The sequence below is a fragment of the Canis aureus genome, chromosome X, assembly GCF_053574225.1.
Source record: "Canis aureus isolate CA01 chromosome X, VMU_Caureus_v.1.0, whole genome shotgun sequence".
Taxonomy (NCBI): Eukaryota; Metazoa; Chordata; class Mammalia; order Carnivora; family Canidae; genus Canis; species Canis aureus.
In genome coordinates, this window is record NC_135649.1 from 79,440,420 (window position 1) to 79,549,818 (window position 109,399).

At 47.5% G+C, this 109,399-nt stretch overlaps 1 protein-coding gene and 1 pseudogene across 9 annotated transcripts; one reads left to right on the forward strand and one right to left on the reverse strand.

Moving 5' to 3' along the window:
• Positions 1–24,592: 24,592 nt before the first annotated feature.
• Positions 24,593–27,417, reverse strand: LOC144308911 (small ribosomal subunit protein uS2 pseudogene; annotated as a pseudogene).
• Positions 27,418–27,797: 380 nt separating this feature from the next.
• IQSEC2 (IQ motif and Sec7 domain ArfGEF 2) lies at positions 27,798–107,525 on the forward strand. 9 transcript variants are annotated; one of them, XM_077887355.1, is made up of 16 exons: positions 27,798–28,738; positions 54,768–54,797; positions 67,781–67,876; positions 88,079–88,340; positions 89,518–89,919; positions 90,989–91,884; positions 93,356–93,517; positions 94,000–94,122; positions 95,118–95,284; positions 97,699–97,838; positions 99,225–99,350; positions 101,576–101,675; positions 102,238–102,399; positions 103,941–104,114; positions 104,606–104,655; positions 105,253–107,525. In XM_077887355.1, the coding sequence occupies exons 1-16, from the start codon at positions 28,032–28,034 to the stop codon at positions 106,216–106,218; spliced, it is 4,563 nt and encodes a 1,520-aa protein (XP_077743481.1). In that variant the 5' UTR covers positions 27,798–28,031; the 3' UTR covers positions 106,219–107,525. The 9 variants fall into 9 exon arrangements, 6 of the variants coding, with proteins under 6 accessions (XP_077743481.1, XP_077743482.1, XP_077743486.1 ...); XR_013374367.1 differs by lacking the exons at positions 104,606–104,655; positions 105,253–107,525 and adding exons at positions 102,527–102,666; positions 102,848–102,992 and having other exon boundaries at positions 27,799–28,738; positions 103,941–104,080; XR_013374366.1 differs by lacking the exons at positions 104,606–104,655; positions 105,253–107,525 and adding an exon at positions 102,848–102,992 and having other exon boundaries at positions 27,799–28,738; positions 103,941–104,080.
• Positions 107,526–109,399: the final 1,874 nt, after the last annotated feature.

Sequence of the window (109,399 nt, forward strand, 5' to 3'; positions counted from 1 at the left end):
TTCCTCAAATGTTAACATTTTACCACATTTGTTTATCCTACTCTATTTCTCCCTCTGTCTCATATATATTTTTATATTTCTTATATATATATATTTCTTCTTTCTCCTGAACTAATTAATAGTCAATTGCAGATATGATATCCCTTTACCCATAAGTACTTCAATGTATATTTCTTTTTTAAAAGATTTTATTTATTTGAGAGAGAGAGAGAGAGAATACATGCAGGGGAAGGGGCAGAGGGAGAGGGAGAAGCAGACTCCCCGCTGAGCAGGGAGCCCAATGCAGGGCTGAATCCCAGGATCCTGAGATCATGATCTGAGCCAAAGGCAGACACTTAACAGACTGAGCCATCCAGGTGCCCCTCAATGTGTATTTCTTAAAACAAAAAATTATCTTACATAAACAGAGCAATTATCAGTCAGGAAATTCACATTGATACAATACTATTATGAACATAATTTACTGAATTTATTTAGAACCGATAGATAAATAAATATCTTTTTAAAAAAATGACTGAGCCATGTTAAGAATACAGAGAGGGAGGAAGAAGGTGGGAGAGGCCATCAGAGAAAAAAATAGCATATCTCTGTGCTTCGGAGGAGGCTGTCTGGAGTAATAAGCTAAGAATTTGAAGACTGAGACTCTAGTCTCACCTCTGCCATTCATTGTGAGATCTGAGGTGGCCGTGTAGCTTCTCTGAACCTTAGTTTCATTGCTTGGCCACCTCACAGGGTTGTTATGAGAATCAAATTAAATGATAGCTCCAAAGCAGACTTGTAAACCCTGAAACATTACACACATGGACATGGTTGTTATTTACCTGCCCTAATGAGCCTGGAGTCTCTTCTTCCACCAGAGACCACAATTCTCTTGGAAATGCAATTGATCTAAATTACAGGAGAATCCTGAAGACCCAAACAGGGGATTTCTAGGACATTCCCTTGGCAAATTTTATTTTGTTTTTTTTTTTTTTAAGATTTTATTTATTTATTCATGAGAAATACAGAGAGAGAGGCAGAGACACAGGCAGAGGTTAGAAGCAGACTCCCTGCAGGGAACCTGATGTGGGATTCAATCTCAGGACCCTGGGATCATGCCCTGAGCCAAAGACAGAGGCTCAACCACTAAGCCACCCAGATGTCCCTCTCTTGGCAAATTTTGACTCTTGGTATTCACACCCTTATGTAATACCCTCTTTGAGTGTGGGCTGACCTAGGTACTTACTTCTAACTGATTGAATGTGGCCAAGGTGATGGAATGTCACTTAGGGATTTGACTACATAAGACTGTGACTTCCATCTTGCTAATGGACTGTCTCCCTTGCTGGCTTTGATGAAGCAGATTGCTGTGTTGGGGAGGTCCATGTGCCAAGGAAGTGAAGGCTAGCATCCAACCAGGAACTGAGTCTCTCAGTCCAGCAGTCCTTGAGGAACTGAAAATCTGGCAACAATCAGGTGATCTGGAGGTGTATCCTTCCACTGTCAGGCTTTCAGATGAGACCAAGCTATGGCAGACATCTTGAGTGCAGCCTCATGAAAGACCCTGAAACAGAGAACTCAGAAGAGGACCTGGACCCAGCTAAGCCCACAGAAACTATGAGATGAATACATGTTGTTTTTTTTTAAGCCACTAAGTTTGTAGTTATCTTTTACTCAACAAAAGATAACTAAATATAATAACCATCATTTATACAAGCTCCTCCAATCATCTATTCTTTCCTGTATTTCGTACAACTCTGTGCTTTCCCTCTCTTGAGCAAAACTTGAAATACCTCTCTTCCTCCAAAATCTTTCTACTGTACCCCCTGGAAACTTCATTCTGTAGTTAATAAGGTCCCTTGTTGGTTCAGAAATATGTGAATAAACAGAGAGACATATCTGGTTCCTGCATGGGCATACTCAGTATTATAAAAGATGTGAGTTCCCTTCAAATTAATTTATAAATCTAATGCAATCAAAATCATTTTTAATTCACATTACAGCTCTAAATTATATACAGTTCTAAATTATATAATAAACATCCAGAAATAATGAGGGAAATTCTGAAAAAGAAGAGTAATGAGTACCAATCAGTCTTACCACTTATTGAAACACATTGTAAAGCTATGGCAATTAAAACACAGTGGTACTGATTCAAAACTGACAATTTGATAGAAAGTTCAGGAAAAAGTCATTCAGTCTATGGAGAATTTAGTATATTGAAAGATAATATTTTGGGAACTTGAGTGGCTCAGTCAGTTAAGTGTCTGCCTTTGGCTCAGGTCACAATCCCAAAGTCCTGGGATCAAGTCCCACATCGGGTTCCCAGCAAAGTGGGGAGTCTGGTGTAATAGACTCTCATGCTCTCTCTCTCTAATAAATAAACAAAATATTTTTAAAAAGAAAGATAATATTTTAATTCTTGGTGAAAAGATTATGCAAAAAATGGTTTTGGGATAATTGACTTATGATTTGGCAAAAATAATGTTGGATCTCTACCTCATTGCTTACACCAAAGTAAGTTCCAGATGTACTAAAAATATAAATGTTCTGCCCTCCCACCCAATATGTTATTCATAATCACACAAAAAGACCAAAAACAACCCAAGTGGCCATTAACAGGTACATGGATAAACAAAATGTGGTATAGCCATACAATGGAATATTAGTCAATACTAAAAAATAATGAACTAAAATGGATCTTGATTTGGAGAGATTATCTTGGATTATTTGGGGAGATCGATGTAATCAAAAGGAAGGAGGAGAGTCAGAATCAGAAGATGTGACATCAGATGCAGAGATCAGAAAGAGAGATTTGAAGATGCATCCGTGCTGGTTTTGAAGATGAAGAAGGGGCCACAAACCAAGGAATCCAAGTATAAAAGTGCAAAAGCTGGAAAAAGCAAAGTAATAATTCTTTCTTAGTCCCCAGGAAAAAAGTCTTTGATTTTAGTCCCATAAAGATCATTTCAGACTTCTGATCTCCAGAACTGCCAGATAATAAATTTGCTTTGTTTTTAAAAAGATTTTATTTATTTATTCATGAGAGAGAGAGAGAGAGAAAGAGAGAGAGAGAGAGGCAGACACAGGCAGAGGGAGAAGCAGGCTCCATGCAGGGAGCCCAGAGCGGGACTCCATCCCAGGACCCTGGGATGACATCCTGAGCCTAAGGCAAACGCTCAACTGCTGAGCCACCCAGGCGTCCCAATTTGCACTGTTTTAAGCCAACAAGTTTGTGGTAATTTGTTACAGTAACAATAGGAAGACTAATGTATATAGTTAAAAAAATCAGGGACGCCTGGGTGGCTCAGCAGTTTAGCGCCTGCCTTCAGCCCAGGGAGTGATCTTGGAGTCCCAGGATCGAGTCCCACATCTGGCTCCCTGCATGGAGCCTGCTTCTCCCTCTGCCGGTATCTCTGCCTCTCTATCTCTCTCTCTCTCTCTCTCTCTCTCTCTCTCTCTCTCTCTGTCTCTCATGAATAAATAAATAAAATCTAAAAAAAAAGAATAAAAAAATAAATGTTCTAACCACCTAATATCTTTTACTAATCATGGTTCTTGATTGTAAATAATGCATTGCATCACTGATGACTTTGGTTAACTGTAGCATAAAATGAAATTACTAGAAGGAGTGGCCAAGTCATTTACTGTTTGCTGGATATCCATGTGCTTCTCCACATTTCCCAGTCCTCTCAGAGTTAGATGAGGCCATGTGAAGAGTTCTGGCCATTAGTGCATTGAAGAATTGATGAATTGAAGAATTGAAGAATTGATGTTCAATCCTTCTGCACTCTGTTCTGCTATGGCAATCATGGAGGCCTCAAGTGCTAGTTGAGACAGCCACAAGATATCAGCCTGTATCCCTAAGTTCCCATTTGGAAAGGAAACTTGCTGTAGATTTTGGATAAGCAAAAAATAAACTTGTACATGTTGTTATTGAGATTTGGGGTTCATTTATGAACAAAACGTAAACCATCCCATCTTGACTAACAGAAAATGGTGTTACATATTTCACGGGGTCCATGAGAGGCCTGGAGAACCAGATGGGGTCAGGAACCAAAGGTGGCATGACATGACACAGCAAAGATTTTACTGAAGATAGCATGATGCTGTTGCTTCCATTGCCAACTAATACTTGCCACTACAGCTGGACCCTATTGTCCCTTGATACTATTTCTGTACTGTCAGATTTTTGACTTTGCAGTAGCTGGTTAAAAAATTACTAACTAAAAAAAAATCACTAACTGACAGCATACTTTTGTATCACTCCTTCAACATTCAAGGTTCCAGGCAAGATCATGTGATTTGTCATTCTGAGGTCACATACTCATGCACTAGCTACAAGTGGATGGGAGAAGAAATATGTGTCCCCATTCTCTAGCCCATAATATCCTCAACCAAATGCCTTATTGTCCTTCCATCACAGCCCCAACTCCAGATGGATACAGCATTCACCTTCTCTATATCAATCCTATGCTCATATAATTGCTTAGATGGAAACCAATAAAAAGTCATGGTCCCCAACCTCTACTGCATCCTGGGAATCCTGCTTCCTTGCTCTCTTCTCCAAGTCTCCATAGCAGCTTTGTCAAATCTCCATTTCCTTAGCCCTCCTACATTTTTCTCTCTTTCCTGTCACTTCACTTCCTACTGAACTTAAAATAGTCCCAAGCAGCATTGCTCTCAACTTTTTGCCACAAGCTACCTGCAAATTCATCAGGATCCACACCTGGCCAATCCTTGCTTTTTTCCTTCTGTCATAGTGAAGAGATGCCTTTTTCATACTGACTAATCCTGTTGATGTTCTGTGTCCCATGCCCCATTACTTCCTCAAGAATCTTGATCAGTTTCTCTCTCCCTCCTGTATCCTCAGTCTCTCCCTCTCTACTGATTCAGCCTTTAAACATATTCAAGTTTCTTGAATCTTAAAAAAATTGCCTTATTTACAATAACATCAAAAATAATAAAATTCTTAGGAATAAATTTAAACAAGAATATGCAAGACTTGTACACTAAAGACTGTAAAACATTACAAAATTAAAGTAAATAAGAACTAAATAAATGGAAAGACATCCCATATTCATGGATTGGAAGATTTAACATTGTTAAGATGGCAATACTACCCAAGCCATCTACCAAACGAATACAACCCCTATCAAAATCCTAATGATCCTAATATAGCACTGCATGCCAATTATAGTTCAAAAATAATCCCGATGATCTTTTTGCAGAAATGGAAAAGTTAAACCTATCATTTATATGGAATTGCAAGAGACCCCACATAGCCAAAACAATTTTGAAACAAGAAAACAAAGTTGGAAAACTCACACTTCCTAGCTTCAAAACTTACTACAAAGCTATAGTAATCAAACAGTGTGGTACTGACATAAGGATAGACATAGAGATCAATGGAATAGAACTTTGGATGTCCAAAATAAGCTGAAACATCTATGGCCAGTTGATTTTCAACAAAGACGCCAAAACATTCAATGGGGGAAAGAATAGCCTTTTCAACAATGGTAATGGGATAAGTGGATAGCTATATGCAAAAGAATGAAGTTGAACCCCTTACTTCACACCATATACAAAAATTAACTCAAAATGGATCAAAGACTTAAATGTAAGAGCTAAAACAATAAAACTTTTGGAAGAAAACCAGGGGTAAATCTTCATGATCTTTGTTTTGGCAATGGATTCTTATAGATGACACCAAAAGCACAGGCAACAAAAGAAAACATGATTTTGGCTCAAGTCGTGATATCAGGGTCCTGAGATTGAGCCCTGCCTCAGGTTCCATGCTCAGCATGAAGTCTGCTTGAGATTCTCTCTCCCTCTTCCTCAGCCCCTCCTGCTCACTCTCGCTCTCTCTCTCTCTCAAATAAATAAATCTTTTAAAAACCACAAAAGAGAAGAAAATGGGCAAAGGACTCAAATAGAAATTTTTTTCAAATAAAATATATAAATAATCATGAAGCACATGAAAAAAAAGCCCAATATTATTAACCACCAGGGAAACACAAACAAATGAGATACTACTTCACATCCACTAGGATGGCCATAACTTTAAAAAAGGAAAATAAGTGTTGGCAAGTACATGAGAAAATTGGAACCTTTGTATATCGCTGATGGGAATATAATATGGCATGACCACTGTGGAAATAAGTTTCGCATTTTCCCAAAAGATAAACATACAATTGTCATATGATACAGCAATTCTACTCTTTGGTATATACTCAAAAGAATTGAAAACAAATATTCAAATACATGCATGAATATTTATAATAGAACTATTCACAATAGGCAAAAGGTAGAAACAACCCAAATATGCATCAAGTGATGAATGGACAAACAAAATAGTGGTATGTCCATATTATGGAATATTATTCAGACATAAAAAGGAGTGAAGTACTGATACATGCTACAACATGGATGAATCTTGGAAACATTATGCTAAGTGAAAGAAGCCATATATAATAGGCCACATATTATATAATCCCACTTACATGAAATGTCCAGAAAAGGTAAATTTATATAGGTAGAAAGCAGATTGTTTGTTTCCAGGGACTAGGAATATAGGAAGAATGGGAAATGACTGGCTAATGGGTGTAGGGTTTCATTTGGGGGTGATGAAAATGTTTTGTAAATAGATAAAAGTGATGACTGCACAACACTATGTATTTACTAAATGTCATAGAATTGTACACTTTAAAATAGCTACTTTTATGTTTTGTGAACTTTGCCTCAATTTAAAAAGTCATTGCCTCCATTTCTTTAAATTTTTTTTTAATTTTTATTTATTTATGATAGTCTCACAGAGAGAGAGAGAGAGGCAGAGACACAGGCAGAGGGAGAAGCAGGCTCCATGCAGGGAGCCCGATGTGGGATTCGATCCCGGGTCTCCAGGATCGCGCCCTGGGCCAAAGGCAGGCGCCAAACCGCTGCGCCACCCAGGGATCCCGCCTCCATTTCTTTAAATGTTAAACATAAATTTACCATATGACGCAGCAATTCCACTGTTAAATACCTACCTAAGAGAAATGAAAATGTGTCTGCATAAAAAATTGTACTTGGATGTTCATAGCAACATTATTCATCATAGCTAAAAGGTATAAACAGTCCAAATGTTCACCAACTGGTAAATGCATAAACAAAATGTAATGTATCTATAGATATTTGTCAATAAAGCAACAGAGTACTGATACGTGCTATACCATATATGAAACTCAAAAACATTTTGCTCCATGGAAGAAGCCAGACGCACACACAAACACATATTATGAGTTTATTTATATGAAATTTCCAAAAATTGCAAGTCTATAGAGACAAAAAGTACATTATTGGTTGCCTGGGGCAAGGGGTGCAGATAGGGAGTGACTACAAACAGTCATGAGGGATCATTCTGGGGAGGTGGAAATGTTCTAAAGGTAGATTGTTAGGATAGTTTTACAACACTGTAAATACGATACAACTAATTAAACTGTATACTTAAAAAAGGTAAATTTTATGCTACTTAACTATATCTCAGTAAAGCTGTTTTTTTTTTTTAAAGAACAACACAGAACATGGCATCCAACAGTAGCAGAATACACATTCTTCTCAAGTGTACATGAAACATTTTCCTAGATGCATCATGTGTTAGGTCACAAAACAAGACATAATACATTTCAGAAGACTGAAATTATATTAAGCATCTTTTCCAAACACAAAAGTATGAAACTAAAGATCAATTACAAGAAGGAAATTGGGGCACCTGGGTGGCTCAGTTGGTTAAGTATCTGCCTTTGGCTGAGGTCATGAATCTGGGGTCCTGGGATCAAGCCCCATATCCAGACTCCCTGCTCAGTGGGAAATCTGCTTCTCCTTTTCCCTGCCCCGTCCCCTGCTTGTGCTCTCTCATAAATAAATAAATAAATAAATTAATTAATTAATTAATTAATTAATATCTTTAAAAAAACAAGAAGTAAACTGGAAAACTCACATGTATGTGATTAAACAACATGCTACTGAACAACTGATACGTCAAAGAAGAAATCAAAAGAGAAATAAATATTTTGAGACAAATGAAAATGGAAATACAACAAATCTAAATTTATGGGATACAGCAAAAGTAGTTTTGAGAAGGAATTTCATAACAATAAACACCTACATTAAGAAAAAAAGAAAGATCTCAGACAATTTAATTTTACATCTAAAAGAACCAGAAAAAGGGATCCCTGGGTGGCGCAGCGGTTTGGCGCCTGCCTTTGGCCCAGGGCACGATCCTGGAGACCCGGGATCGAATCCCACATCAGGCTCCCGGTGCATGGAGCCTGCTTCTCCCTCTGCCTGTGTCTCTGCCTCTCTCTCTCTCTCTGTGTGTGACTATCATAAATAAATAAAATTTAAAAAAATAAATAAAAGAACCAGAAAAAGAAGATCAAATCAAGCCCAAAGTTAATAGAAGGAAGGAAATAACAAAGATAAGGGTGAAATAAATGAAATAGAGACTAAGAAGACAATAGAAAAGATTAAAAAAAGACCTTTGAAAAGGTAGATGAACCTTTAGCTAGACTTAGAGAGAGAGAGAGAGAGAGAGAGAGAGAGAGAACCCAAATAAATTAATTTAGAAATGAGGGAGGAGTCATTACAACCGAAACCACACAAATACTAAGGATCATAAGAGACTGAATAATAGTAGGCTAACAAATTGGACAACTTAGAAAGACAAGATAAATTCCTAGAAACATATCAAGACAAACCTATCAAGACTGAATCATGAAGAAATAGATAATCTGAACAGACCAATTACCAGTAAAGAGATTAAATTAGCAATCAAGAACCTCCAACAAAGAAAAGCCCAGGACCAATGACTTCACAGGTGAATTCTACCAAACATTTATAGAAGAATAAATACCAGTCCTTTTCAAACTTATCCAAAAACTAGAAGAGAGGAAACACTTCCAATCTCATTTTATGAGGCCAGCATTACCCCAATACCAAAACCAGATAATAACACTAGAAAAAAATAAAATTACAGGCCAATGTCCTGCCCTGAATTCAACAATACATTAAAATAATCTTGCACACGATAAAGTGGGATATATTCCAGAGGTGCAAGGATGGTTCAACATCCATGAGCCAATCAATGTGATATGCCAAAAAAAAAAAAAAATGTGATATGCCACATTAGCAAAATGATGTATAAAAATCATTATTTTCCTAATGGATACGGAAAAAAACATTTGACAAAATTCAACAAACTGGGTATAGAAGGAACATCCTTCAACACAATAAAGGCCATATATGACAAGTTTATAGCCGATACCACACCTAATAGTGAGAAGCTGAAAGTTTTTCCTCTAAGATCAGGAACAAGACAAGGAGGCCTACACCTGCTGCTTTTATTCAACATAGTACTGCAAGTCTTAGCCAGAAAAATTAGGCAATAAAGAGAAATAAAGACATTCATATCAGAAAGGAAGAAGTAAAACTGCCTCTATTTGCAGATAATATTATATATATAAAACCCTAAATACTCCACAAAAGAACTGTTAGAATGAATCAACGAATTCAGTAAATTTGCAGAGTACAAAATCAATCTTAAAAAATGAGTTGTATTTCTATATCCTAACAATGAACTATCAGAAGGAAATTAAAAAAATAATCCTGTTTACAATTGCATTGAAAGGAATAAAATACCTAGGAATAAATTTAACCAAGAAGGTGAAACATCTGTACACTGAAAACTATAATACATGTGTTTTACACCAATACAAGAAATTGAAGAAGACACAAATAACTGGAAAGATATTCCATGATATGGATTGGAAGAACTAACATTATTAAAATGTTTGTACTATCCAAAGCAATCTACAGATTCAAAGAGATCTTTATCAAAATTCCAATGACATTTTTTCATATAAATACAACAAACAATCATAAAATTTGTTGCTACCATGAAAGATCCTGAATAGCCAAAGGAATCTTGAGGAAGAGCAAAGCTGGAAGCATATTCCCTGATTTTGAGCTATATTACAAAACTATAGTCATCTGAGAAATATGCTCTCAGATCCTAAAAGTTCTCATCCCAAGGAAAAAAATTGTAGCTATATGAGGTGACAGATGTTAGCTAAACTTATGTTAACTAATCTTAATTGTTTTGCAATATATGTATGTCAAGTCATTATTCTATACACCTTAAACTTATACGGTGTTTCATATCAATTATATCCCAATAAAACTGGGGAAAAAAACAGTATGGTATTTAGCATGAAAACAGACACATTGATCAGTGGAAAGAATAGAGAACCCAGAAATAAACCCATGCATATACAGTCAATTAATTTACAATAAAGGAGTCAAGCATACACATGGGGAAAGGATAAGCCCTTCAATAAATGGTATTGGGAAAATTGGACAGACACATGCAAAATGATGAACAGGATCTCTATCTTACAACATACTCAAAGATCAACTCAAAATTGATTAAAAGCTTGGATATAAGACCTGAAATTGTAGGAGAAAACATAGAGGGTAACCTCCTTGATAGGGATCTTGGCAAAGATTTTTTGGATTTGACAACAAAAGCAAAGGCAACTAAAGCAAAAATAAACAAGTGTAACTGCTTCAAACTAAAAAGCTTCTGCACAGCAAAGGAAAGTCACTATGCTGCTCACCTTTTCAAAATGGAAAGGCAACCTATGGAATGGGTGAAGATATTTGCAAATCATATATCTGATAAATGTTAATATTCACAATATATAAAGACCTCATACAACTCAATAGCAAAAAAACCAAACAAGATTAAAAATGGGAAGAGGAACTGAATAGACATTAAAAAAAAAGATATACAAATGGCCAACGGGTACATGAAAGGTGTTCAACATCACTAATCAGAGAAATGCACATCAAAATCACAATATTACTTCACACGTTAGAATGGCTATCATAAAAAAGACAAGAGAAAAGTGTTGGCAAAAACGTGGAGAAAAGGGAACTCTTGTGCACTGTTGGTGGGAATGCAAATTGGTGCAGCCACTATGGAAAACACTATGGAGTTTTCCTTAAAAAATTAAAACTTGAACTACTATATGATCCAGCAATCCAACTTCTGGACATATATCCAAAGGAAATAAGAACACAGCCTCACAGAGATATCTGAATCCACATGTCATTACAGTATTATTCACAATAGCCAAGATACAGAGAAAACCTAAGAGTCCAATAAAGGATAAATGGATAAAGAGCATGTGATATATATTCACACATTATATATTTGGATATATATTCAGACTACTATTCAGCTATGTGAAAGAAGGAAATCCTGCCATTTGTGACAACACAGATGGACCTTGAGGCCTTATGCTAAGTGAAATAAGCCAGACAGAGAAAAACAAATATTTCGTAGTATCGTGCAAACTGTGGAATCTAAAAGAAAAAAAGTCAAACTCAGAGAAACAGACAATAGAAAAGTTGTTGCCAAGGGTGGGGCAGTGGAGAAAATGGGGACAGGTTGGTAAAAAGGTAAAAACTTTCAGCTATAAGATGAATAAGTCTGAGGATCTAATGTATATAACATGGTGACTAGAGTTGACAACACCGTATTATATAATTGAAATTAGCTAAGAAAGTAGAACTTAAATGTCCTCATCAAAAATAGAAAAACGACAACAACAACAATGCCTTGGTGCCTCATTATTCTCTACCTTCTGCCCTGTTTCTCAGCTCTCTGTCATGGGCAAGCAGCTTTAAAATGTTGTTTGCACTCCTGTCTATACTTCCTCATTTCCTGTTCATTTCTTTCTTCTTTTAGTCTTTTTTCACCTCCAGTCTCCTCTTCACCCATTGTATTTTGCCTTCCACTCCTTCCTTCTTAACCCATCATAATTTGCCATCCATCCCCATCATTCCCTGTTCTCTGAAAGACAACCAGTGACCTTGTTGCTAAACCTAGTAGAAGGTTTTCAGACTTTGTTTCGTGTAATATCTGGCATGTTGACGCCTCCCTCCATTTGGAAGATGATTTTCCCTTGGTTCCTCTGACACCACACTCTCCTGGTTCTGTTCATTACTTTTTGGCCACTACTTCCTGGTCCCTTTTGTGATCCCCTCTCCCTCTTCTTTTCCTCAAATGTTGGTGTCTGATAGGGTTATATCCAAGGCCCTTTGTTCTTCTCAGTCTGTACAGTCACGGTGGGTGATCTCATCCATTACTATGGCCCTAATAGCCATGTACATGCTGATGACTCCCAGTTCTATAGCTCCTGCCTACATTTCTTTCCTGAACTCCAGATTCATATATCCAACTGCCTTCTAAATATCTCCCCTTGGATAGCCCACAAACACTTAAAAGTCACCAGGTCAAAATCGGATTCAGTATTTTCCCTCTGAAATCTGTTCTTCTTTGGGTATTCTCTCAGTGAATTAACTAATAGTGTTGATTTTTACCTCCTAAATATTCTCTTATTCAAAGATTCTATACAGTGGTTCATGGACCCTGGAGGGTTTAGAAAATCCATGAACATACTGAGTTGTAGGCAAAATTTGGTATGGTTATGTGTATTAGTATTTTTCTGGAAGAGTGTGCAAGGCATAGCCTTCCTCACACTCTCAGGCAGGTCTGTGACTCAGAAAGTTAAGCATATTGCTCTAACTCCACTTCTCTTCATCCACCCCTCCACTCTGACTAGATGTAGTCACTGCGGAAGGTTATTTCTCTGTATAACAGTTCTCTTTGCTCTCCAAGTGCTGCAAATAAGGAGGGGATCTTGCCCAGGAAATGGGCTGAGGTGAGCAGAGCTGGAGGCACTCTGTTCCTAGGGGCTCCTGTGTGCTATATAACCTGCTCCTCTCCCCACTTTCTGCCAACAGATTATTTATTCTTTCCCTTTTCCTCCCTTCCCCCATCTCTCTTTCTTCATCTTCTTCAAAACTCTATTCCTCATTATCCTTCCCTTCCCCTTTCCCTTCTCCAGCTCCTCCCTCATGCTTCATTAACACATAATTATAGGGTAATAGTATCTTTGATACACATAGCTTGAAGCCTCTTAAAATCAAGACTAGAGGCAGCTTCACTCTGTTCATTGGTTCCCACTTGCAGAGAGCCCCCAGAAACCCCCCACCCCATCCAAAGGAGAAAAAAGGGGACTGAGCTTGGAGGCGTGGTGTCTGTAAGTAGGGAGACACCAGTCCCAAGTATAGCTGTAGTGGGTTAGGAGAAATATGTGGGGCAGGCCAAGGAATCATAGACCTTACAATTTTTTATTAAAACTTAAAGTTTGGAAGAAAAATTTGAAAGGATCTACTCTGATCTTCCTCTCATCTCATACAGATGGTTCTTCTTGATTCCCTTCTTTTCTTTATCCTGTATATCCATCAACAAGTTTTGGGGCTCTATTTTAAAGTATATTTCACTTTGTTCCATTGACCTATATGTTTATTCTTTCTTTGAATACCACTGCCTTATGTACCATAGTTTTATAGTATTGTAGCTATCTTGAAATCAGTAGTATGAATCCTCCAACTTTGTTGTTCAGTATCATTTTGGTTGTGTTAGGTCTTTGGCTTTTCCATATAAACTTTAGAATCACTTTGTTTATATCTACAAAATAGCATGGTTGTATTTTAACTGAAATTATGTTAAATCAATAGATCAAGTTGGGAAGAACTGATATTTAACATCAATATTTAACAATATTTAACATCATTGAGTCTTCCTATCCATGAACATGGAACATCTCTCCATTTATTTAGATCTCCTTTGGTTTCTTTTATGTGTTTTTCAGCTTTTCACATTCAGATCCTGTACATATTTTGTTACATTTATACCTAAGTATTTCATTGTTTTGCAGCTGCTGTAAGTAGTAACATTTTCTTAAAAGTTCCAATTCTAATTATTCATTGCTGGTGTATAAGAAAGAACTTGATTTTTGTGTATTGAAGTTGTATCTGCAACCTTGCTGTACATGTTCTCATTAGTTCCAGAAGGGTGTGAAGGTGTGTGTATGTGTGCGTGCGTGTAAATTGTTGGGGATTTTCTACAATGCTACAAATTTGGATAAATTGTATTTTCACTTAATTCAAAATATTTTTTTAAATCATCTTTTTTTAAATTTTTATTTATTTATGATAGTCACAGAGAGAGAGAAAGAAAGAGAGGCAGAGACATAGGCAGAGAGAGAAGCAGGCTCCATGCACCGGGAGCCCGACGTGGGATTCGATCCCGGGTCTCCAGGATCGCGCCCTGGGCCAAAGGCAGGCGCCAAACCGCTGCGCCACCCAGGGATCCCTAATTCAAAATATTTTAAACTTTCTCTTGAAACTCCTTCTTTGACCCACACATTATTTAGAAATGTGTTGTTTAATGTCTAAACACTTGGGGATTTTCCAGCTACTTTCTGTTATAGATTTCTGGTTTAATTCCATTGTGATCTGAGAGCATACTTTATGTGATTTTTATTCTTTTAGATTTGTCAAGATGTGTTTCATGGCCCAGAATATGGTCTCTCTTGGTGAGTGTTCACTGTAGATTTGAGAAGAATGTGCACTCTGCTGTTGCATGGAATAATCTGTAAATGCCAGTGAGATCAAATTGATTGATAATGATGTTCAGGTAAAAACATATCCCAGATCTGTCCACTTAACTTTCTCTATCATCACTATCCTAGCCAAAGCTATCATGGTCAGTCACCTGGACCTCCTAACTGGTTTCATAACTAGCCTTCTAACTCATCGACCTGTTTCCAGTTTTGCTGTCACTATAATTCATTCTCTTCATATCATACAAAATGATCATAGATCATATCACTCTCAGCTCAAAGTCTCCATTGGCTTTTAATTGTACCCACAATAAAATCTAGACACTTTCCCATGACTGGCATGGTCCAACACAATCTTTTTAAAATTAATTAATTAATTAATTTTTAAAAGGTTTTATTTATTCACGAAAGACACACAGAGAAAGGCAGAGACATAGGCAGAAGGAGAAGCAGACACCCTGTGGAGAGCCCAATCCATAACTCGATCCCAGGACCCCAGGACCACAATCTGAGCCAAAGGCAGGTGCTCAACCACTGAGTCACCCAGGTGCCCCTTTAATTTATTTTTTTAATTCAAGTGTAATTAACATACAGTATTATATTAGTTTCAGGTGTACAATATAGCGATTCAATGATTCTTTTTTTTTTAAAGATTTTATTTATTCATGAGAAACAGAGAGAGGCAGAGACACAGGCAGAGGGAGAAGCAGGCTCCATGCAGGGAGCCCGACGTGGGATTCGATCCCGAGTCTCCAGGATCACACCCTGGGCTGAAGGTGGCGCTAAACTGCTGAGCCACCGGGGCTGCCCTGATTCAATATATAACTCAGTGCTCATCATGATAAATGTACTCTTAATCTCTATCATTTCACCATGTCCATACCCACCTCCCCTCTGGCAACCACCAGTTTATCCTATATATTTTTAAAAATATTTTATTTATTTATTCATGAGAGACACAGAGACAGAGACAGAGACATAGGCAGAGGGAGCCTATGCTCCCTCTCTCCTTGTGGGGAGCCTGTTGCAGGACTCGATCCCGGGACCCTGGGATCACAACCTGAGCCAAAGGCAGATGCTCAACCACTGAGCCACCCAGGTGCCCCAGTTTATTCTCTATATTTAAGAGTCTGGTTTTTTGTTTGTGTCTTTTTTCCTTCATTTTGTTTCTTAAATTATGCATATGAGCAAAATCACATGGCATATTTGTCTTTCTCCGACTTATTTCACCTAGCATTATACCCTCTAGCTCCACCCATGCTGTTGTAAATGGCAAGATTTCATTCTTTTTTACGACTAATATGCTCTACACAGTTTTGCTCTGGAACTTCTTTCCTGACTCATCTATTACAAGTCTCTCCTCTTGCTTTCTCTCTAGTCAGACTTCTTCTGAAGCCCCTTGAATATACCAAACTCATTCTCACCTTAGGGCCTTTGCCATTGTGTTTCACCCTGACTGGGATGCCATGTCTCTGAATCTTTATGAAATGACTTCCTTCTTGTCATTCAATCTATCATTCATGTGCCTTAACTGTCACCTCCTTGGAGAGACCTCCCTGACTACTCTATTTAACCTTGTTCCCCATCCCTACCGGTCACACTGCCTTTGTACATTTTTTCCCATTTGTTTTCAAAGCACTTTTAACTTTTGGGAATGATCTTGTATTTGTTGATTGTGTCTATCATCTTTTATCTAAAATGTAAGCACCAAGAGAGCTGGGACTCTTTTAACCACTGACTTGTCTATACCTAGAACAGAGCCTCGTATCTAAATATTTACTGGATGGCTGCACTTCTGCTTGAACATTTCCAGTGACTTGGAGCTGACTGCTTTGATCTATAAGGCAGCCAATGCTTCTGTGGGTGGTTTTGTATGTTAGAAATTTCATTTTTCTCTTGAGCTAAAATATTGCATTCTTGACCATATAAACAGATTAGAAAATTAAAAAAAACATGATCGTTACAAAAGATGCTGAGGACGCCTTTGATAAAATTCAACACCTGTTAGTGATAAAAAATATCTTAGCATACTACGAATAAAAGGAAATTTCCTTAACCCAATAAAAGCATCCTCCAAAATCCTACAGCAAACATATATAACGGTGAAACATTGAAATTTTTCCTTTTAAGGTGAATAACAAAACAAGGATGCCCATTATTGCCCCTTTGTTCAGTATTGAACTGGTGATCCTGCACAGTAAGACAAGGACATAAAATAGCAGGAATAAGGATTTGGAAGGAAGAAACAAAACTGTCATTTAAATCTACTTTCTCATATCTTTCACCCACTCATCCTCCTTCTGTTTCCTGGAGGCCCACAGACCAAAGCTGTCCCGTCTTCTGCATGACAGCTCAGGTCTTCTTTCCTCTCTAGGCCTCAGTCACCTCAGCTGAAAAATGAAGGGTTGGACAAAGTAATCCAAAAAGCTCCTTGTGGTTCTTTCTTGCCATGATTTATGAGTCTGTATCCTCTCTGCTACTAAACATTTCTATTTTCCTTAATAGTTTTTTTTTTTTTATGATAGTCACAGAGAGAGAGAGAGGCAGAGACACAGGCAGAGGGAGAAGCAGACTCCATGCACCAGGAGCCCGACGTGGGATTCGATCCGGGGTCTCCACGGGGTCTCCAGGATCGCGCCCTGGGCCAAAGGCAGGCGCCAAACCGCTGCGCCACCCAGGGATCCCTTCCTTAATAGTTTCTACTAGTGATGACTTCCAGAGCCCTCCTTTCCTATCAGCACACTCCATCTTGTTTTGTTTTTGTTGTTGTTGTTGTTGTTTTGTTTTGTTTTAAGTATGTTGCTCAGAACTAGGCAGAAGATGAAGATAGGATAGGACAGGACACAAAAACACTGGAGTTAAAGGGAGTTAGACTGAAAACAGAGCCTAAAAATGAAATGGTAGAGAGAGGCAGCAGAGGGAATGGGCAAGGGACAGCATCTGAGGGAGAAGTTGCGTGGTGGGAGAGAGCTCCTTGACTTCGCTCCCTGGGATGGGAGGATGGTCCCCTGCATGGTTTGGGGGACAGTGATGGGAACTGAGTTTGTGGTTGGCCACAACCATTTGGTGGTTCTGTCAGTCCTTCCTTCCAGCCTTCCTACCTCTAGGCTGGAGGACCCTCCTTCCCAAAGCTGAGGTTGGGGGAGGAGTATTGACAAAAGCCAGCTCAGGATGAGAAGGGATGCTGCACTGAGCCAGGTCTCTGTCCAGGAGGCAGGAGCAGCCATCACAGTGGGAGGGAGAAGCAAGCCAACAGCTGAGTGAGACAAGGCCTGGGTTATTTTTTTTCCAGTTTGTTGGCATGTGGGTGGATTTTTCTCCTTTTTTCTTCTCTCCTGCTCTCTGCCGTTTCCACAGAGATGTGGGAGTTTGCAAATTTGTCTCCGTGGAGGGGAGAGGCAAGAGCTGATTTGGGGGGTCTTTGTCAGGGACCAGGGGATCACCAAAGGACACTGTAATTCTGGTAGCAAGAAACTAGGACCTATTCCTTGATGGTATTACTGGGCAAGGAAGGCTCTCACTCTCTTTCCTTTCCTCTTAAGGCCGCAGGGATGCCTTCTTACCTCTGCTTAGCTCTTGGCTTTCAAATCCATCCCACCTGGTAATTGCAAAAATCTCTCTGCTTCTTTCCTTCCTCTGCAATGCCAAATGCCTTTTTCTCAGGGCCCTGAACGAACTATGGGCATACCTGACACTCATGCCCAGAGGCTGTTCTCCTACCTAGTACTTGTGGGGGTTTGAGGGTGGGAGGCCAGGGAACTTTCCTTTTTTTCCAGTTATATATTTAAAGCATAAAAAACCCCAGTACCTATAGCATATGCTAAGTGTCAGATGAGTGTTTCAGGGGAAAGCTTTCTGAAAGGATTGAGAGATGGATAGTTTAGGAAAGGCTTCCTAAAGGATGTAGCACCTAGACAAACTGACAAAGCATGCCAGGCAGAGGAAGAGAGCACAGCATTGTGGGTCTGGACACCTACGTGTTGATCCCAGTTCTGCTATAAATTTGTAATGTGATGTTGAACAAAGAATTTGCTTCTCTTGGGCTTTCTTTTCTCATCTGGAAATCAGACTGGATATCTAAAGCTCTACTGATCTCTGAAGCCTGAATCCTGATTCCTGGCCTTGGGGGTTATGAGCCATCTAATGAGATCACGTATATGCATAGTACATTGAACACCATCAAGGAGTAGGATGACCAACTGTCACTGCCTAGGACTCAGAGGTTCCCTGGGAAGCAGAACTTGAATGCAGAAAATATCCTGAACAAACCGGGGTGGTTGCTCATTCTACCCATATCCACTACTTGTTATGATCATGATCATGATCATTATTACCACTAGAGGGCAACACTCTCTTATGCCTAGGAGTAGGTCTTACCCCACCCCCCCCAAAAGGTGCAGAACTGCCCCCTCATTCCAGGACCAAGGACCAATCAATCCTCTGGGTCTTTCTCCTATAGAGGACCTCACTGAGGAACAGAGAGATCAGTGAATTTTGAATAGCAGGAGTGTCCTTTTGGTCATACCAGTCCCATATGGTCTGATTTCAGACTCGTGGTACAGTGGGGAGCAAAACAGACAGAGTATCTGCCCTTGTAGAGCTAACAGTCTAGTGAAGGAGGCAGGAGGAAAGCAAACAAAGAACTGCACAAATCAATATGTGATTACATACTTGCTAAGCTCAAGGAAGGAGAACGACTCACTGAGAGCTTTTATCAGAGGAATCTGCCTCATCTGGGAGTGAGAGACAGTGCTGCTGAGGAATTGACATTTGAACTGAGATCTGAAGGATGAATAGGCGGTAAGTAGGCAAAGGCAGCAAAAAGAGCTTTCCACGCCAAAAGAACAGCAGGTGTGTAGGGCCCAAGAGGGAAAGAACCCAGCTCCCAGGAGGAGCCATTTGCTCCTTGAGGGCACAGCCTGCCTCTTGTTCATCTCTTGCTATAGCTCCAGGCCTGGTGCACAGATATGCCAAATCAATGTCTGCTGAATTGAATTGGATGAAATTTTGTCACGGAAAAGCATCATGGGCTGGGGGTGGGGGTGTCAAGGACCTAGCTTCTACATCCAGCGCTCCTGGGCAATTCAATTTTCCAATTGCTTACTGTGCCTTCACCATGTGCAAGGAGCTGCAGCCAGCTCTAGTTGGGAGATTGAAAGGTAAACAGAATAGTCTCTGCCCTCCAGCGGCACAGGATCAGTGATGTGGCCGACAGGTAGACAGGCCCCTTCCACTCTCTGGGCCTCTTTCTCTCTAATTCTAAAGTGAGGGGTTGGGATTATAGGATCTCTAAGACTCCTTTGAGCTCTAACAGTCTTGATGTGCTCTTTCTTGAACAATAGCCATGGAAGCAATGGAGCTGATTCTTTCATTTCTCCTGCCCTGTAAGAGTCATATGGAATAGGACTGGGGAAATGCAGCCTGGGATTCTGTTTATGGACCATCTTTCCATTTACAAGGATCTCAGAATCAGTTAGGGTTCACTGCTTTTGACTAGAACATTCTAGCATTTGATGAACTCTTTTGTTTCTTTCTTTCTTGTCTCCTTTCCCCACCCGCCTCTCTCTCCAGTCTTCTTTTCTACACCTAGAGCTGTATTTTGCATATATTAGGGCTGGAAAGGGCCTTTTATTTATTTATTTTAAAGATTATTTATTTATTCATGAGAGACACACAGAGAGAGACAGAGACATAGGCAGAGGGAGAAGCAGACTTCCCGCAGGGAGCCCGATGTGGAACTTGATCCTAGGACCCAGGATGACGAACTGAACCGAAAGCAGATGCTCAACTACTGAGCCACCCAGGTGCCCCAGGAAAGGGCCTTTTAAATCGTCTTATCCAGGCCCTCCATCCAGTTGTTTACATTCCTTATGCAACAGACCTTCCAAATGAAGCCATCCAGCCACTATTTGAAGACCTCCAGTGATGGTGAACTCACTGTCTTTACTAAGCTTTGCCTGTGAGACGTTTCTTCCCTCTGGGAATTTGTCTCCCTGTACTTTTTTATCCATTGTTCTGGTTGTGTCCTTTGGAGCTAAGCACAATAATTCCACTGCATTGCCCCTCTGACAGCCTATTGGATATTTGATGCCAGTAATCATGTATTCATAAGCCTGCTCTCTTCTGGGCCAAATATCATCTGTTCCTTCAAATGTTCTTCACTAGTTCAAATCCCCTTAGCATCTGTAAATATAGTTTAGTTTATGTAAGATTTGTTCCCACCTACTTTAAAGAGGTTATTAGGAGACTCATCAGTTATAACATGAAAGAAAGACAATTAGGGATAAAACTGTGGAAGAAAACAGACCAGAAACCATGTAAAGGAAGCACGAATAGATGTTGCCAGGTACCCAAAATGAACTGGATTATAATTGGACTCTGAATTTGGCTCAAAATTTTATGGCAGCTAGGACAAATTTGGAAACACGTTGGGTTATGTGGTTTTATGTTCTGACAGGATCAAGCTTACAAATCATCTTCAGAGAGAAGATTTTTCCTGAAACAAAACTCCAGACTAGCCTATTAAGATTGCTCTCTGTGAGGCTGTTCAAGACTGACAGGTACTTTGAATATATCTTACCCCTTCCCCCACTAGGGGAAAGAGGACTGGAAGGATGATTAATTAATTAGCTAAATACTGTCTCAGTTTTAAGCACCGCTATCTCTTTAGGGATTCCCCACAGAGATAAGAGACTTCCTTTTCCCTTCCTTCTTCATTCTTTTGAGCAGCGTTCTGCTCTGTAAAGTCTGCAATCTTAAGATTCTTCGGAACACCAGACCTCAGGAAATAGCCCAAGTGAGAAATTGTAGCCTAAGCAATCACACAGCAAGTATGTACAAATAATTTCTCTTGGGTCCTCAGTGTCCTCATCTGAAAGGTGAATTAATCTCTAACATCACTTCGGCTCTGACATTCTGGACTATAAACTCTTTGGTGGAAAGACCAATGACTGTTTTTTTTTTTTAATTTAATTTTCCCATTTCATGTCTGGCAGCTAACCGGTATAAGAGAAGATCTGTTGATGGACAGAGCTATGAGAACCCAAAAGGAAAAACCAATTTGAACAGATGCCACCTTTGCAGCTGAGGAAAATATTTCCTGGCTCTCATTATCATGACGAATTCTTGTTGACTAGATACTGGTAGTGGTGAGATGTGGTTTTGGGGGTTCTTTCCTGCTGTAGCTCCATATTCCTTGGCAACGCTGGCCCTAGGGTAAGGGGCATTGGAACAACCACACCAGGAGCTGAGGCTTCAGCCCCTGAAATGACTCTGGGAACCAGCAGGCAGGAAAAAATAAAAAGGTAGTACTTCAGTTTCTGCTGAACAACAATGAACCAATACAAAACTCACCTTGTAGTGTGTAATATTTGGTATGTATAATATCCATGTGGACCCACTCCTGCCTACCATGTTACTCTCTTGCTCAAAAATGTTCCATGACTTTTCATTGCCTATAAGTGAAGGTCAAGATATTCCAACTTGGCAATAGAGTCTTCTCCAAGCTAAATCAAGCCATGTCTTCCCACTACCTCCCATTCCTTACAACACACATACACACACACACACCTGTTCACGCACACATTTCTTGTGCTCTCTTCTACCAAACTATGTATGGGTCCCTAAACACACACTGTTTTACTGACTGTTCCTTTCCTCTTACCACACATGGCTCCTTTCAACAGGTATTCTCAGCTCTACCACTTCCACCTGTTGAAATGCTAAGCTCAGCTCAAACACCTTCATATCCATAAAGGCCTCCCAGCATCCTAGTCCTGCTGTGTCTCTACTCTCATGCTTTATGCATCATGTTGTTAGTTCTGTTTGTGACTTATGGTTGTAACTCTCTGATTAGACTGGGAGCTCCTTGAGGGCACAGGCTCTGTCTGGTTCACCCAGGGCTCTCCGTCATCCTTCCCCCTTTTGTCTTTCTCCAGAGCACCCAGCAGTACCTGTGTTAGTCTCCTCGTGTTGCTGTAACAAAGTACTACAAACTGGGTGACCTAAAACAACATAAATTTATTCTCTCACAGTTCTGGGGGCTAGAAGTCCAAAATTGAGGTGTTGGCAGGGCTATGCCCCTTCTGAAATCTCTAGGGAAGATTCCTTCCCTGTCTCCTCCTACCTTCTGGTGGTTGCTGGCAATCCTTAGCATTCCTTGGCTTGTAGACTGCAATCTCTGCCTGTGTCTCCACATGACATTGTCCTCATGTGTGTGCGTGTCTATGTCCAAATTTCCCCTCTTCTTATGAGGCCACCAGTCATTGGATTAGGACTCAGACAAATAGAGTATGACCTCACCTTAACTTGATTACATCTGCAAAGACCTTTATTTCCAAATAAGGTTACATGCAGGAGGAGGACATCAAGTTTTGAGGGACACTATGCAATCTAGTGTGCCCTCCAACATGCTCTATACATTCTATTTATTTATTGTCTCTCCATCCCACTAGAATGTTAGCTCCATGAGGTCAGGGATTGTTGTCTATTTCTTTCATTGCTCTGTCCTCGGTGTCTAGAATAGTACTTGATACATATAGACACTCAATAAGTATTTTGTGAATGACTCTCTATACCCACTTGCCCCATGCCCCACAGGGAATCTGAATGAAAGAAGCAAGGATAAGGATGAGAACATAGACCTAGAACATAATATATACTTTGTAAGTGTTCACTGGATGAATATAAGTATTTGACAGATGTGTTAATTTAACACTTTTGGGGGCACCTCTTTTGTATAAAGTACTGAGAAGACGTACAAAGAAGTGAGAAGGAAACATCTGAGCATCTGGGCTATGCCTTCATGTGGACCCTGGGCAAGTCATTCAACCTCTGGGTTTCACTTTCCTTACCTGTAGCATGGAGGTAATAACATTACCTACATCATAGGATTGTCACAAGGATTAAGTGAGGTCATACATGTAAAATGCTTAGCACGGCGGTTGGCACATGGTAAGCTCCATAGATGTGTTAGTTATTATTACTGTAGTTGCTGTTATGTGCTAGACTCTGTGAAAAGTATTTGTTATTTTTAAAAATATTTTATTTATTCATGAGAGACACAGGCAGAGGGAGAAGCAGGCTCCATGCAGGGAGCCCGATGTGGGATTCAATCCCAGGACTCCAGGATCGATCGCGCCCTGGGCCGAAGGCGGCGCTAAACCGCTGAGCCACCCAGGCGTTCTGGTATTTGTTATTTTTTAAACCAGCTTTATAGAGATAAAATTCACATATCATAAAATTCTCCCTTTAAAAACGTATAGTTCAGTGATTTTTTAATTAAGAGTCGTGCAACAATCACCACAATCTAATTTTATTTTTTACTTGTGTTTTTAGGGAGGGGGAGAGAGAGAAGGGAAGAATCTTAAGCAGACTTCACGCCAGTGTGGTGCCCAACTCAGGGCTTGGTCTCATAACCCTGAGGTCATGACCTGAGCCAAAATCATGAGTTGGAGGCTTAACTGGCTGAACCACCCAGGCGCCCCAACACAATCTAATTTTAGAACATTTTTTTTTCTCCCTCAAAAAACCCCTTACCTGTTAGCAGTCACTCCCCTTCCCCCAACACATGCCCCAGCCCCTGGCAATCACTACTCTGCCTTTTGTCTCTACTAGTTTGCCTATTCTGGAATTTTATAAGTGAAATCACCATATGTGGACTTTAAAAAACATATTTTATTTATTCATGAGAGACACAGAGAGAGGCAGAGAGACATAGGCAGAGGGAGAGGGAGAAGCAGGCTGCCCGTGGGGAGCCCAATACAGGACTTGATCCCAGGATCAAAACCTGAACCAAAAGGCAGACGCCCAACCACTGAGCCACCCAGTGCCCCTTGCCTTTTTAATAAGATTTTATTTCAATATGTGGCCTTTTGTGTCTCATTTAGCATAACGTAGCATAGTGTTTTTAAGATTTATCCATGTTTTAGGATGGATCAGCACTTTATTCCTTTTTGTGGCTGAATAATACTCCATTGTGTGGATATGCCACATTTTATTTGCTTATTCATCAACAGATGAGCATTTGATTGTTTCTACTTTTTGGTTATTATGAATAATGCTACTATGAACATTCATGTACAAGTTTTTATGTGGACATATGCTTTCATTGGTATAGAACCTAGGAGTATAGGGTAGGGGTATAGACCTAGGAGTGGAATTCCTGGATCATGTGGTGACTCTATGTTTCACATTTTGAGAAAATTTCAAACTGTTTTCCCAAGTGACCACACCATTTTGCATCCCAACCAGCAGTGAATGAGGGTTCTAATGTCACCACATACTTCTTCTTGTCTATCCTTTTTTTAAAAATTTAAAAAAAGATTTTATTTATTTATTAGAGACAGAGACACAGGCAGAAGGAGAAGCAGGCCCCATGCAGGGAGCCTGATGTGGGACTCGATCCTGGGACTCCAGAATCATGCCCTGGGCCTAAGGCAGGCACCAAACCACTGAGCAACCCAGGGATTCCTTGTCTGTCCTTTTAATTTTAGCTACTATAGTGGGTGTGAAGTGGTATCTGTGTGTGTGTGTGTGTGTGTGTGTGTGTTAAGCTTGTGTTTGTTTTTCAATAACCTTATTTCCATTTTTTTTTTTTATTTAAGAGCATGCGGAAGAGCAGCTTAAGACCACCCAGTGGTTGTTCCTATCCATTCAGTGATCTAAGCAGTGGGAGCTGAGGACCATTGTTCAGTAGTGGGCTGAGCACTCAAGTCTTCAATAGGGAACTTCTGGAAAGTCAGTGAGGGTATATGCACACCTTCAGACCAGTCCATGACCTTGGGTTGAGTAACAGTTAACTCAGAAGCTGGAGCAGTACATTCACCTTGAAATTCCTCTTGGATACAGTATTTCAGGAGTGGCCCTCTCTTCCCTTCCGTCTCTTCAGGATCTCCATAGAAGTAGAGATCAGGTATGATCTCCTATGGGTGCTCATGAGAGATGATGCCACGCACGCACAGAATGAACTTCCTGGTCCAGCAACCACCACATCAGACCCACTGAGTATTCTCCCTTGTCGTTGCATGGGACGGCAATGCCCATATGGCATTGCCCACAGAGGAGAGTCTGTGTTACACGGAGCAGTGGGAACATAACGTCAGACACCTCTGTGACAGGCTGATGGTCAGCCCTGGGACCAGTAACCACTAGATGTTATGGCTCTTGGGAGGCTGCCTGGATCTGGCTAGTAAATCTTCCAGGAGTGAAGTGGCCAGCAGTATGAGTGGCCCTGGTGGCAGCAGAAAACTTCAGCACAGCTGGCCAGCCTGCCAGTATTTCTGGAGGATATGACACTAACATCAACCCGGTTTTCAATGGCAACAATGGTGCAAGCCACCAGCAGAAGCATCTCCTAGGTTCTCTTCAGACTTAAGATGTAGGTGCATTCACTTTTCCTTTGGTAGATGTACTGTTTCACTTGGAAGTCGTTGGTGCCACCTAAGAGGGTTCCTGCTGCCAGGAACTTAAAGACTGCCTCCTCCCATCTACAGGACATGGAGGGCTCTGGAAACCATGAAAATTATGACAGGAACCCAGAACAGCATGATGTGTGGGGGGCACAGAAAGCTCATTGCGTTTTTTTTTTTTAAAAGACTTAATTCGTTTACTCACAAGAGCCAGAGAGAGAGACAGAAAGACAGAGGCTCCATGCAGAAAGCCCAATGCGGGACTCGATCCCAGGACTCCAGAATAACACCCTGGGCTGAAGGCAGGCTCTAAACCGCTGAGCCGCCCAAGGATCCCCTCTCACTGTCATTTTTGATCTGCATTTCTCTGGTGGCTAATGATGTTGAGCATCTCATGAGCTTATTGGTCACTTGTACACCTTCTTTGGAGAAATGTGTCTTCAAATTCTTCACCCAAAGAGATTGGGTTATCTTTTTGTTGTTGGGCTGTAAGAGTTCTTTGCATATTCTGAATACAAAACCCTTATCAGATATATCATCTGCAAATATTTTTTTCCTATTCCATGGGTTGTGTGTTCTGTGCCAAATGTTTTTACTGTTTTTTTTCCAAGACCACTCCCTGTGTGGCAGGTGTTATTGATAGGGGAAATGGAAGTTTGGAGAGGAGAAGATAGAATACAAATCCATTTTTTTTTCTGACTGTAAAATGTAGCTTTCTCCTCTACCCCAACTTGCTCACAAAGATGAATGAAGATATGTTTCTGGCTTTAAGAAGCTGAGCCTGGCAGAGGACATAAAACAAGAACACAAATGAATGTGCTTTAAAGCAGAGTTCCACTTGTCTCACAAGTGCCACAAGAGAAAAATGTAGGGAAGTGCAATGGAAGGTTGAGAGGAGAGAGAAGGCAAGCACTTCTGGCTAGGGAAATCAAGGTTGCCTTCAGTAAGGTGGCATTTAAGTCTCGAAGGATGAGTACAGTTTCATTAGATGAAGATGATGGACAGAATGGAGAAGCCCATTTCTGAAGGCGGGCAGAAATTGAGAGTTGAATGAATGAATGAATGGAGCTTTGATCCTAAGATTGACTGCAATGGGGAGTCCCAGAGCTTGTTAGGATGGGCATCCTGGCACTGCCTCTGTTGGAGGACCCAGGGACTGGCTAACCTTCCAGATGGTGGGGTTGACTGGGATAGGTGATCTGGGTGCTGGCTTGCATGGAGCGTTTAGGAACTGGCTGGAGCTGGGGGATGACTGTGATGTTGTGGGGGGGTGGGAAGGGGGAGTGATGTTCCAGGGGCTGCCTGGGAAGAGGGAGCTGTGGATCACCTGGGCTGGAGGAACCATGGGCTGGCTGGGCTGGAGGAATGGTCCACGGACTGGCTAGGATGAGAGATCCTGGGACTACTCGGGATGTGGGCGGGAAAGAGGTCGCCTGAGACAGGACGTCCAGGGGTTGGACGGAACGGGGAATCTGACACTTGGGACTGGCAGACCCAGGGAATGCGGACTCCATGGGATGTCCGGACCTGGAGGCTGCCTGAGATGGGGGTTCCAGGGATGTCTTAAGATGAGGATCTCGGGCTGAGAGGACCCGAGGGACACTGGAACGGGCTGGGATGGAGGGCTTCGTTAGGCTGCCTTTGGTGAAGCCCCTGGGATTGCTGGAATGGAGAGATCCCCGGAAGCTTGTGATGCAGCCTGCCCCTGCCTGGCGCGGGGGTCTCAGGGCGGGTCCGCCTTCGTGCGCGGGTGGCGGCGGCAGGTGGGGCGCGCGGGGGCGGACCCGGCGCGCGTGGTGGGGGCAGGGGCGGGGGGCGGGCCGGCGGCTGGGGCGGTCCCGCGCGGCCGCGCTGCGCAGTGACTCCGCAGCGGGCGGAGCGCCGTGGGCCGCGTCCTCCCGAGCCGTGGCGGTGGTGGCGGCGGCAGCCGTAGCCTCAGCTCCTGCTTCCAGTGCCGCCGGCCCCAGAGCTGTCTCCCGGGCCCCCCCGGGCCCCCGGGCCCTCGAGCCCGGTGCGCGCCCTCGCGTCCCGCCGGCCCCCTCCCCCGGCTGGGCCCGGGGGAGGGTGGCGCCGTGACCGAGCGGGAACCGGGCTCTCCTGCCCCTTCCCCTGCCCCTGGGCCGCCAGGATGGAGGCGGGGTCGGGGCCCCCGGGCGGTCCGGGATCCGAGAGCCCCAACCGGGCGGTGGAGTACCTGCTGGAGCTGAACAACATCATCGAGAGCCAGCAGCAGCTGCTGGAGACCCAGCGGCGGCGCATTGAAGAGCTGGAGGGCCAGCTGGACCAGCTCACCCAGGAGAACCGCGATCTGAGGGAGGAAAGCCAGCTGCACCGCGGGGAGCTGCACCGGGACCCCCACGGCGCGCGGGATAGCCCCGGCCGCGAGAGCCAGTACCAGAACCTGCGCGAGACCCAGTTCCACCACCGCGAGCTGCGGGAGAGCCAGTTCCACCAGGCGACCCGGGACGTGGGCTACCCGAACCGGGATGGCGCCTACCAGAACCGGGAGGCAGCATATCGGGACAAGGAGCGGGACGCCGCCTACCCGCTCCAGGACACTACTGGATACCCAGCCCGCGAACGTGACGTGGCCCAGTGCCACCTGCACCACGAGAACCCAGCCCTGGGGCGCGAGCGTGGCGGGCGGGAGACAGGGCCAGCTCACCCTGGCCGCGAGAAGGAAGCCGGCTATTCGGTGGCGGTGGGCGTGGGGTCCCGGCCACCGCGGGAGCGGGGCCAGCTGAGCCGTGGCGCATCCAGGAGCTCCAGCCCTGGGGCCGGCGGAGGCCACAGCACCAGTACCAGCACCAGCCCGGCCACAACCCTCCAGAGAAAGTAAGGAACGTGTGTTCGTGTGTTCGTACCCTCCTATCCCCGTCCCAACCTTCCCGTTCATCCCGGCTCTTCCCCTCTAGTTCCCTCTCCCAACTTGTCCGGTTGATAAAGTAAGAAGCCTGTGCCTGATTCCATGTCCTCCTCTTCCGTCCCAGCCTGTGGGAGGAAGCTGGGTCCTCCTCAAGCAGCCGCCACCCCTTCTCTAGCCACCCCAGCTTGGGCTGGCCAGATGAGTGCAGGTGTCTCTTCTTTCTCAAAACCGCCGCCAGGGAGGGCCTACGGCAGTCATCACCCCTCCACTTCTTCACCCCCTAGGCTGTAGCCGTGCCAGAGGATGGCTTTTCATTTCTTTATTGATTTTGGATGTGCTGCTTGGGATTTTTATTATCTGTGATGGTGTCACCTCAGAGCCTCAAGGGAAAGAAAGCCCCCCATCCTTACCCCCGCCCTTTGGGTCTCCTCTGTAGGTCCCAAGTGCAGGCCGGATCTTGTCTCTGGTTGCCTCAGCCCCATCCTTTCCCAGAGAGGCAGGTGGGGACCAGAATGGCTGCTGGAGGCTGAGATATCCCTCTGAGGGGAACTGCAGCACATCCTGGCCAGGGGAGCAAAGATGGGGGAGCAAAGATGGAGGCCAGGCCCTTGGCTAGTTCCTCAAAGACCACCCCTCTCTCCACCCTCGAGAAAAACACTACCCAATTAAAGAGCTACCAAGGAAGGGAAGTCTACAGAGCTTTCCTCTTGTTGGATCAGTGCCAGTTTTCCGTGCTGGTGTTTGTGTATCTGCCTATTTGGGACACCTTGGCTGTCTCTCTTGGGTTGGTGGGACATGGGCTGGAGCCACTTCTTCCATGCAGATACTACCAGTATCTACCAGTCGGGATAGATGTCAGGTGAAGAGTCAAGGGCATGCAGGCTCACAGGACTGCCCTGAAGGCCCCCTGATTTCCCTTTTGCTGTGCTGGAGAGAACACCAGACTGAGAGCTAGGAGACCTGGGATTCCCCCTTCCAGCCATGCTGCAGATGGACTTCGTGACCTTGACGGAGTCCCTTCCTCTCTCTGGCCAGCAGGTCCCCCCATATCTTGTCTGCCTCGAATGCTCCCTAAAGTCCCTCAGTTTAGATTTGCAGGTTCTGTGACTAATCCAGCCACACTACAGAACAAGTCTGAAGTCCTCTAGCGAATGGACAGCCTTCCCCCTCCTCTCACTGCTCAGCTGGTCCTACCATGTGCCACAACCAGTGGAGTGTCTCTTGGAGGCTGGGCTGGGGGTGGGGAAGCCTTCTGCCTCAGGAAATCTGCCGGGAGACAGCTCTCTGCAACTCCCCCGTGGTGAGGCAGCAGGCTGGGGTGCTGGGTTGAGATGGCTGGGCCCCAGGAGCAGCAGCTGCAGCTCGAGGGCTCAGCTGGGCTCCACTGCAATGCACCCTCAGCTGAGTTTTGGTGTGGACTGCCCCAGAGTCGTCTGGGGGCAAGGAAGATGGGTTCTCCTGTCCAGGCTCATTCCCAGTAGTCTGCCTGGGTACAGCTTGGGTCCCCACACCAGAGGAAGGGTCCAGACCCACCAAGCAAGGCTGTGTCCGGAGAGGGCCACAGTGGGGTAGAAGCAAGAGACTGGGTGGGCATGGTGGGCCCTGATCCTGGCTGTGGAATACTTTTCAGAGTGATCAGGCCTGTGACAGAGCAAAGCAGCCTCATTATGTGTGGTTCTGGGGAACAGAAGAACCAGGAGCAGGGGGGAGATTTGGGCAGAAATCAGGGAGAACTTTCCAACCTGGCTGTCTGGTGATGCAGTGGACTGACTTGAGAGGTGGGGGGTGGGAGCCTGCTGGACCTGTCCAGCAGAGGCCCAGTGGGTGTTGGGATGAGCTGGAGAAAGCAGTGTTCCTGAATCGGATGTAAAGCCCAGTGAAGTGACCTGGGTCTTCCTCAATTCCAGGATTCCATTGCCCTCAGATTCTCCATCCTGCAGATGTGGATCTGAATCTTTTGGCTGGCTGGGAGCCCATTTGCTCCTAAGCTCTGTGCTTCTGCCATCCGCACAGGCCTGCCTTTCAGTCGGTCCCTCCTTTGTGTACCCTCTAGGCTGTTGGTTGGATTTCTCTGCTTCCTTCACATTTCCCACTGGATTAATAAGACAGTTTAGATAGTACTTTGAGTCTCTCCTAAGCATATATTAAATATTTGCACATCCCTTATTGCCTCTTTGGGGGCCTCGCCACAGGCCCCATGCAGTGAGCATTAGCAACTCCATTTTAGAGATGGAGAAACTGAGCCTCCGAGAAAAGGTTTTTGCTCAGGGTTATGCTGCTGGCTCCTCTCGGGGCTGGGACTCAAACCCAAGTCCCCCTGTCTCTGAGGCCTGTCATTTTTCCACCAGAGCTTTCCAACCCACGGGAGAATCCCGACTTCAAGACCCAGCCGGGTCACAAACTGGGAGAGGCCAGGAGAGCCTTAGGATCTAGAGGATTTGAGCAGGAGGAGCTGAGTCTGGGATGAGTGGGGGCGTCGATGGGGGTGGGGGGAGGAGAAGGGGGATGTGGGGTTGAGGCGCAAGGGGGCAAAAGGCTGTGTCTCCCTCCTCACCATTCTCCCTTGCAGCCAGGCATCAAGAGGGCCTGCTGCTGCAGTGGCCATTGCTGCCTCCATGGCTGCTGAGGAGACTCCCTGCCAGGCCTGTCGGGGTTTGTCAGGAGTGGGTGAGCAGGCTGCCTTGAGAAGCCGGGGCTAGCAGGGTGGGAGTCTTCGCAGCAGAGGCTGCAGCACTGGGGGAGGATAAGTAGCACCTGTCCAGGCGACCCGTTTCTGGTCCCTGGGCTCCCTCTGGTGGAGGAAGAGGGGAGAGAGGGCCTGAGGCCCAGCTGCCTTTCGTGGCCCGGGGGGTGGGTGGGGGGTGAGGGGTGGTGGGGGGTGTTCTCCCCTCCCCGTTTGCCTCAGGGACTTGATTTAGCCCTTCCCTGAGACCCTGTGTGTCTGTCATTATGATCCACACTTGACAGCTGAAGAAACTGAGCAGCTCCGAGGAGTGAAGCCACACGCCAGAGGTCACACTACCCCGAAGATGGACTCTTGGTCCTGTGAACTTTCCCTCTACTGCAGTTGACGGCTGCTGTCGTGTCCACCCCCACCCGTGTCATACCCCCAGGATTCCCACAGCCGCCTGCACTGTCTCCTCTGGACAGGTTCCCGGTTGCCAGTATGCCTTCTGCTTGCTCTGGGTGTGGCCTTTCTCGTACAGCATAGAGTGAGGCGAGGCTCAACCTCCTGCTGGCCACTCACTGCTCTCCTGTATGTGAGGGCTTTGCTTGCTTGCTTATTTGTTTGTGGCTACTGGTCTCTGCCACGCCAATGTACAGGTCTTTTACCCTTGGAATCGGTGTCCCTCTCCAGATGACTAGAGAAGAGGTCTGTGTTTCTTCATTGTTGATCTTGGCCTGCCCTCTCCCCTGCCCGCCCCCACCTGCAGTTCTGGTACCTGGAATGATTTACCAGTGTGCTGGGGGCCACTGCTGAGGTGCCCCACACCGAAGAGAGCTGTATTTCCCACGCTTTTTGCATGGGCCTGGCTCTGGCTCTGCTGTAGGCGGTGGGGGGCTGAAGCTGGTTTGGTGGTAACTCTTCATCCTCTGCCCTCACCCCAGCACTTCCTCATACCCCCCAGCCTACCCTGCATGCTGGCTCACATTGTGAGACAGCAGCCAGAGGGCCCGGCCTGGTGTTCTTGACAGCCAGGGCAGTGCGTGGTCTACTGCTTGGCTGCTGGGCTGTGTCAGTGTGCTCCCTGCAGGGCCTGAGGGCACTGGGAGGGAGAAGGGAGGGGGAGGAGAGAGTGAGCCCAGGGAAGGGAAGTCTGTTTCCTCTGGGGTCTGGGGTGCTTTTCCCAGGGGGATTTCTCCTTCTTCCCAGGAGGGTAAGCCATTTATCCCCCCCCCCCCGCCCCCCCGTGTTGGGAGCATTATACTTGTGTGGGAGGAAATGATAATGTCAAATTGAATGAGAATTAGAGGAGTCTTTCTTCTCTGTCTATATCTGGGGCAAGAAGGGGTTGTTGTCATCCACAAACATTTCTTGGCTGCGTGCACAGAGCAAGAGGGGCCACCAGGCTGAGTGAACACCATGCTCTCTGTGCTTGCAGAGCCCCTTCCTCCTGGCCAGAGATGCAGGGCTCCAGGCTCTGCCCACCAGAGCGACAGTGTTCAGGACAAAATGAGTAGCAAGGGTGGAGGAGTGTGGAGGTTCTTGGAGGAAGGAATGAAAGAGCAAGGCACGTCAGGACACTGGCCGAGGACCAGGCTGGAGGGCTTTGAAGAGAGTGGGTGTCTCCTAGTGTCAGATGGGGACCTCGGTTGGAGAAGCCTGGACCCAGGCTTGCTCTCTGCTCCTCTTTCATCTCACCCTCCTGCCTACCCAGGGCCTCTGAATTTGCCAAGAGTATAGTGAAGGCCGGGAGCATGGAGAAGAGGCCACTCATGTGCTGAGTGAGTCTCAGCCTTCCGTGTGCCAGGCACCACCCTATGTGGCTTTATGTAATAATAGCTAGCACTTTTTTTTCTGTATTTACTGTGTGCCAAGCACTATTTGTTCTAAGCGCTTCCCATGTATTAATTCGTTCAATCTTCACGTGAATCCTTTGATGTAGATATTGTCATTAAATCTATTATACAGGGATCCTTGGGTGGCTCAGCGGTTTGGCGCCTGCCTTTGGCCCAGGGCATGATCCTGGAGACCCAGGATCGAGTCCCACGTCGGGCTCCCAGCATGGAGCCTGCTTCTCCCTCCTCCTGTGTTCTGCCTCTCTCTCTCTCTCTCTCTCTCTCTCTATCGTAAATAAATAAATAAATCTTTAAAAAAATCTATTATACAGATGAGGAAAATGAGGCCCAGAGAGGTTGGTTAACTACCCAAGGTGATTCAATGAATAAGCAGCAGAATGGAGAAGGAGCTAGAAGGAACCCAGGTGGCTAGGCTCCAGAGTCCATCTGCAGCATTCTTACCCACCATGCAGTACTGCCTCTTATCTCATTTGCAGAGTCCCTGCCAGGTGGGGGTTAGTATTATCCTCATTTTTCAGACACGGAAATGAGGATCAGAGAGGTGCAGTGACCTGCCTGAGCTTACACAACGGCATGGGGCCCAGAACTGTCTGGCTCAAGTCTGTGGTGTGCCATCACCTCCCGCAGGCAAGGTGTAAAGATGTTAACGACACTCCAGGCATGGCTCTGGCCTTCCCTCAGAGCTCCCAAGACCACTGCTCAGAGTCAGGGTCCATCTGCTGATTGCCCCTTGGATTTTCCTGATTGCCTCCTGGATTTTTGCCAGAGTCTTCTCTAATAGATGCTTCCCCTGCTCTTGTTCCTTCAAGCCTCCGATGACATGCAGCCAGACCAAGCTTTCTGCAGGGCTCCTGTGGTTTCACTCTGCTTTGGCCTGCAGGAGAATGTTTGCAGGCCTCTACCTGCCACACATGGTCCTCTTAGGATCTGCACTTAACTTACCTTTCTCCTCTCGTCTTTCCTACACACTGTACTCTGGCCAGAAGGGCCTATATACCCCATTGTTAGCCCACTCAGCCTTTTGATAATTTCAGAGTCTACTCATGCTGTTTCTTTCTCCTAGGCTGTTCCATCCAGTTCCCAGGCTGAGCTGCACTGTCACCTCTCCGAGTTTGTTAGCTTATCCCTGACCCTTGAAATGAGCGCTTTGCCCCTTTTTATACCTTAACGACTCTTTGTTTGCATCTTGTGTCCTCCCTACCAGATTGGGAACTCCTTCAGATAGAGATTTAACTGATAGTATCGAGAGCGTGTTGTGTTGGTCCCTCTGGTAGGTGCTCTGGGCATGAGTGAAAGAGCAAGCAGCCTGGAAACATATAGCACAGTAGTGACTGCTTGGTAAATGCTGAATAGATAAATGCAGGTCAGGTTAACTCTTGGTGCCCTAATGGCCAGAGGTGCCTAAGTTTTTCTTCATCCCAGGGCTCCTATAGAGACGACTCCACTTCAGAATTCTCTTGGCTCCTGTGTGGCCTTCTTATGCTTCCAGGAGTTGTTGGGCCTCCTCCCCCTGTGCTTTTTGCACTCACCCATCTTCCAGTTGCTAGGATGTCAGGGTAGCAGTCAGAGGAACCTTAGGAGACATTTAGGGCAATCTGCTTATCGTTACCCCTCTGTCCCATGCCATGGCCATGTCACACCATGGTCTTGACCCCCAATCTGTTCTGAAAGGAGCAAAGAGACATGCATAGGACCTGTGTGCAGCCTGTGCAGTCTAGTGGGAAGTTACTTATTATCCATCAAGTCTTTATTGGGCTCAGACCCAGGGCTCAGCAAGGTGTCTTAGAGTAAGAATAAGATGCAACCCCTTTGGCTCTTCCCCTGCTGTGTTCCTTGGCAGAATGATAAACCCTGGTTGTGGGCAAGAATGATGAGTAAATGATTTGTTTCCACTTTTGATGTCACTCATTTAGGCCAGGTAATTTGTTAGTTACTCTGACTTCCTCCTGGAAATTATGTGGTCTCTCTCCAAGCATCCATGTTGATAGCATTTACATGGGGAAGGCTGTTTCCAAGCACTTCGGAACTGAAGTTCTCTGGGGGCCTTAGTATTCGGAGAAAGTGCAGTGCCCTGGAAGGGGGACTTTCTGCAAATTTAGGCAAGTCACTTAACTTTCAGAGCCTCGGTTTTTCTCAAGTAGCAGATAAAACTGTGTTTTCTGATATATAAGATTCATGTTGCGCAACCCCCCCCCCCCATATACCAGAAAATTTCCTGTTTGCCTAACATACCCATCAAAGTTCTTGATCAGATGGAAAGCTGAGAAACAAGGATGGAAAATCATTTGTGGGCCTGCCCTGCCCCCTAGAGGTGTAATGTAGCAAACAAAACAACTCCGCCAAGATCCTCACATCACATCTTCAAAACAACCCAGAGCTACAAGGGCTAATCAGGATGATTCCTCTAACATTTTAGAAGGAAATTTATCACAATTATCACCTGGTATATACCATTTTCCTAATATCAATGCATTTTTTATAGCTAGATAATGTTTATACCTTTTGAAAGGGATAATATGACTGCAAATCTGGGCCTTGTGATTTCCTCCTGGATTCCAGGATGTTGCATTTACCTGACGAAAACCAATATTTTCCTCTCTATAGCCACTTTAGAATTATTGTCATCATATCTGAGATTAAAAGTACCTAAATTTTTTCCCTCCCCCAAATTCCCTTATAAAAAAAACTGGGAGGGAAGGCACCGGGGTGGCTCAGTTGGTTAAGCATTTGCCTTTGGCTCAGGTCATGATCTCAGGGTCCTGCTATCGGGTCCTGAGTCCCAAATTGAGCTCTCTGCTCAGCGGGGAGTCTGCTTCTCCCTCTAACTCTCCCTCTGTGCTCTTCCTCTCTCTCTCAAATAAATGAATGAAATCTTTAAAAAAAAACTGGTAGGGAGGTAGTTGTCTGTCTGATAAGCTGGCCAATTCATAAATGGCTATGAATCTTCTCATGATTGTCGTGAAAACGAAATAAGATGACATAGGTGAAGTGTTTAGCACACAGTGTCTGCTTACTTAGCAGTAGGCATTATTATTATTAATAACTTTGCCAAACTCTGTGCTGTGGAGGGACCGGAGGGAGAGGCCATGTGGGAGCTCACCACATTTCTGAATGAGAGATCAGTCCAGTGAATATTGCATGCCTAGTATGTGCCATGCCTTGTACTACTACAGGCAGGAAGTTCTGTCGTTAATATTACACAGTTCTCGGCTTCACAACATTCACAGTTGGGCAGTGAAGATGAATGTACTGCGGTTTCCTGTGCGCTGGGCTAGAGGGGAGCACAGGGGGCTGTGGGTGCCCAAAGGAGGGACATCTATCTAGACTGTCAGGGAGGACTTCCTGGAGGAAGTGATGCCTGAGCTGAGACTTGGATGAGTAGAAGTTAGTTAGATGAAGAAGGACGGTATGTGGGTTGGTGGAAATGGAGAACAAATGGGAGGCTAGGGCAGAGGGAACCACAGGAGTGAACATGCAGAGACATGGAACCAGCAGAGTGTGTGTGTGGGGGGCAGTTTATGAGGTCAGTAGAAAACTAAAGCACAAACAGGAAAGGCAGGAAGAGTCTGGAGCAGGGTCTGAAAAGTCAGCCAGCCCAGATCAGGAGAACACTTGAAGAGCAGGATAAGGAGCTTTATTCCGTTGGGAATTGGGAGCCAAGATAGGGTTTTAGGTTGAGGAAAGAGGTGCTCATTTTAGAATATGGGGTGGTGTCAAAAGCTATGTTTTGGAGAGATCCCACTAGTGGACAATTTGGAAGATTTGGAGGGCACCTAGTGAGAAGTCAGTGGTGACAGTCTAGATGAGAGATGATAAGACCTGATCTTAGGCAGTTGGGAGTAGAGATAATCTATTGGAGGAGAGAGACAGTGACAACACATTGGTAAGTGCTGTGAAAGAGGGGCATGCAGCTAACTGTGGGAAATCAGAGAAGTGGCAGCCATGCATGACTAGCAGGATTTTAATAATACCAGCATAAAAGCCAAGAAACTTCAAATTATAAGGACCCTTAGAAATGATCCAGCTCAAGGGGCATCTGGGTGGGTCAGTTGGTTAAGTGTCTGCCTTCGGCTCAGGTCTCGATCTCAGGGTTCTAGGATGCAACCCTGTAGTCCTGGGATCCAGTCTATGGTTGGCTGTCTGCTCAGCGGGGAGCCTGCTTCTCCTCTCCCTCTGTCCCTCCTCCTGCGCATGCTCTCTCTGTCTCTGTCTCTCTCTTACTCAAATAAATCAATAACATCTCTAAAAAAAAATCATTCAGCTAAAGCTGTTCATTTCATAGATGAGAAGGCTGAGGCCCAGAGAGAGAGAACCTGTATGATGCTGCTCAATGTCAAAGCAGAAGAGCTCTGATTAGAAGAGTCACTCTAATGTTAATGCCAGGGTTCAAAGGACCATTCCTTAAATGTGCTATTTTATGCCTTGAAATCCTGTGAAGGTTGAAGGGCTCATTATTGTTGTGTCCTACAGATGAGGAAGCCGGGTCTTTGAGACAAACCCTCTGTCTTGCCATTGAAGCAAGAGACCCTCTGCTCTGTCTGGCTCAGCCCCACAGAAATCAGATCTCAGATTCACAGCGAGGGAGTAGACCCAGATTTTCCTTTTTCCGCCCAACTCACCTTTTCTCCTGCTGCTGTCTGCCTTCTAGGTCCTCATTTAATGTAAGCAAGGCAGCTCAGAGGCAGATTTTGGCCTGAGAGCCCTGCCTGTCATACCCCTTTTTTCTGTTTTCATGGAGGAGGACAGGCTTGTCTGTCATCACCTGTGTGTGCCCATTGCTTAGGGCAGAGCCTCTCCAGCCTGGATGACTTTGTTTTGAGGCTCCATGGCATGATACACAAAGAACCAGCTTTGGAGACAGACAGATTAGGTTTGTTTCTCTTTTGTTTTGTTTTGAGTATAGTGGACACACAATATTACATTCATTTCAAGTATAGGACATAGTGATTCCACAAGTTTATACATTATGCTATGCTCCCCACAAGTGTAGCTACCAGCAGAGAGCCCTAGGTTTGAATCTCGGCTTGCCCCAACCCACTGGAGGACCTCAGCTATGTCATCTTGTCTTCTCTGAGCTTTAGTTTCCTTGTCTGGAAGATGGCTGGACAATGCCCATCTTTCAGGATTAACCTAGATCATTTGAATGGCATTCACTGATACATGTAGGTGCTTCCTAGGCATTTCCAAGGGCAGAAAACCAATGAAATAATCCAAGACCATGCCAAAGCACATGCCCTTATACCTCATTTCTTTTTTTTGTATTTTTTTAAAAAAATTTATTCATTTGAGAGAGAAAGAGAGAACAGTGGGGGAGGGGGTGGAGAGGGAGAAGCAGACTCCCTGCTGAGCAGGGAGCCCAATGTGGGACTCAATCCCAGGACCCCAGGATCATGATCTGAGCTAAGGGCAGATGCCCAACTGACTGAGCCACCCAGGCACCCCTCTTACACTTCATTTCTATAATCATGATATTACCTGAGATTCTTTAGTTTTTATTTTATTTTTTTAAAGATTTTATTTATTTCTTCCTAAGAGACACAGAGAGAGAAGCAGAGACATAGGCAGAAGGAGAAGCAGGCTCCTCACAGGGAGCCTGATGTGGGACTCAATCCCAGGATCCCGAGATCACTACCTGAGCCAAAGGCAGATGCTCAACTGCTGAGCCATCCAGGCACCCATCTTTAGTTTTTAATAGGAGCTAACTCGTCCAAATATCTGGATAGCATATCATTTAAAGTAGGACAACTTAAAGTTTAAAAACCAAACCAAACCCGTCATTTCCTTCTTCCTCATGAAATCTCCCATGGACAGCGATTTGCAGAATTCCATGCCCAGAGAATGGGTGTATTTCCTCCTTCCTAATATGAGGCTGTCATGGCTCATTGTATCTCACCCCTCTTCCCTGGCTACTGATTAATTTGAAGTACAGCTTGAGCATCTTTGTTGATCTCTTTTTCTGAGCTTATTTTCTAGTTCAATTTCTTATTCTTTCTTTGTGTTATTGAAGTAAGCCACCTCAAATCCTTTGTGACTCAGGCAGGTATAAATAACTAACGGGTGTAAATAGTAGAATGAGTGGAAGGCTGGAGAGGCTGGATGGGTGATGGTTGGGCTAAAAGGGGACCGGAAGGCGGTGCTGGTTGGGGTAGCTGAGAAGGCATTCCCATGGACAACTAACTGTGGCATCAGGAGGAATGGAAGTGTTATTGGGGGGGGCATCGGCCCCTCACTCACCTGTTTCATTCTTGCTTTAAAAGGAAGCCTGTAGGGCACCTGGGTGGCTCAGTCCATTAGAGGTTAGACGGCTGCCTTCAGCTCAGGTAATGATCCCAGGGTCCTGGGATGGAGCCCCATATTGGGCCCTCTGCTCAGTGGGGAGTCTGCTTCTCCCTCTCCCCCTGCCCATCCCCCCTGCTTGTGATCTCTCTCAAATAAATAAAAATCTTTTAAAAATATAAAAATAGGGATCCCTGGGTGGCGCAGCGGTTTGGCGCCTGCCTTTGGCCCAGGGCGTGATCCCGGAGACCCGGGATCGAATCCCACATCGGGCTCCCGGTGCATGGAGCCTGCTTCTCCCTCTGCCTGTGTCTCTGCCTCCCTCTCTCTCTCTGTAACTATCATAAATAAAAAAAATAAATAAATAAATAAATAAAATAAAAAAATAAAAATATAAAAATAAAAAGAAGCCTACATTGAAGAACAGGACCTTATATCACATAGAATCATACCTTTCCTCTTTTATACATACTGTGTGGGGAAACAGGTCCAAAGAAAGAGGAGGGACTCATTCTTTAAATTAAAGCAGTTACATGTGCATACTGTCAAAAAGGCAAACAGTGGCACCTGGCTGGCTCAGGCGATAGAGCCTGTGACTCCTGATCTCTGGGTTGGAGTCGTGGATTCGAGCCCCATGTTGGGTGGAGAGATTACTTAAATACAAAATCTTTAAAAAAAAAAAAAAAAAAACGGCAAAGAGTACACAGACACGTGTATAGTAAAAAGCCAATGTCTCCCTCTTCTCCCCTTCCGGCCCCCAGAGGTTACTGCTTTTATCATTTAGGTTTTCTGGTGGTGGTTTTATCTAAGTCATGTGCTTTCATGGTTATTTCTTCATTTATCAACTTGAAACATTATCTACTGACTTCCTTCTCCTCCGACAAATGAGGATTTAACTTATTTATGACACATCTTTCCCCCGCACAGATTGTGATAGTTAACATTAATACTTTGGTTCCTCTGTTAGTTGCCTTTGTAACTTTATTAAGCACTGTTTTATTTTTATTTCTTTTAAGATTTTATTTATTTTTTCATGAAAGACACACAGAGAGAGGCAGAGACAGAGGCAGAGGAAGAAGCAGGCTCCTCGGGAAGGCCGATGTGGGACTCAATCCCCGGACCCCGGGATCATGACCTGAGCCAAAGGTAGATACTCAACCACTGAGCCACCCAGGTGCCCCTATTAAGCACTGTTTTAAACTACAGTTTCTGAGTCCATCCATTTTCTACAGTATCTCTTCACCACTGGGTCTGTAAGGCAGTTATTAGGGCCCCATCCTTCCCTCTATCTCTCCACCCTTGCACCTCCCACATTCTGTGCTCGACACTTTTGCATTCCACAAGGTTGATTGCAGTTGCATCCTGTAATAATTAGGCCTCCAGTGCTTTATCAAGACACATCGATTTTAAAAGTCAACTACCCGTCACCCAGTTACCCCATGGGCACCCCTCACCCAGTAAGGAGGGCACTTGATGGGATGAGCAGTGGGTGTTATACTATATGTTGGCAAATCGAACTTCAATAAAAACAAATAAAAACAAACAAATAAAAGTGGACCACCAATATACTCTGTTTATGTGATTATGACTATAATTGCAGCTCAGTTTTCAGGATCCACTGTCACGACCTCTGTCCTCATAGGAAGATGTGCCTCGCGTCAAGAGCAAATGAATTTTCCTTTCTTACTCTCTATGGCATGGCTCAAAATCATGCCACCTTTTACTTTGTTTTATATTTGAGCCTAGGACTTTCTCCCTCGTTTGTTTGCTTGCTTGCTTACTTATTTAGTTATCGCTATATGGAGCTCCTTGAAACTGCAGGATAATCATAGCACATCTTCTGGGGACAGTTTACCTGGAGTTTTCTAGAAGGATTTTTTGGTAAATGTCACACTGAAGTATAATATGCATACAGAAAAGTGCTCATATCACAAATGAACAGCTGGGGCAATTTTTGCAAGCCAAACATACCCATGTCACTAGCACTCAGTTCAAGGTCTGTTTTCCATTCACCTGGCCTGGTACTCAGTGAGTGTTCAATCCAGTGCCTTTTATCTCTTCTTACATAATTTCTTTGGTAGTTTCCTCCTCTTCATTTTCTCTGTTTCCTCTTTCTGGAATGTCTGCTAGTTAGATGTTGAACTTCCAGGATTGATCCTCCAGGCTGCCTATCTTTTCTCTCATACTTTCCATTTTATTGTTTATGAATGAGTTCATAGAAAGCCTGATTGATATGTTTATATATCCAGGCTGTCTTGTCCACTTGCCAGCTTTATTTCAGGTGAGCCTCCAGAGAGCTGGCTGTTATCATGGGTGGCCCCCTAAATGCCAGAATGTAAAGCACTTTATTCTGGAGACACCAACATGCCACTGGGTGCCCTAATTCACCCTAGATAGTTTAATTCCTTTAGCTAGAAGCTCTCTGACATTTTGCCTAGGGGCACATGCCAGGCAGCTTGTATTCTGGATTTGGGAGTTAGGGGAGCAGGGGAGGATTTCATGTACTTATTTTCAGTTTATCCCCCTGTTTTCAGATCCTGATCATCCCTGATCATCCCTGATCATCTCCAAGTCTGGAGTCTCTCTGGGCCTCTGCTGGCCTGATTGGCTCCCACCCTGGCTGCCACCCCCTGAATGGTGTCCCTGGCTCTCCTTCAAATATGAACACTCTTCTCTTTGTTTTTAGCTTACAGACCTTCATTTAAATCTCTCATCCGTTGATATTGCTTTCTTCCATCCTCTTCACTGTTATGACTTCATATCTTGTTTTGTTTTCCACATTCATTTTAGTGGGCTCCTGGGAGTGCAGCCCAGCCTCCTTTGCTTAGGCAGGGGGAGCAGGTAGGCCAGACCAGGGTCCCTAGCGCACAGGAGGGGGCTTTGAGGCTGAGTGAGGCTTCTGCAACAGCGAGCTGCTCTAGGCTGCTCCCCACTTCCACCCACTCTCCTTCCCATCATGACTGATCCTCCATCCCTTTGCCTCTAGCAGAGGGAGGCAGGAAGGGAGGGCTGGAGAGAGCCAGTTCCATTTTACTTTTCTCTCTCTCTCTTCCCCTTCTTTTTCTTTTTTCTTTTTTTCTTTTTTTTTTTTTTTTTGGTCCTAATGCTGAGCTGATCTGGACTGTAATACCTGTGCCTAATCCCACCTTCCCTGTTTGGTGCCCTCCCTCTGACCTAGAATGATTGTTTCTTCCAGAAGTACTTCCCTGAATGTTTATGGTTGAGGGTGGATGCCGGGCTTGGGCTGCACTGTGTATAGGGGAGATGGGGGCCAGGTGAGGGAGAGAGGCCAAGCTCACAGGCTGGTATGGGAGATGAAGTGCCACTTAGCTCTGGCATGACAGAAGGAAGCCACAGCTGTAGCAGTTAAAAGCGTTGGTTTTAGAGTTAGACCAACCAGACCTGAATCTCAGCCCCACCACTTATTAGCTGCATAACTCTAGGCAAATCACATGGCTGTCCTGAGCCTGAGTTTTCACATCTGTACGATGGGAAGAATAACCATCTTGCCCAGCTGTCAAGAACACAGTGCAAGCCCCGAACCCATCATAGGTACTTAATAAATAGTCACTTTATTCTTTTTGGATTGTTAGAAGGTAGAATATGCTTAAGACCAAATAAAGCCTGCTTGACAGGAAGGAGCCTGGGATCAGGGAAGGCAGCATCTGACCTTATCAGTCCCAGGGCTGAGCTCCCTAAGGGCTCCCCAGAAATTACAGGACAATAGTCTGTTGTTTGGCATTCAAGGCTCTTCGTTGTAGTCTCTGCCTGTCTTCTTTTTAAAATAATAATGTAAAATGGCACTGCCTATTTCCTGAGAAAAGAAATTGAAAAGTGATAGCCAAATATTTCCTTTGAAGTATGCAGCCGTCTTCATCATCATCCTCAGCATCCTAGAACTTACTCCACAAATAGTGCTCATCAAGGACCATAGGAAGAGTGATCACCAACAAAAGGATAATCAGCAACCGAGATTATCATGGCCTTCGTTTTACATCTCTGCCACCATCTTGGCCTTTGATTGCTGAAAGTGGTTTCATTATCCAACAAGCTTTTTGATTTGCCCAGTGGCTCATCTAGTGGTTCTCTCTTATTAACCTTTATAAGATTTTCTTGCATGTCACCATCATCTCATCTTCCTGACTTCTCTAACCACCTATGTGTCATTTCTAGGTCCAATTCTTGGCTCAGATGGGTCCCTGGGGCAGGAGTCTTCTCCTTCTGAATTATCTTTCAAGAGTTGTTGTTTTTTTTTTAAAGATTAAAAAAATTTTTTATTGAAGTTCAATTTACCAACATTTAGCATAACATCCAGTGCTCATCCTGCCAAGTGCCCCCCTCAGTGCCCATCACCCAGTCACCCCAACCCCCCGCCCACCTCCCTTTCCACTACCCCTTGTTCATTTCCCAGAGTTAGGTGTCTCTCATGTTCCGTCACCCTCACTGATATTTTCACTCCTTTTCTCTCCTTTCCCTTTATTCCCTTTCACTAATTTTTATATTCCCCAAATGAATGAGACCATATAATGTTTGTCCTTTTCCGATTGACTTATTTCACTCAGCATAGATTTTATTTATTTATTCATGACAGAGAGAGAGAGAGAAAGAGAGAGAGAGAGAGAGAGAGAGAGGCAGGCAAAGACACAGGCAGAGGAAGAAGCAGGCTCCATGGAGGGAGCCTGACGTGGGACTCGATCCCGGGTCTCCAGGATCACACCCCGGGCTGAAGACGGCGCTAAACTGCTGGGCCACCAGGGCTGCCCTCTTTCAAGAGGTTTTTACAGTCACTTTTCACATTGTCACGATTTAGGTGGCTCTTGAACTTAGGAGGCGTCTTTTGCCTTTTCCTCAGGGCTTTTCCATTCCTTGGCCATTGCAAGTAAGTCTTTATATCACTTTTGGTCTAGGAAAGCTCTTGCATGCTCCTTTTGGAAAGGCCAGGGCTCCACTCATCTTTCTAGCCATGTTCTTCCTTTCCTGACCAGTATTCAAGTTGTATTGAACTGTGTCGTGTTCCCTAAGCAAAGTGGACTTCTTTGTGCTCCCATGCCCATATTCTGGCTATTTTATTAGCCAAGAACATCTTTTTACCCCTAAGGAGCAGATAGCTACTAAACTGTAGAAGAACATCTTCTCTGTATGTCGCACTGTTCCAGGTACTTGGCAACACTGAACAAAGCAGACAAAATCTCTGCCTTGTGAAGCTGATATTCTAGTGTGTGGATATCTGGGGGTCGGCAGGCAGGGGCAGAAAAGAAACAAGAGGATGCAGAATCTGTCCTATAGTGTTAAGTGCTATGGTGAAAAATCAAGCTGGACAGGAGTATGGGGAGTAGAGAAGGTCCCGTCGACTCCACCATAGTCAGTATTTGCACAATTATTATTAAGCAGCCTTTCCTCATTGAAGCATTTTCCAATGTTTTGCACATTATTTATGACCATAATCCTTCCAGAAGCTCTGTTGGGTTAATGCTATTGCTATTTACATTACATTGATGAGCAAACTGAACCTTACAGATATAATTCACATAGTTAAGAGGGGCAGAGCTGCAATTGAGGTCTAGGCCTGTCTGACCCAAAGCCTGTGCTCGTAACCACTAGGCTGTTCTGTCCCCAGCAAGCCTCACCACAACTCTCTGAAGTGGATATTATTATACCTGTTTTATAGTTGGAGAAACTGAGGTTCAGGGAAAGGAATGGACTCATTTGTGGTTGCACAGCAAATAAGTGGATTTGAACCTAGATCTGTCTTCCTCTTAGTGTTAGGCCTTTCTATAAACCCTGAGGCCTAAGGACCTATGGACTTGCCTGCCTCTACTTTTTCAGGGCCCAGGTACCAGTTGAGGCTTTTGGCCCTCCTTGCTTCTCTTCCTACCTATGGTTCTTATAGAACCTTGGGATGAATATGGCTACTCCATATTCATGGAGTACATACACATCAAAGCCCTGCCTCCATCCAACTTCCCCTTGGCCACCTGTTGGGCCTAGCAGATGGACCTGGATGATAAGACCACACAATTCTTGCAAATAAGCTCAAGAGATACAGGCAGGAGACTCTGGGGTTCTGGGTACCAGGAGTGCAGTCTAGAAGACAGAGGGCCAAAGATCCTGATGGCTGTATTCCCATGGCCCCACAGACCCTTTACCTCATGGAGAGAGGCATCTAAAGTTTGGGGTCCAATTTAGGGCCCTCTGTTTCCCAGCATGGCCTATGGTATTGTGATTTGTAATAAGCTAGACCCCAAGATCCCCCTTCTTTGGCTTCCCGAGCTAGGTCCTGCTTTTGCAGTGAGGGGATGGGTGGTATCCATGGGCCTGAGTCTTCAAGGCCTCTGAGCAGTAAAGAACAGAGCCTCCCCAGCAAGCACAGCTGGACCTGCCCACAGACTCTTAGGTCCCCCGTCACAGTATTTTCTCCATAGCACTTGCAGGACATTTACCTTCATTTCTTAGGAGCTTTTAAAAAAATTAGACATTTAATGCATCCTTGCATTAGAAAATGTAGAAAAAACTCAGAAAAGTAGAGGTGAAAAATATTACCTGTAATTACAGCACACAAAGGCAGCCACTGCGAGCATTTGATGTATTTCCCTTGTTCTTTTTTATTCTTTTCATGTAGTTGAAATGATACAGCACATACGATTTTTTTCTTGCTTCTTTTCACTTGAGCGTTTCCCCCACGTAATTGCATATTCTCCACGAGCATTATTTTTAACGGCAACTGATATACCATAATGTACTTAACCATCCTCCGAATGTAGGGCACAGAAGCTGGGCCCATTTTTTCCACAGTTTTAAATCAGGCTGCAGTGGGCATCCTTGCACATACAGCTCTAAAACTTACAGCATTTGGGGAACTGGCCTTGTAGAGGAACAACTGTCCTCAGCTTATTTCCCTTTCTAGATTTTACCCGTGGCTGGGTCTGACACATTCTGGTAGTCATTCATTTGTTCATTCATTCCATCACCACATAATGGCTCCATACCTCTGTGAGCCAGACCCTGAGATATAGGGGTACAGGTGTGACTAAGTCACAGCCCCAGACTGCCAGGGGCTCCCCCTCTGCAGGGAGAGTCAGGCACGGTAATGGACACTTTCAGAACAGTTTGATCAGGGCTGTGATGGAAGCAAGAAAAGGATACTACAGGAGAACAGAGGAGGGCCTCCTCATCCAGCCTAGAAACATTAAGATAAGCTTTCTGGAGGAGGTCTTGCCTAAATGAGTCACGGAAAATGATTAGGAGTTGGCTGGAATAAAAAAAAGGGGGGGAACTTCCTGTTAAACATAATGAGTTGAATTAACTTATTTATCTCTGCTGCTTCCCCAAATCCAACTGAAATATGAGAATTCAGAGGCACTATGAACCACAGAAGGCAGGGTGAGGTATGGAATTGAAAACAGGGAGAATTTTAAAAGTCTGTTAACAGACCCTCTTGTCCCCTCCCTGGCCCCATCTAGTGAGGGGCCTCCTCCACCCCCAACCCCATCTCTGCAGATGGGGGTTGATTTTTTGGACAAATTGAAGTTAAGAGGCCCTGGGCTTGGGGATACCAGGCACAATAAAGGGTGGGATGGAATAGGGTTATAAGCAAAGGTTTCTGCATCCTAAAACAGTGGGACCCCAACCTCCTCCCACTTTCCTACTTCTAGGACACCAAAGTCAGGAGCATACAAGGGATCAAAGTAGTCTTCTTTGAGGAAACTGAAAGGCTCTAGAGAAAGGCCTGCAAAAGATGACAAATGGGAGTCTTCCAACAAAAGAACAGGCTTCAGCCCAGCAACTGTAGTGAAGCCTACCACCTGGCAATCCTCATCTATATACAGAGCTTCCCATCTGCTTGTTAGTGTTAGGGAAACCAATCACCAAGGATCACCAGCCAAGGACCCTTAAGATTGGTATATTTGATTTTATGTAAATTAAGCATTGGTACAACTGACATTTAACACACACACACACACACGCACACCACTGGCAAGCCTTAGGCAGCTAGATATGATCAGATAGTACAAGGCTTTTTGAAGAAGATATCAACCTATAGAGTGACCAAAAAAGCAAGCAAACAAACAGTAAAGAAAGGAACTTGGAAGGAACAGACGTCAGGAGGGAGGAGAAGAACCCTGGGAAATTAAAGATAGGGTCAAAATAAAGATTTCAGCAGGAAGGATTAGAAAATAAAAGGAGAGAAAACATCCTAGGAAAGCAAAATAACAAGATGAAGAAATAGACAACAGAAGAGAAAAGATGAGAAAATTGGAGGATCAGTTGAGGAACTCCAACATCCAACCACAGGAGTTCCAGAAATAGAGAGTGGAGGAAGCAGCACGAAGGAAGTAATCAAAGCCAAAATACAAGAACATGTCCCAGAACTGAAGGAATAAAAATCCCACTGAGTAACCAGCAAAATAAATGATAAAAAGACCCACACGAAGGTATGCCTGTGGAATTCCAGAATACCAGTGATAAAGAGAAGATCCTTAGGGGTTCCAGAAAACAAAAACATATCATACACAAAAGATCAAGAAAAAGAATGGCATTGGATTTCTCAACAGCAGCACTGGAAGCTAGGAGACAATAAATGTAGCAGTGTTCTAAAAATTCTGAGCAAACATAATTTCCAACCTAGAAATCTATACTCAGTTGAATTATCAATCAAGGGGCAGCCCCGGTGGCACAGCGGTTTAGGGCCGCCTGCAGCCCAGGGCATGATCCTGGAGACCCTGGATCCAGTCCCAAGTTGGGCTCTCTGCATGGAGCCCGCTTCTCCCTCTGCCTGTGTCTCTGCCTCTCATTCTCTATCTGTGTCTCTATGAATAAAACAAAAAAAGAATTATCAATCAAGGCTGAAGGCCTAATGAATACATTTTTCAGATAGATGCGGTCTGAAGATTTTATGTCCTAGGCCTTTTTGCTCAGAGTGCTGGAGAATGTGCTCCAGCAAAATGTAGACATAAAGTCAGAAAAAAGTCCAAGGGATCTAGGAAACAGATGAAAGGTGAAAGGAATCCCAGAGTGATGGGGCAGGGACAAGATCTTAGTGCAACCTTAGGTGGGTGTAGAGAGCGCCCAGCCTGAATTGCAGTAGGGACAATGTCTTGAAGGGAAAAAGAAGAAAATCTGATGGATTGCCTCATGTGTCAAAACACGTTGAGAGAAGAAATGCACTTCTGACAGAGTTTGGGGAGAACTGATCATCGTTCTGAAGAAAACTAAGCAAGCAAAGTCATCACCACCATCAACCCCAGGGAAAAGAAAAAGTAGTATGGGAAAAGAAATGTAGTTATAGCATATGATATGATTTATCCATTATTAGCATTGATGCAGTCATAGTAATGTCAGCTACCAGTACTGGGTATTGAGGTAGGTGTAACGGGTTCTTTAGAAATGATGAGGTAAATACCTGAACAAGCAGTTAAAAGAGTTGAAGTGGGTTTGTCTCAGAGAGTGGGGGTTGGGTGTGGGAAGGGGGTAGAGTGGAGAATCTGTTTTTTACAATCCTCACAGTCCTGCATGACTTGAAAATCTACATACATGTATTACTTTGGCAAAATGTAAAAGGACACACAAAAGAAGTTTCACAAGCAGATTAGCAATGTGAACATATACTTTAGAAATCTGAAAGTGAACTGAGAAAAAATAACATTGAAAAGGAGTTTCATCAACACCAAAGAAACAAACAATCCAATCATGAAATGGGCTAAAGACATGAACAGAAATCTCACAGAGGAAGATATAGACATGGCCAACACGCATATGAGAAAATGCTCTGCATCACTTGCCATCAGGGAAATACAAATCAAAACCACAATGAGATACCACCTCACACCGGTGAGAATGGGGCAAATTAACAAGGCAGGAAACAACAAATGTTGGAGAGGATGCGGAGAAAAGGGAACCCTCTTACCCTGTTGGTGGGAATGTGAACTGGTGCAGCCACTCTGGAAAACTGTGTGGAGGTTCCTCAAACAGTTAAAAATATACCTGCCCTACGACCCAGCAATTGCACTGTTGGGGATTTACCCCAAAGATACAAATGCAATGAAATGCCGGGACACCTGCACCCCGATGTTTATAGCAGCAATGGCCACGATAGCCAAACTGTGGAAGGAGCCTCGGTGTCCAACGAAAGATGAATGGATAAAGAAGATGTGGTTTATGTACACAATGGAATATTACTCAGCTATTAGAAATGACAAATACCCACCATTTGCTTCAACGTGGATGGAACTGGAGGGTATTATGCTGAGTGAAGTAAGTCAGTCGGAGAAGGACAAACATTATATGTTCTCATTCATGTGGGGAATATAAATAATAGTGAAAGGGAATATAAGGGAAGGGAGAAGAAATGTGTGGGAAATATCAGAAAGGGAGACAGAACATGAAGACTCCTAACTCTGGGAAACGAACTAGGGGTGGTAGAAGGGGAGGAGGGCGGGGGGTGGGAGTGAATGGGTGACGGGCACTGGGGGTTATTCTGTATGTTAGTAAATTGAACACCAATAAAAAATAAATTAAAAAAAAAAACAAAAAACAAAAACAAAAAAAACAAAAAAAAAAAGAAAAGGAGTTTCATTCTAAGATCCTTTGACAGTTTGACTTTTTCAGCTGTTTCACGTATCACTTTAATACAATTAAAAATAATTTTAAAAGGGCACCTGGAGGGCTCAGTTGGTTAGGCGTCTGCCTTTGGCTCAAGTCATGATCCTGGGGTCCTGGGATCGAGTCCCGCATCGGGGCTCCCTGCTCAGCGGGAAGTCTGCTTCTCCCTCTACTCCTCCCCCTTGCTTGTGCGTTCTCTCTCTCTCTCAAATAAATAAAGATCTCAAAAAAAATAATTTAAAAGACCTAAAGAGGGGCAGGGAGTGTTCCAGGTAGCCAATACCAGATGCGTGAAAAAGGGATGGGAGGGCAGGGTGAGGTGGAGAGCCTTAGAGAGTTTGGGCAAGACAGGCAGGGAGGTCACTGGGAGGAGTTACTGATGCTTAAAGCAAGAGAACCACATCAACTGATGTGTACTTTAGAGATGTTCCTTTAGCAGTGAGAAGGGAGTTCTCCAATGAAGAGACTTGCAGTTAGACCAGGCAATGTCTAGGAGAGAAGGTGCCTGGCTGCCCTAGGGCTGATTGTCAGTTTTTGGAGAGACCTGTGTGATACCTGGGCTAGGATACCCACCTCCTTGTCCTCAGGGCACTGCTGGAAGAAGCCCTGTTCATGGTTGTCCTTCAGGCTTCCTTAAAAAAAATCTACCTCCATCAGTATCCAACCTCCTTTCTCTTGGACACATGAGTTTTTAGACATGTTACTCAACTCACATCCTGACTTGAGGACCAGTCTGTCTCTTTCAGGTAACTTTGCATTTCTCATTTCTGATATATTTTATGTTTGTTAGTTTAGCTCTCAGAGGACAGTCTTGTTTATCTAATTCTAGGTTCTTGGGGTGAGGCATCTTATTGTTTCCTGAGGTGCTGTTTACGGATGGCTGGGAAGACCTAAACCAGAGGCAGGGAACCAGTCAGGAGGCAAGGGCAGAAACCCCAATGTGGCAACTGAAGGGCTTACATTCTTTTCAGTTATTCTGCCCTGTTATCCCAATAGGTCCCCCAAAGGTTCAGGAACTTTCCATATTTTGCCATTTATTGTCTCATCTGCCAGACTGCTTCTTATACCTGGAAGCAGCAGTGTCAGAATCCTTGGTCAAGGGTGCCTGGCTGGCTTGGTTGGAAGAGCATGAGACTCTTGATCTCGGGGTTGTGAGTTCGAGCCCCATGTTGGATGTAGAGATTGCTTAAAAAAAATCCTTGGTCCGATTACATGCCCAAGTTTTGGGTTCAGAAAATACGGTCACTGTACTCATAGGCTTTGATGAATTACTATTAAAAAATTTTTTTTTATTTATTTATGATAGGCACACAGTGAGAGAGAGAGAGGCAGAGACACAGGCAGAGGGAGAAGCAGGCTCCATGCACCGGGAGCCCGATGTGGGATTCGATCCCGGGTCTCCAGGATCGCGCCCTGGGCCAAAGGCAGGCGCCAAACTGCTGCGCCACCCAGGGATCCCCCGATGAATTACTATTTATTGAGGACCACTCCTGAGGATAAGAACTGGCCCTGTTAAACCTTTTGAGAACCCTGGAATCTTAAGTGGCCTGTCATCAGGAGAAGGCTGTGGGAGTAGCAAGACAGATTGATTTCTTCTCCTGACATGGATTGATAAAGGGAGGCCTTGTCCCCTGGGTCTTTGGGTCTCTATGTACTAGACAGCTGAACCAAATTGATACAAAAGAGAAACTTTGGCATTCCAAAGGAACAAAAAATTTCAGAGCCTGAAGGTTGTTGGGAACTCAACTTAACACAGCCCCATTGTTTATAGATGAGGAACCAAGGTCTAGCCAGAAGTGACTTATCCAAGTGTGTGCTATCTTCCAAAGAATAGTGGCTCAGCTTAGTGGAGTAAGAGGTAGACTGACCATTCGGCAGGTCATTAGCCCCAGGGAGGTATAGGAAAGAATAGCATTAATGGTCACTGTTATCTACGTGTAATTCATAACATACTAAATGTGTAAGGAGCCGGAAACCTCCGAGGTGGGAAGCACCCCTACCTTGAATGTTGCATGATGCCAAACACTCTTAAACTGGTAAGAATTAGTCCACGGTGAGGAGAACTGGTTAATACATCTGCATCATGGCTTGGAGCTCTTTCACTCCCCTGAAGTGCCATCTTGAGGACTGTAACACATCACATAGAAATGCTTTTGGAGCAGAAGTACATGTGTGATAACCCCTCAGAAGAAAGAGCCCTAGAGAGGAAGAGTCTGTCTTGGCATCAGGGATATAGGACAAGGGATCTCACCTTAATGGTGTGCATGTGCTCAGCATCAAGCCACTGGTACAGTGGAGTATGGTGATAAGAGCACAAGCTTTGGGCTTTATGCCAAGCTCCCCTACTTGTATGATGTGTGGCAAATCATTTCAACCTCTCTGAGTCTCAGTTTAATCATCTAGAAATTGGACGAACAGTTCTCACATTGCAGGATCAAAGTAGATAATGTAGGGAAAGAGCCTAACATGGTGCCTGGTACATAGCAGGTGCTCAGCGATTTTTCACATGATGATGGGGATGATTATATATGTTGCTTATGCTCTAAAGCAGATTGGGGCAGGGGGCCAGTCCATGAGCTCTTGGAAGGTTCATATTTCCAGGTCTGGGTTTGGTATACAGTAGACCTATTAAGTGTGTGCCGGGGCTCAGGGGGTGGGGTGGGGGCAGCCTGCCTGGAGCAGAGGCTTAGTGTTAGGGAGAGAGGCTGAGGGGCTTGGCCTTGATTCTGTTGGCAGTTGGGGGATCATTGAAGTCAGACCCCTCCGACCTGGTACCTGTGAAAAATTGAGCCAGGCCTCAAAGCAGTCTTGCTGCTTCGGAGTGAGATGGAAGGTTTTAATAAATGTGAAAACGTGCTCTGCGGCCCTAGTCCTCTGTCCCTTTAGGGGGCTGTGAAGGCTAAAGGTTAGTGCCACTGTCCTTGGCTGAACACACGTGCCATGTGCCAGGCAGAAAGTGTGCTAGGCCAAGCCTCATAGCCACCTGATGAGGGGAGGGATCCTCCCCTCACCCCATTTTCCAAGTGAGAAAGCCAAGGCTTGGCATAGGGGAGTGCCTTCCCCAGGATCGTGTGGCTAGTAAGTAGCAGAACTGGGAGTGCTCTGTTAGAGCTCCAGTGCCCTGCTGCTTGCCTGCCCTACCTCTCTGTGAGGGCTCTATTTACTCTTTTTGTTTGTTTGTTTGTTTTTTATTGGAGTTCAATAACACCCAGTGCTCATCCCACCAGGCTCCATTCACTCTTTTTTTTTTTATGATAGTCACAGAGAGAGAGAGAGAGAGAGAGAGAGAGAGAGAGAGGCAGAGACACAGGCAGAGGGAGAAGCAGGCTCCATGCACGTGGGATTTGATCCTAGGATTGCGCCCTGGGCCAAAGGCAGGCGCTAAACCGCTGCGCCACCCAGGGATCCCATTCACTCTTATAGCAAATACTCTCTTCTGAGGTCCACCTCCTCTCCCCATGCACCCCTGTCTCATTTTGCATGCAGCAGAGATAATGCTCCTCTCACTGAGCTTGAGTCTTGGTTCTCTTACCTGAGGACAGAGCCTGTGATGTGTTATCTCTCTCTTCTCTGCAGGGAAAATGTGGGCGGGGGTGGGGCTGGGGGGGGTGGCGGGTGGGGAGTGTGGGGAGGGGCGGGGGGACTGTAAAGGAGGAGGAAGAAGACAAAGGAGATGAGAAAAGCTGCTTCCCACACTTTGCCAATTCTTCCAAGTTCCTGGGTCCTGTCTCCCCTTTCTCACCCTGGATACCCCAGTGCCACGATCCCAATCCTCCCTGCCCCTCACCACACCCCCTCCCCAGGAGAAGCAGCCAGAGGGGTGTGCTGCAGATTTCACTCATTCCCTCAGCTCCCTCAGAGCTGTCTTGCACCCCATTCTCTCCTCTCTGCCCTTCTTTCACCTCTGAGGGGGCCTCACGATGAAGAAGGCAGGCCAGCTGAAGAAGGCAGGCCAGCGTAGTAGAAAGGAGCCCAGCAGCTGACTCACTTACCCCCTCAGCTTCATTCCCTTCATCTAGAAAATAAGCAGGTTGAACTAGGCAATTGGCAAAGCCTTTTCTATGTTGTTAATAATACCTGGCATTTGTCTGCTGGGTTCCAGAGGGCTTAATCATCCCAACAGTCCTGCCCAGATTGGCCTTATGTTCCAGGTGGGGAGAGGGAGACTGAGGCTCAGGTCTTGAGAAGGGAAATGGCTTGCCTGGGTCACGAGGCTGGTCTGTGGCAAAACTAATATCCAGGGCTAGGTCTCTCTGCGTTTAAAGTGGGGGGCTCTGCCTTGGCCCACAGCTGTGGGCTGCCTCTTAGCCACTTCGATTTGGGCCTCACTTCTCACTGTGACCCACCAGGGCCCTCATGGTTGGTTCCAGGAACCTCTCCAACCTCACCCACACCCACTCCTCCCCTGGTTCAGTCCACCCCCACCATACTATCTTCTTCCTGGTCCCAACAACTTTCCCATTGGCTCTCCTCTGCATGAAATACCCTCCCCTTCCTTTTCCCGGCATGTGTTAGGCCACAAGGCCATTGCATAGGGCACCAGGAGAAGAACAGAGAGCGTGTACTGATCATTGGGTTTTTTTTTTTCTGCTTCCCTTTCAGATCTGATGGTGAGAATTCCAGGACAGTCAGGTCAGTACCCTCTTTCTGTAGTAGCAGTGGGGAGATGGGACAGGGACTGGGGTGGGCCCTTTGGTTTGTTACTTGGGGATCTGTGGGCAGGGGCGGGGGGGGGCAGTCGACCCCAGGGGTTTTGTCCCATTGGTACTAGGAGTGGGTATGGAGCAGAGTGGAAGGGCTAAGGTGAGTGTAGCAGGCGTGGAAGGAGGCTGAAAACTGTTCCTCAGTCTTTCTGACCCTGGCTACTCTGGGCTGGGCTGAACCCCAGAAAGACTCATGATTGCTGCTCAGATGGGAAAGCTGACCTGCAGAGAGGTCAGCTCTGGACCTGGGTCCTTCTCCACCTTCTCCTTTCTGGAGAAGAGGGCATGAGAGAAGCAGGGCTTCTTTGGTCTGGCATTGGTGCTCCACCCTGAATTGCACTAGCTAGCTCTGAGTAGTGAGATCTGGATGGACTTTTGACATGACACATTCTACACATTAGAAACATACATTATGGTGACAAGTGCACTTTTTTTTCCATGCTTGGTAAAAAATTACAAGCTTCAGTAAGTTTTCGTGGTGTGATCAATCTGCCACTCGAAGAGATGGGAATAAAACTGGGGTTAAGACAAAGGCTAGTTGTGCATTTCCTGGGCCTTAACCCATCAGAAGCTTCACGAAGTCACAAGTATCAAGGATAGAGTCTACGGGGGAATGATGGGGTACTCAGGATAGGGCCCATTAAGTCTTAGCATCCAGGTCAGAGGCAATGCAGTGGGCCTCTGAGATAAGATGAGATGGGCCCAGGCAACAGAGGCATGGGATGGGTACACTGAATTCCAGCCAGGGCTACACAGTTCTTAATTAACCCACACAGTGCCTTTGTGAAGGGTGGGATCCACTGAGTGGACCAGTTGAAGGCATGTTCCCTTTCTCCAGGGCTACTGCGGCCTCTCACCGGGGTTCCCAGCTCAGTGAGCAGAGCACAGGTTGCATTTCAGCCACCCCCCACCCCGCTGTTTATGGCCTCTTGGCCATGAACCCTTGTGCAGAGCACAGCTTGTCCAACCTTATGCAGCCGCCCAGGTCCTGCCATTGGGCAGTGGATGTGGGAAGTGAGGCAGAGGATCCCAGCATATAGCCGGAAGCACATAATGAGACACAGCATGTCCTAGTATCCCAGGCAGGAGCTGTGGGAAGATCACACTGATGCCCCGGGTCTGGGGTATAGGCTGTGGTCAGCGGGAGAGCAGGGGACTGTGTTAGGTGCAGTCAGGCCCAGCGTCTAGGCAAGGAGTACATGACAAGATGCAATTAGTCCCAGCACGCAGCCAAGGAGGACAGCATGGGCACAGCCTGTCCTAGCATTTAGGAAGGCACTACTAGTCTAGCAAAGGATATGGATCCCACTACGGGTTTGGAGAGAGGCAACTTAGCATGACTCTGAGCACAGGTTCCCAGGCCTCCCCCCTGATATCCCTGCTGCTTGTCGAGGAACCTGATCAAAGGCATCTCTAGCTCCCAGCTCTCCCCAGCAGGAGAGTTCCTGGGACATGCAGCTCAGGGTGTTTACTGATGATCATAATCATAAGTCACGATGACATACACTAGGCCTTTACAACTTATAAAAGTTGTCAGGGACTTTCTTTTGTTTGATCCTCCCAGCAACACTGTAGGTGGAGCCCGAGCTGGCCTTATCATCACTGTTTTACAGTTAAAGAAATTGAAGCTTGGGCTGGTTATGGGTTTTGCCTACAGCCACACAGCTAATAGATGGCTGGGCTGGAATTCAAACCAAGGTCTGCCTGGCACCAAGCCCAGAGCCCTGCCCACGTTGCCACTGTGGGAGCTCTTGACAGCCTGGCAGATAATAATAATTGTCCTCATCATCATCCTAATATTAGTAATAATAGTAGTTATCCTTTGCTCCTCACATATTAAGAACTCTGAGCATGATCTTATTTAATGCTCACAATGGCCCTGTTAGATGTGGGTTGGGTTCCCAGATTTATGGATGAGGACAATGAGGTATCCCAGAGGGTCAGCACCTTGCCCAAGGAAAGAACAGCAATAGGTCAGGGCAGCATCACTCTGACTCATGCCTTGTGCTGTCTGGTTGCAGAGCCAGCATTGATTTTACTGAGCCATACTTCCCAACACCCGTCCCAGTTCCACAGTCCAGGAGGCCGTGGGGGGAGGGTGTCTTGAGGACTCAGCAATTGAGAAGCAAGGGTCACACTTGGGCTGTGGAGGGGTCCTAAAACAGAGTACTTGTGGGGCAAGAGCCAGCAAATGGGGTGGGAAGAGGAACTTGGAACCAGGACTGGGTGGAGACGTGTGAAGGTGCTCCCGGACCAGACCACACACATAAATGTTTGAGCTCACTTCAGTTAGGGGTCAGGGAGATCTTTGTGGAGAAGGCAGAATCTGATCCAGGCTGTGGAAGACTGTCATGCAGACTTTACAAGGCAGTGAGGGCATGGGGTCAGGGTCCACATCCCTGGAAGTGGAACCAGCATGCATCAGAAGTGAGGATGGGATGAGAGTGGGTGCATTCTGTTGGGCTCCAACAGATCAGGGCAGGAAAAGAGCTAATGCTAAAGTTCAGAACATGGATCGGGGCTGGGTCAGAGACCTTCTGTCCTCAACAGGAGCCAGGGAAGGCCAGAGGAGAGAGACTGGGCTCTGCAGCATAGCAAAGGCAGCATCTGGGTTGGGGCACAGGACGCCATTTATGGCTAGGTCACTTTCTCGTTATGTGACTTTGGACAAATCTGCTCATCCCTTGGAGCTCCAAGTGTCCTCATCTAATAAACTGTGTGTGTGTGTGTGTGTGTGTGTGTGTGTGTGTGTGTGTGTGTTTAGAAGGGAACGGTGGATAGAAGAAACACCAAGGAGAGAGGCTAGGCCTTGGCTGTTGTGGCAGCCAAGCAGCAAGGAGGGAGCAGGGTGGGTAGATTGCAAACCACTGAGGCCTGAGGGCTTCTAAGTATGGGGTGCCAGAGAAAGTGTGGAGTCTAATTAGAGCTGAACAGCTGGTGTTGTGCGAGGGCTGTGGGCAGAGGAAGGTGCCTGGACTTCCTGTGGATTTGTGAGAAGCTGTCAGGCCCACAGGCATTTGAAACCAAGGTCCACAGAGGGCATGAGGATGGCTCAAATTCACAAAGCTAGCTGGTCAGTGGAGCCTGCTTCCTCACTGTGTGCTCTCTGCAGTCACTGAACTTCTCAGATTCTTGGTTTCCTCATCCGTGAGTGGGGACAACAGTTTGGACTCCTCTGGGTTAGATGAGAGAAATGAAAGTAAAGCAGTGTCCAGCATAAAATAGTGCTCAGTACATCCTAATGCCCTCAGCCCTCTGCCGCCCCCAATCCATTGTCTTTCACTGGATAGCCAAGCTTGAAAAATGTGGAGATGTGCCTGAGAGGCAGGAGGTACTGCTACCTCTGCCACCAGAAACCCAGGGATCTCAGGTTTGGAGGCACTGCCATGGTTGGGAGGGTCAGGCTGGAACTAGGGGGCCTGGGGGACCAGGCTGGGGTTGCCAGGCATGCAAGGATGAGAGCCACAGAGGTGGCCTGTTGCTAGGGAAGGAGGGAGGAGGTGGGGGAGCCACTGACACCCGCAGAGCCCAGGAGGTCCCCATGGCAACAGGAGCCGCTGCCTTCGGAGGAGAAGTGGGAGGAGGAGCCACTGCTGGCTCTGTTCCCAGAGGAGGCCTCCCACTCTGGGCCCCAGTGCCCCCATCTGTCCAACCGGAGTTTGGCTTAGATCACCTCTAAGATTCTTCTTTGTTTTGACCTCCTGGCAATCTGGGGTGGCTGAGACCTCACAGACCTTCCAAGGCTCCCCAGTCCACATGTCGATGACACTGCCAGTCCCAGGAGGCAACCCAGCTGTGTCCAAGTCTTCCTTCCCATGCTGCCTCCTGTTCAGCAGAGCCTAGTTGCCCGTCCTGCCCAGCTCTCTGTTCCTACCACTTCCTGTGCCTGCCACCTTGTCACTTTCAGGTCAGTTGAAGGCTTTCTGGCTCTGGGGGGCCCAACCCCAGTCCTGCTCATTCTGGGAAGCCTTGCCTGGCTGCCCTAAGCCCACCCCGGCTGCTTCTTCCCTCCTGGGATGCTCTGGCCCCCCAAACGTCAGGTCAAGAGCTCCTCCTTGCTGCCTCTCCATATTCACTGCTGCCATTTATCTGGCAGCTTCTTCTTTTTTTTAAGTTTTTATTTATTTATTGAGACACACACACACACACACACACAGAGAGAGAGAGAGAGAGAGAGGCAGAGACACAGGCAGAGAGAGAAGCAGGCTCCATGCAGGGAGCCTGACATGGGACTTGATCCCGATCCTGGTCTCCAGGATCACACCCTGGGCTGAAGGCGGTGCTAAACCACTGAGCCACCCGGGCTGCCCTATCTGGCAGCTTCTAAGGGTGGGGCTCCACACAGGATGCCTGACAGGCTCAGATCTTTACAGTAAAATCTACGGGGTCATATCATGAATCTCCATTTTACAGACAAGTCACTGCTCTGTGAGCTTCTGTGACCTGTCTGAGGTTCCCTGGGTAGTGTGTGGTGGAGCCAGGCTTGAACTTGGCTCTGTGTGATTGCTGCTACCCCAGGGCTGGTGAGGCAGGTGTGTGCAGCAGCAGCACTTAGAGTGTTAGCTAGAGCTTTTCCATGCCAGGCACCATGCTGGGCACTTTACCTATACTCTCTCATTTCATCTCCATAATAACGCTATCGGGTATATGTTCTTGTCATTTTACCAGCAAGGAAACTAACCTTAGCTGAAATTATTTCCCTGGTAGTAGAACAAGGATAGGGATTCAGACCATCAGAGTTGCCATCACCACAGCAACTCTCCAGCAGCACATAGAGCATTCCCTGTGTACTGGACCTGTGTTGGGTGGTCTGTTGGGGGTGGGAGGGCAAAAGCGAGGTGCCAACACAAATAAGCCAGCTTTGGCAAGCCTATATGGGAGTGTGCTAAAGAGGAGAAACCAGTTGTAAGGACAAGAGTCTGGAGTGGGAGAGCTGGAGTGACAGTGGGATAGAGGAGGATGATGTGGGGGGAAACACGGGGGAGTTGGATAGTTTTCCCAAAGGAGGCACCATTCCAGGAAGCTCAGGAGGGACAAGAAAGGGTAAGAGGGTCTTCCCTCCCCTTCCTGTTTGTACTCCCCAGCCTCTGCCTGGCCCAGCCCCAAGAAGCAGGTGACCCCTGAGCTGGTTGCATGCCTGGTTGGCACCAAAATAAACTTGCCTTCTCTCTCTTCCCCTCCCCTTGCCTCTGTCCCCTCTGTCCTGGCTTTATTTTTTATTTTTTATTTTTTTTTGTCCTGGCTTTAATTAGCAGCCCTGGGGATGAGTCACTTGGCAGCTGGGGAGGGAGGCTGCACAGAGCCCAGTCAAGCCTCGACTCCTGCCCCGCGCCCTGTGGGCAATGCCACTGTGCTCATGCATGCGGGTGCCCTCCAGTGTGCCACCCAGTTTCATGTCCATGAGGGTGTGAAGAGCACCAGGGTGCTGGCATGCATCCATGTGTGTCTGGATGTCTGCAGAGAAGCAAATCTAGGCATCACCGCCTTTGTTTCTGCGTGCCACTGAATGTCAGTGTGTGAGTGTGGGGCTATAATGTGTGTCTGTGGTAGCAAGTGGCAGAAAATGAGGGAGCATTTGAGTGAGCAAATACAAACACTGTATAATTGCATTCACCCCTCCCTACATAATGTTCTCTATGCAGTCTTGCTTATGCAAGCCCTGCACTTATATCCCCAATTTTCCCTTGTCTTAGTCTGGGTACATTTTGTTGCAGGGAACAGAAACCCACTCAAACTTGCTCCAGAATAAAGGGGGAAAACTATTGTGAGGCTAAGGCTACAGCTCACAGAATCTGAGAAATGAAATATATATAGCCAGGCCTCATACCAATTGGAAGCAGGACCAGGAAGTCAAGGACCGAGATTCTTTCTCTTCCCTCACCCCACCCCCCTCCGCCTTGCATCTTCCAGGCCCATGTCTTGTCTATGTATCTCATGGCTTGATTGGTCCCCCATCATCTCTTTGTCACTGCCTTGCCCCTCTGGACTAAGCCTCCTCTGCTTTCACACCTTTTGATGTGGCTGCCAACCCTGGAAGCTATGTGACCTTATAGCTTACGGGTCCATTCCATAGGACTACAGCATTTCTATCCAGCCTATGGTAACATAAGACAGCAAGGGGGGCTGTAGGTGGGAGTCAGTTCTCCTAGAAGTGGGTGAGGATAGAGAGGTCAGATACTTCCACAGTGAGCAGTTTTTATGAGTCCACAAGTGAAATCAGAGCCTGGGCGCCTGGTGGGCAGGAATGGGGCAGTCTGCTCAGAGCCCAGGGTTGTAAGGTTGCCCATCTATCAAGATTTTGATTATTTGAATGCAGGTTGACCTTTGCTCACCATGCTTTCAAGTTCTATGCCCTTGCCTGAGAACACCTTGTTTTATCGAAATAATTCCCCCTTTTAATGCCAGCTTTTATGTGCACCCATGAATATTACCATTGCTATCCAGGTATGGTTATTGTTATAGCTCTGGAACAACTGGCACAGTGCTACTCGTAGGACAGCTGTTACTGAGTTCTTGGTTGCTTTGAGAATTTGCACATTTTATTAGTGCAGTGACTGAATTTATAGTTATCTGCGGTATATAATTACAGGCACACATTATCAATATTATCAGCTTGATGCTTGAGCTTACTTTTCCATTAATACAAACCCTTGCAGTTTTTACATTAATTACAGAGAGAATTAATGACTTCTTAGACAAGTTTTCACCTATGAGTAAAGAGTTTGGAACCAGCTGTGCTCATAATGACTGCTCTCCAGACGCAGGGGCAATGCCCACGGCTCTAACTTTGGCCTTGGCCTCGCATCCTCTGGCTGAGACTTAGAGGCTGCCCACCACCTCCCCGGGGGCCTCCTGTTTCTGGCCTGGCACAGAGAAGGTGCTGTTGCTATTTTTAATAAGAATGATCGCTTTTTCATTATCATTAAAGCTGTCTTCTACAGGTAAATGGTAAATGTGAGTGGGAGAGATCATCCCAGGTTCAGAGCAGAGTCTCCTTCAACTTCTCCCCTCCGCCTCCTTATTTATTTATTTATTTATTTATTTATTTATTTATTTATTTATTTATTTCTATTCCAAATATTAATAATTGCTTTAATTCACAAAATGTCTGCTGTGCAGGTACTGTTAGGGAGCATTTGGCACAGGTTCTCTTTAAGCCTCCTGGCCACCCTGCCAAGTAGGAGTGATTGTGTACACTATACAGCTGGGGAAGCTGAAGCCCGGGGAGGTAAAGTGACTTGCCAGTCATCCATCCATCCATCCACCCACCTGTCCACTCACCCATCCATCCATTTGTCCACCTATCCACTCATTCATGTGAGAATGATTTATTGAGTACCTCCAGTGTTCTAGGCACTGTGCTAAATTAGATGCAGTTGATACAAATACAAATAATAGAGTCCTGCTCTGAGGAAGCCCACTGTCCAGTAGGGAAACAGACAAGGAGACAATTACCAGGAAGTGGAAGGCGGGAGCATCTCAGAAGTATACCCAACCCAGCCTGAGGGCCAGGGAGGCTTCTCTAAGCTGCCATCTAAGCTGAGACTTGGAGGATGAGTAGAAGTTAGCCGGGTGAGGAGTGGGTGTGGGGTGAGGTGTTTTGGGCAGAGCAGAAAATGTATGCCATGATGGTGGCGGGCATGGTTGGCCCCTATATTTGGGAAGAATGGAAGCTCTTTTCTGCAAAAGGAATGGGGCTGTCATGAGAAATGGTGTGGAAACAGAGCAGAATGTAAATTGGGAGGCTGTAACTGGGACCCTGGTCAATTAGGCTCAGAGCTAAGGAGCTGCAGTCCCCTGGGGCAGTTTCCCTGCTTCCCGGAGCACCTGGTACACACACACACACACACACACACACACACACACACACACACACACACGCCTTTTGCCTGGGCAGCATCAGGCCACGATCCCAGTGGCCACAGTGCCCTCTAGTGTCCACCAGCCCATCTTGCAGCCTCTCCACCTCCAGGTGGATTGTCCACCAATCAACACCACTTACTGACCTGTGTGACTAGATGCCCTGTGCTGGTTGCAGGGGACGCTGGGATAAATAAGACCCAGCCTCTATCCCCATAGGGCTCCTGGCCCAGAAGGAGCATCCGCATGTGGACAGAGGATGCTGAGACAAGTGCAGGGTGAGAAGGAAACAGGGAAGGGGTCAGGGCAGGTTCCCCAAGGGCACAACCTGTGGGCAGAGCAGGTATTTACCTATTTACCTATACACTGACCTGTGAAGAACAAGGGTGAGCTTGCAAGGTGGAGAGGTGGCAGTGGGGGACCGGGGGGTGGTGGTGGTGGGGAATGGCTTCTTGAACAGAGGCAGAGTGAAGGCTTGGACAGCTGTGTGGCCAAGAATATAAGCACTTCTGTCTGGGTGGTGCACTGCTTGAAGATGGGAGTCGGGGGAAAGCTGAGACTAACCAGAGGGTGGGGGGTTAGGTGCCAGCTCAGAGAAGGTTCTAGGGTGCCTGTCCCTAGCTTATGGTTGGCACTTAGTGAATGGAATCATATAAGGAGCTCCCCTGCCCTTTGGGGATAAAATAAATAAAATAAGATTTTATTTACTCATTCATTAAAGACAGAGAGAGAGAGGCAGAGACATAGGCAGGCTCCCCATGGGGAGCCTGATGTGGGACTAGATCCTGGACCCTGGGATCACACCCAGAGCTGAAGGCAAACGCTCAACTGCTGAGCCACCCAGGCATCCCCCCTTTGGGGATTTTAAACCCATCTGAGGATCTTATGAAAGCTATGCTCCCCCCACCCCCAAACATGCTGTTACTCATTAATATTTTCCATACGACTTCAAGAGCTTCAGAGATACTCCCCCCACTCCCACCCCCCAGTGCCTACCCATGAACCACAGGCTACCAAACTACTCTTTTTTTTTTTTCTGCCAAACTACTCTTATTATAAATACTGAAACTTTATCGTGGCCTCCAAGGCTCTGTGTGATTGGACACCTGCCTACATCTCCAGCCTGGCCTCTCTCCCCTTTGCTTTTTCCACTCAGCTGTGTTGGCCTCCTTATAGTTCCTGGAAATACCACCTCAGGCCTTTTGTCGAGTTGTTTCCTTGGCCTGGAACATCCTCTCCTGCTACCTCCACTTTTTGTCCAGCTTAATTCCATTCGTTGGTGAATGTCTTCTCCTCTCTGATACAAGCTCTGTGAGATCAGGATGTTGGCTCCCCTCAGCCCCTGCCATATCAGGTCCCGGCCCAGTGCCTTGTCCATAGGATTTGTTGAACAAGTGAGTGAAGGCCCTGCTGGTGCCCTACGGCTGGGTGAAGCTCCTCACCCTCAATTCCTTCTTCCTTTTGGCCCACTGGGTCATCACATGAGTCTACCCAACATGCTCAGATACATCTGATTTCCAAGAGTGGCTCAGAGACTTCTCCCCATCCCTGAAACAAACAGGCTTCCTGTGGGTCTCCCCTGTTTTCCTGGGGGAGGGGTCAGATTCTTTCAGGCTCAAGCTGATTCTTTGTCATATATGCACTTTTGTTTCATGGCACCCTTACAAGAACCCATGAGGTAGGAATGGCTACTCCTCTCTCATAAATAAGGAGACTGACCCTCAGAGGGGTTATCCAGCTAGAAAGTGCTAGAGCTGGGACTTGCACTTGATCCACCAGGCACCCAGCTCTCTGCCTTGCCACAGAGGGGAAGGGGCCTACCCCAGGTCACACAGTATCAGCCTTCCTTAAGGCCAGGACTAGAATTTCTGTCTCTCAGCTCCTACCAGGCCAAGAGGCGGGTCTGGGCCAGAGGTGCAGCAATGAAGGCACAAGACACAGCTGCTGTAGGAGCTAGAAAAGCTGAAAGAAGAGAGAAAAGAAGTGGGAGTTGAGGCCCCCCCAAGCAGCACCCCAAGGACCAGGGGCTTTAGAAGGTGGGAAGAGGGAAAGGAGGCCACGATAAGCCCATAGATGCCAACTTTGCAGTGGTCTAAAGGGCCTATCTCTCTCAGCAGCTTTGGCTTTTTTTGAGAGGAACCAGCTGCCCCAGCAGGGAGGCAGGAAGGTAGGAAGGCTGGCCTGTTGCCTGTCAGTTCCTATTCTTTCTAGATCACTGGCCCCCTGGCCCCTCCCAGGGCCGCCTTCTGCTCAGAACAGCTAGGGGCCTGGGCTCTGGGGCCATGAAAGGACAGGAGCTCTCTGAGCTGGATCTGTGGGACTCTTAGGAACCCCCCTATCTCCCATCCTTCACATCCTCCAAATTCTCTACTCTTTCCAGCTCCACTCATATAGAAGAGGGAGGGGGAGAGAGAGATTACTGTGATAGGTAGGTAGGGAGTCAGGGCATCTGGATTCTAGTCTGACTGGCAGTGTGAACATTAGCAAGACTCTTCCCCTCTGGAGGCCTCAGTTTCCCCATCTGTCAAGTCAGGCAGGGCACTTTCCTTGGGAAAAAGGAAAAAGTGCCTCTTGATTGAGAATGGCATTTCTTCTGATTTGTGCTTCTCTACTCAGGGAACATTTCTCTTAGCCAGCTTGGGAGACAACACAAAAGAGAATGAGAGCTTATTGCTGTGGTCAGGAATATTGGCCAGGGCCTCATCTTGATTTCCCAAAATGGTCGAATAGAACATTACTTTATCTGGAGCACCTTGCACAATGACAGCTGTAGTACCTGAGCCCAATTACTTAATGTCTCTCCATCTTGTTTTCTCCTCAGGAGAATAGGGCTTAGTGACACATACTTGACAGGGTGCTTGGGGAGATTCTAGCAAAGATGCAGGAGCCTAGCCTGGGTTTGGCCCAGAGGAGTCACTGTGAGTTCTCAAAACTGCTTCCTCTTACTTGAAGTTCCCAGCCCTCCCGGGGAAGCAGGGGAAGGAGCAAAGTTTCCAGTTGCAGTCTGGCCTACCGCCCAGCTGGCCTGGCCCCGCCTCCTTGGTTCCTCCTTCTAGGGAAGGGCTAGGGAGGAGGGGGTGGTGACACAGTGGAAGCACCGCCTGGCCAGGGGGCCTGCCCTCAGGACAGGTCCAGACCCATGGAGGCCCCCAGGAGGAGTAGCAGGTAGGAAGATAGCACCCCCACCCACCCTGCAGCCTGACCCCCTCCTTCCCTGCCCTGGCCTGGACACGGTCCTTGGGCTGCTGATTCAGCAGCCTCCTGGCTTCCTGGTTCCTGGCTCCACTCTTGAACTCTAGGAGGCCTTTGGCTTGGGGAAGGAGTTAGTGAGAGTGGGTGAGCATGGGCATCTGGGTGCCCAGTGCTGTAAGGACTCTGGAGCCCTGAGCAGCAGCACAGTCTGTGGCCTATGAGGGGTGTAACTAGTGGCTGCCTTGGCATGCTAGCCTGGCTCAGCACTGCAGGGCTCCCCGTAGCCACTGAGATTCTCTGATACTCACATTCCTGAAGCCTAAGGGTCTCTACTTCTCAGGTTTAATGAGATAATGGGTCAAGAACTCTGGCTGGTTACCAGCACATAGATAGCACTTGAGAAACAGTCCTTCTGATGATGATCATCATCATCATCAACATCATTTCAGAGTCTCTGACAAGAACAGTCTCAGATTCCAAGATCCTTATAAGGATCTAAGATTTGGGCATCCTCAAAATCACAAGGTAGATCCTGGGTAGCTGGCCTGGCCTGGCCTGCAGCCACATTTCCTGGCCTTTACTTGGGTTTTGGAATAGCTAGTCCCTGACCACAACCTGCCTTCAAGGGCTGTGGAGGGGACAGGAGCTGGCTGATCTGGAAGGGCACTGGGTAGACCAGGCCCTCAGCCTCACTGCCCTACTGTCTCCTGGTCCCCCTTCCCCCACCCCTGTCCATTCTCTTGACTTTAATCCTGGGAAACAGGAGGCACAGGGGCCTTTGGACCCTTGCACTAGGGGTGGGGGCACAGCACTGGGGGGTGGCGTGTGGGCCGCGTGCTAGGCACAGCACTGTCCTTGGAAGCAAAGATTCCTACTGGGAACCACTGTGTCCTCTGGCTCACTGGGCCCCAGCCACCCACTCAGCCCCCACCTTGTCACCTAGACCACTGAGACCTTGTCACCTCTCCTCCGCCCTCTCCTCTCCTCTCCTCTGCTCTGGTGCTCTCTTGCCTCTCCCGTCTTCTCTCTGTGTCTTTTGTCTTGCCTTTCTCTGTCTTTCTCCTTTTCTGTCTCACCCTTTCCTTGTCCCTTTCAGTTTCTCTCTGTTCCTTTCCCACTCCTCCCACAGTGTTTCCTTCACCCTCCTGGCCTGGGTTCTTCCCCGGCTTTGGGCCCAGAGCCTCTTCTCCCTCTCTCCCTCCCTCCCTTCTCATCAGGGGCCTTCTATAAGGGGGAGCCACCCCCCCCCATACATCTTCGCCCTTTCTCTTTCATTCCCCTCCCCTCCCCCTTCCCTACCCGTGTGGCGTCTGGTATGAGGAGGGTTCCCTTCCCCCTTTCCTGCTGTGGTGTCCCAGTGTCTCCGTGGCTCAGGTCCCCACGGAGTCCACCTGGAACACAGGAGGCCCAGACTGGATCTTTTGTCTCTGCTGCCCCCTGTTGTCATTGTGTTCTGTTTGTGGTTCGAGTGCCGTCCTCTCTTTCTTGACTTTGTGGTTTTTTTCTTTTTTTCTTCCTTCCTTCCTTCCTTCCTTCCTTCCTTCCTTCCTTCCTTCCTTCCTTCCTTTCCTCCCTCCCTCCCTCTCTTCCTCCCTCCCTCTTTCTCTTCCTCCCTCCCTCCTTATTTCCCCCTTTCCCTTCTCTCTTTCCTTCCTTGCCTCCCCACCTCCACCCCCCTCTTCTATTCCCAATCCTCCACCACCCATTCCTCCCAGTCTTTCCTTTCCCCTACCTCACTTACTCTCATTTCCTTGTCCCTGCTCCCTCACCCTGCCTCTCCCCTCCCTCCTTGTCTCTCTCTCTCTCTCTCTCTGTCTCTCTCTGTCTCTCTTTCTCTCTCTGTCTTTTGCTGTCTCTCAGGTCCACAGCGTCTCATACTCTACACCAGTATTGCTGTCCTACTCAGGTCCTTGACTCCATGAAGCTTATCCCCTCAGGCAGGCTGGCAGAGAGCAGGTAAGAGCTAGACCCAACCCTCCCCCCATCCTTCACCCTCCCGGGACAAATCTGCCACAGCATTGCCAGACCCCCCTCCCCCATCTCCCTCTAGCCCCTGGAGTGATTGTGGATGGATGTCTGATCCTGTGAGGAGAGCGACTGGGAGACCAGGTAGGAGACCAGAGAGGACAATCAGATTCTGTTTGTAGTTTGTCCTTCCTTAAAAATCCCTCCCTAGATACCCACCCCAAAAAGTGGGAGTGGTCGGTTCTAGAATATGGAATATTTGAGCTGTTTTGAAGGATAAATAAGAGTTTGCCAGTTGGATAGGATAGAGAAGGATGTTTAGGCAGAGGGAATAATCACCCACACCTTTGAGAGCAACATTATTTCCAAGTTAATTGGAAATCACATTTTATATTTTCTAATCATAATGCAATAACATTAAATATTAATAGCAACAGCAAAAAGGTTAGGCCCATTTGAGAGTTGAAAAAACTACTTGAGTGAAAAAGGAAGTAAGAATGGATTTATAAACTATTTAGGATAAATATCAATTATAGACTATTTAGAATAAATGTCATCAGGAATACTATATATCAAAACCTACAGGATGTGACCATGGGAGATTCCCAGAGGAAAATTTATAGTCTTAAATGCTTTTATTAGAGAACAAGACAGTTTAAATTGAATGAACTAATTATTCCACTCAAGAATTTAGGAAAAGAACAACCAAAAGAAAGAAGAATAAAGTAATTACTATAGATAAACCTGGAAATTAATGAAAAAGGTTTGATAAATTAAGAGGTGGTTTGGTTTATGAAAAGACAAGTAAACCAGACAGACTGTCCTCTGTCAGATATGACAGAGAAAAGGCAAGAAAGACATAAATAAAATAAAGTATCATGAAGGGGATTTAAACAAATTTTGAAGAGGTGAAAAAGTCATAAAAGATGCTTTGTATAATTCTATACCAATAAATGTGAAAATCTAGGTGAAATTGGTGGTTTTCTAGGAAAATATAAATTACCAAAATGACTTAAGGAGTGACAGAAAACCTGAATAGAATAGAACAATATAGAAGTTAAAAAGATGGCCAAAATTTTCTCCTCAGAAATGGTACCAGGGCCCAGTTGATATTATGGAAGTTCTGGTATTGACAGAAGTTCTATTGAATCTGGAAAGATAGGATAATTGAAGAAAATGGACAGCTTCCCAATTCATTCCAGAAAGGAGGACTGAATAGGTCCTATAACTGGACTGAATAGGTTTGGACAAAATTCATTCCAGACAGCAGGACTGAATAGGTCCTGTAACTGGACTGAATAGGTTTAGACAAAAAAAAAAGAAGAAAAGAAAAAAGGAAACTATAGCCTAATCTCATATATTAATACAGTCATGAATATTTTAAATAAAATATAAATAATAAATAAAATAAAAAATAAACTGGGGATCCCTGGGTGGCGCAGCGGTTTGGCGCCTGCCTTTGGCCCAGGGCACGATCCTGGAGACCCGGGATCGAATCCCACGTCGGGCTCCCGGTGCATGGAGCCTGCTTCTCCCTCTGCCTGTGTCTCTGCCTCTCTCTCTCTCTCTCTCTCTCTCTCTCTGTGTGACTATCATAAAAAATAAAAAAAATAAAAAATAAATAAACTGAATCCATCAGTGTATTGAAAAAAGAATGTATTGTGACAAATGGTTTGTCCCGGGAAGGCAGGGATTGTTAAACATTAGGAAAGCTGTTATTATGATGGATTACATTAATAGATTAAAGTAAAAATAACTATCTCCATAAATGCTGAAAAAAATAATCTGATAGAACTACACATCCATTCTTGATTTTAGAACTCTTAGTAAGTGTCTAGTTATTTCTTGCTGTATTGGGGTAATTTGTTACACAGCAATAGATAACTAGTACAGTAAGCTCTCAGTGAAGAAGACCTTAGGGAAGCCCAGGTGGCTCAGCGGTTTAGCGCCTGCCTTCAGCCCAGGGCGTGATCCTGGAGTCCTGGGATCGAGTCCCGCATCGGGCTCCCTGCATGGAGCCTGGTTCTCCCTCTGCCTGTGTCTCTGCCTCTCTCTCTCTCTCTCTGTCTCTCATGAGTGAATAAATAAAATCTTAAAAAAAAGACATCCTTAACTTAGTAAAGAATTTTTTAATCAGAAACCAAAGACAGTCATCAAATGTAATAGTGAAATGCTAGGTAAATTTCCATTAAGTTCAGGAACAAAGTAAGTATGACTGCTATCACTGTCACTAACCAACATTTTTTTCTAGAAGTTTTAAGCAGTGGTATTAAATAAAGAAGAAATAAGTGGTATGAATATTAGAAAGACTCAGAATTAGCACTGCTTGAAGATGATATAGTTGTCTACTTAGGTAATAAAAGAGAATAAAAGGAAAACTTATTAGAACTAATAAGAAAATTACATGAGATGGCTAGATACAAGATAAATATACACCCAAACCATTAGCTTCTCTGAATACCAGCAATAACTAATTAGAAGACATAATAAAAAAAAAGATTCCATTCACAACAGTAGGAAAAAATGATAAAATTCCTAGGAATTGACAAGAAACATGAAATACTTTCCTGTAGAAAACTGTAAAATTTCATCAAAGGCTATGAGAAGACTTGAATAGTCAAGCATCCTATCCTGTTCCTAGATGGGAAGGTTGAATACGGTAAAAATGACATTTCCCCCCTCTCAATTTGGTTAAAAAGGTTCAATGCATTTTGCATTACAATTTCAGTGGTATTTTCTTTCTTTTTTAAAAGATTTTATTTATTTATTCACGATAGACATAGAGAGAGAAAGAGAGAGGCAGAGACACAGACAGAGGGAGAAGCAGGCTCCATGCAGGGAGCCCGACACAGGACTCGATCCTGGGACTCGATCCTGGGACTCGATCCTGGAACTCGATCCTGGAACTCGATCCTGGGACTCCAGGATCGCACCCTGGACCAAAGGCAGGCGCCAAACCACTGAGCCACCCAGGGATCCCCTTCAGTGGTATTTTCTTTGGGACTTGGGCAATTGGATTTTAAAGTTCACTTGGAAGAGTAAATACCCATGAATCACTAAGAAAATTTTGAAAAAAAAGAATAGTGAGGGGCCATTTGTCCTATTAAATGCAAAACTTATCATGAAGCTGCAGAAATTACATATATAAACACAGAAATAGAGGATTATACATATGGAACAAAATAGAGAGTCTAAAAACAAACTCATATTCATATGGGAATTTAATTTAGGATTAAAAAGTACATTTAAAGTCAGTAGGGAATCAGTAAATAGGATGGGATCATTGACTCCCATTTGGGAAAAATTTAAGTTAAACCTCTTTCTCATATAAAATCAAATGTACCAGAAGAAAATACTGAATATTTTTAAAATATTAGGGTAGAGAAGTCTTCCTGAGCATGAATTAAGAACCCAGAAGCCATAAAGTAAAAACAATAATTTAGGCAACATTGAAGTTAGGAACTTCTGTGTGGAGAAAGAGACTATACACAAAGTTAAAACATAACAGGTTAGGAAAAAGTATTTGCTACATAAATATCAGAGGTTAATATCTCTGTCTATATATCATCTCCTGGAAATCAATAAGAAAAAGATGTATAGCACATTTAGAATAGAGAAATAACATGATTTGGCAATTCAGCGAAGAAATCAACATCCATTAGCTGATGAATGAGAAAGGATATTCAAGCTTGCTAATAACTAAAGAAATGTAACTAAAACAACAACGAAGTACCAATTTTAAAGTGCCAAAAATTAAAAAGATTGGAAGAGTTGTGAGGAAACAGAACCTCTCATATTCCTTGACTGGAGGGCAAATTGGTGCAATTTTTTATGGCACCATTTGTTAGTTGCCCCCAGAATCTTAAATGTGCATATACTTCTAACCTGACAGCCATGTCTTGGAGGTAGATTTCTGTAAGGCTTTACTACTTGATGGTCCCCCAACCAGATGTCTTTTCTAAAACATTCAATCCCAACTGCAAACAAACCATACTATGCAACTCTTTATCACATACCCTTGTAGGATAGCATTCTCAACCAGCTCTTAATGAAAAGGTTATATGATGTATGCTCCTCAAAATAAAGATGGGATTATGTGACCAGGAATAATCTTTTAGCCAGTCTATAAAAATTATGTGAGCAGAAATAATCTTTTAGCCAGTCTATAAAAAATAACTTTTATCTACATTTTAAACAAAGTATGCATTCCTTTGGCCCAGCAATTCAACCTTTAGGCAGCCATCCTTCAAAACTACTTCCAGACATACACAAAGATGTTCGTTGCAGCATTGTTTATAATAGCGAAAAATTAAAGCAACCTACATGTTCATTAATAGAGAACAGCTTTTCCTTTGTGATTCACCCATACTATGGAATACTCTTACAGATCAAAAGAAAAATATATATCTCTGTATACTGGCATGGAAGTATATCCAAGATTTATTGTTATATGAAAAACACGTTGCAGAACAGGGCTTGTAGTATTATCCCATTCTGGTAAGGAAAAGAAAATCCATATAAAAATGTTGGAAACATGTTATACACATCATGTCATAATTTCAAAATTACTGGCTTTTTTCCTTGCTCCCATTTCCTTGCTTCTACTACCTCATTTCCTTCCTCCTCTATACCATTTCCCTATGTCGAGTTGTTCAGATCTTGCTTTTCCTTTTAATAACTAGCTCAAATACCACCTTATTCATTCAGCAAGATTTGTCCTGCCTACCCTCTGTTAGGCCTTTTGCTGAACCTTTGTGGCATATAGGAATGAATTGCATGTGGTCCTACCATCAGGGAGCTCAAGTCTAGAAGGGAGAGACACATAGACCATGACAGTGCAGTGTGGTTTGGTATGGGACAGAAGAAAGTTCAGAGGGGTTGCTGAGGAAGAGTACCTAATCCTATCTGTCCCTGACAGGAGGGAACATGGGTACTGAGTCTTGAAAGAGTACTAGCTTACCCTGCCAGAAGTGGTCTTGCCTACTTTTTGGCTCTTGTGAGCAGGATGACCTAATGGGGGAAAATAGTTGAGTCAGTACCTTTCTTTATTCAAATCTAAGTTTGACCACTTACCAACTCTATGACTGTGGGCAAACCATTTAACCTCTGAGCCTCTGTTTCCTCATCAGTATAATGAGGATGATGCCTACTTACTTCTCAGAGCTGATTTAGGATTGGAGATGGTACGTGTAAAATTCCTGAGTGACTATCAACTCCTGAAGGGCAGGGACTGCCCATGTCTTGTTTTCCTCATAGCCAAGTATATAGCATTGGATTGGATTGGATCTAAAGGCTTTATGTGTCTGGGGATGGTTCTGTAGCAAAGAATGGGCCTGACCATAGTGGGACTTCTTATGTTAATGAGAAGGCTGAGAATAGTAAATGGGATGGAGGGGGTTGCACTATAAGAGAGAGCCACGTCTCAGGTTTTGGCATGAAGGTGACACATGAGCAGAAAAAATGGGCAGGTGGCCCTGGGAAATGGAGCCTAGATGGGGCATTCTGGCCCTGGTTCTCGGCCCTGTTCTTCTACTGATACCATCTTTCAATCTCACAGTCCAGGGCAGGGAAGCATGGTGGACCAATATTTGCCCTGGTGCCAACACATCTCAATTTCATTCTCAGTTCTTTCACTCACTAGCTGAGTGGCCATAAACAACTCACTTCACATCTCTGAACTTAGTTCCATATCTGTTAAAAGAAACACAATACCACTAACATCATGGGGTTTAAAGATGAGATCAGTTGCTGAGTGCCTGGCACATAATGGGTACTCAAAAACAGCATAGCTGTCATTAGTGTTCATTTCAGTAGACACTTATGGAGTCCTGCGGTAGCCAGGGCCTATGCTGGGTAATGGTTTTTGCCTCCCACAAGTCCCCAGTTAGTTGAGGAGACCAAGGAGGGCTATGATAGAGGGGATCATAGTGGTGGTGGGGTGCTGTAGAAGCCCAAAGGAAAGGATCTGGCCCATTCCAGGACTGCTGCAGGTCAACTCACCCTAAGAGTTGAGTCTTAGAGGATGAGTAAGAGGTAGTCAGGGACAGAAGGGTAATGTGTGGAAGAACATTTCAGGCAGAAGGAGCAGCAAATGCAGAAAAACCTAGATGTTATTGGATAGGGTCAGAGTTCTTAACCTGGGTTGCATGGGCTCTGGGTTGTCCCTGAACCTCCTGAAATTGAGTGCAGAATGTTTTGTGTGTACACCTATGGGCCTTTTTTGTTGGGGAGATGGTCCGTGGCTTTCGTTATACACATAAAGGGTTTGTGTTCCTCCAGAAGGGTTGAGAACCAATGTTGCTAGTGACAAGTATCATGGGAATGGATTCTAAATAGGAGAGAAATTTGGTAAAATTTGTGTTTTAGAAACATCACATCAGTAGTCCATATGAGAAATGGATTGTATGCATGGGGGCCAGTTGGAAGGCCTAAACTGGGGTACTGGCATAGAAGGGAATGGAATTGAGCAGGACTACCCTGTTGCACTACTCCATTGGGTACCAGTCATATAGAAATATTTTCATTTCAAATTATGAAATCAAAAGCCTTTGGGAGTGATTAATGAGATAAACCCAACAAAAGATGAAGGAGAGGGAAGAGACAAGAATGAGTTGGCATTTGCAGAGGGCCAGAGGGACATGAATCCAGGATAACAGTGCAAGAGGAAAAGGCAACCTCTTTTAATACTTACCCAGCACTAACATCCTTGGGAATTACTAACTTCCAATCTACTCGGTTCTTGGAGATCCTGAGTGACACTGGAGACACTTATCTCTCTATGGACTTTGGAGAGGAACTAACGTCTGGTTTGTGCATCAGGTTGTTTCCCAAAGAAAGTGGTGTTGAGTCAATCATTCAAGGTCCATAAAGATTTATAGAGCTAGAGATGGGAGAGGATGCTCTAAGAGTACACGCAAAGGCCCAGGGGTGAGAGATGGTGAAATTGAACATGGGAAGGGGGCAGAGCTTAGACCTGCCCCAAATAGCTCTCTGGGGAGTTCAGGCTTCATCCTTCGTGGTAGGCCAGGTAGAGAGCCATGAGCAGTTCTTGAGTAGGTGAAGTGACACATCAAAGTGGCTTTTTAGAGGACGAGAAACTAGGGAGGAGGCAGCCATGGTAATCCAAGAGAGAGATTCACTAAGGTAGTGGCTGTGGGGATAGAGCAGAGGGGATGCATTTGAGAGGTGATGGGAAGAGAGAACTGGAGTAGTAGGCCAAATAAATAGTGGGGGTTGAAGGGAGTAGACAGGACAGAGTTTGGAATCCAGAGGGAGCTTCAGTGTTCAGGTCTGGCCATGGAGTCATTCATTCAACAAATACCTATTGAGTGCCAGACACTGTGCTGGGCATCAGGAAAATGGCACTGGACAGAACAGATGCTGGGCCTGATGGATCTTGTGGTGGATGAGATGGATAACAAATAAACAACTAAATATATAGACTGTGTCTGGTGCCATACCTCTCCGGGGGACGATGTTCCAGACAGAAGGAACATAGAGCACAAAGGCCTGGAGGCAAGAGTTTGCGTGTCATGTTTGAGGGACAGCAAGGAGACCAGTATGATTGGAGAAAGAGTCAACAAGGAGTGAGAAGAGTAGAAGATGAGGAGGTGAAATCCACAGAATTTGGTGACTGACATGTTAAGGGAGCGGGAAGAATGACTATCAGGTGTGTTTGGGGCTTGAGCAAGTAGGTGGATGGTGCTGCTTTTTGCTAAGGTGCAAAACACAGAGGACAGGTTGGCAGTGGTAAGATGCCGAGTTTGAGGTCCCTGTGAGCTCTGAAGGCCATCCTGGTGGGGCTTCCTGCAAGAATTAGGCTTGAGGGGGCTGAGGCCCAGGAGAGAGATCCATGAAACAGGGTTAGGGTAGGGGTCCTAAGCCATCCCTTAAGTCATGCAATGTAGTGAGATCACTGGCACAGGATGTGGAATGATAGAGAAGAGGACCAGAGCAGAACTGGGGAAGAGGGACCAACCTATGAGTAATGAGGAGAAGAAGAAGAGATGGGGTGGTCAGAGGAGTAGGAGGAAAACCAGCAGGGAGATGGGCTCAGGGAAGCAGAGGAAGGAAAGAGCCATCCACATACAGGAGGGGCTTGTAAAGAGTGGCAAGTTTTACAGCTGGGGGAAGGCAGATGAGGGTAGAAGAGTCTATTGGCTTTAACCACTAGGAGGTCCTTGGTGACCTGGCTGAGAACGGTTTCAGTGACATGGTGGGTGCACGAGGCAGATTGCAGTGGGCCGAAGAGCTCGTGGGAGGTACTGAGGTGGAGATGGCCAGTGTAGATGAATTTCTCAAGAAGCTTAGCTGTGAAGAGGAGAGAGGGACAGTGATTGCTAGAGGGAGATGTGGGGGCAGATAGAGGGTTTTTATTCCCAGATGGGAGAGACTTGAGCTTCTATAAATGTGGTAAGAAGGAGGCAACAGAAAGAGAGAGAGAGAGAGATAGAGAGAGAGATTGAAATACAGGAGGGAGAGGGGATGATGGTTCTGGAGGAGGTAGCAAGGGTGGGCTCCAGAGCCCAAGTGGAGGGGCTGGCCTTAAGTAGTATAGGGGCCCTCTCTTTCTCACACAGAAGCAGAGCAGAGGTAGTAGGGGCGAGTACAAGGGCGTTGAAGGGGTTGGTGAAAGAAATGCTTTGGTGAAGTTTGGAGCAGCTGCCAGAGATCCAAGGGCAGAGATGGGGGAGCAAGGAGGAAGCAAAGGAGTACTTCTGGTTGAGAGGGAGGACTTCCTGCAGGAAGCAGCATTTAATCTGGGCCATAACGTTTCACATAGGATTTTGATAGCGAAAGATGTGTGCCGAAGGAAGAAACAGAGTCACCAAAGCAAAGATGTGTAAAGAGGCTGGCCATTCTGATAGAATAGTGAACGAGCTAGTTTGATGGAGGCTGAGCATGAGGGAGCCACTGATAATGACAGTACTAATAACAGTTACTGCATATGAAGCACCAAACCTATCCTGTGGCAAGTGCTTTGAATACTTGAATTCATTTCATTCCACCATGCCCTGCGGAATAGGCATTTTTCTCACTTCGTAGATGAGGAAAGTAAGTCCTAGTGAAGTAAAGAAGCAGACCCAAGGTCACCCAGCTAGTAGGAGGGGGGGGTGCTGATATTTGTACCAAGATCTGTCCAACTCTGAAGCCAATGCTTTTTCCACTGGACAGGGTAGGTCAGGTGAAGCCATCTGGTGGGGGAGCCTTGAATACCAAGTTGAAGAACTTGACCTTTATCCAGGAAGCAATGGGGAGCCAAAGTGGGTGTCTAAGCAGAGACAAGCAAGAGATCTGTGCTTGCAGACTTTATTAGGAAGCCTAGTGGGTCCAAAAGGGTAGAGAGAAGAAATTCGGAGGTGACTGCAGGGTCAGGGTGAGGGGTGGCAGGAGCTGGGCCTGGATACGAGGGGAAGTGAGCAGCAGGACTGGAAGATCACTCATTTTTCATGACAGCCTTGAGAGGTGTGGAGACTTCTCCTTTTATAGATGAGGAATGGGAAACTCAGGGGGATCTGCTTGCCCAGGACTTGAGCTCTGCTTCACGTGGTTTTGCTGACTCAGTGACTCTGTGGAACAGTGTGTCAGAGGGAGCTTGAAGGATGAAGTGGGGGGCGTGTGCTCGGGTGTGTGTATGTGCGCATGTGTGTGGGTGTGTGCTTGTCCAGCTGTCAGATGGACCTCAGTGCCTTCCCTTGCCTGTCCTCTCTCCTTTCCATCTCTTCCCAGCCCTCCAGGTTCCAGGATTCCACACTTCCTGCATCTCTTGAGCCACGGGGTCTGGGAGTGGGGATGATACCGTTTCATTGGCTATCTCTCCAGAGGATCAGCCTTTTTCTTCCTGAGGCAGCTGGACCCCTCTCAGCCCTCCTGTCTGTCCATCCACGCTGTGAAACCGTAGCCCAGCTCCAGTGACTGCCACGTGCAGACCGGCCCCTGGGACCATTCCGCAGGACCCTGGGGCCCAGGGCCTGTTCCTGTACCGACTCCTTCCTGCCACTGCGGCACTTCTGCGTGGGGGCGAATGGCCGCCTTGGGAATTAGATTCAGTTCATGAGCTGTGAGCAGTAACCACCACCACATCCCCGTTGCTCTGATTTGCCAGGCACTTGATGCATGTTCCAGTCCTTGCAACAATCCTGTGGGCTTGGCATCCTGAGCCCTATTTTTATAGATGAGGACACTGAGGCTTCAAGAGGGGCCAATAACATGCCTGGGCACATAGCCTGGAAGCGCTCGTAGAGCTGGCCTTGGAACCCAGGTCTGTTTGCTTTCAAAGCTGTGGGCTTTCTACACTCCATGCCTGAGCATCTCCAACCTCCCCTACCCAGAGCCTTCCAGAAATAGAAATCTTTGCCCTTTAAGGGCAACCTAGAGTTCTAGAGATAGTGCCAAGTTCACCTACGGGACCTAGTGGGATGAGTTGAGACTTGGAGCTCTGAGAACTCCACATTGAAATCCTGACTCTACCACTCTCCCAGCTGTGTGACCTTGGTTGGGCTGGTTAACCAACCTCTATGAGCTTCAGTTCCCTTCTCTCTAAAAGGTTGCAGTGTTGTTGCACGAGTTCAATGAGCCAATGTCTGCAAAGAGCCAGCATAGAGCAGGATGCTACTATTTCTATTCAGATGAAGGTTGGGTACCTGTCAGGTCCGAAATAGAATTGGTATACTCTGGGCCTGACTATAAGTGAGCCCAGCCTGGGTGTGGGGGAGGGCTATCTCAGGCTCCTTGGAGACTGAGTAGGGTGTGGCCCTAGCTAATCTGTCACACTGGCCTCCCCATTCAGACCCCCATCCCAGCCCTACTGCCCTGGTTCCAGCCGTTCATGTATCTCCCCTGCTCTGCAAACTAATGCCTCTGCCTCTCTCTGTCACCCGCCTGCCTGTGGCCTCTACCCTGCCCTTCCTGGCCTCAGGGAAGAGGAGGAGGAGGAGGAGACTGAGGAAGAGGAAGAGGAAGACGCTCATCAGTTCTGCTGTCCGGCCTCCGAGTGCAGTAGTCCCTCCTCTCGGTAACTGAGAGGGCATGGGTCATTTTCTATGCAGAAGCAAAAGCCTTAACCAGCCCCCTCACCCCCGCCGACCCACACACCCTGCCCTCGACCCCCCCAGGGGACCCTGTCCCTGCTTCAAGATGGGCAAGCATCGTGCCCCTTCTTCCCCCACCTCCTTGGAATTCCCACCCCCATCCCCACTGCTGTCTCCCCTGGACTCCAGCCCCTGAATTATGAAGGCTGGAGCCCTAGATCTGAATAAAACAGCTTGGAGCTTGGAGCTTGGACCCTCCTGCACCCGAACCCCACTTCCCAGGCACCCTGGAGCCTGCCACTCCTGGAGAGGTCTCCAAATGACATCCTAAGGACCTACCTCTGTCCTCTGTGAGCACAAACAGAGATGCAGGGTGCCTAGGGCTTTAGAGGACCAGACGGGGGCGGGACCCAGCCTGCCTAGTTCCTACCCCCACCCCCCCACCCCACCCCGCCCCCCTCCTTGCTCGTTCCCTCGCAGTGGCCATTGCTGCCATCTCTTCCCCCTGCTTGAAGGCCTCGTCCACGCCCTCTGCCACTCCCATAGTGCTCTGTAAATATGATCAGGAGGAAAAGGCCTTTCAGAGTGTGTGTGTCGCTGTGTACAAAGGAATTTCCATCAATAAAAGCTGATCTCTTCTCTCTGTCTGATGTATGATCCACCCTGCCCCCACTTTCCTCTCCTCATCCCCACCAGGTCCTTACTTCTTTCCTAGCCAAGGCTGAGAACAGGGCCTGGGAGAGAGAGAGAGAAAGGGTGGGGGGAAGGCTTCAGTTTTTGTTATTGTCAACACCCAAGAGACAGGCACTCAATGAACGAATGAATGGTGTGGTGCTCTCACTGTGGACAAGCCTGCCGCCCTTCTCCAGCCTGTCAACCTGAGGCGGCGTGAGCTGGCCAACTTGGACATATCGCTTAACCCCTCTGCTACCTAGTCTCCCCCATGTGCGAAAGGAGGAGAGAGGTTGGGTCAGAGGATCTCCAGGGGCTCCTCCAGCTCTGACATTCTGTCAGCCTTAGATGCTATGATTTTAAGAAACTGCAATTACATGAATTTAAATATGATAATTCAGTGACACATTCCATGCAATTCTGGGGTTTCTATTTCTACAACACTGTGATTTGAGGATTCTCCAATCCTGTGTTTTTAAGATTTCCTGATTCTATTATTTAAAAAAAATTTCTGATGGTATGATTTTAATGTTCTGTGACGGTAAGAGTCCTTGATTCTGTACTTTCACGGTTCCGATTCTATAGCTTTAGGGATCTCTGAATCTAAGGGGGAGCTGTTACCTCCAGATGCAACGACCCTAAATATTTCCTGCACCTTCCAGAAGCTGGTTCTCAGAATCCCTAGGCTGTTGGCAGGAGGGTGGAAGGTATTCTTTATGGACTGTAGGACCCACACCTTCCATCATATGTCTGTGTTGGGAACAAAGCCAGGAGACACCCAGGTGGGCTCATACCCTGGCTTTCCCTTCCTGAGCCTTTGGCATTGAACAAATCTGAGTTTACCTTCTGGTTCTCTCACTATCTGTGTAATCTTGAGCAAATACGTTCTCCTTGAGCTTCATTTTCCTCCTGAGCGCAGTGAGAGTATATCTACCTCTGTGGGATATCGTGAGGATTAGCAAAAAAAAACCCAAGGAGCTCAGTGTATAGGGTTTGGTCTGGTACACAGTTGGGCAAGTGTGTAGTGACTGGTGGCCCTTGCTTTGATGAGGGTCCATGTGAGAGTCTTGCCTCTCATTCCTTTCAGCCCTCCTTTCAGCATCCCCATTACATTGGTCCTGTCCTATTCCCGGAGGCTCACCTTATTCCCTCACTGTGTGTTTCACTCAGCTACTCAACTCATCAGCTCCTTTACTCATTCACATCCCAATTTATTTCTCCCCTCCCTCTGACCTCTTCTCTCTCTCTCTCTTTCTCTCTCCCACCTTTACTCTTCCAGAAGGCATTGCTTGAGCACCTGACTGTGGGCAAGGCTTCAAGCTAAATGCTGTGACGGGTCCAAAGGAAGACAGTGGCTGTGTTCTCCATAAGTTCTCCATCTCTCAGGGGAGATGAGAATCCCTTTGGGAAAATAGGCAGGATGTGAGGGGCAGAAATGACTGAGTATATAGATGGCTTTGCTGGCAAGCAAGATATGTTCCTGGCCCAAAGAGTAGGAAAGCAGGTCCAGGTGGGTTGGGGAGGATGGCAGTATCAAGGAGGGCTTGCTGGAGGAGGAGGGGTGAGAGTGGAAGACTGGGAAGGTTTGAATGGGTGGTGGACATGAAGAGGCATCATAGGCTACAGGCATAGCCTGGACAAAAACGTGGTAGAGAGCTCCAGGGTTGTGCTAGGGAATGGTGTGTAGATTGCTCTGTTCAACTGGCTCTCTAGGGTGTATGAGGGCTGGATGACCTGTGGCTGGAGAGACCATCCTACCTTTTCTCTGATTGGAGATACAAGGAAGTGGGGTGGGGGTGGGGGTTCAACTAACTGGTGGGAGAGGGCAAGTCAAGGTCAGATGATCACTGTGGGAGCCAAGGAAGTGTAGACCCCTGTGTAGGCAACTGAACTGGCTGAGGGCTTGTGCTGTGGGAAGGGGGAAGGTTTCCCATCAGTTGTAGGGGGAAACGTGTGTGCCTGTGCATGTGTGTGCGTGTTTTTCTGTGTGGTGGGCAGGTGGATCTGTAGTGAGAGACTATGCATTATCACGTATCTAAGAGAACGTGATCGTGTGAGGCTGGGCATGAGGAATTCTGAGTGCGTGTATGCAAGTTTGATTGTGTGAGGTGGCAACTTTCTGTGCCCAACAGGCTGTGTGTGCCTGGTAGAGATAATCACAAGACTGGGTGTGGGTGGCTTTCGAGCATATGGGGCTATGACTTTTAGGGTGACAGTTGTCAGGCAAGATGGTCACACACATTCAGATACACACAACTGCCTCCTGTCTTAGGAGATCAAGGTGGCTGCTGAGCATGTGCTGTGGGCTGGGCCCTGTCCTGGGCATGCACAGTCCACAGAGGTGAATCATACCCTGCCAGTGCCCTTGGGAGATAGGAGCAGGGAAGGGGAGGGACACTTGGAGGGAGTACCATGAGTTAGCTGCCCATAAGGACCACCCATGACATGAGTGTGCACAAGACACAGCATGGAGAGTAGTTAGACCCTGTCAGGTTCGGGGTAGGTGGTGGGCAGCAGGAAGTGAGTCAGAATTGACTTTCAAGGAGGGCTCATCTGCTCAGAGTGCTGCAAGATGCAGATAAGCTCACCCAGACCAATGAAGTCTGAGGCAAAGTAGAGAGGGAGGCCATCCTGGGCAGAAGAAACAAAGGAAGAATATGAGCACAGGCACTGGGCTTACACCGCCTAGCAAGTTCAAGTAGCCTGCTATTGTCTGGGAGCTTAAAGGTGCAGGGTTGGGGGGGTGCTGGACAGATTCAAGGGGCTTCTCCAACTAAAAGTGGGACACTGGCCTGGAAGGTAGGGGATTCGGATTCTCATTCTTCATGACCTGGACACGTCACTTTGACTTTGTGGGCCTTGGTTTGGATCTCTGGGATTGGCTGGTCCATGAAGTCCATCCATGGTCTGTGGCTCTTCTCCCCTTGGCTAAACCCGTGACTCAGTATTCTCGAAGTCAGGCACTTCTTCCATCTAACCCCAGTCTTTCCTGCTTCCTCTTGGGTTGCTTCTTTTCACACTCCACAGATAGTTCCCCAGCATCTGGCCCTGTGCATGTCACTATAAGAAGGCACAGGGAGCCAGAAAATGCAGACCAGACCTGGGAGGGGTGGTTCAGCTTGGGGGGGCGGGGGTCAGAACATGAGTGTCGATGTGGCTCCTGGTCCCACCACTGGTGAGCTTTGAGCCTTTGGGCAAATTACTTCATCCTTCTGTACTTCAGTTTCCTCCTCTGTTGTCTCCTTTGGGGAGAACAACCCAGACCTTGCAGAGTTGCTAGGCCTAGCCAAAAGTAGGTACTTGGTAAGTGACAACAGTTCTTTTTAGGGCTGCGAAGTAGAGGTGGGATTCAAACCCAGGCCTGTGTGCTCCCAAGCCCATGTTTGCCTACTGTCTCCCCAGTCAGCCCCTCTGATTGGCTTCCTCCCCTGCCAGCCTCTATGCCAAGCCAGGCTGGCCTCAGGTTTGGAATCTCCATGGCATTGGGATTGGGCAGCAGAAATAGCTTGCAGAAGAACCGTCAGAGGAGACCGAGGTGACTGGGGTCCCTCAGTCCCTCTGCCCTACCCACCCCTTTGTCTGACCTCCTCACCTAGTATCCTCCAAAGCCTGAAGCCCCTGCTCTCATGTAGGTGTGCTGACCTCCTCTTCTTGTTTTCTTGTCTCTCACTTCTGGTCCCCCCCTCCAGCCTAAGTTGTCATGGGGATAGTCCTCAGCATCCCTAGCTTCCTCTTGCCCTCATCTTATGGTATCCATAGCGACAGCCCCCATTCATTTCCATGGCAACTGTATCCTGATCCTGTCCCCTGCTGGCTGCCTGGTTCCAGCAGTGCCAATAAAGGGAAGGAGGGAGAGAGACCTCCCATTAGGAACGGCATCCAGGGAGGGTCAATGCCCCCACTCCGTGGGCAGGCCACCCCAACTCCCTACAGAATGTCCTGCCCTGCTTCTCCCCATCTCACTGCCTTGGCTCACAAGGTCACTCACTCACTTCTACCAGCTCCTCTTAGGCAAGGAGCTTCCTCCCCATGGAAGCATTTAAGGCAGCAGGGAAACTAGTTCAGGCTCTGGGCTTTGGCTTCCTGTCCTACCACTTGCTAGCTCTGAGACCTTTTGGCAGTTACTTGCCCCCTCAGAGCCTTTTTCCTCACCTGCAAAATAGGAATCCTAATTCTTCCTTCACGTTTGTCATGCAGATTAAATAATATGCCAAAATGCCTGACACAGGGAAGGTGCACTGTAAGTGTGAGTTTATTTTTATTCTGTGCAGCCACCCCCAAGCAGAAGGAATCTCTCTCCTGAGCTCCCCCAGCACTTCCTCTGTTCCCCGGCCTTGAGAACTTTCAGCTTTGTACTGTGTTATTTGTGTAACATGGTTTATTTCCCCCACTGCAGAGGATGCTCTCCAGCTTCCCCCACAGAATAGCCCAGAAGACAGTGTACATAGGCATGCATGCACATGCGCACGTGTGTGTGTGTGTGTGTGTGTGTGTGTGTGTGTGTTCTTGTGTTCTTTGCTCCTGCTGGGAGGAAGGAGTCCAGGGGGGTGTTTCCCAGGCCCTATCTGTAGTCCTGGAACCCAAAGAGGGAATTGCATTTCCCTCTAGCCCTGCATAGATGAGAAACAAGTACAGAGAGGGAGAGGGGCATGTCCAGGCTCACACAACTGACAGTCAAGACCTGAACGAGAGAGGAGAGATTTTCCATGTGATCAGCATGCTCCTCAGTGTTTTGGGGGCCCTGAGTAAAGGGATTTCACATCTCCAGGTCTGATTTCTTCAGCAGTATGTATGATATCAGAAGCAGCACCCCCAAGCACTGTACTTTCCGCCAGGCCCTGTTGGGGGAGGCTGCGTTGACAGCCTGATCTCCCTGCCACTATTCCCTCTGCAACCAAAATTGGGGGCCAGCTCTGAAGGGAAGAATTGCCAAAGAGCAGAGAGCCAGGGGCAGCATGAAGCTGGGAGTGGCGAGAGGTGATTAGATGTCAGGAAAAAACAGCCTGGGCCCTCTGCTTGCATCCTGACTTTCTCTCTTGATAGCTTGTGTGACCTTGAGCAACTTTATATTGCCTCTCTGAGCCTCAGTGTCCTCATCTATAACACAGGGCTAATGGTGTCTGCCTTGATAAGTTTCCAGGACTCAGCTCATTAATGCTCTTGCCCTCAGGGTAGAGGTGGCTATAGGGCCCTATGGCAGCAGAGGAAGGACCTGTAAGCCAACCCGTGTGGAGGGGGCAGTCTGCATGGATGGGCACACCTGAGCTAAATGTTGAAGGGTGAGCCAGAAGTAGCCAGGTTGAAATAATGGGGCAGAAGGTATATGAGGCAGGGGTCAGGTCAGGAGAGCCATCCATGGCTCTGGTGAGGTAGCTGGATGATTATTTCTATAAAGCCAGAGGTAGAATCACATCCCTCCTCTGCCCTTTCAATCAGAGCAAAGCCACAGTCCTTACCATGGGCTCAGTGCCCTTCACAATTGGGCCTCCCTTACCCTCTGATCTTACCTCCTGTCACTCTCCCCTTGTTCACTCTACTCCAGCTACACTGGCCTCCTTGTTGTTTTTTGAATATGCCAGGCATTGTGTTGTTGTTGTTGTTGTTGTTGTTTACTGCAAAGTCTTTGCACTGGCTCTACCTTCTGTCTGGATTGCTTTGGCCTCAGGTGACCACACCACTCACTCCCTCACTTCCATCTGGGCTCAGCGTATACGCCCTTTCTTCAAAAAGACATTCCCTGACTGCCAGGTTGAAACAGCACCTTTTATCACTCAGCTGTACTTTCTTTCCTAGCACTCATCTCTACCTGAAATTATAGTCTGTATTTATAGCTTGCATCTCCCACTAGAAAGTCACCTCCCCTAGGGAACACATCTTCTGTGTCTTGTTCACCATTACATTTCCAGCACCTAGCACTGCGCCTGGCACATGAAGAATGGATTGGAAGAGGACACAGGAGGGGGAGGTCAAGGCTTAGGTGGGAGGACTTATTAGAAAAGCCACCAGAGCTCATTCATTGACTCTGGCACTCCAGACGCTTCTATTGAGTGACTGTTCAAGGCCTTGTGCTCTGTGTTAGCAAGGAGATTACCAAATTCTCTTCCTGTGCTGGGATTCTGGGAGTCATGAACACAAATAGCTGTCACGCTTTGCCAAAGCTAACCAGCACCATAAAAAGAAGGACAGATATGTGCTGTGTGTGGGAGCTCTGAACAGGATCAGCAATAATTTTTGGCTGGAGGCGGGCTTCAGGAGGGCTTCTTAGTGGTGGCATATGACCTGAATCTTGATGGAAGTAGGGTGTGGGGGGATTTCTTGGGTTGCAGATGGCAGAGATGATAGGGACTGCATTCCAGGTGGAAGGTACTGTATAAGCAGTTTCAGAGGTGGAAAGCAGAGGAGTATTTGGGAGAAACAGGATCTGGGCCAGGCTGGAGTGAAGGGTGGATGGGATGGGGAGCTGGCAGCAAACCCTGCAGTATGGCTTAATGTTTAAGACTGTGAGCTCTGGCGTCAGACTGCCTGGATTTGAATCCTGGTTCTATTGTTAGTAGCTGTGTGACCATTGACAAGTTACTTAACCTCTCTGGGCTTCCGTTTCTTGATGTGTAAAATGAAGATAAATCACAATTCTTATCTTCATAGGGTTGTTCTGAAGAGTGAACAGGTTATTAAATGTGAAGTGGTAAGAATAGCACCTGACATGCCAAGTGCTCTGTAAGCATTGGCTATTGTATCTTTGAGAAGCCTCCATTGCCAGAATAAGGAACTTGGGGCTATCTCTTGTGGGCAGCAGGAGCTATGGATGGTTCATGAACAGAGGGGACAATTGGATCGAACCTGGGTTTAAGCTGTGTGCTGAGAGGGAGAGATTTGAAAGGTTGATGGGCAGGATCCTGCAGTCCCTGAGGGTGGTGGAGAGGAACATCTTAGATGCCCAGGTTGGTTGGGAGTGCGGGGCTGGACGAGGTCTGCCCCCCAGAGTGGGACTTCATAAGCCCCTGAGGCCCCAGAGGAGAAAGAATTTAGAGTAGAGGGAAGTTCCCCAGTCTGTTTCTGCCTTGTTCCTGGCAGTGTCATAGACTGATATCATAAGGGTGGAGGATGAATGGTGGGAAGAGGGGGCTCACTAGGGTGGAGCTGAGCTCTACTGCTGCAGCCCAGGACCCAGCCTGGTGGGTGGGTGTAGCCTGCCCACTGCACCCAGCCCCCAGCACAATATGCTCTCCTGAGTTCCATGCACTCCAGCTTGCCTTGCCCTGCATCCAGGCCTCTGCCAAGTAGAGGTTTGGGAGTGGCCCCTTAAGCCTTTCCAGCCAAGAGCCCCCCCAACCATGTGCCTGCCCAAAGCAGATCATTCTCTGGGCTCTATGACACCCATTCCCCCAACAATGCCCATGCTTCACCCACCTGTCCCTCCCCTCCTGAACCCCTCCTCCCTCCTCCTCACCTCTGTGGCTCCTCACTTTGCTGGCTAGGCTCAGGGCACCTGGGCTCTGTCGCCACCTGGGTTCCCTGGCAGCCTGGTTGCCATGGTACCATGGGAGCAGGGCTGGCAGAACAACAACTCTGGGAAACCAGGGCAGGCAAGGCCCAGTGCCCAGCTCCTGCCAGTCTTCGACCTTGAGACTTTTGCCCCCTCCCTCCCTCAGCAGAACAGAGAAGGCCATGAGGAGAAAAAAGAAGTTGCCCCTCAGGGCAGCTCTTTACCTGTGAGGATGCTGAAGGGGAGGTGCTTCTCGCTGTCCCAGAGCCTAGCAGCCAGAGAACCCTGGGAACTGGCCAGGCCCATGTCCAGGCAGTTGGGCGCAGGAGGGGGCAGGGCTGGGCGGGGTAGGGATGAGTCTGGAGGTGCAGGAGGCAGGAGTGGGCCCCCAGGCCTGGGGTCAGGGCCCATCTAGGTGGTGCTGCGGGATCAGACTGGGAGTGGAAACTGTGACACAGTGCTGGAGACAGAGCCACGAGGGGTTGGAGCTGAGAGGGGAAGGGGCCTGGTGGTGGGAGGGGTGGGGCTGTGAGGGACCTGGCCAGCAGGGGAAGGAGGGTTTGGGGATGGAATCATGAGGGGCTGAGACTATTAACAAAGGGGACTTGGAGTGGACGAGACCAGGAGGAAGCTTGTCCAGGCATAAGGCTGTGAGGGGGCATGACCATGAAGGGACCAGGGTGTGAGTGGGGACCAGGACAAGCCTGTGAGGAGACCCTGTCTTGAGGTAAAGGAGTCTCACAGCTGGTGCTGTGAGCGGTGGCCAGAAGGGCAACATGAGGGTAGGGCTGGGAAAGCAAGGGGGCCCGAAGGGAGGAGACTGCAACAGGCAGCTTGAGAGGGTAGAACTTCCCTCTGGCCTTTAAATATTAGGGTTCCTATGTCCTCAAGGAAGCCAGGGAGGCTGGGGTTGTGGGAAGGGAGCCGATCCACTCATATCCAGTCTGGCTGTGCAGGCCCATCTCCCGGTCCCACATCTTGGCTCATGTTATCTCATCCCCACAGTGTGGAGGGTGATGCCCCAGGCAGTGACCTGAGCACAGCGGTTGATAGTCCTGGGAGCCAACCCCCCTACCGGCTGAGCCAGCTGCCCCCCACCAGCAGCCACATGGGGGGCCCCCCAGCTGGGGTGGGCCTTCCTTGGGCTCAGCGAACTCGCCTCCAGCCAGCCAGTGTCGCCTTGAGGAAGCAGGAGGAGGAGGAGATAAAGCGCTCCAAGGCCCTATCGGACAGCTACGAACTCTCCACGGACCTGCAAGACAAGAAGGTGCAGAGGAGACAGACAGCTCTGGCGGGGAATGAGAGTGGGAATGGGGGGCCCTGAGAGAACCAAGGGAGGGATCAGGGTGTGACCCTCAAGGAAGGGTGGTATCCAGGGGAGGCATGGGGAGCCTAGAATAGAAGACTAGCTCTAGGATCCTTCACCCTACTAGGGACTCACTCCCTCATTCACCACCCATCCGCTGAGTCTTGTTTACTCAGCAAATATGGATTGAGCTCCAAGCCCATGCTGGAGACATAAAGATGAATGGGACCACGACCCAGTCCTCCAAAATCTGTCTGATAGGAGAAGGACACACATAAATTGACACTTCCAGAAGAGTGTGCTATAGTATAACATATATATCACACAGGATATCAGTTAGTTAAAAAAAAAAAAAAGTGGGAGGGGCACAAAAATGCCATGAATAGGAAAAAAAAAACCTGGAAGGACATATACCAAAATGTTAATTGTGGTTTTCCTAGGTATCGGGACTTTAGGTGAACCAATCTTCCTTCCTCCCTTCTTTCCTTCCTTCTTTCTTTCCTTCCTTCCTTCCTTCCTTCCTTCCTTCCTTCCTTCCTTCCTTCTTTCCCTTTCTCTCCACTCTCCCTCCCTTCCTCCCTCCCTCTCTTCTTTCTCTCTCTCTTTCTCTTTCCTCCTTCTTACTCCCAACTTATTTTTTACTTTCTTTCCATTTTTGGCTTCTGTGGGTTCTTTTTCAAACTGTTTTTGGGATAACAAACATCTACTTCCTATAAATAAGAAAGAAAACCGCAGGGGTGCCTGGGTGGCTCAGTCAGTTAAGCGTCTGCCTTTGGCTCAGGTCCGGGGATTGAGCCCCAGATTGGGCTCCCTGCTCAGTAGAGAGTCTGCTTCTCCTTCGCCCTCTCCCTCTCCCTCTGCCTCTGCCCCTGCTTATGTTCTCTATCTCTGTCAAATAAATAAATAAAATATTTAAAGAGAAAGAAAGGAGGAAAGAAAGAAAACCACAAGCCAGCCCCATGTGACAAGTGCTATCTGAGATTAAAGTGAGGACCCAACACAGAGCACAACCTGGAGTGTCCAGGCAGCTCTAAGCAGCTAGCTGTGACTGGGGGTGGTGGTGTGGTTGAGGCCCAGGGAGAAGAATGAGGCTATAGAGGGTTTCTGACCTTGTTTTCCTCCATCTTCCCCATGCTAGGTGGAAATGCTGGAGAGGAAGTATGGAGGCTCCTTCCTGAGCCGCAGGGCCGCCAGGACCATCCAGACAGCCTTTCGCCAGTACCGCATGAACAAGAACTTTGAGCGGCTCCGAAGCTCAGCTTCTGAGAGCCGCATGTCCCGCCGCATCATCCTTTCCAACATGCGGATGCAGTTCTCCTTCGAGGAGTATGAGAAGGCCCAGAACCCCGCGTACTTCGAGGGCAAGCCTGCCTCGCTGGACGAGGGTGCCATGGCTGGTGCCCGGAGCCACCGGCTTGAACGAGGGCTCCCCTATGGAGGCTCCTGTGGAGGGGGCATCGATGGTGGGGGAAGCTCAGTCACCACATCTGGAGAGTTTTCTAATGACATCACAGAGCTCGAGGACTCCTTCTCCAAACAGGTCAGCATCCATGAAAAGGGCCTTTCCTCCCCAGCCCCATACTCTGGCTATTCCTATGGCTCTCACCTATATTCCAAACTGAAAGAAGTTGCCTAGCAAGCATTTGAGTCAGGGCTGTGAGATTGATGAGAAAGAATTGGCCAGATAAAAAATCATGTAGTTAAAACAAGCAAGTTAAAAATCTATGTGGGATCACAGTCTCTGAAGACTTGACTGGTACTGATGAGTGTGCTTCCAAACTCACTCATTTGACTACTGGCAGGAAAATTCAGGTCCTTACCATGTGGGCATCTCTATGGGACTGCTCATGGTGTGGCTTCCCCCAGAGCAAGGGGTCTGAGAGAGGGGGAGGGAGAGAGAGAAAGAGAGAGAGAGAGCGAGCAGAGTGAACAAGAGTTCTCAAGAAGGAAGCTGTAGTCTTTCATAACCTAATCTTTGAAGTGACATTCCATCACTTCTGCCATATACTGTTGGTTCCACAGACCACACCTGGGACATAAAGGTGTGGATCCCAAGAGGTAGGGATCTTTAGAGACCATTTTGGAGGCTAGATACCACAGGGAAACAGGGTTGCCAGTCATGGTTCAGAGTTTCAAGTGATAAATATTACAGATTTCCTAAGACATAACCAGACAGAGGAGTCTGGGACCGCAGAGGAAGCCGGGATTTCGGTTTACCCTGGGGGATGGCAGAGGCAAGAAATGTGGATTGAATCAGGGTGGAGGCAGCATTTGGCTTGGGTCTATAGGGACATGAAGGAGGTATTGAGATATCTGAGAAGGGACCTTGTCACTGCCATTATACAGCTCCTGTGAGCTCACAATGGCTCCCTGGGAGCTATTTTATATACTGCAGAGGACCTGTGGAGGGGGAGGGGAATTCCTTCTTCTTGGCTGACCCACTAGGAAGATTCCCCTCTTCTCCCTCCCTTCCTCTCTTCCTCCCTCCCTCTCCGCTCCCTCCCCTCTTCCTTCCCTTCCTCATTCCTCCCTTGCACCATCCCACCCTCCTCCCCTACATCTTTCCTCCCTCTCTCTCCCTTTCCCTCTTCCCCTTTCCTCCTACACAGGTAAAGTCTCTGGCTGAATCCATTGATGAGGCCCTGAACTGCCACCCATCAGGGCCCATGTCTGAGGAGCCAGGGTCAGCCCAACTGGAGAAGCGGGAGTCAAAGGAACAGCAAGAGGACAGCTCAGCCACATCCTTCAGTGATCTTCCCCTCTACCTGGATGACCCAGTTCCCCCACCATCCCCTGAACGACTGCCCAGCACAGAGCCCCCACCCCAGGGCCGGGCTGAGTTCTGGGCACCAGCCCCTCTCCCGCCAGTTACTCCACCAGTGCCACCAGGGACCCGGGAAGATGGTGCCCGTGAGGAAGCCACTCGCAGGGGTCCCGGGTGCTTGGAGTGCCGGGATTTCCGGCTGCGGGCCGCTCACCTTCCCCTGCTTACCATTGAGCCTCCTAGTGACAGCTCCGTGGACCTGAGTGACCGCTCAGATCGCGGCTCTGTCCACCGCCAGCTGGTGTACGAGGCTGACGGCTGCAGCCCCCATGGGACCCTGAAGCACAAGGGGCCACCAGGCAGGGCCCCAATCCCCCACCGCCACTACCCAGCCCCGGAGGGCCCAGCCCCAGCCCCACCAGGGCCCCTGCCACCAGCCCCCAGCAGTGGCACTGGACCCAGTGGTGTGGCTGGGGGTCGGAGGTTGGGGAAGTGCGAGGCAGCAGGCGAGAACTCTGATGGTGGAGATAATGAGAGCCTTGAGAGCTCCAGCAATTCCAATGAGACCATCAACTGCAGTTCTGGTTCCTCTTCGAGAGACAGCCTGAGGGAGCCTCCTGCCACAGGTCTGTGCAAGCAGACTTACCAGCGAGAGACGAGGCACAGCTGGGACTCGCCAGCCTTTAACAACGACGTGGTACAGAGGCGGCACTACAGAATTGGCCTCAACCTGTTTAATAAGTACGTGCTCCCTGATCCTGCCTCCGCACCTGTTTCTACCCTGCTGGGGGTGCTTTGACTGGGGCGGGGGTGCTGAACTCCAAGCAGAGATCCTGCTTCCCCTTGCTGTCCTCTTATTTCATGGATGGGGCTTCTCCCCAGCTTTTCAGGGAAGAGGATTGGCAACAGGGTGGCAGAATAGAAAGCCCTCCCCACCGCGCGCACACACACACACACACACACACACACACACACACACACACACACCCCGTCAGAGGCAGTTCTAGTCTTCATACTGCCTCTGACTGGCTATGTGACCTTGGGCAAGTAACTTCCTTCTCTGGGCCCCAGTTCACCGTCTCTAGGGATGGATTCTGAACCTCGGTTCTTCCACATCCCCTTTTTGGTGGGGGAGGTAATATGATGTATAAAGAGCCCTGCTCTGAGTAACAGGCACCCTGGGCCCCAACCTGACTTCAGCTGAACTCTGTGTGCAGCCATGGGCAAGGTGTGTGCCTTCCTTAGGGTTTCAGTTCTTCCACCTATTGATTAGCAGGGTGTGTAATGTTTGAAGTTCTGGGGGGCATGGTGGGTGCTGGAGTCATCAGTAACCATGATTGAGCTCTTTCTAGGTGCCTGATCTTGTTGCCAGGTGCTTAGGAGTGGGGTAGAAGTGTGACATTTGGTCAGAAAATAATTAGAAAGCAAATGCTCTGTGTCTTTATAGCCTAGGAGACACTGCCACCTGTATTTACTTCTCACAATAGCTCAGTAAGGTGGGAAGTAGTGTCCCCGTTTATATTATAAAAAAGAACTGAGGCTTGGAGAAGTAAAAGGAGTTGTCCTGTGTCATACAACTGGTAAGTAATGGGTTTGAGACTCTGGTGGCACCAAAGTCTTTTCCAAATTCCAGCGTTGTGGCGTCCTAAGGCTCTGGGGTTCTGACTATGGGATAGTTCAGACCCAGATTTGGCCTTGTGGAAAGTAGGGAGTATCTTCTCTGTCAAACCACCCACAGAGGCTGGGTAATACTTTGTCTTAGTGGGATGTGGGAGGCAGACAGAGTAACCTCTTCACCTTCCTATTCTGAGGGTCTGTGACCCAGAGAGAAGGGCTTCGCCTGGAGCTCATGCCTTTTCCTGGGACTCCTCTGTGCCCCCTGGGAATATCAAAGCCCCTGGCATATAGCAGCCTCCCATTAGATCTTCATTTTCTTTCCATTGTAGTGTGGCTCCAGTAAAGAAAGCAGTTGGGTTGAGGATACCTTGGAAATTTGGAAGCTCTGCAAGAGTATCTTCCTCTGCCTGGGCCTGTTTTCTCACCTGTACTGTGGTGGCATTGGACCAAATTATGTATTCAGTTGACTGCATAGCAAGGAAGTTGTCTTGGTTCTCTGAGGCAGTGGTTGAGCCCCAAGTTAGTGCAAGTAGTGGGGACAGGGGGCGGAGCTCCAGGCGGACAGCCATCTCATCTACCTCCCCTCTTTCTGCAGGAAGCCAGAGAAGGGTATCCAGTATCTGATCGAGCGGGGCTTCCTGTCAGACACACCGGTGGGAGTGGCTCACTTTATCCTGGAGCGGAAAGGCCTGAGCCGGCAGATGATAGGGGAATTCCTAGGGAACCGGCAGAAGCAGTTCAACAGAGATGTGTTGGAGTGAGGACCCCAGGAAGGGGCAGAGACTGGGCTGGGGCTTCCTGGAAAAGGAGGGCAGGAGGGAGGAAGTGGGCAGCTGGTCTGTTGTGCTCAGATGAGCTTGACAAAACAGGATGAAGAGACTTTCCTGTTCCCGTACCCCTGTACTTCACAAAAGCTCTCATCTCTCTTGGCTCTATGCCCAAAAGTCTTTCTGGGTGGCCCGGCTTATCCCCTGCCCTGCTTTGGGCCCCCATTTTCCTGTCTCTGAAATGAGTGGGTCAGTGGAAAGGACCCCGAGTAACCATGTAGTCTGGCCCTGACTTTTTGGGGGTGGATTCCATTTCGAACATTCCTTCCTCATAAGGACCTGCTAGGGACCATGGGTCCAGATTTTGGAAGTCTTGTCAGTGGGGGTGTCCGTCCATTTAGGCAGGTCAGGGTAGGTCAGAGGTTTTCTGCAGAGGACTTGAGAGTGCCATACCCACTTCTGTGTTTCTCAGCTGTGTGGTGGATGAGATGGACTTCTCCTCCATGGATTTGGATGATGCACTCCGAAAGTTCCAGTCCCACATCCGGGTTCAAGGCGAGGCCCAGAAAGTGGAGCGACTCATTGAAGCCTTCAGGTGTGCCTGTTTCCCCACTCTCCCCAAGCAAGATTGGGGGTGGGATGGGGATGGGGAGAGGGGTCAGTACAGTGTGCATCTCCAAGTTACCTCTCTGGGCCTCCTACTTTCCTCACCAGAAAATGGAAATGATAAATCCTATCTTGCCAGGCAGTTGTACAGTTGTGAGGATCAGAGGTAGTGTGCCTAAAGTGTTTGGTTCAGCATCTGGGACGTGGGCATCCAATAGGTGACAACAGCAGCCACAGCTAATATTTGTTGAGCACTTACCAGGTATCAGGTGCTAAGCTGGGCACTTTACACAATTATTTCTCTGAATGCTCACAACAACCCTGTGAGGTAGGTGCTTTTATTGTGATTCCCATGCTGCAGATAAGAAATCAGAAATTTAGAGAGGTTAAGTAACTTGCTCAGGGTCATAAAGTGAGTAAGAGGCAGAGCCAGGACTTGAACTCAAGGGTGTTTGCTTTCATGACCAGATGCCCTTAACTTAGTAGAGTTAATGCTTTGGGGATTAGGCAGACCTGGATAGAAATCCTGGCCCCATCACTTTGGGGTATTTAGCAGAGAAACAGAAGAATTCCTAAGAACTTGTTGCCCATAATGGGAGAAGGATTTGACTTGTTAGTCAGAAAGATCTGGATTTTCATCTTGTCTTCACCATTTACCAGCTCTATTACCCTGAGAAAGATACCTCTTCACTTTGGGCCTCATTACTTCCTCTGTCACATGGGGCTGCTAATAGCTACTTTGTAGAATTCTGATAGGATTACATGACACAAGGTACCTAAGTCCCCTAGCAGAGCTCCGAAGAGGTAGTGGTTGTGATTTTTACACACTAGTGTTGGGGAAACTGAAGAAAGAGGTTGTACCCAAAAGGCTTGGGAGTATTTCTTGGGGGAGAGGGTTGGTGGCACCAGACTCAGGACAGAGGGGCAATGGTGGGTAGGTGAAGATTACTGGTGCCTGACCCTGGCCCTGATCCTGCCCTGCAGCCAACGATACTGTGTGTGTAACCCAGCCCTCGTGCGCCAGTTCCGGAATCCAGACACCATCTTCATCCTTGCTTTTGCTATCATTCTTCTCAATACTGACATGTACAGTCCCAGCGTCAAGGCTGAACGCAAGATGAAACTAGATGACTTCATCAAGAACCTGAGAGGTGACCCCAGGTCCCCCTGTTGGCTTGTCCTGTCCTTCCCTTTGGAAGGGAGAGTGGGCAGGGTGGGAGTGGGCTGGGGAAGGAGGAGGGAGATCATATAGGCTCCCTGGATATTAACCTGTGATGTTCTCTGATTTCCTCCAAAGCTGCCATATTCCCTTATTAATTCACTCAAATACTTGTCCATCCACTCATTCCTGCACTGAACACTGACTGAGTGGGTTCTGGGGTTACAACAGTGGATGTGAGAGATGAAAGCCCTGGCTCTTACAGAGCTTATTCTAATCCACCCAGGCATTGACGCATCACTCCCTCTTCCCCTCTCCTCTTTATTTATGCTCATAAAGGCTCATTTAATTATGCTCTGTGCTCCTTCTCCATCCATACATTTATTGATTCCCTTGATCAGCCAGCCAGACGGCCAGCCAACCAACACTGAATGCCTCATGTGTGCCCGGCCCTGCAATGGGGACTTAGGACACCGTAGCCCCTGCCCCGAGAGAGCTCCCGGTTTGTGGGACTGACTTATAGTACCAGATACCCAACACAAGAGAATAAATAAGTGAATCATGATGTCAGGCCGAAAGTGCAGTCAGAGCTCAGAGGTAGGAGAGCCCACCTTCAATACACTTCCTGGAGGAAGTAGTATTTTCATTTTTAAGATTGACCTTCAAGGCATAGACAATGTGACAATGTGACAGAATAGCAACAGAGGAGGCTTACCTAGCAGTAAGAATAAAAAGGCACAGAGGTAGGAAAAGTTGTTGGGAGAACAATTAAGATGGGGTGGACGACCTAGTCAGAAAGGTCAGTTGGAATCAATATATGAGGGCCTCAAATGCGAGGTGAAAGGTGTCACCTTGACCTTTTTTCTTGGTTTATTGTGTTGATATCAAGCCTGTCATCTCACTAAAGAGCAGCCTACTAAAAGCGGCACAGATGTTAGTATTATTTAAACAGAAATGAAAGAGAGCAATAGATTTGAGGAAAAACAAACAGATGAGACAAATTGGCTGACCGACAGGCTTTGCACGGTTGCTGGGCTTAAGCTCTCTGGCAGCTGAGATAAAAAGATGATGTGATGAAGGATGTTCCCTTAGCACCTGTCCAAGGAGGAGATGTGGCATTTCCAAAGGAGAATACAGTTTCTCTAGCAGAAGATTTAGGGGGAAGAGTGAGTGGGTTTCACTCAGCAGACAGGAGTGGAGAAGGATGGTAGACTCGGGGGGAGGGAGTTAGATCAGAGGCCATCTGGAGCTGTCTTCCAGACTCCTGCTGTTAGTCATTTGTTCATTCACTCATTCTCCCCTTTCTTTCTCCCTCCCTCCTCCTCTGTATGTATATGTGTATGTGTGCATACATATGGTTACATGCATACACATGTGTGTGCATACATATATGTGTATATATACGTGTGTGCATATATTATTGTATATGTGTATATGTATTTGGAGAGGAGGTACTTCCTCTCTATGTATATGTGTGCATATACATATATTTGTACATACATTTATACATATATATGTATTATGTATGTGTATATCTTTCCCCCTCCAATTATTAAATAAATAAACAAGCGAAATGAATACTTGCTCATGCCCAGAAATTTTGGAAATAGAGCAAATGAGAAAAAATTTGTTTAATTGTCCTGAATTCTGCTGCCTAGAGGCAGCCATGGTTGATATTTTGCTGTTTTCTAGTCTTTTTTCCCCCTCAGCATATGTAACTTTTTATACAGTTAAGATCACAGTTAAGCTGTGAATGTAATTTTTATCCTGCTCTTTCCACTTACTTTGCTCCAGGAATTTTCTCAGGCTTTTTTATAAACATCAAGTTTTTAATAGCTATAAATTATTAAGTGGATATATTCAGCTTTAGTTGACTATTCCTCTATTGTGAGGACTTAGGTTGTTTCAAAGTTTTCCTGTGGGTAAGTAGCACTTGCACATGTATCTCTGCACTGTTTCTGAGCAGTTCCTTAGGGTAGATTCCTAAAAGAAGAACCCCAGAATATTTAGGCTTTTGCCAGGTTGCCTTCCAAAACAGTTATGTTAATATATGTGCCCACTTCCCTGCCCTTTTACTAACACTGGCTATATCATCTAATGCTATTTTTGCTAGTTAGAAGGGAAAAAAAAGTACCTGATTATTTTAATCCCAGGTGCTCTGAGTTGCTTAGAAAAAATCCCCATGCTGGGAAAGAAAGCAACTGGGTATCCAGTTGTTTGCTGAACAATAGTCCTTGGTGAAGAGCAGCTCTTCTGGCCCAGTCCTAAGGGACTGAGGGGTGCCCACTGCCTCCAGTCCCAGCCATTGCTTGCCTGCAGGAGTCTGGGTGTGAGGTATTGTGGAGAACCACTACCACCCACTCCCCACATTTATACAATATGCCTCTGTGTTACTCCCCTACCCAGGGGTTGACAATGGTGAAGACATCCCCCGAGACCTCCTGGTGGGCATCTACCAGCGTATCCAGGGGCGTGAACTGAGGACCAATGATGACCATGTGTCCCAGGTGCAGGCCGTGGAGCGCATGATTGTGGGCAAAAAACCAGTAAGTGCCTTGGGAGGCTACAGAGGGGACAGGGTTTGGGTTGGCTTCTCCCAGAGTGGTAGGTAAGCCAGTAGCCCTCTCAGAGCCCCAGACTCCCCTCTCCTGCTGACTGGAGTGAGTGATAATGCGTTCTCAGGGGTCATGGTGCAGAGTGCAATGCTCTTAGGGGAATGCATCTAGCACATTGTTTTGTTTTTAAAGATTTTATTTTATTTACTCATGAGAGATACAGAGTGAGAGAGAGAGAGAGAGAGAGAGGCAGAGGGAGAAGCAGGCTCCACGCAGGGAGCCCGACGTGGGACTCCATCCCGGGTCTCCAGGATCAGGCCCTGGGTCGCAGGCGGCGCTAAACCGCTGCGCCACTGGGGCTGCCCGCATCTAGCACATTGTAAGACACATAATGGGTGCTGTGTAAATACTAGCATCCTTCCCACCTCTGGTTTTGCCTCTCCATCTCAGGTGAGGAGCCAAGCTCATAGTTAGCTGATAACCCAAATGAAGTACACGCTTTAGTCTTGTGGTCAACAGACATTTACAGATGCCTTTCCACAGAGCCCAGCATTGCACCAGGGAGTAGGGACATAGATATGAATCAGATAGAGTCTTGTCCTTGGGGGCACTCAGAGCCTGGGAGTGGGGGGTGTCAGACAGCGCAATACTTCTGCATCATAGTTAGTCTAAGGGGGCATAAAGGAGGGAAAGGTCACGGCACCTGGGTGGCTCAGTTGGTTGGGCATCTGCTTTCAGTTTGGGTCATGATCTCAGGGTCCTGGATCAAGCCCTGCATCAGGCTCCCTGCTGCACAGGGAGTCTGCTTCTCCCTCTCCCTCTGCCCCTTCGCCCCACTCATGTGCACGTTCTCTCTCAAATAGATAAATCAAATCTTAAAGAGGGAGAAGTCATTTTCAGTCCAGGGAAATCAGAAACAGCTTTTTGGAAGAGACAACACTAGAACTGGGGTTTGGAGGAAGAGTGGAATATGGAGCTGGGCAAGAAAGGCATTCCAGTGATGCCTGGATGACTCAGTGGCTGAGTGTCTGCCTTTGGCTCAAGGCGAGATCCTGGGGTCCTGGGATTGAGTCCCACATTGGGCTCCCCACAGGGAACCTGCTTTTCCCTCTGCCTCTCTCTCTCTCTCTCTTTCTCATGAATAAATAAATAATATTTAAAAAATAAAAAGAAAAGAAAAGAAAGGCATTCCAGACAGAGAAAGCTATTAGGACAAAGGCAAGCCTAGGCCTTTGTTGTTTAGACTCCTTGTGTCAGAGTGACAGTGAGTGATATGTATCAGAGGTAAACTTCCTCTTGAGGTTGAGTGATAAGGTGCCAGAGGCCTGAAGCTGGTATTCTAGCCTTGTTGACACCTATTTCTTCATGCCTGTCTAGGTCTTGTCTCTTCCTCACCGTCGACTGGTTTGCTGCTGTCAACTCTATGAGGTGCCAGATCCAAACCGCCCGCAGAGGCTAGGGTTGCATCAGCGGGAAGTCTTCCTCTTCAATGATCTCCTTGTGGTATGAGTGATCTCCTTGTGGTATGAGGATACCTTGTAGTATCCTATGTGGGGGTGGAGATGAAGGGGAGGTGGTAAGTTCAGACCCTGGGTCCAGTATGAACCATGCTAACATTGGCAGGTGGAGGCATGGTGGGTGAGGTGCTTTATCATGTGATCTGTGCAGTCCTGGATAAGGCACTGGATAAGGCCCTCTGCCCCTCTATTACCTTTTGCGTTCTTTTGGAGGTAGTGACAGTGGCATAAGGGGAGAAAATGTGAGGAGCAGGGGAGCTGACAGGCCTACAGTCTGGGAAGTGGTAGGAAACGTCCCCATCCATCTCAGTACCCCAGAGTGCTGGCTGGAAGGAGGTGAACCTGTGACCCTGGGGTCACTCTGAAACCTTTGGGTGGTCAGGACACTTGAAGTGATTCTTAAAACCAAGCTCATCACCACTACATCTTTTAGAGCTGGGACTCTTAAGGACTCTGCCAGTAGGAAAAGAATTTCAGGGCCTCCTGTCCAACCTCTTACCCGGTGCAAGAACTAGTTTCCTGCATGGCCCCCTGCCTGCATGACTGCAGAGAGAAGGCTGCCTTCCTCTAAGGCAGCCAGTTTCCTGGTTAGACAGCTCTGATTGATAGAAACTGTCTCCCAATGAGTCTCCACTAACCATCTTCCTCGGGTCCTTGCAATCACAGAGAACAAGTGTTCTCCTGCTCTGAGACAGCTTCCCAGGGATTTGAGGACAGTGACCTGTCTCCCCCACCACCCACCCCTGTGGTCTTCTGTGCTTTAGAACAGGGTCTCTCAATTTCAACATTATTGACATTTGGGGCGGGATAACTCTTTGTTGTAGGGGCTATCCTATGCATCAGAGGACATTTAGCAGCATCCCTGGTCTCTACCTACTATATACCAGTAGCACTCCTTTCAACCAAAACTGTTTCCAGACATTGCTAGATATCCCCCCAGGGTTCAAAGTCGCCCCTGGTTGAGAATTGCCACTTTAGATGAAGCCCCTCTGATGCTTTTGCTAAGCCTTAATTTCCTCCTCTGTGAAGTGGGGCTAATCCCTCTCTCATGGGGTTGCCATGAGGATGGAGTTAAGAAGTTGGATGTGGAAGAACCTAACCCAGAGGAATGATTGGTCCACACAGCTGCTGAGTAAATGTCTCAGTACCTGTCACATACTGACACCTGTGTGTGTCCAGCCCCATACTAGGCACTGGGTTCCCAGAGATGAATGAGACTCAGTCCTTGTTCTCAGGACTAAAAAAAAAGGAAAGAAAAGAAAAAAAAATGCTTTGCATAACCATGCACTGTAACCATCCTGAAATGAAATACTTTGCTTTTAAACACTACTTGTAGACTGTTTGAGATGTTCACAGCCTATGGTGGTTGAATCTAGAGTGCTCAAGTACGTGCTCAAGTACTTGGTAAAGACCTTGGGGTATTGAGAGAGGAAGACTCAAGACATCCATTCCTTGGCATTTGCCATTGTTTTGCTGGGTTCGGGCGTGGGGGGGGTGGGGGGGTGGGGGGGTGGGGGGGTGGGAGGGGTGAGCAAGAGACAGGAAAACGAGACTCCTCTTGGCACTTCTGGTCCAGCAGGGGGCAATCCACCCTCAGAGTGCTCACCTAAAGCCTCTTGGTGAAAGGCACTGAAGCAGCACTCTCAAGTTCCAAAAAGGGGAGGGGGGGCACCTAGGTGGCTCAGTCGGTGAAGGGTCTGCGTCTGGACTAGAGTCCAGGAATCAAGCCCCCCCCATCAGGCTCATCAGGCTCATCAGGCTTAGCAAGTAGTCTGCAAGTAGTAGTAGTCTGCAAGCAAGTAGTCTGCTTCTCCTTCTCCCTCTGCCCCTCCCTCCCATTCATTCTCTTTTTCAAATAAATAAATGAAATCGTTTTTAAAAAGTGGGGGGCAGGATGGGGGAGTCTGTGAGAGGTGTTAGGTAGAACAGACTTTCTGGAGAGAACAGCCTTCAGTTACCTCCTATAAAAATCGTAAATGCCTGTTATATGCGTCATTACATCAGGAACTTGCGTTTTCTCCCCGTCTGCTCCTTAAGCTTCAGTTTTTCCCAATTTGTGGGTATGAGTGTTTGTGTGTTTGTGTGTGTGTGTGTGTGTGTGTGTGTGTTAGTGGCAGTGGGAGGGGAGGGCGGCTGTAAGAAATAGGTGTCATATGGAAATTCCTCACCCCAAACTCTGCCTTTTGTCTTTTTCCCGCCCCCCTGCCAAAGGTCACCAAAATTTTCCAGAAGAAGAAGATCTTGGTGACGTACAGCTTCCGTCAGTCCTTTCCTCTCGTGGAAATGCACATGCAGCTCTTCCAGAATTCATGTGAGTCCTTCCTTGGATCCCAGCATCCCCAAAGTCTATGCTATAGCCCCTGTACTCATCCTTCATCCATACCAATCTCCAGTTTTTGGAGTCCTTTACAACTGGACCAAGGTCTCCAAAGCACCTACTTGGTCCTAGGATGGCAGGGCAGGCCAGGGTGAGGTATAATTTGGGTCTGTGCCCTGGGGAGCTCGTGGTCTGGCAGAGAGCTGTGGTGTGTATGTTTTCCGGTGGGCCGAAGAGATGGTGATCACACTGTGCTTTGCAGGACTGAGCCAGTGGAGCTTTGTGGGGTGGCAGCACAAGCAATGTGAGTAGAGGCAGAGGTGTGAAGGAAGGGGTTCGAGAGAGCAGCTAGGGTTCACTTTGCCTTTATATCTGGAATAGAGGAAGTAATGGGGCCATAACTACCAGGAACTTGGGGGGGCTTGGGGGGGGGCAAAGGGGAGCCACTGAAGATGCTGGAGCAGGAGAGGAAGATGGAATTGAGAAAAATGCGTTCACATATGAGCCATTTTGCTTCCATCCTGACGAAGGTGCCCGACCTCCCGCTTCCCCGCAGATTACCAGTTTGGGATCAAGTTGCTGTCTGCAGTACCTGGCGGGGAGCGCAAAGTCCTCATCATCTTCAATGCCCCCAGCCTCCAGGACCGGCTGCGCTTCACTTCTGACTTGCGTGAGTCCATCGCTGAGGTTCAGGAGATGGAGAAATACCGCGTGGAGTGTGAGTATTGCAGCCACGCCTCTTTCCCCTTTCCCTGACACAGTATCCCACAGACACCAAGAATCCTGTCCTCTGAGAATCTCAGAGTTGAGGGTTAGCTTGTCCAACCTTCCTACCCTCATTCTAGGAGCCTTTCAGCCTCTGCTTGAATACCTTCAGTGACAAGGGGCTCATTACCTCTGAACTGCAGATTATTATTCCAAGCCCTAATTATGAATCAACTCCTTCTCTTGAAAGGCAGCAGGGAGAAGAATCAGGGTACCAGAGGTAGGACTCTAGTTTCAGATCCCAGGTATGCTACTTATTATTTAGATAAACGGGGACAAGTTGCCTGACTCCCCGAGCCCCAATTTCTTCATACATGACATTGGAAAAATGAAATCTCCTTCACAGAGTTGTGGAGATTCAGTGAGGTAAGGGAGACAGGGTGTCCTCTTCTCACATTCAGGTTCCTGAGCAGTGTCCTCATTGCCCATCCTTCTGGCCACCAGAAGCCACATCAAGTCACTTAAAGCATATATAATGGAAAGTGGTGATTACATCTCATTCCACTCAGTGCCCTCCAAGTTTTCTCTTCTCCAGGATAAGCAACAGTTAAGTAACATGGTGTTGAGGAGAAAGGGGCAGGCAGACACAGAGAGAGAAACTAAGGCAGTGGACAGCTGCTCAGTGAGCTCATCATGGTTCCAGGGTCTACTCTTCTCCTCAGCAAAGCAGGGTCACACATTTCAGTTCCTTGAGACCAGATCCTTGAGACTCAGGGGATATTCAGAGAGGGGTGAGCATACCAAGATGAGGGGGAAGGCCGCAGACAGAAGTCTCCATGACCTCCTCCAGGAAATGAGGGTATAAAGAGGCTGGGGAGCTCAGGCTCTGGACTCAGGCAGACCTGCTTCCAGAGTATTGGCTCCCCGCCTTCCAGCCGTATGACCCTGGGCAAACTCTATGTATTCTTGGACTCTCAGTTTCTTTATCTGAAAACTGTGGATGGTGGTGCTTACCTCTGAACTGTTGTGAGATTGAGCAAGATCAAGTATGCATAGCACCCAGCATACTGCTGGCACATAACAGAGGATTGCATTCCTTTTGGTTTCCTGCTCCTGTCTTTCCAGGAGCCCTCTGCTCTGAGAACTGAGCAGACTTTGGAATGCTTGCCCTTTGCCATAATCTAGAAGATTCTTCCTACCCCTGGTGTGACCAACAGCTCTGAAGCTTTGTTTTGAAGGGTAGGGGTGGTTTGGGAGACTAGAATGAGAGTGGGCAGGGAAGCCAGGAACCAGAAGTTGCCAGAGGAAAGGGGGGGAATAGGAGGAACAGAGGGAAAACCCAGCTAGAGCTAGGGGAGATGGTGCAAAACAGGGCTGGGCACTATGGGGGGCTTCAGAGATGGAGCTGAAGTGGGAGGGAATGTGCTGAATGTCCAGGGGGCAAAGCAGGAGGCCTGGAGACAGAACGGGAAGGTTCATGGGGGGCTGGGGGCAGTTGGGTGGCCTTTAACTCCTGTTCCTGACCCTCTCTCCCTGTCTCCCCGACTGCCCCAGCGGAGCTAGAGAAGCAGAAAGGTATGATGCGGCCTAATGCCTCACAGCCTGGAGGGGCCAAGGACTCAGTCAATGGCACTCTGGCCCGCAGCAGCCTGGAGGACACATATGGGGCAGGCGATGGGCTCAAACGGGGCGCACTCAGCAGTTCCCTGCGAGACCTCTCTGACGCAGGCAAGTGTTTGGGGCCCCTGCCCTGGCCAAGGAGATGTGGGACCGGGTGTCCTCTCTGCCTCCTCTCACTGGCCTCCAGCCTTCCCTGCACCTGCCATACATGCACGCACCCTGCCTGCCTTCATCCAGAGCCCTGGGCGCTGCACTGCAGGGGGGCCTGGGAGCCAGGTCAGATCAGGTTGAGCCCAGAGTTTGGGCCAGGGAGTGTGAAGCGGGGCCACAGTCTTAGCTCCTCTCTCTTGCTGCTCCACCTCTCCTCTCCTCTTCTATCTCTCCAGCACCACCTTTCCTCCTCCATCTTTTCCTCCTCTCACTCCTCCTCCTCCTCCTCCATCTCTCCTCCTCCCTGCCTTCCCCTCTTCAATGGGGAAAAGGGAATAGGGGTGTCTATCTCCGGGAGGGGCCCAGGCCTGGTGCCCAGCTCTGGAGCCCAGCAGGGTGGGGAGAGGGGGTTGCTGCTCTGACGCTGGGCTCCTTGCTTATGGGTGCAGGGAAGCGGGGGCGGCGTAACAGCGTGGGATCGCTGGACAGCACCATCGAAGTAAGTGCCAGCTCCTGCCCCACATGTCCTCTGCATGAGCCCTGCCCTGCCATGGAGCCCCAGAGGAGGAGGGGACCTGTTGCTTCCCCCTCTTCCCTGACGGGAACCCTGAAGCTGCCTCTCCCGGCCACCCACTCTCTATCTGTCAACTCTGTCTGTCCTCACTCTGCCTGTCTCTCAGTCTTTTTTCCACTCTCCCTAGCCCCGCTCAATCCCAGGGCTGCTCCGAGTAGAGCTGTCCTTGGAGTTGAGCCATGAGAAGCTCTCACCTCCAAGTCCCTGCCCTTTGAGCCGGGGCAGGTCAATCTGTGTCTCTCTCTCGGGGCCTGACACTCTCCCTGCCTGCAAAATGGGGATGATGAAGAGGGATTACTTCTTCCTCTCCCAGTGGAGGCTCAGATGAGATAGTAGATGTGACAGCAGAGTTCTGCAAGCTGGGGAGCTCTGTGTACAAAGTATAGGACCACTATTGGTTTTCATGATGCCCTGGGGGTTCCTGTCTCCCCAGCTCCAGACCCCCAGGGGCCGGGTGGAGTTTAGGGTTGGGCATTTAGGAAGTCTAGACTGGCCTGACTTTCCCCCCCTCCCCGCTTCCAGGGGTCTGTTATTAGCAGTCCACGCCCTCACCAGAGGATGCCACCTCCGCCCCCACCCCCGCCGCCAGAGGAGTACAAGAGCCAGAGGCCCGTCTCCAACTCCTCATCCTTCCTGGGCTCCCTGTTTGGAAGCAAGCGGGGCAAGGGGCCCTTCCAGATGCCACCGCCGCCAACAGGCCAGGCTTCTGCCTCCTCTTCATCTGCTTCTTCCACCCACCACCACCACCACCACCACCACCACGGTCATAGCCATGGTGGCCTGGGAGTGCTACCTGATGGGCAGTCCAAGCTCCAGGCCCTGCATGCCCAATATTGCCAAGGACCAGGCCCTGCCCCACCACCCTACCTCCCACCCCAGCAACCTCCTCTCCCCCCACCTCCTCAGCAGCCCCCACCCTTGCCCCAGCTGGGCTCCATTCCACCACCTCCCGCCTCGGCCCCACCTGTGGGGCCACATCGCCACTTCCACGCCCACGGCCCAGTCCCAGGCCCCCAGCACTATACCTTGGGCCGGCCAGGCAGGGTGCCCAGACGGGGGGCTGGAGGACACCCTCAGTTTGCTCCACATGGCCGCCACCCCCTGCACCAGCCCACATCCCCATTGCCTCTGTACAGTCCTGCCCCCCAGCACCCTCCAGCCCACAAACAGGGCCCCAAGCACTTCATCTTCAGCCACCACCCACAGATGATGCCAGCAGCAGGAGCCACTGGGGGCCCTGGATCCCGGCCACCAGGAGGCTCCTATTCCCACCCTCACCACCCCCAGTCACCCTTGTCACCGCACTCACCCATCCCGCCCCACCCTTCCTACCCACCCCTGCCCCCACCCTCCCCCCACACCCCACACTCGCCCTTGCCACCCACCTCCCCCCATGGCCCACTGCACGCCTCTGGGCCCCCTGGCACGGCCAACCCACCCAGTGCAAACCCCAAGGCCAAGCCAAGCCGGATCAGCACCGTGGTCTGATGATGAATGGAGGGAGTGAGCTGGGGCCCAGGGAGGTCTGGGGATTCTACAAGAGATTCCCTGGTTTTTCCAAAATATATATACACATAGAGATGTCCTCCTCCCCACTTCCTCCCTGTCTCGGCACCCTTCCTCTAACCCCCAACAGTTGCCATGGGGTTTCCTTCCAGATTCAAGGATCTTTGCCACTTAAAGCCTGGACACAGGGCTCTCAAGCTCTGGGGAGTGGTGAGGACCTTTCGGAGATCCTTGACCTTTTTGTTTTTCCTCTCTCCACTCCCCCACCCACTCCCCACTCCCTGAGGTGGCCTCAGGCCTGAGAACCAATGTGAGCGACCTGTCAGCTCTAGCTGGTAGAGAAGGGCAGGTAGGTGTCAGGAGCAGTGAGGGTGAAGGCTTCCCCAGAGCACCTCTAGCCATGGGGGCCTAGGAGGGAGCTCTGTAGAGTTGTGGCCAAACCTTAGCTGGCTCAGCTCTCTCAGACCTCAGGGCCTGGCTAGATCCCTCCGTGTGTCTCTCCACCTGCTGGAGGAATGGGGCTATCAGTGCACTCAGTGGGTGGGCCCCCACTAACACTGGAGTGGGGGGGCCTCCCCCCACCCTCCGCAAGGGGCAACGCTTCCTCTCCAGAGCCAGCCTCTGTCCTCTCTCCAGTGGGCCCCAGCCTAGACCTCTTCAGCTTGATCAAAGTCCAGACAGGTTTTGGAGGGGGGTGCTCAGGTCTAGGATGAGAAGGGCACTGCCCTCCCTCACCCATGTTGCATGCCCCCCCATTCCCTTATACCTCCCCCGTCTACAACTGAAGACAATGCACTTTATAGATCTTGCCCACATACACCTCGCTGGGGCAGGGCACCCTGCATCAGCCCTGGGGAGAGAGGCTCCCAGAGGGCCACCATAAGCCCATGATGTTCCTTCCTGAGGCAGATTGAAGCCATCAGAGCAGGGGTTGGGAGCCAGGATGCCTGAGTCCTTCTGTCCATCAAAATGTCTGCTGCCTCTCCAGCCCCTTTACAGCCCTGTTTATTTATTATAAATATATTTTTTACAAACCCCAGCTCCTCTTCTTGCCCCGCATATCCAGCTCCTTTCTCAGCTCCTGCCTCCCTCTCCCCCCTCCACAGTGGGCTGCAGTACAGACAGACAGAGCCTGGCTGTATGAAGGTCCAAGGACCCAGGGGCTTGGGGTGGGGGAGGGCAGCAGCCGGAGGGGCTGTATGGAGAGGAGCTGGGGTTCAGGCATTGTCTTTTTTCCTCCTTGTATATAAGAATGTATATTTGATGCCTCATAAAAGACCTTGTGCTCACCTCCCGCCTCTGCCTCCTACTTATGCCCCTTCCCCCTGGGTGGAGCCCATGGAGAAAGAGGCCTTAGCCCAGAGAGGTAAGGAGCTAAGGGTAGCAGCTCAGGCAGCTGGGTGGGTGAAATGCCTTGGTTGGGTGGGAGGTGGGGAAGAGGGAGGTTTCCCTGTCTCAGCTCATTAGCTGCCCAGGTGACAGCAGCAAGGATGTGGGCTCTGGAGTTGATCCAGTTCAAATCCTGAAGCTTTCCCTTCTGAGGCATGCACACTTGGGAAGAGCACCCTCTCAGTCTCAGTCTTCTTACTTTAAAATCAAAGGTGATAAGCCGTTGCCACGTGGAGTTGGGATGATGACATGCAGGGACGGATGAATGTCAAGCCAAAAGCATGGAGTAGGTGCTCGGGAAGTTACTTCCCTGCTCTTCCTTTCACAGGTCGGAGACTTCCTTCTGCTCTTGTGCCATCTATGCTTACCCTTCCTGTGGCTGGCCTGGCTTTACCCTGGGGCACTCCCCACCCTCCACAGCAAGCCATGTTTCTGTCCTTGAGAGGGAGGTCCGGCAGCGTAACAACGGGGGTAGTAGGTGACCTGGGCCAGGCATCCAGAGGCTAGATACATTATAAGAGCTCTTATGTGTATCCACTTAGGTCCTCAGATAACAAATAGCTGGATTCTCTTCAGTTTACAAGGCAGGGGACAAGTCCAGAGAAAGGAAAGGTCTTTTCCAAGGCTATACAAGTCAGAACAAGGGTTCCTGAGTTCTAGGCCAGGCTACTGTCCAGCCCTCCAAACTGCCTCCCTAGGAAATGAACATGTTTCCAACCCCCCATGGGGGGAAATGGGGGCAGAGCATTGGCTCTTGGTTGGGCTCAGCAGGGTCCCCAGAAGCAGCAGTCAGTAAACATTTTTGGTGCCTTCTAGGGAATGGTTTGGATGGCCCCACTCTTTAGCAGCTTGGACAGTGGCTCAGTTTGCCTCTTTGCCTGCACATTCGAATGGAAGAAGCAGCTGGGACTGTCTAGCCACTTGATGCCTCCTTGGGGACCCACTCTGAGCTTTTGAAGAGCTTAGATACAGAGGTGCCAGAATGAAATCCAATAAGCATTTTTTTTGGTTGGTTTCTTCCCTGGTGGGCCAAGCTGGACTGCCTTTGGTTGCTCCCCCTTCTCCCACCTTCAAGGTGATGCCAGATACCGGTTTTGTCTCCCCAAGGCTGAGCCTTTTGCACTCAAATCCAGGCTCAGTCGCATATCCGACTATGTTGCCTTTGGCAAGTTACCTAGCCCTTCTGAGCTGGGTCTTTCACTTGTAAGACAGGGATAATAATCTTGTAGGAAAACTGATAATAGATGCATGTGAAATGCTTCCCTCCTGCCGGACACACAGTAAGCTGTTCTCTGCCACCTACAGAAACTAATGCAAACTCCTTGTCTTGACATTGGAGGTCCTCCACCGCAGGGCCCCAATTGATCTCCTCATCCTCTTTCCTCACTCACACTTTGACCACCCACTCACTGTTCCCTGAGAAGGCCTGTGTGTAATTTCCCAGTTCTGTATTTTACCTGTGCCTCCCTGCACCCCCACCAAAGGGGCTCCCCCCAACATCCCTGATGAAGAGTTTCTCATTCTTGTGAGATGTGCTTTAAAAAACCCATCCCTCACAAAATGGGCCCTTGATTACATCCTCTGAGATCTTTCGTTATCTTTCTCCCCCACCAGGCCATATAAGTGGCTCAAGAGCGACGATGGTCTGAATCATCGCTGTCCAGAGCATTGCCCAGCACAGATGACGCTGAAATTTTGTTGATTCAAATGAATATATAGTTCTTTCTAGAGTCAGGTACCTTTGAATTGGTTGATTTACTGATTGGTGCAACCT

Bases quoted from the DNA above. Each gene is read 5' to 3' on its own strand.
- IQSEC2 (XM_077887355.1), top strand. From the start codon at position 28,032: ATGGAGGCGGGGTCGGGGCCCCCGGGCGGTCCGGGATCCGAGAGCCCC. The intron at 54,798-67,780 runs GTCAGTACCCTC...GCTGTCTCTCAG, and splicing joins GAGAATTCCAGGACAGTCAG to GTCCACAGCGTCTCATACTC. The intron at 104,115-104,605 runs GCAAGTGTTTGG...TTATGGGTGCAG, and splicing joins GCGAGACCTCTCTGACGCAG to GGAAGCGGGGGCGGCGTAAC.